Here is a 144,179-nt window from a genome sequence, read left to right on the forward strand (position 1 = left end):
TAACTGAAAGTATAAAAAGCCCGCAAAGCATGGAGCATGGTTGGTGCATATTGACTATTAGTTCTTTTGTGTATTTTAAAGCATACTATAAAATATTTATTACTAAAATAACAGGAAAAACATTTTTGCTTGGTAAGAGAATAGTAGCAAAAGATCTTTGTTTTCTTAAAACTGTGATTTCTATTTATTTTTTTAGGCCTCATTACTGCATTATATTAAGACTGGCAGGTTATATGCTATTTGATAGGTCACACTGGTTTTAGCAGGTGGGAACATAAGAAGTTTCTGTGCTTGGCTGCTTATAGCTTGTCCTCACATCTGTGTCTTAGCCACATAGACCAGCTGCACTAGCACAATTGATGAAGGCAATGAACTGTAGTAAGGAGGACAAAAGACATTATGAAATACCCTTTATTTTATACATCTCACCTGCTTCTTAAATTCCATAAACTAATGTGAAAGACATATCATTATTCATGTTTGAAGATGTGACAGTCTAATTGCTCATGTGGCAGTTCAGTACCAAATTTACCTAAAGATTTTTTTTCCTGTTTGTTCCATGACTATACACATCCACACAAAAGCAATTGGAATTTTATAGCTGTCAATTTCAAGTTTCACCCATCAGCCATATTTTCACATTGTCCATAATTTTTTGTCTATATATTTTCCCACTTTCTAGTTTTCATTTTTTCTCTAGCCCTTATCCTGAACATTAGCAATGCTTTCATTAAAATAAAGTGTTTTGTAGTGGTGCTTCTGGATTTATTCCTGCACGTCTGAACTTGCAGAATCTGTGTATAATTTTGACTTGAGTGCACTGCCACTACTTCCCTGGGGGAGAGACCTGGTCTGCAAAGAAGTGTTGTGAGGAATGTAGTATGTTGCAGGCTGCGTGGGACAGAAAAAGGAATTGCTGCCACAGAAGCAGCATCTGACTGCGAGGAATGTGCTTTGCTGCACATATGGCTTAGCTCAGAACTTGGAATGCCTGCTCTCATACACCAAAACCACCCCAAAAATGTGGGAAGGGAGCTTTGCAAGACTGGGAGTTTTTCCTTACTACTGCCAAGCTGGAATCACCGTGAGTTAGCCTGTGTAGTAGGTTGCATTGCAGTCATTACAAAGCTGAGCCCTGCTGGGTGGAGATTCCAGCCAGAGTCCTGATGACAGGGTAACTGTAGCAGTGTGGCACCATACCATCTCCATTAAATACTGCACCTCGTCTCTATATTAATGCTGCTGTATTGGTTGTGGATCTGGCTAGGTTGGGTTTTATGCAGAATGCACCATTAAGTACAGACATGCACATAACATTAACCAAAACATCCATATACAGAATTACTTGAGAGTAATTGAAAATTCACACGCTAATTTACTTCATGCTAATGTCCCCAACATAATGACCTCCTGCCTTCTTACTTCCTAAACAGCTTTTCTGTCTGTGACCCTCATTTTTCTCCATAGCCTTATATAGTTCTGACACATGACTGAGGCAGTTGGAATCAACATTTAACCAGTTTCCAATGAAAGAAGTCTGTCTCCAGTGTGGCTGAACAGTAGAAAGGAGGTCTGAGAAAGAAAGAAAAAAGAAAAAAAAAACACACCTGAAAAACACACCTGCATTTTTCATTTAAATAACTACCCCCCCCCCCCCCCCCCCCACACACACACACACTTCTGCTGTAGAGGAACTCTTGTAATGGCAAACCCATTTATATTGTACAGATGCACTGTTATTAAAATTGTTCACGGTGGTGTTTTTGAAAAACACACATATATTGATTACGTGCCTCATTTGTATAATATGGTATGAAAGTGTTTCAGAAGGCTTAGTGATTGTGCTTTACAGGATTTTAATTTGAGGAGTATTTATTGGTATCAAGTTTCTCAACATCATGTAGAAATGACCTTCAGCGTGGCTGATGTAACAATACTGACCGAGGCACGACCTTTCTAACCCTTCTAAAGGGTTATGGACTTCTAACTACCTAGGAGGTCACTTCTCTATTTTCCCCTTCTTTGGAAAATCCTTTGCAATTTTTTTCTGAAATATTGGCTCCTATATGTCAAATCAGCACCTGGATTTTTTGCAACTCAGAAGCAGTCCTTCATACTTCGTCAGATATATTTGAAAAAATTATCCTAATTCTCTACTTTAGGGCCTGAAGACTCATTAGATTTTCAAGTATAACAAGTAGTCTGGTAGTTATTATTTGACAGGACTCTAATGCTACTTATCTGCCAGTAATTTTTAAATATATTTGAATGTGACTTTATAGTTATCCAGTGAAAACTGCTTAGAATCACACTCAAGTGTCAGAGAGAGTGATATTTCATCAGTGAATGCTTACACTAATGAAACTGAGGCAACGCCCATAACAATCCAGTAAGTCATCAATTTCAATGACCCATGTAAACTGCATTTTTTTTTTTTTTTTTACATTCTCTAGTCTTTTAAAGTAATAGAATTGTTGATATTCTTCAGGACCAGCTGGCTAAGTGTGCCTGATAACATCGTGCAATGTTCTGTTTCACACATTGGTGAGCACCAAATTTACAGTAAGGTAAGGGAGCTATAAAATTTACTATTTTCATTATTTGTGAAGAGAAGAGCTTTTCGTTCTCCTAACCACTGTCAATTTATGTTTTAATTACCTAAAAGCATATTTATTTGTAAATTTTATAGTTATTAGCATTCCAATGTCTAATCAATGTTAATATCTAATTTTGACATCATCTAGGCACCTCCAATATCGTGTCTCAGGGAGTTCTGTGGCTTACAGGAAGTTCTGTGGGGTACGGTGTTTAGAAAGTAATAATCCTTGTATCAGTTTGAAAATGTATTTGCTTTATTCCATTGTTATCTGCTTGCTTAAGTGATTTTGTAGCAGTCTCCTTCTATGTGAAATATATGAAATACTTACCATGATCATAAACACCTAATGGAGCTGAACGCACATTACAGTTGAGCTGGAAAAGCATCAGTGTCCTATAGCTGCAGTGCATTACTCTTACCTTTATAAAACATATTACTGATGAACACAGAAGCACGGATAGGAAACTACTACTTATTATTAAAATGCTGCACTTGGTATTATAAAAATGATTTAGTATTTCCTTTTTCACTGTAGAAAATGCTATATCACGGTTTGGGGTGTGTGTGTAGGAAACACTAGGAGTTCCCACAGAACATGTATATACTTTTGGTTGCTTGTAAGGTTTGGCTTTACTAGAGGTAAACTAGAGCAACTCACAGCTGTTTGCTTTGCTATTCCACTGGCAAAAATGTGATGTCTTCTCACCATTTAAAGTAGGGCAATCATGAAATGTTTACTGTTAATATAATTTATATTAATGACAAAGGATAGCATTAATACTCTTTTAGGTTTCTGTAAGGGACAGATTTTCTGTCATTTCCACTGGAGCTAAAAGGCAGAAGAAAAGCTACTTTGCATTTTTCATCAAGAGGAAGCAAAAATACAGTGAAATTAGTTGAATAGTTGGAAATCCAGGTTAACCATTTGGAAGCCATTCAAGTCCTTCTGTTTTCCCTTGTTAATTGTCTGAAAGGTTCAATACCCTTCCTTAAAATAAAAAGATTATTACCCTTTTTATGAATATGTTGTTACAAATGTGTATTTTTAAATATATTCGAGAACATTAAACCATTAGATTACAATATACAGTTCCCTTTATTATATTTAATCTTCTTATAGGATGTTGTCTTGAATTTCCATAGAATATTTTAACATTGGCATTCTTTTTACCTTAGTCCACTGAAAGCAAATGCAGCTACTCACTGAAATTATTATTTCCTATTTTGTTGAAATAGCTTTCATTTCTAAAGGAATCACATAAAAGAAGCTTTTTCCCATTCCTATCCAAGTTGTTGTTTATACCTAGATTGGGAAGAGAGAAGGAAGAAGAGAACCAAAAACATTATCAGAGTTTGGCCTGAATCAGGCCAAAAATCTGAAGATGCTTAGACTTTATGAAGGAGCTAGAAATTACTCTGAAGCCAGCTTTTACTAACCTGTAAGTATTTCTGTCCTCATGCAGCATGGTTTTATGCCATACAGCAATACTTCTGGAAGAAAATGTCAAATGTGTTCTGTGGATTTAACGTACTTTGTTCCCTGGGGCAATCCAAGTTATTTCAGCAACAGAGAATAATTTCAAGTTAGCCAGCTTCACGAATATACTGAATTTAGGAAATGAATAACTAACAAAAGGTAAAAACACTTCAGAGATGTATTTAAATAGCATGATCCCATTTGTTCAGATTGTTTAGTGCAATTTTGAATTAAATTTGAAGGATCTGAAAACAGATGATAAAAGCTTGGTTCTTGAGCTAGTTCTGAGTCAGTATGGCCTTGCCATCTGGCAACAGTCTCACATTTAGCTGTAGGAATAGCAGGAATTGCTGTCTTATTATGACTGGGGAGCAATCTCATGGGAGGCTGCAAGGTGAGCAGAAGGGAAATGTAATCTATATGTTTGAGTACTCTAAAATACCTGTAATCAGAACAATCTCCAACTGGGATGCTGTTTCTGGACTTCCATGATAAAAAGAAAGTTTTAAAGCAAAATTAAGATTGAGGAAATAGAAGCAAGCACAATCTCATACTAGATAGTTACTCTGGTTAATAAAAATGGCTTACTGAAAGAATTTAAGTCCTGCAAGGCTTTCCTGCTTAACATTTACGTGTTATGTATCCAGAACAGAAGTCACATGTAAAATGAATCCAAGTTAACATACCTGCCCACAGACAATGTGTTTGATTCAGATGTAAATAGCTGGATTCATAGATCGAGATGATAGGTTGAATTACAACATTTTCTAGAGATTAACTTCCTAGATAATTTGTCGTTTCAATATTGTTCAGGTATTGTGAAAGTTTAGCCTTTTGGGACTGTAATATTTAGATGAGTGACATAAAAACACTTTAGATAATCAAAAGCTTTTATTCCTTCAATAGGCTCTTAGTACTGTACTTTTTAGCAAGTGCAACTCTGTTTAGGCCCTGAACGAACACCAAAGGACTTATCTTTGGAACTACTGACTTCATGTTAGTTATATCAGGGATGAACTTGACTCAGCGTTTTATTCATATTGTGTACTTTATTGACTCATTTATTCAATTATTAAATGCAGTAGCTCTCAGATGATTAGCTGAGAGCAGAACAATGGAGTGCTTGCTTAAAAATAAGAGTAAAGCCATTTCAAACATCCCAACTCTCATTTTCATCTAGCTGCTTTAGAAAATAGCGGGTTTATTACTATTGCTTCGGAAAAACATTGGCAGAAAGCTTAAGAAAGATAGGAGTTGGTGATTTAAGCTTGATACCTGTTCTAATTAAAGGAGACAAAGTTGTTTGACCACCTTTGCAGATTAGAAACTATGGTGGAATATTACATTAAGAGCTAAGATTCTTACTCCTCTAAGGAGCTAAAGCACAAAGAGAACCCAAAACACATACAAATAACGTCAAAATAATTTCTGCCAGTGGAAATTTCCATTCTCAGCCTCATAAATGCTTTCTGGAGTTCCTCACACTTACCCCACTGTCCTGATTTTTCTCAAGTAAAAACTGCGTTCTTAGCCAGCTCCCCATTTATCCCACTCCAGCAACCATACTGTTAAATATATTCCTAGAATGTATTTTAGCTGACCAGACAGAATCATGATTGCACTGTGACAAATAGAAATAGTACTAGATTGAGAATGTGTCAGCAGAACACTCTGAAAGATGAGTACAAATGCACTGCATTTATAGATTAATTGAAATTAGAACAGAACTACTTTAAATCAAGTGTCCTAAATTAAATTATCATGAAGAATTTCTAAGTCAGTTAAGAAAAACAGTTAAACCAAATTCATTTTGACTAGTAAGACTGTCTGATTAGAAATATAGTACAGTTTAATTGATAATTAAGAAAATATAGCTAAGATTACTTTTCCTGTGTGTACCTAGATAGAAGGCACAGAAAGAAGTCCAAGGACTTCAGCAAGGCAATTCACCTATTATTTTCTGTAGATGATTGAAGCTGTCTACTTTTAAAGTGGAATAATAGCTATATTCTGTGAGTCCTCATAAGAATCTTCCTTTTTCAGTGCTCTGTTTCCTAGTTTCACTTTTCACAGCATTCAGAAACCACAAGGGATTGGTTTTAAGCAGAATATGTTAAAGAAAACCAACAACAACAAAACGACACTTGTTTTGGTAAAACTGTCTACTAACATTTACAAAAGGGAGAACAAAGGGTGCATTGCTCCTGCACAAATATGAAAGGCATAAACTATGGTGCTCAGGTGTACTAAAAATGGAAAAAAGATAGTTTGTGCTTTATTTAGCATAAAGTTCAATTTTGTTCTTTTTCACATTTCCCTCACTTTCATTTACCTCCTAAACACAAGATCAGGAGAGTCACTTGCAGAAGTGATATTTATTTTAAGAAGATTACAGTTAAAGGTATTGCTTTCAGCTCCATGGTAATATTGTTAGCAGTAGTACAACATGCAGAGGAAATGTAAAGAAATATACCAAGAACAGCTAGACTCCATTTGAATTGACTGGAAGTGAACTTTGGGTGCAGCATTCTCTCCTCTACCTGCTTTTCTTTACTGTGTTAGCAAAAATTGCAAAGGTTGGAAGCCAAGTTAAAAAAGGCAGATTTTATCTGTACCGAAGTTCATCCTGCCCAAAGCATAACAAAACCGCTAAAGAAACATCCAAGTAAAAACCAACAACAAAACAACCAACCCACCTGTAGGTATACTCTGCCTTGTAGTTACTATGTTTCAGACACTTCTTCTAAGGACTTTTCTCTCCTCTGTTAAAGTTATGTAGCTCTCTAAAACTTTGGCTGTGTCTTAATTAGTTCAGTGTGGCCTCATTAACCTACCCTGAGCACCTGTGTAAAAGCAGAACAGGACATTTAACTCTCTACTCGCTGGAGATTGTGTTCACTTCTCGATACAAATAAGGGCAAAGAATCTAAATAAATTGTTATTCATATTCAGGCCCACACAGATCTGCAGAAATTCCGAGTAAGATACAGCATTTGAAGATCTGATATTTGTGCCACTAATATACTAAACTTATTAGTGACTTCCTCTATTCTGATAGTGAATCTTTTTCTAGATACCTTTTCTTGACAGATGGGCTTCATGAGATACAAGCTTTTATCAAGACAAAGAATATTTCAACAGAAAACACATCTTAGGTAGTATGGTCAAATTTGATCAGTCAGTTGTCACTCCTTTATTCAAACTGTTACTTTATTGATCTATGTGTTTTAGGCAGAAGGAATCTGAAAGAAGACTTTAGACTTAAAAAAATGCAGAACATCACTGTGGTATTAGTGTTTCCCAGATACGAAGTCCTATTCTGTATTTATTAGAGCTGATGAAATTTATTTTTTTATTGTTGTTTTGTAATCCCATTGTATAAATATTACTAAGAAGCAGTCATTGTTTTCTCTGGGGTTTTGTCAGTTAACAAGAAAAAGATTAAAAAACACTGGTATTTATACTCCAGGCCATCAAGGTCTCAGAATCAGCGAGCATGAGGATTCAGATGAAGCTTTTGCAGATAGAAATTTTACTGGAGAGTAAACAAACAAAACTGTAATGTCAGAAATCTCACTCCTCAGTCTTGCTAGAGCTGATCTTAAAATTGTTGGCACTGATGTTTCAAACTGTTCTTTCTTTTACAAGAAACGAAGTTGGCACTTCTAATGTCACATCTCAGACTTGCTCACTCAGCTCTTGAAGGAAAATCACTGCTAATGAAACTGGGGTTGTCTGACCAAATAAATAAATAAATAAATAAAACAAGTCCTGAGAACCTTTTGATGTCAACTGATGATTTAGCTTCATGTGATGCCATTTCCACTGTATGCTATTATGACCATGTTATTATAGTGTTATTAACAAATGTGTGTTGAAATAGGTAACAACAGCCATTAATTGTTTCTAAAGAATTGTGGTCAGACTATTAAAATACTGATCTTTGTTTTCATGGACTGTTTTTTTTAAAGGGAGAGTCTGAAGGGCTTTACTTTCAGGGACAAAGTCTTGCCCCACGGGCAGGTCTTACTTGACTAAGAGGACAACAAACAGAGTAGGACTGATATTTTTTACTTTCACTGGGTACAACACTCTTGCTTTACTTTTCATACCTTTTAAGTATGGTTACTTAGATGGTGAGCAGAGATCTCCAAAGTAGCGTATAGAAATATACAAAATGTGCTTACCACAAAAATGCCTTTTTCCTTACTCAGTTGCAGGAGCTATGCAGGCCTTATAATTAATAATGGTAATAATTGCTACCTTGCTTATGATACTGTGAATCAAATTCATGGTACATTTACCTTGATAATATCTGATATTAGGTCATACTAAAAAAAAAAAGGTTTTGGCTTCGCGTATGTGTAACACATTTTTTACTATCAAATTATTAACACAATTTCATTGTTATTTGCTGGTGTATAATTTAGATAAGAAGATATAAAGACTAGTCACACTTGATATGTGGAGTGCAAAAATACTCACCAGAGCATCTCCCTTAACATTCTCCATGGTGGAGTTACCATAAGTAGCTAGGATCACTTGGTCAGGAATGTGAAGTATATTGGTTTCCTGTGCGATGTCAATTGCAAAATATCAAATGCAGAATAATGTTTTATTGTCACAATATACCAAGTAAGATATGTTGGCTTGTTGCACAAGGATTTGTTTGCAAGCAGTGAGTATTGTAAATATATTCATAAATACCTGTTTGTTTGAGTGTATTTTACAAATTAGACACAGTCTTTGTTAGGCAGTTGGTAGCAGAATTTTTACTATTAAGCTAATAGTGATATGCAGATATGAAAGTGGGTTATAAAGTGTACTATTTTCACAATGAATGAAGAGTTCAAACTTAATATGGTACATTTCTTGTGACTTATCAAAAGAGAATAAAAAAGTGAAGAGCAAATTGTAGTTGCATCAATACTTAAGAGATCTTTCAGTTACTATTATTTAAAAAGAATTGTAATAAAATGACCACACAATTCATATCTCAGTAAATTAACACTGAATTACCTACCATGATTCGTATGTTTTCACCAGCGTATCATTCCTTTTTGTCTGCATTTGCTTTCTGCATATTTGTGTAGTTTTTACCACTGCACTGTCTGAACAACATATAAAAATCAGTAATGTAAATTCCTGTTATATTCAGACCTTTCATATAGTAAATATAATTTATATCCTGTTTAAGGGTATTTCACATTGTCATAACACAGACAAAGAGGCCACAGTACAAGACCAAATCAATATGTATGTAGTTCATTGGTCTATGAATCAATCCGTAATATTGGGGAAAGAACACAGAGAAATTAAAGATTTTTCTTCTTGGAATCAGTGTTAAATATGAAGTGATGGCCTATTCTGTACAAACGTGGACAGTTGGAAGATATTTTCAAGCCAAAATGAAAAACTGTGGACGGTATCTAAGACTCCCTCTCCATGAAATTAGGGAATGTTTAAGAAGCAGAATATATATGACTAGGTGGAAGACATGTTGCCTCTGATACGGAAACTTGCTTCACTTATTTTTTGTATAGTGAAGTTTTGCATTGTGAAGTTTGAATATACCTTTGGATTTTACTAGGACTGTCTTTGTTCAAAGTAGATTAATCAATTTTCAGAATGGGACAGAATGCCTTTACCTTCTGTATGGTAAGGATGTTTATACTGGGAGTTAGCAAAGAGCTTGCTCTGAATTGAGACTAGTTTTCCTTTATTTTTACTTCCTTGTGCAGACAAACCCTAAGTACGTACTCAATTTAGACTGTAAGGGAAGAAGTTCAGCCTAAGCACTACTTCAGGAAGGAAGTATTTCCAGGCTGCGCTAGACTTGGAATATGCTTCCTATCTTTAGCTTGTGACCTTCCTGTTCTACCTTTTACATATTGAGAGAAAAATATTTGCAATAATGCAAGAACTGAGAGAAGAGACCTTATAAATGTGTTAAAAGGCATCACTGTAGTTTTAAAGCTCTTCTTACAAAATAAAAAAACAAGTGTGGACGTTCACGTCTCCACTAGTGTAGTAGATGTCATCAAACTTCCTGTTGCTATTGTACTGTGTTTTCGAGGAAGAGAAATGCTGTAATGTTCCTCCAGTTCAAATTCTGAAAATCTCTCTGTCTCCCTAGTTTCCAAACAATTTTGAGTGGAGTTGACAAACTTAAGCACGGCAATTCAAAGCCACAATCACTAGCCAAGATGGAATTAGACTTTCCGCTAAAAGAAGGGGAACAATGAAAAATATTGACCTCCTGAACAGACTGAGGCTTTCTTTATAGTACAGATATTGTAGCTTCTTTGTACAACATATTTTCTGAATAGATTTCACTGGATAGTATTGATTTTTTTCTGAGTTAGCATTTTCCTTTCTTAAATAGCCTTATGTTCCTTTTTGGATGATCCATTGGATGCATTAAATAATTATACAATCCTCTAATCAGTATTTGTTAGCTGTCTGGAGCCAAATCTTATTGCTAGGCAACTAAATAAGAAATCTTTGTATTAAGCATTTTGCTGTATCCATGTCTGACCCTATGCTTATGTATACATACATCTACAAAATGATGTAATTGCAGTGTAAACTCCAAATGTAAACATGCTGCATATATTATGTGTACTGACTTGATATGAAAACTGAATCATCTGTAGTCAAAACAGTTTGGAAAAAGACAATGCTTTTTTTTTTTTATTTTTTTTTTATTTTCTAGAAGTGTTTCCCTCATGTCCTTCAAGGACAACCTTGGTGCATAAAATTACTTTTGTCTTTGGGCTGTTAAAATATTTATATTTGTATATTTTCCACCATGATCTATATCTTTTTACATCAGGATACCTCAGTATTTTTACTAATGTCTTTGCAATATATTGATTACTCTAATCCTGTGTTTGCAAGCTTTCCTAAGGAATCGTAAGATAGATCAGTTATTCTGAAAAAAACAGCAGCAGGGCTTCATCAGGCAGTACAGAAAATAGTCTTCCTGCGTTTTTAACACAGCTTAAACATTTAATATTTTCATGAATTCATATCTGCCACCTTAGTGTTTGATTGCATTTCCAGTGCCATTTTGCCAATCTTCTAATAATGAAATGTCCTCACTACAATCACGTTATTCTTTTTTTTAACTTGTCATTTTTACAGCTAGAGTATCTCCATTCTGCCACAGAGAAAAATGCTTCTGCTATCACCAAATGGCACAACCATTTAAAAAAATAATTTTATATTGATTTTAGCCAATTCATGTCATGCAATTTAACTTACATTTTTGTATGTGTAATTTGTGTTTCTCAGTATTAGAAACATAGAAAAATTTAGTTTGGAAGGGATGTTTGGAAGTCATTTAGTTCACAGTCCTGTTGGATGCATGGTTAATTTCAAAGGCTCCAGGCCTTGCCCTATTTAGTTAAAAAAATCGCCACAAATGGAGTTTCCATAGCCTCTCCAGGGCCTTGCTGTAAGGCTTAGCCTCTCCCATGGTGAGGAATTTCTGTCCTTGTGCACAGTCAGAATTGCCTTTTGTTCGATCACTGTGCACCTCTGGAAAGCGTCTGGTTTTCTGTTCCCTCTAACTCCTCTGTAGGTTGTAGAAAACTACATTTGTGTTCCTCATAGCCTTTTTATTTTATTTTATTTTATTTTATTTTATTTTATTTTATTTTATTTTATTTTATTTTATTTTATTTTATTTGTACTAGTTAAACAAACGCAGATCTTTTAATCTCAGTTTATGTAATGTGCTCTTAATCCCCTTGCCATCTTAGTGGTCTGCCTCTGGACTCCTTCCAGTTTGTCAGTGTCTCTCTCATACTGAGTGCCCAAACTGGCCCCAGTGTTCTAGTAAAGGCTACTTGACAAATCGCATCACAGGCACTGAGCAGATGGGAATAAAAGCTTCCCCCAGTACTCTGGCTATGGGCATGCTAATGCAGTCTGGTATGGGGCTGGCCTTCATGGCTGCAGAGACGCGCTGCTGACTCCTGTGGAGCCCGCTGTCCTGTTGGGTAAGCCTGCTCAGAAGCTCATCTCTGATCAAGGGCTTTGGTGTGCTTGGATCCACACAAACACTGTAGGTGATGGAAGGGTAAATCTTACGGACATTGATTAGGCAAGTAACTGTAATCATTGTTATTAAATGATCACTTAATTTAGCTGACTGAATTATTTAGCCAGTTTTCTGAGTAAAAGCTTGGGACAGAACACACACCTTCCAATGCCCAATTTAAGCTGTGTTCTGAGTAACACTTTAAACCTGATTCTGATTCTCAGTATCTAGAGAAGGAGCTTATGGATACTCTTTTTAATTCTGACTGGCTCACACAGGTACACCTAAAGCTGGTTAGTATAAATAAAGGAACTGAGCTGATCCATTTTCAGTTCTAATTTTGGTTCAGCTGTGATGAAAGTTGTTCCACCCTCCTTCCTGTTCAGATCAGAAATAGATTGGTAATTGCCTCATGTTAGAAAATACAGCATTTAAAAATAGAAATGATCACATGCTGTGGGTGATCCCATGGAATGGTGCTTCAGGTGGAGGTAGGGTTTAAACCCTTTTTTTCCTGCTTTCCTGTCACAACACTGCTTTTATTTGTGATTCTCACACAGCACCACTGCTTTCCTCAGCTCTTCAGTCTTGCTTGCCCTATTTAGGAACTGAGTCAATCTGGCAAGTAAAGTGAAGGAGATGGAGAAGAGCTGCAGGATGGCACTACAGTTAGTGTTTTAGTGGTGCTGTCGTCTGTGCCAAGAATGCGAGAGACTGGAAGGGAGATGCTGAAGCCCTCCCAGCCTTGCCCTTCTGGACCTATGCATAGACATACACATTTCTGTAGTTCGTTGAGTGGAGGGAAACGTATGCCGATGGGGTCTAGAGGGCATTCAAACTCTGTAGAGTGCATCTTTCAGCTTTGTTTCATTTGGAGGATGTCTGGATGCACTCTGATCTATGCCATGTCAACAAGGGAAAGAGGGAACGAACAGGATGTTTACTTCAAAAGCATACGCCTGATACAAACATAAGGACTCATGTTGATGGATCCATTGAGTGGATGGTTCCAAAAGCTAACATGCTCAGCCAGACTGTAAGGAAGTAGTATCTTCTCCCCTTTAAAAATAAATTATCTCTATATTCACTGATGCTTAGCAAATTATGCCAGCATTTATTCCTTCTGATAGGATGAGAAAGAGGGAAAACATAGTACAAAATAGGGGTGTTAACGGTGGAAGCCATCTGTAGCTGGGTTAAAAATGAAGGACTAATCTAATAAGTGATGATATTCTGTTTCAATACCAAAAAGGAGAGTACATGGACAGAAACGTGTCTTCTACATAGGCAATTTTACTGTTTGAAAGCCTTCAATATTTACCTTTTTATAAAGCCAACAAAGAGAATGTGCCCTGATTTCAAATTTTTTCTTCTCCATAATTCCTGAGAATTCATAAATTTAAGTATGAAATCCAGCACCACTTGATTCTATAGCATTAGTTGCAGACAATGCTGTTACTATTTGTATTCTTGAGTTGTTCCTGTAAAATGTTATAGCAGCAAATACAGAGAAATATGATACTTCTGTAGTAATGATGGGACTGAAGATGGTTAAATAATGCAAACATTTGTGAAATTAGTAAAATTAAGGATTTCTTGCCAAGGATTTCTTGCCATTTCTTAAGAACAGCAGGTGAGCAGTGTTTCATTTCTTTGAGATGGAGGGTTTTCTAAATTTTCACAGAATCACAGAATAGTCTAGGTTGGAAGAGACCTCCAAGATCACCGAGTCCAACCTCTGACCTAACACTAACAAGTCCTCCACTAAACCATATCCCTAAGCCCTACATCTAAACGTCTTTTAAAGACCTCCAGGGATGGTGACTCAACCACTTCCCTGGGCAGCCCATTCCAATGCCTAACAACCCTTTCAGTAAAGAAGTTCTTCCTAATATCCAACCTAAACCTCCCCTGGTGCAACTTTAGCCCATTCCCCCTCGTCCTGTCACCAGGCACGTGGGAGAACAGACCAACCCCCACCTCGCTACAGCCTCCTTCAAGGTACCTCTAGAGAGCAATAAGGTCGCCCCTGAGCCTCCTCCAGGCTAAACAGTCCCAGCTCCCTCAGCCGCTCCTCGTAAGACTTGTTCTCCAGGCCCCTCACCAGCTTCGTAGCCCTTCTCTGGACTCGCTCGAGCACCTCCATGTCCTTCTTGTAGCGAGGGGCCCAAACCTGAACGCAGTACTCGAGGTGCGGCCTCACCAGAGCTGAATACAGGGGGACAATCACTTCCCTGGACCTGCTGGCCACGCTGTTTCTTATGCAAGCCAGGATGCTGCTGGCCTCCTTGGCTACCTGAGCACACTGCTGGCTCATATTCAGCCGACTGTCAACCACTGCTCCCAGGTCCTTCTCTGCCAGGCAGCTTTCTAACCACTCATCTCCCAGCCTGTAGCACTGCTTGGGGTTGTTGTGCCCCAGGTGCAGGACCTGGCACTTGGCCTTGTTGAACTTCATACAGTTAAAATTTGTTGGGTTTTGGTCACCATCTTCAGCTTCCCATTTGGGAAAGAGGAGTGTAGTCTACACACCACATTTGGAAAGTCTCTGACCCTCTGACCCCTCAGCATTTGAACTTTGATATGTTACTGTGGACATCTTTTTAATCATATGAGTAACTGTAACCATTGTTTGATTATTAAGTGCTATCCAGTTCCTCAGTTTTTTTTTTTTTTTTTTTTTTTTTTTTTTAAAGCTTCAGCATATGCAAGAGTTAATTAATTCCCTGTGGGTTTTTGTATTATCTTCAACTCCCAGTCTGATTTTCTGAATCTTTCTGTGTGTTCCTATCTATTCAGCAGCTAAGCAACTATGCTAAAAAAAAGTCACTGTAAAATACCAAAATGGCATTTCCCTCCTCCAGCCTTTTGTAGAGTAACTGCAGCAGGGAGGATCAGGAATTTTACTGCCAGCTGATTTGAGATCCATGAGAACAAATAACTACACATTTTTTACTTGTAATCTTTTTTCATTATAATTGATTGAAATAAAACTTAAAATTATGTATCTGCTGAAGGCTTGTGAGAAATGGTGGTTTTCAATACGCATTTAAGACTGAAACATCTATCAGCAGCACTGTAAAACTGGTAAATTAGCTCTGCTAAGTATGTGTTACACCACTGAGAGCTCGTCAGCATGCCTGATGGTGAAACCAGAGGATACTTTAATTAAAATTTTGGATGCAGATTTAGAAGAGCAATAATTTATGTGCAATGGGACAATTTATGCACAATGAATTAGTGTAATATACAGGTTAAAAACACCCTTTTTTGAGAAAGCAACAAAAAAAGAAAGTATAGCATCATGTACTAAGGTCTGCCTGCACAAATACTCACATTTACCAAGATTATTCACTGGGCATTCCAGTGGATTTCAGAGAGACTTTGCTGGGGGAAAGTTACTTGTTCTTGAGAATAACTTCAGTGATTCTGTAGGGCCATGATCTGATCTGTATTGTGAAATACGTTTAACTTCAAATACCCATGAGAAGTACAAGTAGAAAACATCGCAAAAGATATTTTAAGAAAAAGAAAATACGTTAAGTGTGCATCTAAAGGATTTGGAAAGTAGGAAATACCTCAGAATTTAAATTGTTTGATCTAAAACGTAAACAATATCAGTAAACAAGATCCAGAGTAGAAGATTGCTACACAAAAGATTTCCATATATTGAAATTTCTGTGCATGTAATTGCATAGATGATTTGTATGTACTCAAGTGCACTTGGGTACAGGCTGAAGGTCCTGCACAAGACTGGAAGATATTTTACCAAAAATTGTTATAGAAATAATTGGTTTCCAAGTATGTGGTCAAAAAATATTTACGAATACGCTTGACTATTTTCATAAAGTGTTATTATATAAGGCAGAGATACTTATTTAAATAAAAATGAAGTCTGAAGAATAAAGGCAGGTATGTTCTGGTAATAAGTGCAGATGACTTACCGTGTTAATATGTATTATGTCATCTGTAAACTGTCTTGAGGCAGAACAAAATCTTTAAAGATACTCTTACAATCTAATTTATGATATTCATAAATGTTATCTCTGAGGAAGTAGAACTGAATTTTCCTGAACTTTACCTCCATGAATAATAGTTGTCAAAAGGCTCTTCAGGATGAAACGTCACATCTTTTTTTTCCAGTGGCTTGTGATAAGTTTTACAATAAAAATGTTAGGCTGACTTTTTTTTTTTTTTTTTTTTTTTTTTTTTCTTCCTCAGAAAGAGTTTATTGTAACAGTCTACACACCCAGAATGTTTTCCAGTTTTCATAAGTAGCTCTGAGGCCACAGTATATGGTTGAAGTAAAGGAAATTGAGGTAATATTTGCACCTGCTAATACAAACACAGCTGTTCCACCTCTTACTAGTTAGATAAAAATTCTGTCTGCAAAGTTCAGGTCTGGAACTAAATATCAAAGATGAGCAATGTTAAAATTATGTTTTTTGTTGTTGTTGTTTTTTGGTTTGTTTGTTTAGGTCCAGTGTTTAGTTTGTTTCCTGTGATAGCTTATAGCTTTTCTGCACATAAATTGGCAATCTCCACTTGCATAAAAACAACTTAAACAGATAATTCTTTTGCCTCTGCAGCTTAATGAAATAAATGTCAGAAGCCATTCTTTTTTGTCAAGTGCAGTTATGTCTTTATGGAGTGCATTGCTGCATACAAGCATTAAATAGGGATGCTATTTTTTTTTTTTTTTTTATTTTGTCATCCTTCTAATCAACCTGGCTAGGATGGCAAATACTTTTAAATGTGTACCAGGTGTTATTGAGAAATTTTGTGGATTGGATTCATTTATTTCTCCATGGAAAGTAAATTCACTAAAGTATTTGATTTTTCTCCCATTAATCAGATTTATTTTTTTGTAGATTATAGAGGCAATATTTCTTAAGTAAAGGAAATAACAAGACCAATTATGACATTTTCTCTGTTGTGTGCAATGAGACTTTTGAAATCATAGCCATCTATTGCTGACTACAGGTGTTGACTTAGGCATGAGATTTTCAAAAGGCATGCTTACTTTAGATTCTAGTGTATCACATTCCATCTGTTGGATATATTTTTTTTCAACTAAGTGCAAAACCCCAAATACATGTCGCCCCAGATGCTCAAGAAGTTTTTCATCTGACTGCTGACAGGCAACAATATGAGATCGAAAATCCTTTAAAAACACCTGCCAAGCAGGACTTGTAGAATACTGTCTCCGGCAACTAGAAACTCCTTTGGATTACTTTTGGAACTGTGTAGGAGGGTAGTCACCTGAGATTTTGGACACCAAGAATGCAGAAATTAAAAACAGCAATCCTTGAGATAGTGCAGACAAGTCTTACTGATAGTGTATGATTACCCAGCAGGTGGGAGATGTAAATCAGTAGCTTGGAGAGAATCAGGAGATACGAGAACGGCAGAGGGTTGTATGCTTAAGTGCATGCCCTCCACAGTTGCGTTCCAGGAAATCTGACCTTGGGTTATTTTGGATGCTGGCTGATAGAAGCCTTTTTCTTACTGTCTGAGCACTGTCGGTGAAGGAACTGCACTCCCCCTTTTTGCATTTTATCCCACTGACTTTACTAGACAGGATTGATGCGAGCAGGTGAGACTGAAATCCTATTGTGTAAGTTCCCTTCTGGCCTGGCATGCAGAAATTTCTCTGTCCGTCACAGGGAGTATTCGGTATATAGACCTTGGGAAATGTTCCTTCAGTGTTCTAAAAACAGTATGTTCTTTGGTAAATAAACCTCTTTTTCCCTTCCCCCATTCACTAAGATTAAATAACCCTTTGGTTATATGTTCTCTGTAGTCCTTCTGTGGCTTCACATGGATAGATCTGAAGGGATCTGTTGATCGAATAGAAGACTGCTTAGCACATCAATGCACTTTTATTGATACAGATTTTTTTTTCGTCTTGTCTATTGATGTATTTGCCTAGGAAAAAGCATAACCAAATAAAGTAGAAGAGATTAAGTGAGCATGAAAGAAGAACAATTTCATGTTGTTGGCTGTGCTCAACAGTAGGGTTAGAGAGCAGATAAGGACAAAATTTCATATTTTTTTTGGACTCCGTTATGATCTTTATTTAATGCAGCAAATAGAAAATGTAGGTGACCCTATGACCCTTCAAATATGGTGTGATTTTAGCCATATAGTTTTCCTTTATTCTCTATCAGGGCAACCTGAAGAGCAGGATGTTATATGTATATATATATACACATATATATTTTGTATTTCAGTTTGATTCTTAGTAAGGCAGTGAGCAACTGTGGTCTTGGTATAAGTTACCGCTGTTACTTTCTCAATACCTTCCCGTGGATCCCAGTATCTGCCTGCAGACTAGGAGTCTGAGACTGTAAGTGACTCCTTGGACCATAGAATCTAACCTTCTGCTGCAACAGGCCTTGCATCTCATAAAACCAACCAAGTTCAGTCTGGAAACTACTTTTTAACCCACCTTACCTATAGCAATGTATTCTGCACTGCTTTAAAAACACTGTTCCTGAGCTTCAAGGGCTTCAGCTCTGCTTACTGCTAGCAAAGAAGGCCTCTCTTAAACTACCCCTCCTCTAAGAGCACCACTGCTAAGTATGCTTTTTTTCATCTGATAAAATGCAGGATATACATATGAAAATACGGTATTTATTTATTTATTTTTCTTTCCAGTTACACTTGTTCATATGCTGTTCTGTGACCCTGCTGATTAGAAAACTGCTTTCCTTTTCTACCCTTCCCAGCTACTCAACCTGTGCTTGGAAGGTAGTTTATTCAGCTTGCAGACTGGATAGTTGGTTTTCTGGGTTGATAGATGGTTTTCTGGGTTGTCGTAACTCTTCTGGTGAGGTTTGTGCAAAGCTTTGTTTAAGGTAAATGCAAGATTGCTCACAGTGGTAAGATACGGGAATGAACAAACTATTGTTTTGTCAATATATATTCCATAGAGAGTGTAGGAATAGAGTGGGAGATCCATGGTTGCTGAATTATTCTATAGAGGGGGAAGAAATGCTTGGCTTTTCTGGGTGTTACAGGCTGAGACTGATAGCAAAAGCCTGTAAATAAAAATATTTCTGGGCATCTCAGCTGTGTGTTTAAAGTCAGCATTACAAAATTATTCTCAACCACAAGGACAATTTATTTTTAGAAGGCAGTGAAAAGTAGCGTTAATGTCTTTCTGATAGCTTTTCTAGTTCAGCGAAAAAAAATTAAAGAATTTCAAGAAAGAAAAGAGTATGATCCAAGCCTTTGTCTTTTGGCTAGAAACAGGAAAGAGAAAAATCTCCTTAGAATTTCTATTTCCAGCCTTTTGTATTTGTGAATCTGAACTTTCATGTTTTCCTGTGGTTATCTGAAATGAAATTCTAAACCTGTATAGGTTTGCCTATCCTTAGCCACGCTATTTAACTGTTCTCTGTTCTTTCAGTTCTGGCTGATTTTCTGAACTGATATCAGAACAATGTGAATTGATTCTATAATGTATGACTAGCATTATAATGAAGCAGCTTCTTTTCTATTTTTAAAATTAAGGTTTAAGTAGATTCCTGTAGACAGGTTTAATCTTCAGGTGATATTCTCAGAATTTATTAATAGCCTCTGACAAGGGAAGTAATGCAGTTTTTAGAGGAACGCAACATAAACTGTATAATTCCAAAAATACCTGTTTAGGACTACACATATATATATAGTATTCATGTGCTAGTTACCACTGAGCTGTGAGGGAGGGTTGACTGCCATGATAGAGTGGAACTCCTTTATATATGCCTTTGATTTATTCATTGATGGTTTCAGGTCACAGATACACAAATTGCTGGTTTTGATAGAGCTCTGGCAAAGATAGATTGGTCTAAAAGCATGGATAACCATATAAATGGGACTGTGTACTCCTAAATTTCAGAATAGCCACTTGGGATGTAAAAACTGAGAACACCTCCTTTGGATCCAATAGATTATCCATACCTTTATAGCAAAATTGCAGGTCATCTTCCTAATCCTCTCTTTTGTCCTAATAGCAAATATTGGATGTTGCTTCTACATTCACACTGTCTGTTAAGAGTATTTTATATTTTTGGCTGCAAGGGGTAGCAGGTGGGAAATACCTTTTTTTTTTTTTTTTTTTTTTTTTTTTTTTTTGTGTGTGTGTGTGTGTGGGAGTTAAAGGTCCATTCATACTTTATTTTGCCACATGATATCCTCTTAATCTCAGTTGCAATCAGAGAATGCATACACTCTGTTTTCAACTGTAAAGTATTGTAACATTCAGACATGTATTTAGATAAAAGGTATCATTCTGGTTACACATTCTTATTACTGTAGACAATCAGAAGAACCTGTGTAGTTTTTTCAGTTGCTCTATATGAATTGTGAATGTTTCTTTTGAGTCTGAGCATTCTAAATACAGCCTTATGAAATAAAGTAACTGCATTAAAATACAAAGCCTAGTATGTCCTTTGGCATTTTCATTTGTTGTACTTTAATGAACATAGTTCAGTTTATTGTTGTTAAACTGTTGTATTGTTGTTAAAATTTCTAGTACTTATTTTTAAGGAATAGCACAAATACAATTTTTAAATTTAGATGTGGCATACTACTTGTCCTTCCCTTGGTATCAAGTTGTTCCTTGCTTTAAGCCGTGTTTTGTCTAAACGAGTATTATTACTTTGTAATACTAACGTCACACACCTTTGTGTACGTAGGACTCCATAAATGGTATTTTTCTATTTGCTTGTTAATAAAAACGGGATTAATCTTGCGTTCTCTTATTACAAATAAAGGAAAACATTTATTCTTAAGGCTGCCGAGATTCTTTACATAACTTTCAGTGATGGTGCTGAAGACCTGCATCCACAAGAGGCCAGTAGTGCGCTTCTTACAGCGTGCCATCGAGCATCGAATTCATCCAGCTGTCACAGGGATGAAATGTAGTGCTTCAGAATATTAACAACAACAAAATTAATCTGCTTTGTTTGCTGAAGAGCCTACAGATGTTTTCTCTGTATATTTTCCCAGTGTGTAGCTGTGTATATTAATACGGATGCATAGATGTGTATTTCTCATCATTTAGAAAGCAATAGAGATTACCGGTACAACTTTGTCTTCTTGCTCATCTGATCCTTTGCTATGCTGGGAATTTGCATCGGGCATAAACTGTTCATAATAACACACGTTCTACAAGGTGGCTGGATAATAGCAAAAAGAAAAATTTCCAATACACATATGTAAATTTTTGAAAGGTTACTTGCAAATCTTGCTCTTACTGTGTCCACTAAGAGCTTGCTGACAGTTATGTCACACTATAGTTTTTTTTTTTTTTTTTTCCCCATCTGGAATTGAATTTGATCTAAACTTTAATTTGGGATTTTTAAATGAACCCGTTCAACAATTACAGAAAAGGAGGAAAATGGTTACATAGAGCATTATTAGGGAAATAAAAAGGAACTGTTGTCTGTAGAATACTCAGTAATTGGTCCATCCCTCTTGCCTAAATACACCCAGTACTATTTAAGGTAATTATGCTAATCATCACAGTATTTAGCCACAAATTAAATTCATGAAGAAAAATGAAAATGCTGTTCTAGCATGCCAGTGAAATCTGTTTTGACAATTTAATTCAGCATTAATTTAATTGAATAATAGCAATAAAAAATTAATTGTGCTTTAGGATTTCTACTCCAATCTTCTGACTCGTCAAAAAAAAAATCAAAACTCAAGGTATATCAGTCAATGAAAATGCCTGAAACACATCCAATATCACTATGTTTTATAGATTAAACAAACTGAACTGCCATGTGCACAGGTATAAATAGTTGATTATTTACCTGCCTTTTTGCTATTTGAGGCCAAAGCAAAATGTAAATATCACCCTCCTCCCCCCAAACCTGTTTGTTTCTGAGGAATGTTAATCAGCTTCCTAGTGCCAGCAGGCTACAATCACCAACTACTAATTAGTTTTAGATAATGATATTGGTAATGAGCGTCTTGTTCCTCAAAGGCAGGATGCTGAGCTTGACTCAGATTTATTCAATTATTTGTCAAGAATCCTATTGTGACAAGTAATTTGAACAGTTTAAGCATGTTTAATGCCAAATAGTTTCCATTAATTTAATAGTATCAACACTCCATTTTTGTACATATTTTGCTGAAATAACAGCTGGTTTTAAATTAACTTTCCATTAAACAATGACAGTACTTGTCTCCTTAGTAGTTCAGTTGTTTGATTACTCTTTGGACATCTTTACTACTACTTCTCAGGTAATCATCTGATTACCTGAGGTGACAACACTTAAGTGGAGAAGATTTTTAAATGAACTTCCTGCAGCATCTGTGATTTCTTCTTGGAGAGCTCTATACCTAGCTTAATTTTAAAGGCCTTATACTCTTGTTTTCATTAGATATTAAGTTTTCCAATTTGCCAGTTGCTGTGTACTTCCTAAGTGAGGTTATAATGTATCATGAATATCAGCTGGAAGGCTGGAGAGAATAGTTCAGTTTCAATTCCATGCAGAACAGTTGCTCCAGTAATTGGATTTAGGATTTTGTATGCTGCAAGAAGTTGTTTTCTGAACTCTTTGCTCATCTTTACAGTGGAGAATGTTACCTAGCAGTATTTTGGAAATATTTCATATCTGGAGATGCAGTGGGGCAGCAGAAGTCAGGTGTTTTAGTACTTGAGGTTGTTAGTGAAGCGTTCTCAGTTGTGACCAGCTGAGCATTAGGAACTAGTGAGGGTGTTGTTATTTTGTGTAAGTATGTAGCAAGCAGATTTCAAGGCATATTTTATCATGTTTATTCCATCAAGAGAACGAGTGGTGTTCTTATATGTCACTTGTTAAAGCATTCTTCTGGGAAGAAGAATGTCTTGTTTTTCTTCTGTCTTGTAGTGAAGTTTCTATGGCTAATAACAAATATAAGATGCATAAATGAGACACTGAGCTATACTCTCTCATGTGATCCTTTTGTCTGGCCCAAGAACTCTTGAATTATTTTCCTTACAATAGTGTGACTTCATCTGACTAGAGCAGATTAGTTTGCAGCTTGCTGATTAAGTGTTCTATGGGACAGTAGATCGGAATTTGAGGTCCTTCATTCTGAGGAGGGAATCAAACCTGTGCTTTGTATTTCTTAGGCATCTGCTAGGCTCTTACATGAACAATAGGTTGTTTGTTTGTTTGTTTTAAGGTGTGTTCTGAAATAGTAGAACAGGTACTGCTTAGCTGTTTAAAGAATCCGTGCCTTTCTTAGGAGAAGGATCTAGGATCTAGATCCTAGGATTAGAGATCTGTGGATCTCTAATGAATGAAAATGCTTTCCATCAGACCTGGAAAGGATATTTAGAGTTACACTACTGTCTATAAAACTTCTGTCTAGACTGGCTTTCAACAATTCTACTCTGCTCCTGCTGAATCAAGGTTGTTTGATCCATTCTTGAGCTCTATGTAGGTCATGTGGCAACTCTTCTCAAGATCGTGAATTCTGATTTGAGACCAAGCACCAAAATATACCCATGTGTCTGTATGTAAGCTCTTTAATTTATTTATAACTTTTGTTGTTGTTGTTTTTTACACTTTAATTATTCTTAGTGTGGAATCTTCCACAACTGCTGTTGAATTGCTTTTACCTTTGTGATACTATCATGTTCTGAGGCCCTTCCTCGCAGACAGATCCATTGGAATTGTGAGAAGATAGTAAGAAGATAGCATTGTAAAGTTTTCACATACTCCTTTGATCTGCGTACCAAAGATATTCTTCAGTTAATTTGAAGGGAGGGAGGAAAAAAAAGCACTATTTATCTTGAATTTCTAACCCACTGACAACAAGGAGATTTACATCAGGATTTCATAAATTAAGCATGAAATTGGAAGTGGTATTAATAGCCCTGTGTTAGTATTCACTTTATGGGAATTCTGTGGTTAAGTATAGTAAGTTGCAGTCTTACAGCTTTGCAAATGTTGGTAGACTTTTTTTCTACCCACAATTTTTTGAGTATATGGAGTACCTAACTTTTCAGTTTTAGGTTAAACAATGTCCTTTCCTTGGAAAAACTGCAAATGGAAAAAAGCTTAGATTTCCTGTCACCTTACTGAAAAGGAAAGTGGAAGACCTAGTCAGCTATTTGTATCGATATTTGTATCAAGACACATGCTATTAACTGCTATGGCATGATGGCAAATACCTGTTTATCTGAGGAACAGCTTTCCTTTAAATTAATAACAATAATAGTGTTGCAGCCTCATAATCAGTGCCGCTACAGACTGAGGATATCAGGATATATCAGTTACAGTGAAAACACAGGTTCTGTGGAAGTAAAAACCTAGGTTCTCGTAGGTTTTAGGCTAGCTGAGACCTTATGTGCTGCTCATCAAAAGTACTCAACGTGAAAGGTTGTTCTAAAATATGCTTTCTGCATGTAGGATTGTAGAAAGTAATTTTTTGTTTAATTTAAATGAGAACACATCTATTCAAATGATTATATTTTATAAAAGAGAAATGTTTACAAGAGATTTAAAAAAATGCAATACTTGAGGATAACAGTATTAGAGTATGGTAATTTCCAAGTAACTGTTGCAGAAATGTAAGCTTTGTGAATTAGGAGGATGTCTTAACTTAGGAGCAGATTGCTTCATATCTTTTTATTTTGCATGTTCACAAAGCTTGTTTTTAAATGTGATATATTCCAACTGTGAGATGACAGAATGCGACTAGTGGGTCTTCTCATATTCTAATCCAAGTTCAGGTGTGCTGCTTTTAAAAAACAGACATTGGGAAAGTCAAAGAATTAGGGAGAGAAAGAAACACAGAACACTGAGAAATCAAAGCACAGAAACAGAATGAGAAAACAAAAGGAAAGATATGAGGGTGAAATAAAGCAGTTTGGTTCTGCTCCCAAGGATTAGTTAACTTTCCCCTTTTGGCTTGTAAAAACATGGATTTTTTTTCCATTTCTGCCACACCAATTTTCTGCTTTATTTCATCATAGCAATATGAAGTGACTGCAGCTTATGAAGGTGACAATAAGAGTATACTCGTTCAATGAAGAGCTGCTGTTTCATCGTTTAGGCATGCCACGTTGATGTGTACTACACATATCACCCACAGGAGGGTTATGTTGTCCCTAAATGACAAATGCAGAACTTCTTTATGACTTGAAATTCTGTATTTATTTGGCAAAACCCCTTAATGGCCATGATCATTATCTTGAGTTTTTTGTCAAGTCTCTGCAGCCTGGCTGCTGCATGGGAAATGTAGATCACAAACTTGTCAGTCAGGCAAAAGCAAGAATGTTTTACAGCCTTTTAATTATTCGAACAAATAGTTAGGATAAATAAGGACAAAACAAAACACCCTGCCCTTCTGTACATATTTGTCCACTGAAGTTCTTGGAGTTCAGATAGCTTTATCCTCAGATGTCTTACAGAGTAATGCAGTAGCAAGTACTATGTTGATTAATTCTGCCAACATTTACTATAAAGAACCTGTTTAGGTTGACTCTTAGACTTGCTTTGTATTTCTGTTATCCACCTAAAGGTATGAGAAGCATTTATTTATTTATTTTCAAATAAAAATAACTTTTTGCTGCATAGAACTCTATGAACCAGTTTTACAAAACTTGCAAAAATTTGCCTTGTTTTTCTGTTATTTCAGTCAATGAATGAGTGCTAATAGAACAACTTAAGCCAGAGTTCTACTCGTGACATTTAGATATGTTAGAGTAGGAAATTAAAAACAATGTAGGCAAGTGCATATTTTATAAATGTGAAAGGACAAAGGTACAAATAGATTGCTAACCACTTTGATAAGCCGTTCACCTTTGTATCTTAAAAAAATGTGGAACATACAGAAAGTTTTCCATCATAAGATTTTTCTAATGACACAAGGTGAAATTATTGGTGGGAAATTTCAGATTTTTCATTATGAATGTTTTAAGAATACTTTTTTTTTTTTTTTTTTTTTTTTTTTTTTTTTTACCCAATCAAGACCTGAGGAAAGAAATTGAATTAATTTAACCAAAAAGTAAACTTCCTTTCTTTATAAAAGAATTACCTTAGGCATGCTTTTTCCCCTTTATCCTCTATTATCTTATGGTTGGAGAGGAACATTGGAAGGCTGTATACCTTAGAAAATAACAGATTTTTCTATTCTGACCTAACTTGTCTGCCCTAGTGTTAGTGATAGTAATGCCGCAGTGAGGTTAAGCTTGCACTAACATTGAAATTCCTGAAATGTCTTTAGTTATTTTAGTAGGCCAAAATGGAAAGTGTTAGTTTCTGAAATCAGAACACTTCTAATATTTTAATTCAAAGATTTTAATACTTTTCCTCTAAAGATTTCATATTAACTATCCTAACTAACTATATGAACTATATTAGTTCATATTAACTATAGCTGGGAAGAACAAGTCTTTAATTTCCACTGAATTGTACTTTGAATTCTGTTTGAAAAATTTCCATACAGAACTAAGCTTTGATACTTTGACCAAGGGAAAAAAAGACCTGAGAGTGTATCTACAGTGTGTTACCTTATTTTTATCAGAACTTAAGACACTTGAATTCTGCAGTTCCATTGTACTAACTCATGAAAACTGTGTCACTCAGTGTCATCATTTTTCCCCTCTGTCTTGGGGGCATGATTATCTATCTATCTATCTATAAATGATATTCTTCTGTTGTGACAATAGGTTTTATAATGGAGAACATAATATAGCTCATAAAAGCTATAACCTGATTGATTAGGGAACTTGGCCTGTGGCTTTAGCAGGGTGTGCCATACCTCTTAGTCATCAAGGTAATATCTCTGGCTCAAGATATTTTCTTTTTAATCCAAAACATACAAAATTCTCCTGCCTGCCCTGAAATATTGTTGTAAATAATTTCAACGAAGAGCTTTGAAGAGGTAAGGGTACGAAAGACCATGGCTGGTTGCCATTTTTGGTTTCTTCCTTGTTAGAAAATACAAGGAAGGTAACGTCTACCTAAAGGGCAATGCAGAATGCTCTTCTTTATTAAAGCAACTTTCTGTTCTGCCAGAAAATCTGATGTTTAGCCCTAGATTCCCAAATTTGATTATATGAAATGGAATATACCTATAATCTGAAACCCTGTAAGATAAGCACATCTCTGTAGAGAGTATCTTCCTGAGATAGAAGACAGCCATTCACTCATGCTACTAAACATGGCTTTAAAACTTTTTTAGTTTATTTTTGTGTGTAAGAACCTTTATTATATCATGTAGGAAACAAATGGGAAAAAGTACCTTACTCATAGTCTTAGTAAACTTCAGATTTTTTGTTATTTGTATGAAATCACCTCACATGGCAGATGTCATGCAAAATGATACATTTTTTTTTAACGAGTGGCACAATAGAAAATGCGTGAATTAAATTAAGACCACAAGAGTAGACCTTAATGCTGCTTTTTATTGTCATTATTATTTTCTGGACTGCTGTGATGTCACTTAGGTGACATGCTTCTCATTTCAAGGCAAGTTCATACAACCTCATTTGAATTGCTTTGAAATGTAGTTTTAGAGGAGCTGAAGTAGAAGTAGATAAGGCTCATCTGAGTTTTTTCTGGAAGACATATAAATATTTAAGTTCAAATTCAAGTTTGTTTTACTCCTGTCCAAGCTTATGCTATGATGCCATAAGGTGTTTTTAGTTGTTTTAAGGAATAATCTGCTAAAATGAAGGAATGTGCACTTAGTCACATGGTCTAAACTTTTGGGTAGACCTGTACGGTGCCAGGAGTTGGACTTGATGATCCTTATGGGTCCCTTCCAACTCGGGATATTCTATGATTCTATTATTCTATGTTCTAATTAGTGAGAAAAGCATGCTAAGACAATGCAGAAATTGTTCTTGGAGAAATAAGCAACTGCAGTAGTCTGCTTTGTTCTTGAAGTAGGAAAAGACTTCTATTTTACTTCATGTTTCAAAGGGAGCCACAATGGAAAAGCTTACTTTCCAGAATCATGTACCCAGCTGAGATGTATGAGTGTATGGATTTTCTTTGCACAAAAATCAGTGCATAAATTCTGTAGCTCATTCACTCCTTGCAATTTTAGATAAAGTACTTTGTTTTTAGTTTTCTTGTTCAGGTTGGAGCTGTAATAGGATTACAACTTCCATAATGGCAATGATACATGATAAGTGCAGCAAAGGATGTATAGGCTCTTCAAGAAGTTCAGGATAAAGGAAGAATCAGAATTAGGAGAAAACAAAGCAACAATTGCTGTGAAGAAGCAAAAAAGCCTGGAATTAAATTCTTGTTTTAGGTTTATTTGAAAATGTATTTTTTTTCAGAAAGTAGTCACTGTTGCTACAGTAGCAGTTCAGTCACAAAACCAGATTCCAGTCAGCAGGAAGTGGCTTTAAAAGTTCTGACCAACTATGTTGACTTGTTTTTATGGACCTGTTATGGAAGTGAGTTTTCAAAGTACACAGTGCTCTTCAGCTCCTTCACAGATTTATAAGACAGCTTTTAATGTTCTCTTTGCCCTTTCTAATTTTTATTAGTAGCATTCTCTTGCCTCAGTCTTTATACCCAAGGATTTTCACATATTGGATTAAGTTGTGAAAGAAGCATTGCTTATCTAGCCTTTTTAAAAACAAAACAAACAGAGAAACAAAAACAAACACCAAAAGCAAAGAAAAAAAAAATATATACACCTTATCAATTCAATGAGAGGCTAAATAATAGAAAATAAAAAGGAGATTGGCAAGTGTGGCTTGCTTATCTCCTTGCTCGTTAAGATGTTTTATCCATAGTAAGGCACTTGTGCAAATCCACATTTCATATGAATATTTTTCTATTCCTAAGGTTTCAAGTTTTTTTTTTTTTTCCTGCTTTCACACCAGAATAGTATGATGTTTTGACTATTTCCCCCAAGTTGGGTTGTCAATATACTCATTCAGGATAATATTTGAACATTTTGATGTTTTGATCTTTGGGAAGTATGCATGTGTGTATCAACATTGTGAGAAACACAGTTGTGTTTATGTAGTAGAGAATTATTTTTCTTTATTCCAAGGTAGTTGTGTAGTCATAATAAGGAGAAATGCTAAGTAGATAAGTGGACAGTAGAAGGCCTCGCTGTTCCAGAATAAGGTAAAAACTTGAGAAAAACAGGATGAGCAGTGTGAGAACGGTAGAACAAAGATGACAAATTCTCAAAACATAAAAAAGGAGAAATTAAAGGGTTGAAAAAAAGAAAAATTGTACATACATGGTGTAGAGGAGCGTCGAGTAGCTTGTGAAGAACTGGTTGGTGACCTGCTACGGCACTTGGATGTGCACAAGTCGATGGGGCCGGATGGGATCCACCCAAGGGTACTGAGAGAACTGGCAGAGGAGCTGGCCAAGCCACTATCCATCATTTATCAGCAGTCCTGGCTATCGGGGGAGGTCCCAGCTGACTGGCGGCTAGCGAATGTGACGCCCATCTACAAGAAGGGCCGGAGGGCTGACCCGGGGAACTACAGGCCTGTCAGTTTGACCTCAGTACCAGGGAAGCTCATGGAGCAGATCCTCTTGGGAGTCATCATGCGGCACTTGAAGGGCAAGCAGGCGATCAGGCCCAGTCAGCATGGGTTTATGGAAGGCAGGTCCTGCTTGACGAACCTGATCTCCTTCTATGACAAAGTGTCGCGCTGGGTGGACGAGGGAAAGGCTGTGGATGTGGTCTACCTTGACTTCAGCAAGGCTTTTGACACCGTCTCCCACAGCATTCTCCTCAAGAAACTGGCTGCTCTTGCCTTGGACTGGCGCACGCTTCGTTGGGTTAGAAACTGGCTGGATAGCCGGGCCCAGAGAGTTGTGGTAAATGGAGTCAAATCCAGTTGGAGGCCAGTCACTAGTGGCGTCCCCCAGGGCTCGGTGCTGGGGCCGGTCCCCTTTAACATCTTCATCAATGATCTGGACGAGGGCATTGAGTGCACCCTCAGTAAGTTTGCAGATGACACCAAGTTAGGTGCGTGTGTCGATCTGCTCGAGGGTAGGATCCTGCTCTACAGGAGGATCTGGATAGGCTGCACCAATGGGCTGAGGTCAACTGCATGAAGTTTAACAAGGCCAAGTGCCGGGTCCTGCACCTGGGGCGTAATAACCCCAAGCAGAGCTACAGGCTGGGAGATGAGTGGTTGGAGAGCTGCCAGGCGGAGAAGGACCTGGGAGTGATAGTGGACAGTCGGCTGAATATGAGCCAGCAGTGTGCTCAGGTGGCCAAGAAGGCCAACGGCATCCTGGCTTGTATCAGAAATAGTGTGACCAGCAGGGCTAGGGAGGTGATCGTCCCCCTGTACTCGGCTCTGGTGAGGCCGCACCTCGAGTACTGTGTTCAGTTTTGGGCCCCTCGCTACAAGAAGGACATCGAGGTGCTTGAGCGGGTCCAAAGAAGGGCGACGAAGCTGGTGAGGGGCCTGGAGAACAAGTCCTACGAGGAGCGGCTGAAGGAGCTGGGCTTATTCAGCCTGGAGAAGAGGAGGCTCAGGGGCGACCTTATCGCTCTCTACAGATACCTTAAAGGAGGCTGTAGCGAGGTGGGGGTTGGCCTGTTCTCCCACGTGCCTGGTGACAGGACGAGGGGGAATGGGCTAAAGTTGCGCCAGGGGAGTTTTAGGTTAGATGTTAGGAAGAGCTTCTTTACTGAAAGGGTTGTGAGGCATTGGAACAGGCTGCCCAGGGAGGTGGTGGAGTCACCATCCCTGGAAGTCTTCAAAAGACGTTTAGCTGTAGAGCTTAGGGATATGGTTTAGTGGGGACTGTTAGTGTTAGGTTAGAGGTTGGACTCGATGATCTTGAGGTCTCTTCCAACCTAGAAATTCTGTGATTCTGTGTGATTCTGTGAACCTGTAGTACTCAGCCAGTGAGGAAACGGGAGGTGATCAGGTGTCGGGTAATAGGGAATAAAAGGTTATGATTTGTTTACTAAAATGTGCTCCTGATTGACAGGGTGCCCACCATTGCAATTGCAAATGAAATAGCTTCACAGAAGATCCTGTCTGAAGAAAATTATTTGAGATTTTTCTCACAAAAGGCTTATGTCTTCTCTTACTTTTTTTTGTTGTTGTTATGATGGTTTTTGAGCTTCTCTTGTTACCAGAGGTGATGGATTTACCTTGCTTCTTCTGTATTATAGTTCCAGTAATATTCTTGTTATAAAAGAGTAAGTCTGATTTGACTATTTGACAAACTATTTGACTTTCTGGGAAAACAGGGCTTGAAAGCATTGGAAAATAAATTTAAAATTTGTAGAAAAAGTAGACAAATATTTAGGGCATCTTGTGTCTGAGAGGGAATAAAGAATAAATCCAGAGAGGATTCAGGGAATTGTTGAGCTACCCCTACCCAAAACTAAAAAGAAGTAAAAGTTTTAAAAGAAAGAGGTTTTTAAGGAGTTAGGAGTCACAAAGTCCGAAGGAAAACAGATACTCCCTGATGGGAGAGAAATGCTGAATAAAGTGCTAATGAGGCAAATATTAACGGTTTTACATCAAGAGGGTCATTGGGGAATTCAAGCAACGTGTGACGCTGTGCTATGGCAATGTGTATGTGTAGGAATATATGTACTCTGGCTGAACAAGTACGCAGGAGTTGTGTAGTATGTCAAAAGGTAAACAGGAAAATTATCTGCACTCAGCCCAAGGGGAGCGAGAACCAGGAATTCAATGCTTCCAAAATGTACAGGTAGATTTTACAGAACTCCTTAGAGCAGGTAGATTTAAATACTTACTAGTCTTGGTAGATCATTTGTCAGGGTGGGTGGAAGCTTTCCCTTCAGTATCTGCTACTGTGAACATAGTAACTAAATTCTAGAACAAGTAACTTCCAGGTATGGAATTGTTGAAAATATTGCCTCTGATCAAGGAAATCACTTCATGTCAGAAATATTGCAAGGGCTAATGTGGACTCTAGGAATTAAGTGGAAATTTCACACTCCTTGGCCCCCTTCCTCTTCTGGAAGGGTGGAGCGGATCAGACAGTAAAGAAGCAATTGAAACTCAGCTTCCCCAAACAAAGTGCTTACCTTTGGCACTTCCCCTAATTCAAACTGCACCAAGAAAAGATGTTGGACTTTCACCATATGAAATATTATTTGGATTGCTGTACATGGACAAAGGGAATGGATTACCTCAGTTTGAGACAAAAGATGCTTTTCTTAAGAACTATACACTTGGGCTGTCATCCTCTTTGGGAGGTCTCTTTGGGGTGGACTGTTCCAAGTGCTCCTGACTACTGAGACGACAGTAAGAACGGCTGAGAAAGGATGGGCTCATACCTGGGGACATTGCCCAATGCCAGGACTTTTCAGCTGTGATGGGGAGAGGCTTGGCAACTCCATCAGCCAGTTCCCTCAGGACCCTGGGATTCATGTCATCAGGTCCCATAGACTTGTACATGCCTTCCCCATGGCTGTCGTTACCAATTACTCAGATATAGAAACTCACTCCTAATATAAGAAATGAGCCACCTATAATCACTTACACACTACTATTTTCACCCCTCAGTCTATTTTCACAAGTGTTAAAGGTGCATGGTGACCCTTGGGGACTCCTCGGGCAGCCCGAAGGGAGCTGTGTCCTCTCTTGTGCTCTTCCTCGAGGCTCTGTGCAGAAGGGCTGGGGGATGGGAAAGAAGCACTCACACAACCCCTGAGAACTGGCAAGAGTTGTTTATTGCTGGGACATCTTGCAGGCAAGCCTGGGGGATGTCCATGAGATTTGGGGGCTCCAAGCTAATGCTTGGGATGGGGCCTGAGCAACAAGTAGGGAGCTGGCCGGGCACTCCCGTGCTGCAGTTTGTGCTTCCTGATGGCACAGAGTGAAGACGTGCCAGGGTAGTCCCAGGTCCATTCTGGCTGCGGTGGATCCACTTCCATTGCCTCCCCTTCTGGTGGATTCAGCTCCATGGGCTCCATGGTGTTGGGCAGGAGGATGAGCCAGTCTTTGCCTGGGACTGCCTGAACAGGATGCCTTCGATCTGGCATGTTTTCTGGCCAGGGTGCCACACCAGGGGGTTGACCTGTTCTGCCCTGAGGTCCCATGCCGCTGTCGGCTTGATTTTCATGCCTGTGGTGCCAATGGTATTGCTTATACATAACTGTAGGCTGCGCACCAGATGTCCCTCGAGTGCTGCTGTATCTGGTGCTGCTGGCGCTCTCTCTCTGCCTGTGACATGTTTCCTTGCCAGCTGCCTTCCTTCTTGCTGCTGCTCTGGATGCCATGGCTGTCCTCACAAACCAAGCAGAGCCGCTTCTCGCCTTGCTGCCTCTGGTCTCCTTGTAGCTCAGCGAGTGGCGGGCTAGCTGCAGGGGGCCTGTTTTATAGGGCCCATGAGGCAGTGGTGGCCGTTGTGACCTCAGCAAGCCTCTGTGATGAAGTGGCCCACGCGTGGCCAAAGGCATCTGTTGGGAATGGCCTGGGAGATGTCCTCACATGGGGGAAGGAGGAGGGTTGGGGGCGCTGAGGGCCCCTTTTCTGGGGCTGGCTCCCCTGGGCCATTTGGCTTGCCTGAGAGAAAGACAGCCCCCTGACCACAGGGACTGCCCTGCACCTCCCGTGTTCCACATGATGTTTTCCAGCCCAGGCTCTAGCCTCTCATCACTGTAACATAGAATCACAGAAACATTAAGGTCAGAAAACCAGGATCATCTGGTCCAACCACCCCCCTACCACCAATGTCACCCAATAGCCCGTGTCCCCAGGCACCCTGTCCAACCTTTCCTTGAACACCCCCAGGGACAGTGACTCCACCACCTCCCTGGGCAACCTGTTCTGATGCCTGACTGCTCTTTCTTATCTATTATATATTATTACCTATAATCTATTATATATTATTAATATTTTATTAATATTTATGAACTAATTTAATAAATATTATAATTAATCTATTTTCTAAATATCTGTTTTCTAATATCCAACTGACATTGAGATTTACTACTTCGAAAATAAAAATTAATTCTGCTTTATGTCGATACTTGAAAAATTAGTAAACCTGGGGGGAAAAAAAATGAATGGTCTGTGAATTAGAAAATGCTATTGTAAATATCTCAGCTATAATTGAAGAACTAGAAAATAAGTTTGATAAGTTTGCAAAAATAGTACTCTAGGATTGAATAGTATTAGATTTATTAATAACCTCATAAGGAGGAGCGTGCAGTGTAATTTTGCAAAAATCATCAATTTATAAAGAAGAAAAGGGGGGAATTAGGGGAATAAAAATGTTGTTTTTGCACAGAGTTACGTTGTTTAGAGGGAAGGATTGAGATACGCTTGCAGTGATAAGAAAGCTTAACAGACAACCTTGTAAAATGCAGACAACCAGACTCCTTAGAGCAATTAGGTGAAAATCATGGTGTCAAGTCAGATAAGTGAAGAAACATTACTACTTCATACAGTAAAAAAGTCAAAAGAAATTTGAAATTTAACAGGCTGGCAACTGAAGGTCCGTATTGTCTGTGAACCATCGGATAGGTTGTGAACCTGGATTACCCAGTCAATGGGGAAATGGGAGGGTCCTGGTCTTTGAGAAAGAAAGTATATAAACTGTACTATGTACTAGCAGGTGCGCTCCTGCTTGTGGGACGCCTGCCATTGCAGTCGCGAATAAAATTGCTCCTTCACTGAGATCCTCGCCTGAGCCTATGTTATTGGCTACAGAGTGTTTCTCACAATTTGGGGGCTCGTCTGGGATCCAGTCACCTACCAGGGAGCCCCACTGCTGCAGCAGCAGGAAGGCATGCCCCGCTGATTTCTGCAGTCCTGTGCATCGATGGTGGCAGTTCTGCGGAGAGCCTACAGAGGGCCCGAGACTGATTAAAGAGGCAGGATCCATGAAGTAGTGGGGAAGGGAAGAAGGTAGGCACTCCAGGTTTAAGAATTGATCCAGTAACTCTGTGCACAGACCAAGGTAAGAAATATTAAGTATTGCCCTGGGGGTCGGGTGAAACTCTGTGTGATGTGTGAGTGAGATGTACTTTTGTACGAAGCGAGTGTGGAGTCCTGATCCGCAATTCTGTAGCTCCGTGAGGGGCACGGCTGGAGACAGACGAAGCATGAGATAAGAGAGAGAAAGGAAGAGTCTCCAGAGATTTGGTGTATGGTACCCCTTGCATGGTGAAGTGCTTGGCAGTACACCAGGGAATCTGGTAAAATCATAGGTGTGCGGTACCCCTTGCACGGTAAAGTGCTTGGCAGTACACCCCCATTTTCCAGAATTAGAATGTTAGTACGTGGTACCCTGCAGGAGGGAAATTTCTGTAGCAGCACACTGACAAGGGCTAGGAGAAATGGGAAAGTATGGGTTCCAGTCGACAGGGAGATATCCCTGGGGGAGTGCCTACTGACAGTTCTTCCTGAAGAATGATAAGAAATTGGAAAAATAATCCCTAAATTAGAGGAAATGATAAAAAAAGAAAATGGTTAAATATTGTGTATCAGTCTGGACAAAACCAATTAAGGAAACAGCAATATTTTGGCCAAAATACAAGTCTGATGAAAATTCAGGCTTTAAATTTATATGTAAACTGTAAGATTCCTTTTTTGGGGAAGGAGCCAAGTTATGTTCCCCATAATCCTAATATTGCACTGGTGACAGCAGCAGTCGCTCCAGGAAGGGAGACAGGGACTGCAATTAACACCGTCCCTAGAGAAGAGTGTACTCTAGGCTCTGGTAAGAATTAGAACAAGGTAGAAGAGATACTGAGAATTTTGCCTTCCCTGATAGAGTACTAACACTAACTGTGTATCCTCTTAGGTGAACTACCCCCACTCCTTACCGGCAGAGAGGTGTTAGGGGTTTTAAGAAGGAGGTCCTCCTTAATTGAAGACCTCATCAGGATAGCTGAACAATTAGACCAGTTCCTAGGGCCTTATACTCTTGGGGGGGAAATGATGTCTGTACTAAGTATGTTGTTTACAGGGGAAGAAATTGAAATGATCAGGAGGAGAGCTGCTATACAAGAATGGGAAAGAGCTCATCCTCCAGGACCAGGGCTAATACCAGCAGGGCAGAAATACCCATTTGCCGATCGTGGCTTGAGTTATAGTGCACAACACAGAAATCATATGAGAGACTTGGAGTCAGAATGAGAAAGTACTCGGGGATGAATCTCGAGGACCCGGTATCCCAAGGGCTCTTGAAAGTTCATCTTGTGATTGAAGCCTGGCAAGATACACAGAAAAAGTTCCAGAAGGTAGAGGGATGAGATCTGTGGGAGTGTGGCCATGGGGGTCAACAAGCCCCATCGTTGGTGATAACATCTGGCTCTTAAGGATGAGGCCATCAGGAATGTAAAGAGTTTAGAGGGAACAAAGAAGAGTGGTTCAAGAGACACCCTGCCGACTCGGGTTGCTTGTTCTCCAGCCATTAAGGCATGGAAGTTGCTGTGTGTTTGCTGTTGCCAGGCAAAGTTGTTGACCAATGAATAATTAGTGGAAAACGACTGCTGTGGGGGAATGGTATAAGAAGGGAGCCTGTCCTCAGTATGGGGATGCAACAGATGTATAATGAAGTTATGTCATCAATAAAGAAGTAGCAGTTACTGATCCTAAAATAACCCTGGTGGCTGTGTGGTCATTACAGAATCACAGAATCACAGAATAGTCTAGGTTGGAAGAGACCTCCAAGATCACCGAGTCCAACCTCTGACCTAACGCTAACAAATCTTCCACTAAACCATATCCCTAAGCTCTACATCTAAACGTCTTTTAAAGACCTCCAGGGATGGTGACTCAACCACTTCCCTGGGCAGCCTATCCCAATGCCTAACAACCCTTTCAGTAAAGAAGTTCTTCCTAATATCCAACCTAAACCTCCCCTGGCGCAACTTTAGCCCATTCCCCCTCGTCCTGTCACCAGGCACGTGGGAGCATAGACCAACCCCCACCTCGCTACAGCCTCCTTCAAGGTACCTCTAGAGAACAATAAGGTCGCCCCTGAGCCTCCTCCAGGCTAAACAGTCCCAGCTCCCTCAGCCGCTCCTCGTAAGACTTGTTCTCCAGACCCCTCACCAGCCTTGTTGCCCTTCTCTGGACTCGCTTAAGCACCTCCATGTCCTTCTTGTAGCGAGGGGCCCAAACCTGAACGCAGTACTCGAGGTGCGGCCTCACCAGAGCCAAGTTACGCCACAAATGGCACCCGAATAGGAACATGAAGAAAACAAACAGGGACCTGAAGAACAGGAACAAGGACAGGCTAACAGAACAGGGACAAAAACAAAAAATGAATAAATAGGGACAGGCTAGCAGAACAGGTACCAGGACAGGAACAAGGACATTTATCGCCTCATGAAGATAGGTTTGGCCAAACTCAGCAAACCACTCAAAGAAACTTGTATAGAAAGTCACTGGAAATAGGTGCACCGGAGCTGGAAAGAGGCTAGTATAAAAAGTCGCTGGAAATTGGCGCACTGGAGCTGGAAAGAGTCTCAAGCTGGGAGAAGCGGACCCACGCACACAACTGCCCCTCACTGGCCAAAGGTAAGCAGTTGTGTGTTATGGGGAATCGTATGTCCTTAGAAACAAAAATGTCCTGGTAACCTTACAGTTTGTTCCCTTTATTAACAATCAGACAGTTTATGATCCTGAAACATGGGACTAAATTGAGGTCAAGGTGTGGGACTCTGCTGTTAAAAATGACAACGTTGCAGTGGAATTGCTTGGCACCTGGCAAGTAATCTCTGAGGCCTTAAAGAGCCATGTGGGACCACAATCAGAAATGTGTGGTTTGCCAGATAGTGACAGACCTGCAGGCTCATCCACCGATCCTTCTGGTACACCATCACCCCCCCCACCCGCCGCTACTGCCATCGCAGGCCTTTGCTGTTACACCCCCTGGTGACCTGGACATATCTTTTGATCCAGGCCCTATAGGCCCTGAGCAGGAGCTGGATCTGTTTCCCTTCAACCCAGGAGGAATAGGATACGTAGGGCCCAAAGGCCAAGTTGCTTAACAACTTAAAGCGAGACATATTGTTCCCACAACTAGCCCTGGAACTCTCTGGTGTTTGTAATCAAGGAAGGGAATGGAAAATGAAGACCGTTTTATGATCTGAGAAAAATTAATGAAGTCATGGAAGATATGGGAGCACTTCAACCAGGATTACCATCTTCAACTATGCGCCCCCCGTCATGGACACATTAATAGCAATAGACTTAAAGGACTGTTTGTTAAACACGTGCCAGAATTTGGAAAATTTAGCTATGTTTATGTTTCAACTGATACCTTTTCTGATTGTATTTTTGCATTGGTTCATGCAGGAGAAAAGGCAAAGGATGTGTGTAAACATATTTTGTCAGCTTTTGCAAAATTAGGAGTTCCAAAAATAATTTAAACAGATAATGGGCCAGGATAAGGGGCCCATGCAACCCACTTTTTTTTTTTTCAACAGTGGGGCATTCAACATCTGACAGGTATACCGCATTCTCCCCGTGGGTCAAGCAGTTATTGAACAGGCCCATGGTACCCTAATGAAACATGGGATTAGAAATTAGAGAGCAACTGATTAAGAATAAATATGTAGGCAACACTCGTTGCTTAATATGTGCTACATTTGCAATGTACTGTGCCTGTGCTGCGCTTAGGCCTCCAGATGAGCCCCTGGGACCCCAAGGACCAGATCAAACCAACCTTATGGTTCGGGCTGTGACCAAGGGCGCAAAGAGAAGGAGGACTGTTTATAAAAGGATAAGATAAAGAATGTCAAACATGCAAGGCCTCGAGTTAACAGGAGCCCCTCAGACACTGAGAACCAGACCAAACCAACCTTATGGCCCAGATTGTGACCAAGGGCTCAGAGAGCATGCTCAGGGAGATGAGGTGAAAAGTGCAACTCTGATGAAGACATCCTACTTCATCCTGATGACCACCTGGACAACCACCAGAGAGTACTACGCAAGCGCAGAAGGACTGATAAGATAATTAGCATACAAAGCGGGGCTAGGCAGAGCTAGGAAATGAATATGCATAGATGAGTTGTGAAACTTAATGCATATGTAATATTTTAGGGGATAAAAGAAAATGCAAGCGAGCGAATTGCACGTATGACTTTGGTGGGACTACCCCCCATGCCTCCCAGCGCTGAATAAATATACCTACTTTACAATCTTACTGATTGTGGAGTTAGTTTTTTGTGAATCAGCAGTCAAATGTTTGGGAAAGTATGGTCTCAGAGGGGCAATCACTTCTGCTTCTCTTCAGACTTAGTCCAAGTTCTCCATGCTTCAAGTTTCAGAAGGCTTTTGCAGACTTAGGAACAGTTAAAAAAATAAATCAATGTTTCTATTCAGGAGTACAATTTGATGTTGCTTGGTTTAATGTTGTGTTAATGTTACTCGAACATTTTATGAAGTGGTTTAGTTACTGAACATGATTAAGATAGAAAATAAATAGCTTTAATTTGGTCACATTTTCATCTCAACTTCCCTTTTTAAAGCTGAATAGAATCCTGTGCTGAGATCATTTTCTCATTCTTCTTCAAATTTTGCATACTAAAACACTTAAGCCTTCTAAATGCTAGAGTGGTGTGTTAGGGTTTGTAAAATAAAATATTTTCACTGTTGTGTTCATAGAATGGCATAGCAACATACTCCATTAGTATTTCCAAGAGCTTCTGTCTGAAGAAAATGCTGGAAATCCATGTTGTAAGATTAAGAGCACTCTGCCTGACACTTGGACCAAATTCAGCCAAAAATTTGTTTTTCCGTATTTACTGCTGGTCATGAAATCACTGAAGCATCAACTCCTTCCCCAGATATTCTACTCTTTTGTTAGTTTTGTTGTGCTGCCACAACAGGTCTGAGTGTAAGCCGGAGCTCGCTCTCTGTAATGTCTCTCATTGCCATCAGCAGCTGAGGCACATGTTGTGATCTTTGAGAAGTGGGCTATCTGCCTTGGTGTTGTCTCTGGCAGGCCTTGATCACTGACCTTGTTCTATGCTTTTATTCCAAATAGCTCCAGTTTGTTGTCTTTAATGTTTTTAAGTGGAGGATGAGACGAGGAATGGCAAGTTAATTGGAAGAGGAGGAAAGACTTAAAATTTTAAATTCTAGGGAAATGAAATTGTTGTAGCTGTGAAAAAGGGGAACCCTCTAGTAGCTTTTAATTGACATCTTGGTCACTGAAATCAAATGGATGGACACTACTTCTCCCTGTCACCGTTCTGAAGGAGGAAAGTTGCATTTCAGAGAACTTGTGTGAGGGAGCAGCAAGTGTGAGCTACCCCACGAGGCAGGCTGAGCCAGGAGCCGATGGTGACTGAGCACAGGCAGGGCAGTGCCCTCACCGACCTGTGCGCAGTCCCTCAGCACCCGAGCAAGCCCTGGCTCATAATAGGGACAGTTTTCACTGTCAGCCCAGTGGTGGCTTGGCAGCTGCAAAGGGACAAGTAAGGTCCGAGGTCAGTCCAGGCAGCAAGTTGGGCCCACCTCAGCCTGAGGTGCAGACGGGACTGTGGGTGCAGGCCCCAGGTATTCTTCAGTATTCTTCAGTATCAGTATTCTTCAGTATTATGTGTTTTTGTTCTATTATGCAATGTTAATACAGTCAGAGGATAAAATTAGGCATACTGTTTAGTCTTTGTTAAAGCTTTAAGCTTCAGATCACAAAACTTTTCAGCACTCACTTTCTTTAAAAAAAACAACAACAACACTTAAAGGATTTTATGTGCTTTTTTATTTTAATGGTTGAATATAACATGGTATTTCAATTGCTTACCATGTGGGTTTCTCAAAAGCTTGTAAGAAAAGAATAATTAAAATTTAGACTTTTTGTTGCTTGTCCAATTTTGTATCTAGATCTGATGTTCAGCTTCTTTTGCTCAAGTGATTTAATCCTGTCGTACGAATCTACAATTATTAGTCTGTGTGAGCTGTTAGTTTATGCAAAAGATCTAGGCATTGGGTTTCAGGTGAGAAATAATCTGTCCTTGAGAGCCTGTAAACTGGCAGTTAAGTGAGGTCTAAGCTGCAACAAAGCAAATACTAAAATATAGATGTCTCAAAAGATTATAAAGTTCCAAATTAATTGGTACATTGAATTGTTATGCTGTCAATTTCTGTGTGCTCCACTTAGTGTTTGTTCTATTCTCTCTCTTGTGTTGAATCTTTTTTGAGTAGCATTTAAACATAGAACTTGGGGGTGGGGGGAAGAAAAGTATTTTTAGCTGAATTAAAGTGTTGCAGAGAGAAAAAGGGTGCTTTTTTTTTTTTTTTTTTTTTTTTTTTTTTCCTAAAAATGAAACCTGTAGTTTTTAGCTGAAGATTTGAAATCTTTTGGAGACAAATTGTGAGTATTTTGGAACTGCTTTTACAACATTTTTCATAGGAATTACTTCTCCCACCCCACTTAAAACAATTCTGCACAGGGCCCCCCCCTTTTTTTAAAAAAAAAAATTCATATATATTTTTTTTTTTCTCTGCTAGTCTAATGGAGCTGTAAGCTCTAATGATGCTTCTAGATACTGCTGCAATACATCTGCCAAAAAACACTGCCAAAACTTCTTGATCCACTTATGATCCTCACAGAATACATTAAGCTGGTCTGTTAATTGCAAGACAAACACTGTGGATCAAGGTTGTTATTGCTGTTTGAATTCCTTTGGTTTCACTCCAGTAAAAGCCATCTGCGATGACTACTCCTGTGATGGTGTTTTCCAGAGTGCCTCAGAGACGATCACTTTGATTGGCATCGCTGTAGTACTGGGCACTTCTGGAGAATTTATGTCAGTTAGAGCAGCCACTCAGTGTTTTTTACTTAATGCGTGCTATTCTGTCAGGCCTGTAATTTACAGCAAACTGAACATATTTCACACTCCATTTAAAAGAGTGTTCCATTGTTAAAACTGTGAGAAACACAGTTGTGTTTATGCAGTAGAGAATTATTTTTCTTTATTTCAAGGTAGTTGTGTAGTCATAATAAGGAGAAATGCTAAGTAGATAAGTGGACAGTAGAAGGCCTCGCTGTTCCAGAATAAGGTAAAAACTTGAGAAAAACAGGATGAGCAGTGTGAGAACGGTAGAACAAAGATGACAAATTCTCAAAACATAAAAAAGGAGAAATTAAAGGGTTGAAAAAAAAGAAAAATTGTACATATATGGTGTAGAGGAGCGTCAAGTAGCTTGTGAACCTGTAGTACTCAGCCAGTGAGGAAACGGGAGGTGATCAGGTGTCGGGTAATAGGGAATAAAAGGTTATGATTTGTTTACTAAAATGTGCTCCTGATTGACAGGATGCCCACCATTGCAATTGCAAATGAAATAGCTTCACAGAAGATCCTGTCTGAAGAAAATTATTTGAGATTTTTCTCACAAAAGGCTTATGTCTTCTCTTACTTTTTTTTTGTTGTTGTTATGATGGTTTTTGAGTTTTTCTTGGTACCAGAGGCGATGGATTTACCTTGCTTCTTCTGTATTATAGTTCCAGTAATATTCTTGTTATAAAAGAGTAAGTCTGATTTACATTCCCTCCGAAGCTGTTTTGACAAGTAAAAACACAATGGTTTTCTATGTAGTGCTATTCACAGTGCTTCAGGCCACGTTCTTGACACACAGGGAAAATAACTGAAAGAGGGTAGATGCTTTGAGCTCTTCTTCCTCCTGTTTTTGTGGTGAGTATTTATAGGGTCCCTGTTCAGATCTGTATAAGGCTGCATGAGATGCTGCAAAAATCTAGAGCTCTGAACTTAGACTGCCTGTCCCTCAAAGCTTCAGAAGGTTACATTTGAGTAAGGATCCACAGAAAAAAAATATGAGTCATATTTACATAGAATTTGTCTCAACAATAATCTAAACCTGCCTTAAGTTGCATCACATTTGGTCTGTTTTTCTGTGTGGGCAATGAATCTTTGTACCCATTTTTCCTTCTAATACTGTCAGTGTGAGCTGGTAACATCAAGGAATTGCCTTCAGTGAGCTTCATTTGTTCTTTTTACCAACTTTGCAGTACAGTTTTCTTGTTTAATATATAGTTCCTTTGAATTTCTGTCTGGTGTTGTTCTTAGTACTGTGAAACTAAATTCTCTTTATCTTTTAGTATCAAGTTCTTTAAATCTAATTATATAACTTTATTTAGTTTTAATTTCTTGCCTTCTGTCCCACATAGGCCTCCCTCGCTCCCTCCCTTCCTTCCTTCCTCCCTCCCTAGTTTGGTGCAGAAATGCATCCTCTCCCATTTTGCTCATTGCAGAACTTGGACCAGATGGAATCTTGTTCTGTTATTAGAGGAGATGGATCCAGAAAGGTTGTCTTCTTCCCCTTAGCCTTTCTGATCTCTTTTTGTTCTGTTTAGCTACAAGACTCTACTCCCTTGTGCTGTGCTGTCTCTACAAGTCATTCCTAATTGTGCTGTTTCTGTTTCTTTGATAACCTTGACATAGGAGTGACTGCTGATTCAGTAGCCCAGGTTCAAGAACCGGTTATCACTGTTTGTGGCTTGAGGTCTATTTAATCCGATGTGGCTCTTCAGGCTACTCAGGTGGCACCACTCTCTCTGTTTATGTAATTTTCCCTAGTGTGGTAAAGTAACACATGAAAACAGCTTTTTTGTAATCAACTGTCTTTCTATTTAACTATGTCACATTGTCATTTCAATTGATGCAGCATTCACACCCTTATTGATTTCGAGGGAATTATGTTGCTTGAAACCAATGGCAGAACTATACTTTGTTTTTAATATGCTTTTGTGATTGTTAAAACTCTAACTGTTATGGTGTCGCAACTTAAGTAGCCACTCAAAATTGACTTGGGCTGTTTGTAACATCTGCAGGTTAGTGTTTGATCAGTGTTTTCAGCACTTGGTTCGTAATCTCTTTTTACTTTTCTGTAACTGCAGGACTATTTTTTCCACTTTTCAGGCTACTTTTAATTACAATGAGACAGTAGTAGGATTTTGACAAATTCTATCTAAAAAGCAGACATACTTCTATTCTTAGACTATTTCTTGAGCTGCTTCTTAAATGTGTTAGATACTGAGACTGATGTATTTTCTGCTGCAAAGAAGTGTCTCCTTAAAATAAAAGTGTAGTACAGAAAGAATAGCTGCTTTAAAAAAAAAAAAAAAAAAAAAAAAAAAAAGGCAGCTGCAACTGGCTTTCAAAGGATGTGGTAATCAAGAATTGCTTTTCCTCCCCTCTGCTGAGGAAAATTCTGCTTGTAATTATAGCACACCCAGTACATCAAGAATGCCTTTTTGTTTTTATCTAAGTTGTCTTCCAGGTTTCCCTTCCAAAATGTACTCATAAAACTTATAATTATCCTCAGTTACTAAAGCTGCTATTTCTGTCTCAGAAGGAAAGATCTTTCTGATATTTCACATCTCAAGTCATGTTCATGGCTCAACTAGCTCCATCTTCTCCAATGCAGTAATTAGAAGAGCTGTGTGCTTTTTATTTGTAACAAGGGGATATTTCAGTATTCTGTTTGATTTCTCATGTATGTTTTAAATATACTCTATTATTTGATATTGCTCAACAAATATGGTGTCAGGACTACTCATTTTAATCCTTGCTTATCACAAAAATGAGCTCTGTTGAGGTAATTTTCCATTTAAAACAACCAGTTACTTTGCTGCCTGCTTTAGGGAAATGCACCCTTTTCCTTACTGTAGATTGTTAGGATTATACATAAATTCTCAAAGCTGGCCATTCGTGTTTCTCAAATTGACCTTTGCTCTTTCATTAAAGAATGCAAAAGACCCAGCTCTTTCACCGTCAAGAGTCTTGACCGTTCTTGGAGGAAAAAAAAAAGGCAAAAAAAAAAAAAAAAATCTCTGCACTCACTTCATATGCTTAGTTATGACACTCATCCCCACAGCTGGTTGACCATTTAGTAATTCATATTATACCAAGTGCACATGCTGATTAGACATGAAATTTTGTGTATGCAGATGAAATACCTGATTTGTTGCCTCTTTGATAGGTTGGTCCTTCATGCCTGTGGGAACTGCATTTGTGTATTGAAATTCTGCTTTTGGATAGTGCCATTGATCCCGTGGTAAGGCTTCCTTTACCACCATAGTAAGCGACTACTACTTTAAGGAAATTTTGAAGGAAAAATACTATTTGCTTAAGGAAAAAAAATATTGGGTGATTTATTCTGAATATTGAAAACAAAAACAGGCATTTATGCTGCAGTACCTGATACTATGCACATTGTTCTGAAACAGAAACAACCAGAAACTTGGCTGAGTAATGAGATTGTCAGTACACTAAGCCCTCATTAGTTGTTGTGCATGGAAAGCTATGTGCTGGAAAGGTTCATTTCTTAAAAGAAGGTGGTTGCTTATTCTTGCTTTGCTGTCTTGCCTTTTTGTCTAAAGATTTGGAATAATACCCATAGTTTTCATTACTTATTACAGTATCCTTTGATACATGAAATCTGTTGCAGATTGGCAGAAATATAAGTATGTTGTTTCCTTATAAACACTTGAAATTGTGTCAGGAATAGAAGTCAGGAAATATTCTGGGAAAATTCTTTAATACAGACAGAAAAAAGGTAATCAATTGCTTTACTTTTCAAGTGAAATGCAGTGCATTTGAGTACTGTATAGATGGCTACAACAAAGGAAAAAAAATTGTCAAAGCGTACGGGTAGTTATTGCTAAACCTAGGGTTCACTTTTCTTGGAGCAGGAAGAATGCTTGTAAGACAGTCAGAATGAGCAGGTGGTGGAATCAGAGCTTGTGATTGTAGATTTTAATTTGGCTAGCTATGGAACAGTGTCTAGCGATAATGAGTATGGTTTTAGTTCCCAGCTGGGATTAGAAGTAGTTTGAAATCGGAACTTTTTTTCAGGAGCACAGATACCTTGCGAGAAGTTTATAACAGTCACTGCACAGTTCACCTGTCTGCTTAGCCTTCTCAGTTGGTGCCTGTTAACAACTGACGGGCTGGGCGACTCTCCCATGCCTGCCAGACTTCTGTACCGATTGCTGTCTGAATGTCTAACAAAGATTTTTATTTATTTTATTATCAGCTTGCAGAGGTGAGACCAGATGTGGTAAGAGCTAGCAGCTGAAGGGATATGATGGAAACCGAAAGTGCAGTTTTCCCTAACCGTATCTCAAGAGTCATTGCATCTAAGATCAAGGAAGTCAGGAGCCAGAGTTAGTGAAAATGGAGCTGGAGTGGAATGGAAGCTTTCTTCCCAGTCCACTCAGACCATAACAGACTAAGAAGCAGTGTGGCTGGTGCCACTGGGAACTTGAGAGGAAGATGGGGAATAGCGTTACAGATGCCTTTTCTTCATTCTTATGTGTATAGCTAAGAAGGCAAGGAAAACTTTCTAGTGAACCCAGTGAGCTCCCACCACTCACTGAAGAAAAACATACCTGGGATTCTCTGCAGCTTCTCTCCTCTTCTTTCTTCACTCAAGTGGAGAGAAAAGTATGTATGTATATCCAAGGAGATGAGTCAGGGAAACAATGTCTTGTTCACATACAAGGGATCTGCTTCTGTCTTGTATGTAAAAATGTCATTGATCTTCAGGTAGCTTTTCCACAGTTCAGCTCTTTTTGACCAAAACATAAAAGCTTCCTTGTTTATAGCCTCTTTTTCCTGTAAAATTAATTGATATTAGGAAGTTGAATGAAGTATAACTAAAGATAGTTTAGTTTATCTATGACAATAAGTACTTGTGCAAATGTTCTATCAGAAGCTTGTTACTTTTTAATGTAAAATTTTCAATTGCTGCCTGGTTCAATACTTAAATCTAGGGCAAGTACTTTGTTGCAGTGAAGTAACCGTGTTGGGAGCTCTCTTAGGACAAATGAATGAAGCTGTGGCACAACTTTCAACTCCATGAAAGTCCAGTGCTGATGTTATCACACATCTGTGCCTTCCCAGGGACCTGTATAGTAGAAGACAGGTATATCTTTCTAAATATTCATAACATAAATGTGTTACATGATAGGTTATGTCTGAGTTAAAGATGTCTTAACAATAGCATGAAGAAAACAAGACTGTCTTTCCACTGGATGTCACTCTTAGCTTAGACCTGTGATAGTTTAATACTAATGCATTATCTGTATAAGCCTACTGTCTATTTTTTTTTTTTTTCCGTAAAGTTTTAAAGTGGTTTATTTAACCTCAGAGCTTTAAGAAATATTACTATTATTGCTTTTTTAAAAAGGGTAGTGCTTACAATGTTAATGATCTGTGGAGTTAAGTTTTACTTGCATGTTTCTAGTATATTTCTGATTGGGATTAACTTGTTAAATGATACTTAATATAGGGAACCAATGGATAAGATTCTTTGGTATTAAGAAAATGTATTCATATTAATCTGGTGCAAAAAATTCCCCTGTTCATGGTAGGCATGCAGTGTTTTCATATGTTTAACCTTTGCTTATTTGGTCTTTGCTTAAAGTTTTTTTTTTTTTAATTATTATTATTATTATTATTTTTTTATGGAACTAGTGAATAATAAATACAAGATTGCTGAAACATCATCTTTTAGATATACAATTGTGGATACAGATGGAAAATGTCGTTTTGTCCTGAAGCTTTGTAAATTCCATTTCTCTTCACATAAATTCTGTGCTTTTATCCTCAAAAGATAGACTATATGCTGTATTCATTAGCATTTGTTCATATTTATTCTATTTTTAGCACTGAATAAAATAACATTTAACAAGAGAGGAAAATATTACTTGTCAGACCTTCCTTTCAGAAGAAAAATCTAACTGCAATGAGGTAAAAGAATTAGTGTTTTTTTTTTTAACTGGACCATAGAATCCTGGAGTGTCGTGGGTCAGAAGGGACCTTGGATCAGATCACCCAGTTCCAACCCCCTGCCATGAGCCTTCCATCAGACCACGTTGCACAAAGCCTCATCCGGCCTGGTCTCAAACACTTCCAGGGATGGGGCATCCAAGGATAGCTTTCCTTTTTCTGTCTATGGGAAAAATGTCCTAGCCTGACATAGTGTTGCTATTCACTAATCCTTGACATTGTGGGACTTCGAGTTTATAGTTTACAGAATGGCTTCTAATGACTTCAGGGAGCATTATTCTGTGGACCCAGAGGAGATGTCCTTCCACAGACTGAAGGATGTTCCAGCATACTAATCCTCTTTCTCTTTTTGAGAGCTACTTATTGCCCTTGGAACAGTAGGAGCTGTCTGGATTGTGGTGTGATATTGTGGGACTGAGAGGATGCCAGTTCAGTGTTTGCATCTCCTAATCCTCTGCAGAGCCTCTGCATACATGGCTGTGTTTATCTGTTTTAGCTGGAGCATGCACAAATAAAGCCATTCCTGTCTACAGTGTGAAGTGAAATGTGGGAGCCATAGCTGTTCTACAGATCCCAGACAAAACAGTGGCTGGCATGGCATTGTCAAAATTATATTCCTTTCCATCACTCGCTGCCCTCCTCAGGCCATTTTATACATCAGTATACAAAAGAGAAAATTTGACCCTAGTAAATGTACTCGTGAAAGCCATTTTAGGTTATGCCAGTGAGATAAACTGCTCATTAATTGAAGTGATGTTCTGTAATGCTCCATTAGAAGCAGCAATTTAAAATATATCACACACAGGTTTTGTTTGCCTATATTCCATTAAGTTGTCACAGGATGCTTCTGGTTTTGTGGAGTTTTATTTTGCACTACTCCACCGGGTCGCACAGAACTGTACACAGGTGTCCCTTTATAATTACTTTTCAATGACACAGCTCAAATAGTTGGGTCTTTGGCTTAACAGTAACAATGTCAGCATATATTGACCACAAATGAGCTTTGAAATTAACATTCCTTTAAGGTGATTTGTGAAGTTCACGTCCTTGGTACTTAAATATCAAATTACTGTGATTCAAAGTCCGAGCAGAGGGGACAACACTTATATGGATGAGGGAACTCCTCTCCCTTTCCCATTACCACATATTACAATGAACACTTAGGTAGACTGTAAGTGAAGCACAAAGGCTGAGTTTGGAAGTTAGGCACTATGACTGCTTTTGCTCCCACAGAGCAAATTTCTGTCCTGTTTTCCTTTTCTTAGAAAAACTTTCAGCAAAATGATGACTGCTAGTATTTGACTTGCACTAATTTGAATTCTTAGCACAGGTTATGATCTAGCAACAGATTATTTGTAAGGTAGATTTAACTCCTGGTATCATTTTGAAATACATTTTTTTTCCATCTTGCACTTATAAGCAGAGCAGCTTACGCCTTCAGAGTTGTGCTCAGAAGGTTCAATTGGGTCGTTCACTAAAAAAAGAGTTGAAATATGGTCTGATCAAAGCAGACGTTTACCAATGAAAAGTTTTAAATATTTAGGCCTTTCTGTGCAACTGTTAAAGTTCCTCTCTTATTATTTTGATAAAACATTTAATATGATAGTAATCCTAAAACCCTATTTTTGGTCTGTCACTGCATCCTCTTCCATAATTGCTTACTTTGTGGTTGTTCTATTTTATCCCAAACGTATATTTGCAGTAGGCACTGAAATGCAAAATTTTAACGGGTTTGATTACATGATAATCTCATGTCATCAGCTGTCATCGTTTTCCTTTCAAAAGGCAGAAGTTTGTAAATATGATTACTTCCTCCTTTTCTTACCTTCCCCCTGAAAAAAAATGGAGACATGAACTAAATGTTGAATTACAGCTACACAAACTGTTTTTTTTTTTTTTTTTTTTTTTTTTTTTTTTTTTTCCCCACCAGTTTTTATAAAGGGAAGCTCTCGAGGGGTTGTTCCCATTGCATTCAGTATACTTACTACATTCATCCATGTGCTCAGTCAGTCAACTTTTGATTTAAAAAAATCATTTATTTATTTACATTTCTACATTGAAGACAAAACTGTGCATGACTGTGCATAAAGAAAAATGGTTGGTTTCAGGAGAATATCAGATTGTGCTTATTTGCTTCTGTGCTGAAATAGCATCCCTTAATGTGTGAATATTGTCTGAACCTTGCCTGAGGGAAGCCCAAGGAGCTGCAGTCATGCAGGCCTGGAGCTTAGCTGCAGACACAGCAAAGCTTTCCGATGTGATCATGTAGATCACTTGTTCCATTAAATACTGCCCTCTCGTTAGGTTTGATTATGCTTCAGTAACAAGGTTATTTGGTATTCTAGACTATAACTGGTTTGTTCTTGTTTTAAACTGGAAGAAGTTGCACTCTATTTTTGCAGTATTTTTGAGAATGTGAATTCAGCTGCACTAGTAGCATCAGCGGACTGTGTTTAGGTAGTGGAAAAAAACATACTTATTAATATTTATCTGATATACCTTCTGGAGAGTGGCTGCTTTTCCTGAAGTAACCAGATCAACAAAGGCCTGGAAGAGAATGAGGGCTTAAAATACAGGCTTAATAAAGTTCATAAATAGATGCTTTAGACCAGGGTAAATAATATATGTAAGGATTATGTCTTATCTCTTCCTTCTCTAGAAATAAATGGCAAGAATCTCCATGAACAGCAATAGAAACTTTTTTTTTTTTTTTTTTTTTTTTTTTTCTGCCTGAACCACACAATTCATAAACAAATGCTAGAGTGGCATTTAGATCTTTTTACACATTGGCAACATGTAAGTTTTCCTCCCACAGGTACTGATCCAAACAGATGGACTTACCCTAGCACAGTGAATCTCTCTGCTGTTATGGGAATTTGTTGCTAAGAGTCAGATTGGAAGGTATTGATCCAGCATGCTGTTCTAGTTCTCCGTGGGAATCATTTTAAGAATGAAACGTAACAGCCTGAGAAATGATTTTCCAGAATAAAATATTCGTATAGGAAAATGCAGCGCAGTGTTGCTAACCACCTCAATGCTTTTTGCATCATACAAAGAAAGAAGGCTGCCTCCGTAGTAACTGAAGTATCCCATAATTTCCTGAATTATGGGTAGGAAGAGATTAATAGTTAAACGGTGTTCATAGTACCAATGATGGTACTGCTAGGAAATGTGACACAGCAGGGAGCAAGTAATGTGTTTGATGCCATTATTTAGGGTATTTGAACACTGTTTGTTTACAGGCATCTATGTGTAATCCTGTTGTAACTAGCACTCACACTTCTAAAATGACTTCAAAGATTAAGCTATTAAAATTAAGGCTAAGCTATTAAAATTAAGCTGGCTATAGGTGTCAATTTAGAAATGCTCTCCCTGGGTCAGGATTAAGACGTGAGTTAAACTGAACTGCTGCTATCTACAGGTGTTTGTTGTATGCAGAAATGGAGGATTACCCTCTTTATATTTGGCAAATCTAGTACAGTTCACAGGAACATAGTTTGCTTTTTTTTTTTTTTAATAAAAAATAAATCAGGAAACAGGAATAGAAACAAACTTTTGTGTGTGTGTGTGTGTGTGTGTGTTTGGTTGTTCTGTCATTTATAGTTTACTCTTGTATTCCTTCTTATTGCCTTTACATGTACTCATTTAGAACCAGTCCCTTTTATTGGAGATTTCAAAGGCAACAGAGTTTTTCCTTTTTTCTTTTATTTTTACCATTCTTTTTAGTCCTAGTGGTAAACCAAGGTGTGTGGATTTGTTTGTTTTGGTATATATTTAGGAGTCACAGCTAACACTGAGGGCATTTCTATTACAGAAATTTTAATCCTAAATATAGAACTGATTCATTTTGACACTTTTGCTTAGTTATTTCACTTCTGAAGGTATGTTCAGCATCTCATTGGAAGTCTTGAAGGTTTTTTTTCTGCAAGTTGTCATTGTAGGAATAGTTGATGGCTTACAGTAATTTCATGCCGAAGTGGAAAGAAGAGAAGAGGCAACAGCTTCTCTATTTTAAAGTGGGCTGCAGAACAAAAATTAATGATCCTACTGTATCAATGTTATTATCTTTTCTAAGATACAGAAGTTTTCCGCTTAGGCTCCTAGTGGATATTGAATTAAATTAATAGTCCAGTGAGAAAATCGCTGAAGGAGGGCTACTGAATAAAGTTTTGTAGAATGAGTTTACTTAATTTCCTGTCTGTGTTGCATTTCTATTGTTATCTTCACGAGGAACAGTTAGCGCTTCTGTTGTTGCTCTATTATGTCACCCGTGTCATTACTTTGCATTATACTTGCCTGTGTGAATTTTGTATGTGGCTTTTCTCATTAAATGCTGCTTTTCAAAGCAGCTTTGTGGAATTAGGGTATAGCTTCAAACTCTTGTTGGTTTGTTCTTATAGAAATGCAAAAATGCCAACTGTAAATTCGTAAGTTTTAGAATCCCTTCTGGGAAAGCTATCAACTTTGATATTTCTAGTTACTTTTTTACAGCTCAAAGAGATTGAACTTTTCTTTTTGCAGCTCTCCTATCTATTTTCCCACAAAATTATCTCCATAGAGTTCCAGGGAATAATATTTTGATAGGCTTATTTATTTATTTATTTATTTATTTATTTATTTATTTATTTAACATAAAATGCTAGGAGTTTTCTGTTTTCTAGTTGACTTGGTACAAAAAAAGAAGATTACCAACTTTCCTAAGCAAATGAGTCAAAAAGTCTCTACTACTCATCCTATTCTTCATGGTAGAAGGATCGATGAATTGGGAAAAGTATTTTAAATATGAACTATCACCTATTTTTGCTATTTAGGCCCAGGTGAAAACCTCTTTTTCTCTCTTATTACTTTTTTTTTTTTTTCTTTTTTTCTTTTTTTAAGATTTGTTACCCTATTCCATGTCATGTTTCTCAAACAGACACTGATTTTTTCTTCTCCCCAGATTATTTCCAATTGGTAACAAAAACAAAACACTCAAACTGGAGATTCCCTGGAAAAATCAATTAATGCTTGGTATATGATGCACAGTGGAGGGTGATTGAACGTAAATCCTTTTGGGCATTTTTCTTGCTTTCTGGACAGGTGATTTATCCCCTGAGTTCTTTTTAGACCTTCCACTGAAGTATTTCAATTGTCTGGTTTGTAAAGTGACTTCCCACACAATTACATCAACGCAGTGAAGCCAGGGATGAGTATGGGTCAGAGACTGATGCAGAGGTGTAGGAAGATATTTTTAAATGGTAGAGAAATGGAGGCCTCAGCCTATGTCCTCACATATATATACTGGACTGAGATTTCTTCTTAGACACAAGGAAGTCTTTTTCTGACACAAGTTATATTCAGCGTGTTAAAAAGCACAGAAAAAACATAAGTTTCTTGCTTTTTTAACCCCCATGATGAATTTATTTGGATTATGAAGCTGGTTTGCTGCAAGAAGGTATTTGTGAAATGGACGGGACCTATGGATGCCTAAGAAATATTAGCCTCCTTTCAGGGAAAGTGAGAAATGCCCTCCATTTCCTAGGCAGAGCTCACACTTCCTTTAATGAAAATGTTAAACTGAGAATTGTTAAAAATCACAAATCACTTTGTGTAAAGTTGGATTTTATTTATTTTTATTTTTATTTTTTTGGTGTCAATAGGACTATTACATAGCCTGGAAGGTCTGCAAAGAGCTTCAGGAGAAACTTGCTTTCATAAAAAATTTGTGGGTATTCTTCTGTGCAGTGATGCATGTTTGTATTATTGCTAATTCTGTAAGAAATACAATTGAGTCAACTTAAATTTTCCTAGTGTGTTAAATCAAGGGATGTTAGGCAAGCTTGCCTGCTGATAAAGGCATTACGACTTAATTTTTCTTGTTAAGATTTGACAGTATTTGCATTTTCCTTGGCACTATATTAATTAAACAACTGTGATGCTGCTCAAGCTGCAGATCAAGTCTATAGAAAACAGGAAAGAAAGTGAATCATAACTAGGCTGTTAACCCAAACGAGAGTAATAAGACATTTTGAGCTTTTTTGGTATTTGAGTTCTAGGCTTTGAAATTGTTGTCTCAGAAGACTGAACTGTAATCTTTAGTCTGTTTCAGGTAATTCTAGTTCCAGTACAGAAGGTCCTAAACCATCTACTGTTAACACAGGTAGCTATAAGAGCTATCTTGGGTCATGTTTGTACATTTTCTGACATCACTAAGGCTGTATTTAGAAACTAAAGGAATTGCTTGGGCCATAGTGACTCAGAAATTGCAAGTGCTGAAGAAACTGCTCATGGCAGGAAAGACATTTATCCTGAGCAGTCTCAGAAGGAGTTACAGGCAAGCCTGGAGTTCAAAGTTAGCTCAGTTAGCACTGTGCTAATGAGCTTCCATACCAAAGGAGTTTATTTGGGTAGAAGAGTGAAAGCATAGCCAAGCCTTTGTGAAAACCTTCCTCGTATCATAAGATTCATGAAATTCAGCAGTGGTCTTCATGGTGCTACTGACAGGAATGACACTGCTCAGATCACTTAATTTGCCTTTACTAAGAGATCCTTTAATATACAGTTATGAGGAGTTACTAGAAGATCTTTGACTCTTACTGGATTGTAGCATGCATAAGTGGAAAAAAGTTAAGCTCTCATTTTTAAAGCGATTTATATGGTAGGCTCTCATGCTACTTTTACATATGTTAATAGGAACATAAATCCCAGAATGGTGTATTTTCACATACTTGAAATACTTTTTTTTTTGAGAAACAGTAGTACTTGGCATCATCTAAGGTAGCAGGTGTATTTGAAAGCATGAACCCAAGATGCTGTAATTTTCTGATACTTTTATACACATGAATTTGTCATTTTTTGTTCTGCCCTCAAGTTCTTCACAGTGTCACTAGTCCTATTTTCTTCACACTGGCTTTACTGGACATTGAAGTCTGTCTTTAGCTTATATTAGCTCATTCATCATTCAGTCAGGTTTTTCATGGTGTGACCAAAAAATGAAGGGAGTAATATGAAGGGGGGGGCCTGTATACAAGTATATATTTTTAAGATAAGTTTGGTTTTCTGATGTGGTAATTAAAACTGAATAACCTTCAGACCATTCGTGAACCCAGTGAGATTTGATTTCAAAGTTACTTTAAAGTAAATTCTGTAATTTGAAAAATGTGTTCTTTTAATTTAAATGTATTAAGCCATTAAATTAACTGAGTAATTTGAAAGAAAATTACTTTGAAATCTCTTTGAAACTTGCTTCCATTGGTTTCTAGTGGGACTTGAATTCTTTTCGAGATACAATCTGTTTCAAGAGAGTGGCTTCATGTTGCAATAATCCTTCTCATTACATTTCAAGGATTTAACTCCTTTTTTTTTTTTTTTTTTTTTTTTTTCCTTAATAATGTACTCTGGGCAACTGGTACATAGCAGTTTGCTGCTTCAGTAGTGTGCTTCTCTTAAAAAAATAACACCGAAGTTCTGTGAAGTTTGCCTAAGGCACTTCTTGATGATTAACTTGAGGATTATTGAATAGCTGCAATGTTTCCAACATGCAAAAGAGATCTTGATCTCTGGATTTGTTTGCATTTCCTGGACCTAAGCAAAACGTCTAGGGAGTTGGAGATCAAGGATGAGAAAACAGATTTTTAGCAGCAATTGTTGCGTGAAGCCTTAATGAAAAGGCTCAGTGGGGCTGCAGCACTGCTAAGTTATGTCAAGAAGTCTGTATGCACTGTTTCCAGATAGATGGTTCACAATGCTGCAGTACACCCTGGGAGAAATCCTGATTGTTTCTTGCTGTGTGAGGAGATTGTTTCCAGTGCTTGATGCTGGTGCATGAGTGACTGGTTTAGAGTGTTTTTAGAATGCGTCCTGCTCTTCAAATGCAGTGGAGAGGGGTATATCTTAGTGTTTTTCTGTTTCAGCACTCTTTAAACCTGCATTTAAGTAGATGTAGCTGATACTGTAGTGTCTGAAAAGATTAAACTTGCAGAGTATCTCATTAGACTGTTCATGTGGTTTTGTGTGGCTTAGGAAAGTACAGTGAATGAAGATGTGGTGAATTTGTCTTTTCTAACTGGAACAGCAATTGGAGGGCTTCCAACAAAATGACCATTGCTTTTGGACTAAGCAGTACCAGAAAACAGTCCTGTCCATAAGACAGGAAATATTATGTTGCCTTTATTATTATTATTATTATTATTATTTCTTAAAAAAAAAGATTATTAGTCAAGTGCAGTAAGAAAAATAGCAGCAGAAGATCTGGAGATGGTTACCACTCATGCATGAGTTCAGAGACAAACACTCAGTATACAACTTTTTCATGAGTTGCTCTGTATATTATCCCATTAATTTAGGGTCTTGCCTAACTGTGTTCTTCTCCTTCCCAAGTCTTCCCAAAATCCACCCCTCACCCCTTAAACCTAGTTGGGCTACCAGCCTTGAAAGTAATGCATGATTCAGTCCTGTGCCTTCCTGTTCATCTCTGGTCTAGCCGAACATTGGGCTGCTTGCAGGATCCTTGGCAGAGGCTGTGATTGCCTTTGACTGTGTGCACTGATTAGAGAAGAAACAGCTGCATTTTTGTGTCCTTTATTCCAGTGGTCCTTTAAAGACTGGCCCTGTGTCAGAGTTTATTTGAATGTTATTGCTTAGGCAGGCTAAAACAGCTGCACGCAAGCTCTTGATATACTCCATGGATTGTATTCTCCTTTTAAAAGAAACAAAACAAAACACCTCATTCGCTGTAATTCAGTGCCTGGTAGTTTTCAAATTGAGTTTTTTTCCCTATTAGTATCTAACAGTTCAGAAGGTATATGGCTTGTGATGCAGATGCTCACTCATGTATGTATACAGGCCTCATAAATGGAATGCGCAGAAATGTGGAGGAAGAAGTAAAATAATGTGCATAAATGGCCACTGGCAGTTCTTGCTTCTGAGAATGAGAAGCAGAAGGTGTTGTTGAAAATCCAAACTGGAGTGTGTTAAAGTTGGCATTTTTATTCAGCCAACAACCATATATTTCAGGTGTAACTGGATGTTAGAAATGTAAAATGAGCCAATATTTAAACAGCGTGCTGTGATGCATATACCATATTGAATTTACTTAGTCATCTGCTTTGCTCAACGAGGCCAAATCTTCATCTTTAACCTGAAACGGTTCTGAGTGTCCCACATGCAGCTTTACACTGTTTGCAGATTGAATTGCAGAGAGCTGGATTAGTCCTCCATCCTGGTTACAAACACTTGAGCTATCAAGGTGTTTATACTCAGGTGAGTAAGTGAAGGTGTAAGTCTCCTCTAGTTGCAGTGCAGAAAATTCCAAACTCTGGGGTCACATTTATAGCAGAATTTGAACTTTATGGCACAAAGACTTTTATACATTGGTTCAAAGAGTAAAAAATAATAATAATAAAAAAAAAGCATCAGATCTGAAGGGAGTTCTGAGTTACATATCAGTTTGGTGAATGGGTTTTGCTCCCCTCATGTTTTAGCTAGTTTTTGGAATTGGAATCTTTGCCACAATAGTGTTTAGTTCGCTGAGAGTGTCAGACAGGACTCAGAAGACACCCTGTAGTCAGTTAAGGAGGTGATAAGTGTTAGGTGGTGCCAGTCCTGGAAAGGGCACTGTCACAGGGGTACCAGCATGCTTCATATGTCCATCAGGGTGTTCCCTTGCTTGCAAGGGGAACTACACCCTACTACCCCCTTCCTCCTACATCTCCTGACCACAGAGGCTGGTTTGGGTAGGAACGAGAGGGTTTGTTTAAATATTGGCTCAGTTTACATTTCTAACATCCAGCCACTCTCAGCCTTTTTGCAGCATTACTGACACAGTTGACTATGTGCTGCTGGCCTTGCCCGCCTCGCTCTCCAGCATATCCCCAGTAGTCTCCTTCAGTTACTGAAGTTTGGCTGCTTTTTGTGTAACTCTGCCATTGCCACCTGTGAAACCCAGGCACTTTTTGTGGCACTATCTATAACTTTGGTCAGCCTCTCACATTGCTGTGTCACCTTCTGGCAGTTTTGTGTACCATACTGAGTAACATTCCTGTCCTCTGTGCTTGGCTTAAGCTCTTGCTGGGGCCTAGTCATTTGCCTGCAGCCCTAGTAGATGTGTATGATAGACTGTGCTTCTGCCAATTCCTCTTTCCAGGTGGCATGGCTTCTGAGAGAAACAATATGGTTTTTGATCATGCAAGAGAGTCTACGGAAGGCTTTCTGTTTGTCCAAGAACCTGGAGAAGTGAAATAAAACTATCATGGCATGCTACTGAGCAGTAAAACACTGTGCAAACATCTAATTTGATCTGTTCTGTAGGAACTCAGTTGGAGTAGATATATCAGTCCATTCTTTTGAACCTGCTGGGCATTTTATGGGAAAATCAGCATGAGTACCTGTGTAATGCTGCTTCACATTTCTATTCTTGTTCTCCTTTAAAAATAAAAAAAAATAATTAAAAACATGGAGCACTTTTGAAAATCAGTTTTTTTAAGACTACATAGGGTTTATAGTGCCAAACCTAAACAATATATTTACCATTTCTTAATGCCAGTGGATCAGCCGTGACTTCTAATTGAGGGCAGTAAATACAGAATCTGACTCTTTAATGGGAGTAAATGTTCCACAGATGGCTAAAACAGGCTGAAAGCTACTTTAGTACTTCATTGCTACATTTTATTTTAAGGAAAAGCTTAGAGATGTTGTGGCTCATATGGGGTTCCTGTTCACAAGCCATGCTATCACTTCTACAGAGTCAGTGGGTACTTGTTGAAAGATCAGATCCATGTTGCAAAGGTTTCATAGATGAACACAACGGTTATGCTGAGTATTCATGAAGATCAAAGGAGGTCTTTCAAAATGATGGGCAATCAGTTATAATACTAATATGATCTGGATAGCATTAAGATACACTAAGATTCAAAAGAGTAGAAGATGAGCATTTAAATTAATATTAGTAGTTTTATTCAGACAATACCTTACCTAGTAACTGCAACTGGAGAAAAGTGAGTCCTCCTTAAATTTGCTGACTTTCACAAGGTTTTTTTCTTGGGTGCATGGAATTGACTAGAGCTATTCCTAACAATACATGGAGGAGTTACATCAGTCTGTTGAGGCATCTATGAATATAATTTAGAAATAGCTTATGTATTGCAATTTGGGAACAAGTTGGGAACTATAGTGTTGGGAGATACTGTAAAAGTAATATGATTGATTTGAATAGACACGTTGTCCTAAGTGAATTTTTACTTTGTTTTTATCCCATGAAAAAGAATGCAAATGTAAAGAAGGTATGGGACATAGTCCAAACTTGCTCTCAAGTTATAGTCCAAGCTAAACACATGTATTTGTGTTTCTTACTACAATCATAATTCAGCACTTATTAAAGATTGCTTATTCAGACCTTTAGTTTGCAGGCTGCTGTTTTGTTTGATCCCCATCTATGGCAACGGTAGCATGTTTTTCTTTGTAGAAATAAGTAATATCCAGAAACTGCTAAGAAAATAAACTGCTCTCCTACCACAAGGTGCCACAGTATGAAATGCCTGAGAAAATTTGATTGCTGAATTGTTTCAAACATGTGTCAGCACTGCCTGACTGTAGAGTTGCACGTGGATTAGCATCAAGTTTTATCTTATTGTCTGCAAGCAGGTTTTCTGTTACTGTAATCTCTTCAACTAATGTTGGAATTGTTCAGTGTAGGTTTGATTCTGATCAAATTTTACCCGTGACAACTTTAGAAGGCAGGTGAATGGAGTACTCAACTCCAAAAAAAAATCCCAACAATAAGCAGCAACATTATCTTTAGAAGGGATAGACAGGGCCTTAATAGACCAAATAAATAAATAAATAAATAAATAAATAAAGCTAGAAACTCCTTAAAAATAATGATGGAGTGGGCTACAGATGGTAACTAACAGAAGACTAGCACTGCTTCATTACCATGACAACTTTCTTTACCTTGGCTTTGCCAGGTTCTGGGAAACATTACTCCTAGTTCCTTCTAGTGTTACAGACTACAGGTACGGGGTTGAAGTGACTCAGATGTCTCTGGTTGATGGAAAATGCTCATTTCTGAGAAATTTTCAGAAATATTTGTGATGGTTCCTTGTCATCTTTCAAATAGATCTATTGTTTTTCCTGTTTCCCAGAATGATTTGATACAAGTTGGCTTCTAAAATGAGAGGTTAATTTATTATTTTGATTCAGGGCATTCATTTAAGATACTGTTTTTTATCATCTGAAATAAAACAGTTTATTTTGGGAATATTGCCAAGCTTTTACCTCAGTGGCAGAGAAGTGACATTACAACTTCTACAGGCTTGCATGCTTTGTCCATAGCAGATTACAGGATAACAGAGAACTGTCTTTTCTCTAAAACTTATGTATTTTATGTTCACTGGGTAGAATGCTTTAGATATAGGTATCAGTTAAAATGCTTAGAAATAGTTACCAGTTTGAGATTCTAGCGCAATGGGAGAGATCAAACAGACTTCAGAGGAAAAGTTCAGAGCCTGACAAGGAGGAGACTGCTCTTAGTTAGCACTTGTGCAGAATATTGGAAAGTTTGGGTACTTAACTGAAAAAAAAATAACATAAAAATGCACTTTCAATAGCCATGAAGGGTTTCAAGAAGCTTACAGTTATGCTTTTAATGAGGATTGCTGAGGATGTTTTATTTCAGATGAATTCCAAGATTGTAATACGGATGTACATTTTGCAACAGGAACAGTTAACTGTCCATAATAACTTTGTGGGAGATTTTCAAAGACATATGAAAGCCTTTCTTTTAAGAGTTAAGGAGTCGTATTAAGGACACAACATTAACAGCTCTTAAATAAACAGAATTGTGCAACTGTGGAGCCCAGGGCCTCTTGAAGTAGGAAGGAGATGTTATGCTGTGGGATGTCACCTGTGCTACTGCTGCACACAGGTGAGCAGCAAGGGGGATTTCCTTCATAAGGGTACACCTAGGAAGGCACTCCTCTTCTCTCAGGCTTCAGGCTACTGTGCTTATGGACACATTTCAGTACAGTTATGTCATTTAAAAAATAAAATATGAGATGGGAGGATACCCAAATTTCTCTCACGATGCTGGAAGAATGCCAATCACGCGCAAAATGCAATAAAGATCAGGTCATAGTTTTGCAGATGGTGTTTTGGATTATTGCATGCAAGAGTGTAGAGGTTACCTGATGGTGTGTGATCAAGTTGTGACAAGAAATAGAAGTTTCAATGCACTTATGATGAGGAGAGTCATCCTAAAGAAGGGCCCTTTATGCACCGTTTTTTAAACTACTCCAAGTATAGGTACTCAGTTTGTTTAATATTAATGGCGAGGGCCTACTTGAGGTAGTCATACCTCTTTCATCAAGGTAATGGAAGTTTGTTTATGTTTTGCAGTCAATTTCACATCACTTCAAGTCTGTGATGAAACTGGATTTATTCTTGAAAGTGTTTTTCAGCAGGTGATAGTAGAAATCAAAGAGAAAGTCAATAGACCAGTTCATGTAACAGTTTGCTAAGAGAATAGTGCTTTCTGTAAGCTTTTTTTTTTTTTTTTTTTTTTTTGGGTGGGGGGGAGAAGGGGAGAGTTGAGAATGTGGTGATTTTATGGAAACTACTTTTGCAAACAATTTATATGAACATGCTCCTGTGCTGTTCTCATTGTGATAGCCTATTGCCGTGGTTTAGTTTGATTTTTGTAACCTGCATGTAAACATTGACTTGGCTATAATTCTGCATGTAAGCTCTTGGGCTGCCAAAATGCTTCTGGCCCCTAAAAACTGTAGTTCTGTCGTGTGTCATCCCCCCCCCCCCTTTTTTTTTTCTCTCCCCAAGAGTTCCTGTGTTAGAAAAAGGAGGATTTAGGGAGGATTTGGGGATTCCAGCTTTTGACTCATCTTTATGCCTATGATACTGTTATTCTAAATGGAAGATGACAGAGTATGAAAGACCCTCAGCTCTTCACTGGTCTCCTTCAGGACTGACCAAAAAAAAAAAAAAAAAGCTAACACTTGTGCCCAGGCTTGGGCACTTGCTGATGTTTTGTTCTGTGTGAGGCATGCAGTCATGGAGTTAAGCTTGTACAACAAGTCTATATTTACCTTCTTAAAGCCCTCATGCTGATTTTCCCAGTGACAAATTCCAAGAGCAGCCACACTGTGTTGGCACTATGAGGTTTGTGCAGGCAGCTTGCTTGGAATGTTGCTGTATATTCTTGGAGGCAGCCTGGGCACCCTGTCCAGAGGTTCACTCTCTTTAGGATTTTTCTGGGCTACCAGAAGAAGCAATGATTCAAACTATATAATATTCCCCTTGGGTGTTTTGGATGTCTTCATGCTTTGGGATATATGAAGTAATACCGTGACATCAATTTTTCCATCTTCATAACAACACATCATTAGTCTTGGAAAACTATTGATGTTGGGGTTCTGGACTGTCTTTTGAAGCACTACCAATAACGCTGCAAGCCACGTGAAAATCTTGATTTGGAATTTCTGATTAACTAGGAACATATTTCTTGAAAGGTGTTGTAAATGAGAGTTGTATTTGTGTGACAATACTTCAGTGCAGAACTTTGAACCAAACGAGTGAACAAACATGGTTCAAGAAAAGGCTCAATGATTTTAGTAGTCAGAGGTACACGGTAAAACTAGTCTGTATGAGAGGGAGCATCGGTCCAGCCTATCCAGATCCTCCTGCAGAGCCTTCCTACCCTCGAGCAGATCGACACGCGCACCTAACTTGGTGTCATCTGCAAACTTACTGAGGGTGCACTCGATCCCCTCATCCAGATCATCGATAAAGACTTTAAAGGAGAACTGGCCCCAGTACTGTATTAAAGAGTACTGACCCTGGGGGACTCCACTAGTGATTGGCCTCCAACTGGATGTAAATCCATTCACCACAACTCTTTGGGCCCGGCTATCCAGCCAGTTTTTAACCCAACGAAGCGTACACCAGTCCAAGCCATGGGCAGCCAGTTTCTTGAGAATGTTGTGGGGAACGGTGTCAAAAGCCTTACTGAAATCAAGGTAGACCACATCCACAGCCTGTCGCTTGATAGGAACTGACCTGAAGGACAAAAATGTTTGTGTGCAGCCTATTCCACACTAATAAACAGATTTGGGTTCATTCTCTTAAGGCATTTCTTCGTATTAAATTTGTTTTTTAATCTTGCTATACTTCCTTCTTACGTATACAACATGTAAAGGAAAGGATAAGTGGAATAATCTCTTGGGTGGTATGCTGGGATTGTAGGTGAAAGTGCAATACAATGTCATTCATCACAAACACTTCTATACACTGTGGCTTGGCCGGAGTTAAATGTTTTCTTCTGTTGATAAATAAGTAAATGAAGTATCATGTGTTTGTTATCCTCATCTAGAAAGATGTTATTTTTGCCCTTAAATACATGTGATTTAATTTCCTTTGTTTTTGATTTTTTTTTTTTTTGACATGTACTAGAAATTGCTTTTTACTGCTGGTATTTTCTATGATTGTTTTGAACAAAATTGTCATAAGAGGGAAATATGTCTTTTCCTTCTGTCTTGTAAGAGCAATGTGACTCCTGTGCCCCCTTTTAAAACTGTATAACATAGTGGGAAGCCATTTCTCTTTTAATGTCAGCGTAGAGCAAGACAGCATTAGGGCATGTTTCAGAGTGTACAAAGGGCCATATTGTTATTCAAGGAACAGATTTGTTTCTAAAACAGCTGTTTCTTAGCACACTGCTATTAACTGGTAATAAAATTTTGCCACCGTACCTTGTGTTGCACAGTGGTTATTGCAGTGGTTGCCATTTTACACGTTAAGTTCAAAGAAGTGTAGAAAAACAACTTAAAAACTGTGATTGATAGAAGAGCAAATTGAAGGGGAATGTGTCTGTTTCATTCTGCTGATTTGATTTTTCTAAGAAATCTCTCCACTAGTGACAGGTAAATCCCCAAACTAATTTACTTATTTTGTCTTCAGCTACTTCATTTAAAGCTAATCTTGTTTGGATTTCATTTTTTGTTCTGTTTGCTCCCTCTGAAGGAACTTATGTACAAGTACTACACTGGCAGTTTCAATCTTGACCATTTATAATATCATGCAAGATAATGCTTTCTTTAAAAAAAAACAAACCCTTACAATCAAAATTGCCTTTGTTTTACACACTTTCCACATTGATAATTCAAATGTTAAATGCTTGTTTTAATTGGTTTTTGACTTTTTTTTTTTTTTTTTTAACAAAGTCAGTATATAGTCTCCACTGGCATCCTACTACTGAAAGGAAAAGAAATATACAAAAACATTTGTGAGAGAGTGTAAGATTCTGAAATCTTCTGGGGCTTGAGAAGATGAATGTAATGAAGTCCAGAATATTTTGTGAGATTTCCTTAAGTGATGTTAAGTTTTGGAAGTGAAAATAATTCTTTCCCTTCTATTTTTGTTCAACTTATCTTTTGCAAAGGAGGGAATTAAGGAATGTCCTATGTACTTTATGGTAAGTATTCCAGTTTTCTAAAGACAAAGACGTTGGATAAAATTTGGCTCAGCATCTGAAGTTCTAGCTGCTTCATTTGATCATAGATTCAGATTTCTTGAAAATCACATGGTAGTTAAATGCTTCTCTATGAAGTTCCAGCTGTTGGATTCCTACCCATTTTCTTATCTTTATTTATAAACTAGAACTATTTGTGCATGAGCCGTCCATGGCATGAGATGTCTTTAATCGTATTACATCGAGACTTAGTGTGTCCATTTTTGAAGTTAAATACGTGAATTAAAAAAATCCTTCAAACCAAATCTACATGTATAGTATTCTAAATGCTCTTTTGTAGAAATTTAAAACATTTCTTGAGTAGATTTTAAAATCATCTTTTCTTTTCTAAGCTGTAAATGCATAAATAGAATGATGTGCTGGGTGCTGAGGCAAAGCACTGCTAGCATTTTAGGACTGTTATCAGTTTGAAAACAGCTATTAATTCCACCCCCTCTTGTCTGCTGAAGTTATTCCGTGTATGGGTTATGCAGAGTTTTCTATGTATTCATCCATTTATCTCTGTCTCTGGGCACAATACCAGCTATTCAAACCCTGGCAGTTGGAGGGGGAGGGGGAACAAACAAACTCATTTGTCTATCAGTTACCTCAATTTCAGCAATGCAGTCATATTGAGATGCATAATTTGTGTCAGCGCCATCTATGTCAGGATTCAGAAAGGATTGTAATGTTTCCCAATTTTATACATACAGAAACAGGATAAGAAGGAAAGGGCACTATCCATGTTTATGGGGGCAGTAATAAAATTAGATGATCACTTCTCCATGAAGCAATTTTTGAGTGAAAAATATCACTGTCTGCTCTTGATTCTGTTCTCCTGAAAGTTAATAATTGATTTAAGTTGCCCTTGGAGCACTTTGTATGTGACACTAGCTCATCTCTTGGCATTATACCCAACTGTTTCTTGGGAAAATCAAGACCTAAGCCATGACTAAGATGGAACCCTCTGGCAGCAGTTCAGATAAGTGTTGTGGTTCAGCTAGTAGACTATGATCAGTGTCAGATATTAAAGGGGAAATTATTTTGGTCCTAAGGCTTGTGTTTTAGTGTACAGATTTGTACACCATGTAAAGTACTGGTCTTTAAAATCTGAAAGTAAACTTTGGACTGAGGTGTGTTCTTTAAAACCGTGTATTTATAATGGAGTCTGGGAGGACAAGACAGATTGGGCATAAATTGAAACAGTTTTGATTGCTTATAAGGAAAGCCAAGCACTGATCAGACTAGGCTGCCCACAGAGGCGGCATACGCTCTCTGTCATTGGAATTTCTCAAGGACTGGATGAAACACTGAACAACCTGATCTGATCTCATAGCTGACCCTGCTGTGAGCTGGAAGCTGGGCCACAAGACCTCCAGAGGTCCTTTACAGCCTGAATTATTCTGTGATTCTGTGAAGTGGAAATCCTAGCTTGCCCGAATGCACGTAGCCAGACACAGAGCATCAGCATGCAGCTCTTCACTTTGAAATTCTGCGATTTTTTTTTTTTTTTTGACTCGTATAATTCTAACTGGGATATATTCTTATCCTTAATATTTTGTAGATGTAACTGTCTGGGCATACATTTAAGGGAATCTATCCAGTCCCTGGGGAACACAAGTTTCAAGTCAAGCGTGTGAAGTTTAGACAGTTGATAAGTGAGTCTTTCTGGGCCTTCAGCACGGCTACGAATTTCATATCAAAGGCTGCAAAAACACTGGAACAGATTGGTCTATAGGTTTCTCAGTCTCTGAACCCTTTGATCTGACAAAATCTGTAGGATTGCTGGAAGTCCTTAAGTGTTTGTTAGCCTACAGGAGGTGTTTTCCCAGAGAACACTTACCTGTAAAAGACTTGCTTGGTAGATCTTCCAACCTACACTCTAAATTTTCAATTTAAACCATTGGAGACTGGAAAATTGCATTGTCTTTTTTTCCACCTCAGTAAAGCTTTTTACCTTTGAGAAATTCCTCAGTCAGAGGAATGCTTGTCTGATTATTTTACAGTTTGCATCTTCGATACTGTTTTCATTACATAGCATGACTTTCATGATATCAGTATCATTTCATTAGTACTAAACATCTGTACCTGTGGATTTCAGATAAATATATCACAGCCCATAACCGCACATGCAACAATTTACAGAATATGTCGAGGATTGATATGAGCAAGCTTTCAAATGCATAGTCACATGGAGCTTGAACTTTCAAAGTACTCCTGAGCGAAGTTGTACTTGTGTATGCAAACATACTTGAAGCAAGAAGACATGAAAGTACAATGACAAGCCAGTGGGAATTACATGATTAAATAAAAAATACTTAACAGGTGTTAACTTTTTCATAAGCTCGATCCCTGAGTTGGCAAATATGAAGGTCTAAAGGATCTCAGAAATTCTGAAACACAGTTTCCCCTCGCGTACTCCTCATCCTTCCAAAAACAACACAGTTTTTAATAATGTAATGTGAAGAAAGTAAATGCTTCTGCATTATAAACTAGTATCAAATTTACCACATACAGAGGAACTTTAAATTGTAAGGAACCTTTTCATGTGAGGTACCTTTCTTAGCCATTACAGGCAGCTATATCATTTGATCACTTACATGTGTGGGGTTTTTTTTTGAAGAGTACCCTTTTTCATTTCCTTTCATATAAGAAAGGTCTTACTCTTGCTTAATGCTAACACACATTTAAAAAACAGCATTGATGTATTTCTGTTCAATACGTGTAGCATCTCTTTTCAGACACTGTAAAGAGATTTTTTTTTTTTTTGTATTTGTTAATCCAGAAACCCCATATGTGCACAGCTGTGACCTTTGAAACTGTTCTTGGATCATAACCTTGAGAGTCACAGGAAGTTCCTGCAAATGGTAGGCTGTTCTAGAAAAATAATGAAGGATAAAAGCAATGGAAAAGTGACAATGAAAAATGTCATATGAAAAATGTCATTTTTTTTAATGTTGTCAGTTTTTACTTAATTCTATTTTTAGACTAAAGTTCTGGCTTCCTAGGAAAACTAATTCAATACTTTAGTGGGCTGACACATCACCCCAAATCTGATATTAGTCCTTCCTCTCACTCCACAATGAGTCTGAGACCTCACAGTCATTTCTTTTGAGTTTATTCTGATCTCAGTGGTAGTGCTGATAAAATGTCATACAATGTGATTGTATGTGAAGCATATGTGATGTGGTAAAAACTGAACAGTAAAGACCACCAAAACCAAGTAGTTACACTCTGTTCCTGTAGGTATGTCTTACAGTTTCCCAGGGAACTTAAAAAGGCTGGATAATAAGGGAGCTCTACTAAAAGAGTTACAAACCTCATTTTTAAAGACAGTGCTTCAATGCTTTCCCTTTGTGTATATTCCAAGGACTATATGTAAAAATGCTTTTATTTTATAGCTATAGAAGTAAAATAAGGGCCATAACAGAAATGTGTTCTTTTATTTTGCAAATGCTTGACCATCTTGGGTCTATAGTTGAGATCTGCCAAAAAATGAAGCTCAGACTACTTCTAATTATTAAGCGAGTTTATATTCAGATTCAAATTGTTTGATTTTGTTAAGGGTCTTATTCTTTGAATTTAGTTGGGATGTTAGACCAGCTAGGTCAAATGAGGACACTGATTTCTCTAAGCTTGCAGTGTGGTCTGGTAAAGAATGGCTTGAGTCACCTATTTTGTTAATTAATCTTCCTACGATAAAATTCAGTTTATTTATTTATTTATTTATTTATTTATATTGGGGGCGGGGGGGTGTGACCCAACTAAAACTACTTCAAACCATCTGGAATCTTTTTGTATAATTATAGAAAATGAGATAACAGAAAACATAATTTCATTTAGAATAAATTAAATAGATGTAATGTTATGAAATTTTGAACTTCAGACATGTGAATATCTGGAACATTTCTGTAATAAAACCAGTAGTGGCCAGAAACACTAACTACTTTAAGGATGGAATTTGATTTGTTTTTAGAAGGAAATATCATTCATTTACCTGCTATGCATAACTATTGCAGTCAAATAAGGAAAATGGCAGAAATGAAAAACTCACCAATCTGAAGGAGAGGAGAAGCAGAAAAATTGAAATAATGAAAGAAAAGCTAGATATATACCAGGTAGATTCATGTGTCAACCTTGTTTATTCAGGATTAATAGAACAATAGGATATTAAGTTTTCTCTGGCTAAGAAAGCTTGGTAAGTTCGAGGAGTTAGTATGTTTATTTCCTTTAAACCAAAGACTTTTGGTGGAGCAAATGCATGCATTGGGATATAGTCAGTTCAACTGTGCAAGCAGCTGGTAACATACTTGTTACCTATTCCCAAGAGATTGCAGGTGAGTTGCACAGTGTGTTTTAATGCATTTGTTTTACAGTTAGTTTCAAAGTAGCAAGAGAAATCAAGCCTGTATGCACACATCAGGACTATCAACAACAGCTGAGACACAAATAGAGCTTTACAAGCTTGCTATCTTTATTTACTACTGCCCCAAAGTATATAATAACAGGCTAAAGATTTTTGAGGCAGATTGGAAATTGTGCATCATGGATTCACTACTTTGGAATAAGAATTCCTTTTTGTTTTGGAAGTATTGCTGTTTTCTGAGATTTTCCTTTCCTACTGTTTATGACACCACCTCAAGTATTCAGGAAAGGAATGAAGAAGGTAGAGAATAGGCAGAACCTTGATGATAGTGTGCTGCCTGTGCTACCCACCATAGTACAGCAGCTGGTCAGACAACATGCACATGGTGAGGAAGTGTTGTAGACTGTTTCTTCATCTGAGGAGGAAGTTAATTCCAGATCGTAACCTTGTGCCTAGTTGTATGGCCTGTTCAGCTTGTATATTAGTGTTGCTAATTCATATGATAGTCTTGTGGTTTTTGGAAATAGATACTGAATTTTACAGTATTTTCTAACTCTTAGTACAGTAAAGTGCCTTCAAACTCCATTTCAGGTATGCAGTTATCAAACAGAGCAGAAGTATGTAAGTTCTTTGTGTGGCACATAAGGAACTTCTAAAGCAGTAACATATTAAAGAGCTCTTCACTTCTGTATTCCCTAAGTGTTGGCACAGTGGAAAAAGGTAAGTATTCTAGAGTCTTTGGAGTCTGTGTGCTGCTTTTAAGATGGCATTTTGTGTAAGTTACGTGGTGGAATAAGAGTTCTTACAAGTCCTCCCCATCAAAGGTCATTGTAACTCATCATATGTTTCCTGGTCTCACTTGCACTTCCAATCTGTAGTGGACAGCACTGTTCCTATTCACCAGAAGTAGAAATCAGAAATTCTGCCATGTAACATGAACAACATTTAAGAACTATGCAGTCAGCGAACTGGAAACATCAGCTATTGATGCAGTTATAGGGTAAGATCAATGTGGAACAGCTTCATGAGGACAGAAGGCTAGAACTGTAAACCCCCAGATAACTACAACTATGAGCATATCAGATTTAGTACTGCAAGTAACATCATCAGAACTTATTTCTTTTACCTTCTAGTAAAGCTGTAAACGACCTTGTCATCATTATTTGCCCCTGAGCAGCAGGTAGGCAGTGTGTTATTACCTTGAGAAATTCTTTTTTCTACATATTCTACTACAGCATGCTGATAACTTTGAGCAAATAAAAATGTTAATTTGGTTCTGAACCTCCTAATGAATTCTTCATCACCACCTCCCTTTGAAGTGCTTGTTTTTCTGTGAGACATTCCAATCCTTAAACTGTAGGGATCTGAAAAGGGTAGGATACACTTCAACAGACAAGTAGTAGTAAAATACTGTTTTGATCCACCGGACACTAAGGACAGAGGTTATTCAGTTGAGCCTCTCATAAATTGTTTTACTTCTGTTTAGTTTAGTTGTAATAAGTCTTTTCTTAGAATGATTGGATACCACTGTTAATATGAGTCTGAGTTACAGAACATACAAATTACCAGTTTTACAATGGAAAACCAACTTTACCTACAGTAAAATACGATACTCCATTTTGATATAAGTAGTAGATACCAACATTTCCTCCACTGTTGAGGATCAACAAAGGTCTCTAGATTTTGACTGGGATTGATCAAAGGCTATGGAAAAATGCCTTGACTGAGATCACATCTCCATAGTCTTTTCCAATGATGGCTATAGAAGAACACTGTTAATCCACTTGAAGTTCCTTCAGAGAGGACAGTGACTGTAACTCTGTGTGGTTTTGGGGTGAAATTTTAGAAATAAATCAAGGTATGCTTGGTATGGTGTAACACATTTGTCTCAGAATATGGATGACAGTGTCCAAAACTTAAACAAGATTTCAGAAAATCCATGTCTGCTTATTTTCAGACTCTGTTAGAAGGTGACAGGGTGAGATTAATGGGTTGAAGCTGAGGAGGAAAGATTATATTAAATGTCAGAAATAAACCTCTGTGCTGTTTTGGAGTAGTTTCCCAAGGGAATTGTAGGACACTTCATATCTTTGAAGCTGTGTTTAAAATGAGACAGGGCTAGAAAACATAGTACAGTACAGTATTTAAGTAATGCATCCTGCCTTAGGCAAGAGAAGGAAAACGGGCCTGTTTGGTGCTTTCCAAACCTGATTTCTCAGGCTATAAAATGAATTAGATAACTTTTGGGGAATAAAAGTGCTCTAATTTAAAGCATGTTCTGCATCCATTCACAGAATATATTTCCAAGTTCTCTTCTCCCTTGTAATTAGTCTACTCAGGCATTACATAAAAGCCAAATGTCATTAAACTTTCTTATAATGTCACTTGGCAGATTATCTAGCAGATGAAGTTTATCTATGACAAATCTGATCTCTAGTTATCAGATGACACAGGAAAAAAAAAAAAATCCTCAGACATTCCTCTTATTTACATTCTCAGTTGAGTCAAGCATTGGTAGCTGCTGCCGATAGGATTCTGGCTCACATGAATAAGTGGTCTGGAGTGTTGTGGCAAATCCCCTCTGCCTGTTTGAAAGGTCTAGGCCCTGACTCTTCTATACTCTTTCTGTGCTTGTGTTTTTGCACTTGCATAAACCTTTGGTTGTTTTCCTGTAGCTTTGTGCCTGCACACATCTTACGACTTTGGATAGGTTTGGGATTCTTTGGAATTGCTGTGTTGCTTAAAAACCTTTGAACCGTGGTTTAAAATACCATGTACGTATCCTCTCAAATGGTATAAACCTAGCTTTCTGTGTTATGTGGATCAGACGTTATTGGTGGTGATTCTGTCTGCTTTGTGTAGACCTTAAAGATACCAAGCAAATTCACAACACTTTACCACCCCCTTCTCATACCTTGGCTTGTCTGCTGGCGTCCTATTAATTTGCTGTCCTTTACCTCGAGGGCAGGTGTATTTTGAAGTATATCCTGTTCGTAAAGGTCATGCACAGGTCTTCATGCAAATCTAAAATGTTATTTGCACTTCATGCTCTTATTAGACTTCCTAATTACTTGAGGCAATCAGAATGCTTGGAGACAGAGGCTTTAATCAATACTTCTCTTAGCAATAAAAATGCATTGCATGACATGTATTGAAAATAAATAGTAAAGGTTAGCTGGTTAAATTCAACACTGATAAAATTAACTTAATCTGAAACAAGACTGCAATCAGTAGATGGCTAACAGTTTGCTAAAATGTGCATGCAAATTTGTAGTAGAATTAAAAGCAGGCATAATCTGGGTGCTGATTGAGCTGAGCTTCCTGTTATGCCCCTAGCTTTTACTTCAGCCTTTGTTGCATAGTTTGTCCAAATTTTCTGTTTAGCGAATGAGTAGCTCGGTGGTTGCAGGCAATCAACTTTGAGTTCTTATCTGCTTTCTAAACATCCAAACCAGAGCAGTTTTGTGAATAGATGAGGGTTTTACAGTGATATATATGTATTGGAATATTCACAATGAATTGATTGCCCAGCATTGTGTGGTGGGTGTTTTTTTGTTGTTGTTGTTTTGTTTTTTTTTTTGTATGTTTGTTTGGATTTGTTTTTTTTTTTACATCTCCCATGGACATGAAATAACAGCTATGTTCAAGGTTGGTGGAGCTAATACGCCAAACACTCCAGCACAGTGTGTTTCTCTACTGAGAGGAAGGCCAATTCATTTGGAAAAATGCAGTTGTGAATGTTCTACCTTACATTTGATTTTTAAAAATCCACCCTCTTTTCTGGTATGTCAGTTTTCTCTTCCCCTTTTGCTCTCACTGTGTCAGCCTTCTGACTCTTGCACGCCAACATGTCACAGCCCTGCTCCACACAGGATGCTTGATGCTGCTGACGGAGCAGGGGACAGCAGGACCTGAAAAATTTAGAACAGGGGTGGCTGACTGCCACACGTGTATCTTGCTGTAGTATATATTGCGTTGTCATAACTGTGATAGCTTATAGTATAAAAGGAAGCCAGATTTCTGAGCACAGGGTGTTTATTTATTTATTTATTTATTTATTTATTTTTTTTCTTGCAAGGTAGTATCTTTTGTCAGCTCAGATGACTATTACAGAGAATAAACTACCTTCTGTGTGTGAAGTGGGTGTCCCTCACGCACACTAAAATTTTGATGTTACTTGCAGAAAAACAGGAATTAATGTTAGTGCCAACGACTGAGAGTATAAAAATGTATTGGCCTTTGTTGTGACATGAGATATAACTATATGTTGTGTCATGTGGTAATGATACCTGGCTGTGTATCACAGAAGATAAAATAGTAAGGATGTGGGTGTAATTAATGCATATAATACCCATTTCTTAACTTACTGCACATATTATGGCTCTTGTCAAGTATGTACGTTGTACAACATTTTGACCTCAATAAGCATATTTTAAACTTCTAATTTGAATTAATTCATGATCCAGATACATCTGTAGTTTCTGCTGACACAGGTAGCAGCTGAAGATGCCAAATAGCTTTTGAGTCAAATCACTTTTTTTTTTTTTTTTTAATTGCTAAAGTTAAGCCTGCAAGAGGGAAGGTCTGTGTTCTCTGTAGCCAATATAAAGTCTTATAAACCAGTTTTAATAGCTTTAGTGTACTAAACGATATAATGCCATATGGCATTCTTGAAATCACAGTCATTTTACTTTTGTATTTTTGCCTTAGGCCATAGAGGCTGGAACATATTATTTTCTAAATCAAAAAAGCATAGCATCATCTCTTTTATTATATCACAAAAGCTTCCCCTGACATATCTGAAAACATGATTAAATGTCTTCAAAAGAGGAATTTAATTTTCTGGGTTATTGACACTGTAAATTCTTGATGTTCTTTGAGTCCAGAGCCTCCAGATACCATTCCTGGATTGTGGGCTTGTTCAAGATTTTTTTCCTCAGTCTAGCTGTTCTTTTCTTGACATGAGGATCATACGATTAGACATGATTCATGCAAAACCCTATGAACTTAATACTGTTATGATTCAATACATTTGTGGTATATAGTTTTTGATGTCACTGTTTGAAGCCTCAGGTATTTTAATTTCTTTCTGAACTCTCCGGTTTCTTTATGAACCCATGCTATGATACTGAATAGATGAAAGACTCAACTGATTTCAATAAAGAAAGTAAAATTAAAATTAAAGTAAATAAATGTTAAAAATTAACAAAATAAATAAAATACATTGGAGCTTCATTGAAGAATTCTCTTAATATATTTATATAGAGAATGGAAAGAGTCAGATTAATTTTGCAAACCCATACTTTAATGTAGAATTCCCTATTATATTGCATTTGATGACATTTTGTTTTGAAACATTTTTTTTTGTGACTTTCCAGGAAAAAAAATATTTCTGGCAAGATTATTTGGAGAAATAATTTGGAAAGATGCCCAAATATTAATGTGTTTATCCAGTGTTGCTTCCTTGCTCTGCAACTAGCTGAAGACCTTTTTTTTGGTCAGGTAAGTGGTGAATAGAAACTGTAGTTGTTATGAGGATCAGAAACCTTGAATATTGCTTTACAATTACCGAATGTTTTAAGATCTGTATTTTGGATGAAAATAGATTCCATTGAGATTGATGTTAAAACTACCCCTGGCCTTGAGGAAGGATTGCGGTAGCTGAGAAACAATTGAGTATTTTTTATGAGTACTTTTAACATATGATGATATTTGTGAATACCGGATATGTTACAGTATAAATCTTTACAAGAAAATGACAAAAATCCCAAATCAAATCAAATCAGATGATTTTCTTATGAATGATGTGGGGTTGGTATAAGGACTTTTTATGAGGTCTTTATTTCCAGTTCAGGATCAGGATTTGGGACAACCGGCCATGATTTCTGAGTAACATCTGTGACATACATTTTTCTCATTTGAAGGTCTAGTGAGACAACAACAATGCTATTTGTAATACCACTGAGAAATGGGAATCTGCATAGCTATCAATTATGATGGGAACACCTTTAGAATTACAGCAAATGTTTTAGAAAACACCTCTGATACTTTTTAATACCTTTCAAGAATATCCCTTATCTCTTATTTGCTTACTTACCAAATGCTGGAAATGGGTTCTATAACCTTCTTTAAATCTGTCACTAAATTAGTACTTTCAGAAACACTTCTGAATCAAGTTGTTCGTTTTTGCGTCACTGTGGCATGGAATATGGACCATTAAAGTTGATGGGAACATTGGTGACGCAGAAGTAGTTGTTGCTGGTTTGACGAATGCACACAGTAGTCTAATGCATTTGTCAAAAGAACGCAGTGTTACTGACTTAGCAATGAGTTCAGAAATCCTCACTTAAAAGAGGATTAAAAGTAAACACTTGTTGTTACTGGAGTAGTTTTGATAAAAGTGTTGCATAAATGCTGAATAAATAAATGCTGTGAATCTGGAGATACTTGCCAGCTGTGCTAAAGTTAGTTCTTCAGCCTGAGATAAAGAATGGGTCCTGGTGTTTGAGGTCAGTTTAAGCTCTGGGAGCTTATCAAGTGCTTCGAGCCTGTCCAGACTGCCTTTTTGAAAACCAATGCCAATGTAAGGCCTTAGTGGACTAGCCAGTAACCTGTTTGTATGGGTAGGTACATCAGAAATATCAGAAGAAATACTCAGTTTTATTAAACTTTTGTACTAGCAAGTCTTTCCCTTTGAGTCATGCCATTTGATTACAGATTATGTAAGCATTAGAAAGATTTCTTAAAATTAGTTGAAAGCAAAAAGCACCTAGATTGTTCACAGTGAACAATTCTAGCAAAATTAGAGGCTTCAGTTAAGTAACCTATATCTCTTGTAGCTGAGTAAGCTAGTTCTCATATCTCTATAGCCAAGCCATTTGAAATGCTTTCAGTGGATTTATTTATTTGTTTATTTTTGTGGGAGATATTTAGGAAATCCACTTGAATCCTCACTTACTGCTGTCCCAGTTTGTCCAAGCAGAGCATAGATTTCAGAGAGTTTGTTGTGGTTGCCCGGATTTTTGTGTCTGTTCTTTCTAATCATTCACTTTGGTTCTGTAAGGAGATCCATATAAAAAGAGTTTGGGGTCTGTACTTCTGGTCACTGCAGTCAGTGGATATCAGCTGGGAAAGAGGAAGGCAGTGTAGGTCTGGCTGTGTAATGACCGTTCCTACCATAAAGCAAAAAGTAGTAAGTGCAAATTGTAATTGGGTGGAGAAAATGAAAAATGGTTGAGCCTAATAAGTTATGGGATTGTATGGTATATGAACCAGGTAACTTGATGGATTTAAAGAATGAGAACATATTTTTATGCATAAACAAAAGCGTTAGATTGTAGTGAGAATGAAAAGGCATTGTAACGCAAAACTACAGGACAAATGCACAATGTTAGAAAACTCACACAGTTGCAGGATTGTAAGTAATCAGAAGCATTAATACTGACAGAAATTGGAATACCTTTCTATTCATTGTGCCAAATACTTCATGTCTGAATCTAGTTCATTCCTGAGAGGAAGCACATATATGAAGGGTTTAATTAGAAGCAAATATGACAAGAAGTTGGCCCTTGACAAGTTGGATGATTTAGTTAACGGGACGGGGAAGGGAACTACATCAACCCACTTTGGATTAGGAAGACTGTGAAAGACAATAGTGATGATATTACACCCTCCTCCCCTTTTTTTTGGCTTAAGGGAGTAGTTCATTCCTGCAAGTAAAAAGCTTTACTATACTTTGTGCAGTATTGTAATTGAACTGTAAGTTAAACCTGAAAGCTAACAAATGTACAGCATAAGAATAGTAAAATTGCACAATGAACTGTCTCAACAATGTTTTGAGACATATTTTTCTCTCTCTATCTCTTTTCTCTCTCTCTCTCCTTTTTTTTTTTTTTTTGGTTGTTAGCAACTAGAGAATAACCTTTGTTGAAAACGATAAACTTACTTGATGTTTTCTTTTCTGTAATAAAGGGTATTTGTGGTATATCTTTAGTTTTTATGAGCTTTTCTTTAGCAAATATGAGCTTGAAATGAGGAAAAAAGAGCAGAAATATGAGATGCTAAAAATGTGTGCTGATGTTTTCATAAGCAGTCTTTATGCATTTCAGAAGGTAGGTATTCTAAGAGTCATCTGCTCTTCTGTGTCCAAATAGCAGCCCTGCACTGCTCTAATCAGCATGGACTGACTCAGACACTCAGACATCAGCTCTCAGAAAGAGCCTGCTGTTGCTTCTTGAAGAGGGGTAAACTGCAGACTGAGACCCTTTTCTGGAAAGGGAGACTTACAGGCAGGGCTGTGAAGAACGCACTAAGTTATGAAGTCATGGGAAAGCTGTGAGAATCACTTTCCATCAAAACAGCTCTGGCTTTTCTGGGACAGTAAAATAACTTCTGTTTTGCCTGTGTGTTAGAAGTGAAATGAAAGAATCTTAATTTATTTCTGTCATTCTGGCAGTACAAAGAATAAACCTGCAGCTGATTTATGCCTGAATTTCCAAATGGTATGTTCCAAGTTTAAGGAAATCATGATTCTGTTGTTTCAATTTAACTTGAAAAAAAATATCTTTATAAAAGTTGCATTGTAATCTGTAGTCTACATACCTAGTTGAAAATGAGAAGAATAATTTTTCAATAAAATAACAGTTAACTTTCAAAATGTTTTGAACCTTTTAGACTTGGTTGTGACGAATGATGGTTACTGATGCTATGACAATAGCAAATGACACTGGAAGATTTCTTTTTAGGCATACGTTTATCATAAAAATATATAGTAAATTTCACAGTCACATACTTTGATGAAATTGAGTTGGCCTCAAGCACAGAAAGACCAAGCATTCTTAGTTTCCTTGTAAAGACAAACTCAGATAAATAGCATCGACAAAGTAATGATTTTTTTCCCCCTCTGCAATATAGGATGATACCTTGTGCTGAAGTTTAATAAATACTTTGATTAAAACCAGCCTGGACATTTCAGTCATACTCCTTGTAGGTAACTATTACTGCATTTTTCATTCTCACAGCTAAGTTACTGGAATTAAATACAACACACATTTTTGAAAGGAAAAAAAAACAATACCAATGATGTGCATTTGCAAGAGATTAAACTTACTATTTTTTTTTTTTTTTCCAGTATAGGTTATTTTTCAATGTTAGCTAACCTTGAAAAATGAATAGCTGAGTTCAGAAGGAAGAACTACATTGCTTATAGGCATTTGGCAGTTGATTTAAATTTGGATTTTCTAACTTTATTTTTTACAGTGGTTTTTGAAACTACTACTTTTGTACCTATACAAATGGGCAAAATACAAAGGGCTGACTATGATAAATCACAACGTCTAAAATGAAGGAAAAGATGACTGGGAAGAGGGAAACAATTTTTTTTTTTTTTTTTTTTTTTTCCTTAGATCTTGGCTGTATGTAAAACACACAGTCCTTCTGTAGTAGTCAGGATAGTCATGGTTAAACCCTTTTAAAGTCTTCTGAAGCAAGTCCATCATGGAATGAGATTCATACTAGGGTATGCCGGTCTCCTGCTTGTTATGCTGAAGGTGGACTTGAACAACTTAAACTGAAGAATAAACCAAGGGTAACACAAGATCTTCATTGAATTCTCTCACATTGGATCACACAGCACCATTGACATGGCAAAACTTGAATCATTCTAAAACTTTTAAATGCAGAAGAGTAGCAGTTTTGAAAGAAGGTGCCTGAGAAAGGAATGAGAAAACAGAATGCTTTAACTAATGTTAAACAGGGCATCTACCTCTGACTAAGCATCACCCAGTATGACAAAAACAGTACCCTATGGGCCAAACAAAAGAAACTGTAATCTGACTGTAAATGCACTGAGTAGACAGTTGAGTGAATCCATTGTCATTAGTAGAGTGCATTTCTCTGAGATATCACTTCCAGAAAATATATATACCAAAATTCCTCTGATTTTAAAGACTGAGAACAGGAAATGTATCATGGAAAATAACTAAAAACCCCTTCAGAGTAATTAGAAATGTTAGTTTAATTCCAGTAGCATTTCCTATTTCTCTGAAAGAGTATCTAGTCACACATAATAATGAATGCAGCTCTGCAGCTATTGTTTAGAAAACAAACAAACAAGCATGTAATGAAACTTTCTTAGGTATTATGAGAAAATTAGATCCAGAATTTTACCTACTGTGTGAAAAAAAAAATCTATTTTGAAACTTTAGCGGTATGTATACCGAAGGATATTATGTTATGCCTGGTTTAAGGCTCAGCATTAAGTAGCATGCATGAGAGAGGCTCTTTCACAATCCAAATTTACAGTTTCAAGTGCCAGTGGTAAAGCGGCGATTAAACAGTGTCATGTTTTCTGGCCCATTAAAGGAACTTCATCTCACCCAGTGATTGTGAGTCACTTGCATATTATCCATGCAATGATGTAAATTACCAAGCTACAGACCAGAGGAGCCAAAATACTCTAGAAATACCAAAATATATGGGGTAAGATGCAGTTTAGTCTTGTGAGTTCAGCAAGTCTTAAGTGTACTGGGATATCTGTTGGGTAAAATGGCACACATGTCTGACAGAGCACACATCTGACAGAGCTAATGCCACCTTTTTTACTTGCTACAAATTGAAGTGCAGTCATGATGACATCAAACAAGTTCCTAAATTTGACTGCAGTTCCAGTTCTCAGTTGACAGCAGACAGGTTGAGTCCCCTCCCTGGTCTTTCTGTTAAGCCAGATTCTGATTTGGAATTTTGATTTGTAATTTGGAATATCTGAAGTACAGAGCTGTGGACTAAAGTGGAAGCCCATTTGAAGCCCATCTATAGCTATTTTGTGCTATATGCTATGTAACTTGTGTGATAGTAGTGCTGCATGATGTCCTTGTTAGAACCGTTTCTATGTTATCTTGTTTCAGCTACCTAAGAAACTTTAAAATTACGTAGCTTTGTCTCAGTATGTACGTACATAATTTTCCTCTTCTTTAATTGGAGGAAAGGTTGGTGGATGATAGAATATTTTTTAGACACTGTGAAGTTCTAGGCTAGATTTCACGTGCTTCTAAAGGTTTGAAATAAGTAATTTTTAGTTTTGAAATCAAGGCTCTTGATAATGAAGAGTGAGTTAAGTCCTATCTATTTATGGGAAAGGGTAAAGGACTAGATGAAACCACGTAATTCCATTTCCATGTGAAGGGCTCATCCAGCTATTGAAAGGCCCTACAAGATGACTTTGCAGCCGATAGGTATATGTGCCAGATGCCGTAGGAGCAAAAGAATTGACTATATTGTATCAAGGCACCTAGTGCTTTCTGGACAAGTCATTTTATCCAGGGATCAGAATAGTGGCCACTAATTTCTCTAATTTCTGTGGAGAGTAATGGAGTAATGGAAAGCTATAAATAAGGATAGAAGTGATACAGCTGTGTCCCGTTTTTGCTGTGTTATGCCACAGTGGAATGCACAATGCTAGCTGAGGCTGCTCTGGATTTGGTTCATCAAGTAATTAGGAAGAAGCAGAAACTTAGTCAAACTCCTTTTCAGAATAAACATTACATGTGAACCTATTCATTTACTTGTTTCTGGATTTAATTTTGGTGAGCTAGTATTCTAGAAATTTAGAGGACACCTATAAGACTGTTATTTGTATTTTAAACATCAGAATACTTGAAAAATCAAATCTTCTGTATTACTGCTTTCTCATTCTCCATTTCTGTGCATCTCAGATGTAGTGGGGGTGTATAAATTCCAGGCTTGGATACACTAGAGACACTTGGATACTACAGTAATAAAAATTGTTTAAAAATATGAAAACACAAAGGAAAAAACCTGACCAAAATACTGGACAAAACAAACAACAAAAAGTGGATGTTAGGCTTGAATATCTCTGACAGTCAGCAGACACAATGGGACAAAGTCTGCAGTAGATCATAGGATAATTCTAGTTTGAAGGGACCGCAGGAGGTTTTTAGTCTAAATTCCTGCTCAAAGCTGGCCAGACCAGGTTACTCATTTATTTATTTTTTTGATCTAGTTGGGTTTAAAAACCTCCAGGGATGGAGACTGCAGTTTTGGCAAACAGTTCTGATGCTTGACTGTTCTCACAGTGATTTTTTTTTTTTTTCCATGCATTTAGCCAGTGTTTCTCTTGTTTCAGATCATGCCTGTTGTATACACCTGCTGTGCATCACTTTGAAGAGCTTGGCTGTATCTTCTTAATGATCTGTTCATAGGTATGATTGATGTTGAAATGATGTGAATAGTTTCACTGAATCAGCAAGGTTAAAATTAATATTTTAGATGATTCCGTTTGGAGAGCACAATACTGGAGGGAGTAGAGAAAGAGAAAAGTTCAAGTACCTGATTTTGAATATATCTTCTACTCTGCGTCCATCTGGTAAAAGGACAAAAGTCACACTTCAGAAGAAATCAGCAGAAATAGGAGCTGGGAGAACACTTAAGAAACTGAAAACACAAACAGGTAACAAAGCAGCTAGCTCTAGTATTGATCCTAACAGTTCTTTGGAAAGAGCCTAAAACCATGGTGAATTCACACCAGGTGAGCATTAATGAGTTGACAGATGACTTTTCTACTGTCATTGTTTGTTGCTTCAAAAGACTTTTTGCAGCATGATGTTTTGCCAACTGCATGTTGCTCCATGGTGTGTTGCTCACATCTTAGGCCCTGTTTTCTCATGAAAAGTTCACTCTGAACTATAAAGGTATTAAATCAGTGCTAAAGCTATTTTAACCTGTGCAGCTAAAATGCATGTGAAACAGGAGGAAGGTATTCTTACCTATGACACTTACGCTATTTAGCTGGAATCAAAATACCTCACTTGCTCTCAGGAGCAGCATGGAAGTTTTACTATAATATCCAAATGTTTGCTTAATTTCATATTTTGGGGTTGTGATGTGCTTCTATGTTGCTTTTGACAGCTGCTTAAATGAAGGATGAATTAACTGTCCAGTTTCAGTAAAGTTTGATCAGAATACCCTAGGCAGAGGCTGGTTTTGGTTTATGATCTAAAGTATGTGAATTCTTTCAAAACAGTACCCCAAGATCATGGTTGACCAATGTCATATATTCCCTACAGCAATGAGCATATTTTATATTTCTGTAATCTGCACCTTGGCTCGGTGTGAGACAGAGCTCCACTTTGAAGGAAGTTGAAAATAATTGTTGCTGCTAATCGACATAATAGAGTGTGTTTTGAAAGTTGGAGTGTTTCACCTGTTTCATTTTAGTTGTTTCACTCTGGAAACAATTTCTTAGTACCACTTTGGGTTATCGCTTTAGTACTCACAACATCGTAAATTGCATCCCATCCTTTTTGCAACATATCAGCTGTTCTGTGACTTGGTTTGTTCACTAAAGCTCTCTCTTCCTTTACTGTGAGTTTTGAGATCAGGTTAGTCTTTTCTTTGTTGCCTGACAGGGCAATAAAAAGCTTTTAGATAGTGACTAAAACACGTTTCAATGGTGTGGTAACAGCCTTTGTTCTTCAAAGACAAAGCTTGAGTTTTATTTATGGTCTGTAATCTTTGTGACCTGTGCCTTTTTTATTTCTTTTAACATCACAAAAGAAATTGTAATCCCGTCGTTGATATCACAAAAAAATCTGTCATTTGTTAAAAATAATTATGTGCTTTTTTAACTGCAAACTAAAATACATTTACTTGTTTTAAATCCTTAATACTCTTCAAAACCCATACTTTCCTCATCAGGGATTTATTCTAAAAGCTCTTATCTACTTAAAAAGAAAAGAGAAATAACACCCCATATATTAGGAAATAAAATTTGTTGAGAAGGATATTTTCTCTAGCAAATAACGTTAGTTTGTAATGGCTGAACGTGTCCTTTGATGGAAATAAAATTTGATGCTCTGTAACAATATCTTATTGTTTTATTAGAAACTTTCATAGCTTTCATAACTTTCAAACTATAAAATCTTAGGTTTCTTGAAGTGCTAACTCTTTCCTGAAAAGCCTGTCTTTCACTCCAGAAAACTAAACTAACATTTGACACGTCTTCTGAAGGAGAGCTAGAGTGGTGAATTTATTGCATTGTGCTATAGCATGACAAGTAAAGTATTCAGAGAAAATACCAGGCAGTTATGTTTTAAAAGCTAGGCTCTACGAATGGCCTTTCTTAATTGTTAATCTGAATCATGTTTCTTTCTCAACCCCCGTACTTTACGAAATTTCCTCCCACCTCCATACTGATAGTGTCATTAAAGCACTCTCTACATTAAATCTTCTTGCATATGCGGTACTCTGTACCTGACCAGATGCTTTAATGATGCATGATCTATGTTGTTAAATGAGAAAAGCTGTTCATCATTCCTGAAAATCATTCTGTTCTTCTTTGATTTATTGTCCTAATGAGATTCAGGCTTTGGCTTGCTTTAATGCTTTATATATTCCATAAATAGCTTAGACACTGAAACAACTCTCATGATAAAATATTTTCAAGTCCCTAAGCAAAGGTGGAGGAAAGAAATCCTCTGTACTAAGCCTTTTCTAAGTATGACAGTAGGGGCTTGGGGAAATAATAATAGCATTAGGACAGCAGCTGATCTTACAGAGCAAGTTCATTAGTACAGAGCTAGCTATGTGAAGGTGCAAGAATCAGTGAATCGGTGGAGTAGGAGAAGCAATGCAACTAATTCAAAGAAATATCTTAGAAAGGAAGGTTTTTTTTTGTTTTGTTTTGTTTTTGTTTTTGTTTTTTAAGCCTTCCTGTGTTCATCATATAAAGTTGGTATAGGTGTTCCCTCTTTGTTTAATGACATTTGCCAAATTGGAAGAGGAATATATGGGTAACACAGGAGAGTGTGATTGATATCAACATGCTAAGATAACCATTTGTTACAAATCTGAAGAAATTTTTTAAGTGGCATGAAAACTAACGTAAGTTTTAAACAGATTTTCAAGTGGCATGCTGAGCAATAGATGCCACCTAAAGCCTAATGTCAGACTGGAAAAAAATAATCCTTTAAGCTCCTTTTTCCCAGCTTTTCTGCAAACTGAAAACCAAAGATCTGTGTTAGAGAGAGGTGAGAAAAACTGGCAAGACAATAGAAGGAAATATATGCAATATTCTGTGATATACTACAGACATAGGAATGGCCACCATGAAAATCAAACAAATCACAAAAAAGCAAAACTCAACAACCCTAAAACAACAAAAAAAATTCTCCCGATTCCTAAAACATTTCATGGTTTGCCTTCTCATAACAATTTTGCAGATATGTGTAACTTCAAGACATGGTGAGGCTACAAAGTAGCAACCATATCTGTAATCACACACACAGAATCACACAGAATAGTCTAGGTTGGAAGAGACCTCCAAGATCACCGAGTCCAACCTCTTACCTAACGCTAACAAATCTTCCACTAAACCATATCCCTAAGCTCTACATCTAAACGTCTTTTAAAGACCTCCAGGGACGGTGACTCAACCACTTCCCTGGGCAGCCTATTCCAGTGACTAACAACCCGTTCAGTAAAGAAGTTCTTCCTAATATCTAACCTAAACCTCCCCTGGCGCAACTTTAGCCCATTCCCCCTCATCCTGTCACCAGGCACGTGGGAGAATAGACCAACTCCCACCTCGCTACAGCCTCCCTTCAGGTACCTGTAGAGTACAATAAGGTCACCCCTGAGCCTCCTCTTGTAATGTAATGATCATTGACATTGAAATTTATTAGTATCCCTGATAAGATTATAAAAATACAGAATTTTGAGTCTAGGCAGCCAATGGTCTAGAGAAAGCCTTCAGATAAGGACATACTTTGATTTGCAACCGTACTTAGTTATTCAGTGGCGGAGGCTGCTTGACCTGTAACAAAAACATTATCATCTATATTTAATAAGTGTAAATTGAAACCTAGACTCAGCCTATTCCAAATCTTCTAAAATCTGATTGCTACATTTACTAACCAAGTTTTAATGCTCTACTCATCATATTTCACAAATAGTTATTGAATATTCAAAAGACTAGGTGATCAGAATTATGGTGTTTAATTCATATTTTGCAGACAAGTAAATAAAGAGGTCCTGATCGACTTTCTAGAGAAAAATATGTAAAATGTAATCTACGTTGTACTAATGAAACAGCAGCACTAGTCTTGGAAGACCAGTTTGGGCTTTAGCTGGACCTTTTATTCTATGGGTTGATTCTTTTTTGTCTAATAGGAACAGATACAAGTGGAGTGAACGAAACAGCATATGATGTGAATTTTAATTTACATGACTGTGTTATTTCATGTTCTGAAAACAAATTTAGTGAGTATGAAAGAAGCTGGTAAGGCAAACAGCCAACATGGAAATGTATGTATCTTGCAAGCCTTTTGAGTTCTGTTTTACCGAAGTATTTCTTGTCACTGAGGCACAACTGATATAATTAATTTCTGCTGTTGAGAGGGCTTAAGCTCAAGGTCTAGAAATTTGATCTTCAGTGCTTGAAAATCTTGATGAGTAAGCCTGCTCAATGGGCTGTCTCAGCTCGTTGTGAAATAGATGTTGAAAGAGCAAACAGTAACAAATCAGAGATTCTGACAGCAGTCAGAAGTTAATAGGTCATCCTGAGATCTCACTGTGAGAAAAAACTTTGGAGGAAGGTTTCTGTTTTGAGAGACATGGGACTTCATTGCGATGTTTTCAGGTTTGTGGAGCAGGAATTGTTATAACCTACAGATTTAGTGCATTCTTGATATGAACAGTTTTATACTTTCTGCAGCTGGAAAGAAAGCAGATGAATAAGCATTGTTTTTTTTTTTTTTTTTCATCCTCAGTGATTGACTCCGTTAGTATCTTTGACTTCCATCTTAGTTCAAGTTTTTGTTGTTGTTGTTGTTGTTTGTTTGTTTGTTTGTTTTTTAAAATATTTTCATGGCATGTGAAGGACTCAGAAGAGGTTTACGTGTATATATCTGTTTTCACTGGTGTAACATGTAATCTATTGTGAGCAAAAAGGCCAAATCCTGTCCAAATATTTATTGTGTTTTATGCATCAATTAATGTAAATATTGTCAACATGCAAGCACCCTGTGGTAATTTCAGGGTAGGTTCTAGACTGACATGTTTCTGTATGTATACTTAAACTATACTGTCATATATATTCCCTTTTAAAAAAACTAGCATGCAGAGAGGGTGTTTGTTTATTTTCTTTTAAAAGATTCTCACTTTTTATAGAAAGGATTTTAAAATGCTTTAGAAACCCATTGAAATGGTCCAAAGCAGTATAAAACGGGCTTGAAAATGTTATATTCACAATCTTCTAAGGAATGAACTGTGTAAAGAAAAAAATCCCACTTAAAGGAGGAGAAAATGAGGGAAAAATATTGCACAGGGTGCAAAATTTAAAATGATTTGAGCTAGAACAATAGTGAAATAATTTGCCTTGAATCTCATTTGTATCGTGCAAGAGGAGTGAAAGTTTGCTGGTACACCCTCTGTTGTCACTTATGTCTGAACAGTTTCAGGCCATGTTCACCTTAAAGTTTATAATATTTTCTGTATGTTCTGGAAGTCTCAAACCTGGCAGTGACATGTCTGTGGAGAGTGGAGCTCAGCCATGGCTTGTGCAGTTGGGATGCATATTTTGAGTATCTCACACTAAGGAAGTTAATCTGTGTTATGCTATTTCTGGAGTATTGCAGGTTGGATCTTAGGCTCCCGATACTTACTTTTACATAGGCAGTACTGAATGTCTATGAGACTTGATACTTCACCATTTTTGAACCATCTAGGGCATCTAATGATTTGTCTTAGAGTTTGTGTTCTTAATTTGACTAATTTGCCCGTAAACGTTAATGTAGTTTCCATGAACTTTTGTTTGAGGACCTGTTTGTAAAGTTCCAGCACAATGATTGGGAAAGGTTTTGCTCATTTCCAAATTCAGCAGAGTTGGTTGCTAATTAAATTAAAATAGGACCTAATGGGACCTAATAAGAATGCTAATTAAAATAAACATTTGCTGTGGGGATTGATGTGTCTATGAAATGCTTCCAGATAGTTTCCGCTATCCAGTTTCAGCTACTCAGTTTTAAAACTAATTGTCTATTTGCTCTTAAGAGTCAAATCATGTTTGTCCAAGACAAAATACTATGTGCTGATGGCATGGCTTGAGACAATGACAAATTTCTGAAATCATTATGTGTGTTTATTTGAACGGTCTTAGCCTGTCACATGCTTTTACTATGGAAGGGCTTCTGAATCTCTTGGCATGACTATATCATTATATACTGTACCTTGGTGTGATTGTTCTGCTTTTGATCTGGTAGACTTAGGGGACTTGCATCCCTTCTCAAAGAGAAACTGTGGTGTTTTACTAGCTTCAAAACTGATAAACACTTGCAATGTTGTTTCTGCATTCCTCTGCGACTGGTGGCCATATGCTCATTAAAATACCAGTATTGGTTGTACTGCCATTGTCAATCAGAACAATCAGTTTTTGCCTGACAGAGTCTCTTCTAACTTAGTCTTTTAATCATGTTAACCAGCAGAAGCAATGTATCCGTATTATATAATTTATCTTCTCAGTAGGTTTAGCTTTGTTCCCCAACCAGACCCTGTATTTCAGCATCAAAAATCCATGGCACATTTTATCAAAAAGATGCATTTCCTTTGAGCTGTTACTCTGTTTACAGTCCTTCCTAATTTAATTAACTCAGATTCATAATGCCTGTCACAAGTGTCAAAAATCATTAATTCTGAAATTTGGACTATGGGGCTTTATGTGGAATACTTACCTTCAGGGGATTGTCTCAAAAACATTTTGGGTCATCGTTTATTGTGTCTGAGTCTAATAGCGTGCCAAGTTTTGTGAGGTTTCAATTATGATATTTGAATGATGTAGGAAGCAAAGGAAATGTAATGATTCCATTTGTATTATATTTTCAATCAACAGCGAAGGAACACTTTACACTGGGGGCTACAAACATGCTAATTACAATATGTACCATGAAGCCTGCTAAACAGAAATAGGTTACATTTCCAAAATTGGGTGAAAGTTGCTCATGAAAACAAGCAATTAAAGAAACCAATGAGACTGGCATGCTCAAATAGAATAAATGCATACTTGCAAGTTTTTTTTTTTTTTTTTTTTTTTTTTTTTCCTCTAATTCTGTATGAATTTTTCTGAGACCATTTGTGTACACAGTCTGTGTGTTTTTCAGGTACTAATATTACTGTAATGCTTGAAATATGTAGCTAAAATGGCAAAGTCCTTCGTAAGCAAAAATGTGAGCATCTAATGTAAACCACTTGCTTCAGACACTGCTATCTGCTGCAAGTGCATCTCAGGAAGAAAACAGTCTGCTGGTAATTTTCCTTCTCGCACAGAGTTTCTCAGTCTTAGAAGTGGAACTGGTGTTTCCTACCTTTTTGTGCTTTGATCTGGAGTTCACATTACCTTGCTGTGTGATAGTGAATTCACCGAGAGGGTGGTTTCTCACTAGAAGGGGTTTAGGACACCCTGTTCTTTTCTCTTCATTGGGAACACCACGTGTGTTTGGGAATGCTGCAATATGACTGCAGTGCTCCTGTGCATGGAGGGAGCGTGAGGCTCACACACACTCCCATCTCCTCTCTCAAGTTTGGCTTGAGAAGAAGCTTGATAATTTAATCTTTTCTAAATGAATTTTCTTAGAGGTGACTGATGTATTGCTTCAAGCATTGAAGTGGTATATACATGGGTTTTACTTCCCATTACTGACGGCTCTGGAGATAGTAGCTTCTGATTTAGTAGCTAGAGGCAAGGAGTTTTGTGTTATAAATTAGGAAAGTTTAGTCTAATATACCAACTCGTAGTCTGACTATTGTGAGTTTAAATAATTCAGTTGTAGTAGCTTTCCTTAAGCTTTTTCTGTCCTTATACTAGATCTTCTGTCTACTATCAATTTTTCTGCTTTTATTTGTTTATAATAGTTGATTTTCAATACTGATGGAATATAAAACCTGATTTATTCTCTTTAGGTAACAGTAATTTAATATATAGATGTCTGGATTAATTGTTGACTGCAGGTGACTATGAAACTGCAGATTATAGTTTGAGTCAGAGATTATCAATGAAGTATATTGCTTATGTGAAGCTTCTAAATCTTGAATAGCTGTCTGAAAACGTCTTGCTTTGGATTCTGCCTTTAGAGTCTTCAATTTTGCTCATCTGCAATATTCAGTAGTTAGGGTGTTGTTGTTGTTGTTGTTGTTTTTATTATGAGGATGACAGGAAAAACCCAAACTGCTATTATGTAAATGGTTATGCGTAATTAAATTAGTAACTTTGGTATGAATTTGGTCAGTAATATGCTTGAATGTGTGTCTGTGATTGCTTGTCTTTCTGAAAAGAATGTGCCAAAGTACTGTTTATTGTATCAAACTACACCATGGTTCATGAATTCCAAATCACAAATACTCTCATGTGAGAAATGCGTAAGCTACTTGCTGTGGCTTCAAATGTAGTGTTGAAGACAGTCAGAATATACTTCACAATTAATATCTATGGGAAGAAAAGAAAAGAACTTCATTTAGATTACAGGTAACATTGTAAGTGAAGGGGAGGTTTGCAGATATTGAGAAATTTTTTCGAGGCTTGCAGTAAACTAACTGGGCAAAGAGGAATTTATCATGGGTGATTTGATTAGATGCTGTCTCTTGGAGTATTAAAAACAAAACAAACAAACAAACAAAGAGCAAAACAACAAGCCCTGTGGAACTAGTTTTAAACAGAGCTTCATGTGAGGGAACGCACAAAATAATTATATGCTGATGATCATGGAGAGAATTTGCATTGGTTAAGTGACTTCCTGTGCTCAAAACTGGCTCCAGGCAAGGCTACCTGAAGTTCCCCCCCCCTTTTTTTTTTTTTTTTTTTTTTTTTTTCTGAAGAATTATACCCAGAGTGTATACTTTGAGATGAGTAACTTTGGTCTAGGCAATTCCAAGATGAGAATGCCTGGGGCTAAGGCAGGAAAAGTCTGTCAGTGCCAGAATATTAATCTGCTGAAAGGGCTAACATTTTAACTGCTGCTTCTTCAAGGAGTTATTCATGCGCTTGCTTTGACTCTTTCTGTTCACCTTAAACAAAAGCATGGTGCTAGAAAATATCTTGTCTCTGCATCACTGTTTTTCTTTCAGTTAACAGGAAAACTAGTACTGTGAAGGTACCAGCCACCGCCGTCCTCAGCAGTTTATGAATTTACTGTGCCTCCTACTAAAGATTGAAGATAACTACGAGCTTATGCCTAAAGGCAAGAAGCAAGTCACTTATGTTCTTATGAACTCCAACATATACCTGAGTATAAATTAAGTATTCTGGTTTCTTTGTGGGGTTTTGTGAAATGATTATGGTCCTGCAAACATATTTTTTGTTTTGCTTTGGACCAGCTCTGTTGGCCGATAGAAACATTCTTGCTCCTTCCTTTTACAAACTCTAATGCTATCATAACCGGCCGTTCTTTGAATGGAGGGATGCCTTCTAATGGAGTTAGGGGAAAAGCAAAGTTGCAACGCCATTCCCTTGCCTACTATATATATACTTACCCATGCTGAGCTAAGCGCAATTGATCCCATGGAGTCATGTGGTAAAGTGAAGAATGACAGGGAGAAATCATTACTATGACAACCCCACAGTGAGCATAGGGAACATATGACTCACTGCAGCTTTTTGAGTTCAGTGAGTCAAATTCATAAGCAGCTGGCCTTTTTGGTTTGCTCTACGGGTGAAATGGAGTAACAGTCCATTTAAGCTCTGGAGACTGCCTGATGTGTTTATAGGAAAAAAATATCCACAGTGTGTCTCTCAATTACTTTTTCATCTTCTAAGCACATACAAGGAAAAATGACTGAAACCAGATAATGGAATTTGTATATTTTTTCCCCTTTTCTTTTTTCCTGAAGTGTTCTATTTCTGTATTTTGGTGCATCTAGAACCCTTTCTCTTTGTTGTTATGTTTTATTTATAGCTCAATGATGGAGGCTATTAGCATTTGGCACTGAGTAGCAGATGGTACACAAGGGGGCAGCTGCAGACAGTTTACAACAGGAAGCTCCGAGTCAGCCTCCATTTCTTTGTTATTTTGATGGTAGAATTTCTAAGCATTGTGTGATGCAGATAAAATATTGACTGTGAAATAGGTTGTGTACTGCCTGCCATAAAGAGCTGCCACTTGATACGTACTGGAATCCTGTGTCATTCCTTCCTATGTGTGAAACTTCTCCTTATGGAATGCATTATGATAAATAAGAAACTACTACACATGTAGATTCCTATAATTCAATTGTCACACCTAAAAGGTCAATAAGCACACTGTTACGGATGAGAGACCCTTAATCTTCATTCCTGAAAGTATACTTTGACCTTATCCTCAGCCAAAAGACAGGTTTTGTTCTGTTTGCTTTTAAACAATAAATAGAAATTTTAAGCACTGTTGATTACTGTTACAACTTGCCTTTCACCCAACACTCTTTCACCCTTTCACTCTTTGTCATAACAGTCATTCTGGTTAATTTGCAATCAGCAACGTACTCACTTTGAGATACTACCTGCAGATTTACATTCCAGAGTGGTATGGCTTTGTGCAGAATAAAGGAACATGCAAATATATTTCAAGTTTTATTCATTCTCAACTAGAGATCTGTGTTAAAACATGTTGATGGAATTGCTTTCTCCAATGCTCTCCCACGAATTAAGTTTATATGTGATTTTGTCTCAAGATGCAAACAATAGCCTTTATATAATGCAGTCCTTTGATAGGGAATCTTTCCAATATTTAATGACTCTTCTTATGTTCACATGAGCACAAATATTTGCAAAGCATGTTAAAATCATAATTGTGAACACAGAAGTTCTGTCCAAAATCCTGACACTTTAAAATGATGCAAAGAAAAAATTAAACTGCAATGTTTACAACCAAAGTAAAATCAAATATGACTCTGCTAACACTGCTCATTTCCCATGCTGCTAAAATGTATGATATCTTGGCTCCTGTGTGCATCCCAATGCTATAGTGGCAGATATTACGTTATTACCAATGTACAGTGTTAGGAAACACTTAGGTTTCAGAGTTTCTAAGAGTGATTCAGGCTGTTTGTGAATAAATTGATAGTCCTCAATTCACTTTGAAGTAATATAACTGAGAAGACTCATTCATTTGGAAGCATTACTGTTTATGGAGACAGAAGTAAAGGCTGTTGTGCATAGATGAAATTACCTTGAGTTCTAGAGATGAAGAGCCAAATCTCCACTGTGACCAAGAGAAATAAGAGGCTTTCCTCAATCCCGAAGAAATCCTGAAAGGCTTCTGTGGTTAGGTAAGGGCTAATTCCTTGGGGGACTGCACTGATGACACGAAATGCTGTGCAGCCTCTTAAAATGACAACCTCATCCACCTTTTGCCTGAATCTAGTAGGTAAGGCACATCACAGGATGCCTGCTTTTAATGTAAAATTCTACTGAGAAATGTAAATTGAAGAACTTGTCAGTTAAAATACTGCATCATGACTGGATGGGCTCCTGTTCTTGCCTCTGATGTTTCTGGCCAGATCACTGAAAGAGATGTGGAGTAGCTCATTCTAACACCTCATCCAGTTTGGTGATTGCTGTGAAAGCACACCAGCATGTCTGATGTGGTGCTAAGTTCTCTGTGGCTTTCCCTGGTGAATGCTGTAAAACTCTGTTTTGAGACAGATTTAAAACAGTGCTAATCTTGCATCACATGGAATGCTCTTCCATTTTACTTCGTTGTAACTCTTTGAAAGTGAGTAAATGACTTGATAAAATTAGATTCAGGAACAAAAGCATCAGAGGACTTGTCGCTATTCCTTTTCCCTCACTAGAGTTATAAAAATGTGATGTATTCAAATGTGATCTAATTATCCTTGTTTATTGTTTAATATGTTCTGCTGTCTGATTTTTGACAATCTTGCCTATGCAAATATGCTTACTTAATAACAAAAAAAGCAAAGTCAGTGATGGAGAAGGCTTTTAACAGTGTGATTCATACGTTTGGGATAAGGTGCTGAGATGTTTATGTCAATTAATCCTTCACTGAGTGTTCAACAGGATGCCAAATAGGTATACAGTGCAGTAGCCTAAATGGAAATTATTTTCTCCATTTACTATTCTGAAAGTAAATTAGTTGTTTTCCAGTGAATATGGGATTCATCTGAAATTTACATGCAGAGCCCTTTTCTGAATAAAGCAAGTCAAATCCTGAATTATTCATGGTTCTCTCTCTCTCTCTTTTTTTTTTTTTTTTTTTTTTTTTTCCAGTGTTTGGTTATCCTGGAAGGAAGGAAGCTAATTTATTCCACAGGCGCACTCTCTTTATTGCAATAACGGGAACATTGCACTGGTAATTATAGTTTTACTAACTACATGTATTCATTTATTTAGTCCTCATCAGAAGAATATTTAAGTCTGGTTTGCTATTTGACGGTGTAGTTAGGTTATGAGCAGTAAGCAGGAAAGAGGTCAAGTTTGTTTGCATGATTTTGTCCTTGATTCTCTATTAGTTTTTTGGGAAACATTCTGAAGAAAGGCTTCGTCAATTTTAAATAATTCAAAGTCTACAGACCACATGTTTGAACAGTGCTTGTACAGATATTCACATAACAGGGAGAAATTGTATGAAGAATTCTAGCCCTATGATTGGCTGCAGCATGCTATCACAGTTACTGCTTTGTTTTATTGCTTCATTGATAAAATCATTAATGTCTTTCTGTCAAACTAATTCTCAGTGCTACACTTAGAAGACTGCTCTATTTTGTTCTAGTTACTGTTTTGTTTGTTTGTTTGTTTGTTTGTTTTTCTTCTTCTACAGTAAGAGAATAACTTGTTTTTTCTTCACAGAGAAAATAGAGACAGATTCAAAATGGTTTGAAAGGAAGAAGGCATATTCTTCACTGGTTTAAGCAGATTTGAGACCTGAGAATTTGAACACATGAGCAATGTATTAATCCCAATTCCATATTGTTATCTGACTGATGTGAATAGGTGAGTTAAATTGTTTTACTCATGAAATATTGAATGCTGAACAAAGTCCCTTCAAGTTCTTTAGGTTTATGTATATGCTTTTGACCTATTTGAAGGTTTTAGTATGTGTAAAAACAGAGTGGCTGACCATGAATAAGACAAAGGGCAAGTAATTGTACTATGGCATGACTAATTGTGTGAATTTTAGTAGTTCCTAAACACAAAGACCTAAAAGTATCCAAGAAAGAATTTGTTCTGCTAAAATTGCCATTTAGCATACACATAAAGACAATAAGAGTTTCATTCATATAACATTGTTCATAGAAGTCAAGTAACTGTTATAACTCATTGCCAACATTATTAATATTAAGTCTTTTATTGGATGACAGAAGTTTATGCTGAGGCTGCATATAATTAGATCCTGAACAAACATTTAGCATAAGCAGTTTCAAATATGGCAACCACACATCAATTTCAGTGGTGACTTCTTAACCCTGAAAGCTTAATTTTGTGTTTGAAAGTAACCAAAAGTTTTTATAGGTCACTTGTTTATCTCTGGAATTAATATGACCTCATAGCATAATGGGCTGGATCTCTTATAGGAGTGACCTGGCAAGACTGCTGAAATTGGTGCTAGGATGCTAAGGCTTGCCATCTGAGACTATAGGACCTGTGCTTCGTAAGAATAAGATGCATATGACGCTGTCATTACTCTGTTTACTCCCTATAGAAAACAAATGCTTTATTGATGAAGGAAATTTTGAAAACAAGAATGAGGAACCATGTCTCTTGAATGCTGTGGGTTGACGGTATTAATAGATGAACATCAGTCTTTTCCTTTGGTGAAAGAAGACAAGGAAGTACATAGTTTACTACTTAATAAAACACAATAGCACTTCTCTTTCAAGAAGTCTTGAGGCTGCTTCTCAAGGAGCTTGAATTCATCCACTGAATCTTATCATATTAGATAGGTACACTCCTATTTTCTCACTGAGAAGCTTGCCTCTCAAGGTAACAGGATGAATGAACACTAGATTGTTTGCTTTCTGCCAGTCATACTTCACATCTTCCCCCTGTAGTGCATGTTATAGCAGTTATCTAACTGTCTGTTTTAAAATGGATTATATTAGGCCTCAGACATTAGTGGAAATGCTTTGTGCACTGGTATTTGGGAATGTTCTCCCTTTACTTTCTTCATAAATGATTTATCAGCTGCATTATTGTCTTTATAATTCCTCCCAAAAGATTTTTACAGAACCCTGTTTCACTTAAGGACCACAGAAAAGATGAATGAAGCTTAATATTTCACCATGAATTTACTTTAAATTTGTCAAGTAACTTTCTTCTTATTTCGTAGCCACTGGCACATCCTTAATAGTACCAGAGGGAAAACAAAGAAGGTAGCTCATCTGAGTTGCATATGCATTTATCATCTTGCAGTATGCACTGAGGACTAGAAGCAGGAAACCAGCCAAATAATTTTCCTAGGAAATCTTCAGAATGTGTGACAGCAGGGCTTAGACCTTCATTTAGCTTTGAGACTCGTGACCCTCAGATGCTTCTAACTCTCACTGGCTGGTGCATCTTTGGGTCCCAATTTGTTAAAGTTCCAATGTAACCTACATTCATCTCACTTTAACTCCTTCACAGTTGCTGTGCACGTGTTTTTGCCACTGCAAGAAAGTACTACAAGCTGTGATGCTTCTAGGTCCTTCTGCATATTGAGAAGACCTCCGAGTGTGGGAAAAATTATGTATCTACTTAGAAGAGAGTCATTGTTTTCTCAAGACCTATCAAGTAACAATTAATTTACATGTACTTCCTACTGGCCTGTATCCCTTCTTATGGGGTAATTACTTCTGTTTTACCAGGAGAAAGCTGAAACGTATTAATTATACCTTGTAGAATGGATTGGTGTCAGAACTATGCTTAAAATTTTGGATGTTTTGTCATTTGGATTGATAGGTGCCACCTCTCCTCACACAACTCACACTGGAAATTGTGCTCAGCATGTCAAACTGTCATGGCCTCTGTCTTTGATGGTGATGTCTATGATGATGAGAGCTGGGGGGAGAACTGCAGGTTGCTAGGGGTGAGTGATGTGAGTTGGATGGGTTGTTGGGTTGCAGATTCACGTTGTTGCCTCCACAAGACCTGCTATATTCACTGGAACACATCATTGTTTTCCCTTCTGCTGGAAGCAAGTCTGAAGTCCGGTTGCTGATGTGCTGTTGAGACTACCCTGCATGTAGGGTTGAATGAAGGCAGCAAACTATTATGCAGGCACAGTGTGTGCGTAGGATTGGCAAGTGGTGTGAACTTCACTATGGGTAAAGATATGTGACCATCAGAGAATTGAGATAGTACCGCTTGGCATCAGACATGTTTGTGTGGTGGTTTTACTCAGGTGGGCGGCCGAGCTCCACCACAACTGCTCTCTCATTCCTCCTTCTCAAAGAAGAACGGCGAGAAAATACGATGAAAGGGGCTCAAGGGTTGAGATAAGGATGAGGAGATCGCGGAGTAATTATCGTGATGGGCAAAACAGACTCAGCATAGGGAGACAGTAAGATTTATTGCCTATTACTAACGAGCTAGAGAAGTGAGAAACAAATGAAAGAAACCAAAAGCACCTTCCCTCCCCATCCACCCTGTTCCACCTTCTTTGCTGCCGCTCCTTCTCGGTCACTCTTGTCCCCTGTGCTGTGGGGTCCCTCCCACGGGATGCAGTCCTCACTGAACTGATCCGGTTTGGGCTGCCCACAGGCAGCAGCTCTTCAAGAACTGCTCCAGATATGGGTCCATACCATGGGGTCCATCCCTCGGTAGCAAACTGCTCCAACCTGGGTCCCCCACGGGCAGCAGCTCCTGCCAGCTCACCTACTCCTGCGTGGTGTCCTCTCCACGGGCTGCAGGTCCAGCCCGGAATCTGCTCCGGCAGGGGTCTTCCACAGGCCGCAGTCTCGGCTGGTGCAGGTCCACCTGCTCCACCGTGGTCTCCTCCACGGGCTGCAGTGTGGAACCCTGCTCCACCATGGTACTCCATGGGCTGCAGGAGGACAGCCTGCTTCACCATGGGCCTCACCACAGGCTGCAGGGGACTTCTGCTCCGAGCCTTCTGCCTGGAGCACCTTTCCCCCTCCTTCTTCACTGACCTTGGCACCTGCAAGGCTGTTCCTCACTCCTCTCACTCTCCCAGCTGCTGTGTGGCACAGCGTTTTTTTCCCTGTCTTAAATCTGCTCTCACAGAGGCGCAAACAACATCACTTATTGGCTCAGCTCTGGTCAGCAGTGGGGCCCTTACCTAACATGGGGCAGCTTCTAGATCCTTCTCACAGAAGCCACCCCTATGCCCCCCTGCTACCAAAACCTTGTCATGTAAACCCACTACAGTTTGTCTGAACTGTCATGCTGTGATTTGCCAGAGCATTTTCTTGTTGTAGACAATTCAGTGTAGTTCTGGAACTCTGAGAAAGAGAGAAGGGTCAGTGGATTCAAAGGCCTGCTAGGATGTGAGAAAGGGAATGGAATCTAATAGAATCTTTCCAGTTGTATAGTATACATAATTTCTGAAGGACAAGCGAAGAATGTCCCTAGCTCCATCCTGCTTACAGAATATTCATCAAACAAAAAATCATTCCAATTGCAGTCAGCCAGCAATGTGAGGAAATATTCTTTATCACTGTCTAATGTTTCCACATTCCAAATACTTTCAGATTTTTAAAAATATCTTCCACAATTCTGCTGCATTATATTCTGGAGGAATATTCATAGGAACCTTTTGAACACCATTCCCAATCTAGATTTGCCAGATTTTTCTCTTGTAGTAGGGATTTTGAGTGCTATGCAAGCCTTAGAAGAAATTCTGCAATGAAGCATTTGAATTAAGGAGGATTTTTAAGAATAACTCACCTAACAGATCATTAATGTTGATTACTTATCAGGAGAGCTGAGACTAGAAGTAAAGCAGTCAAGTAAAATGTGCAAGAAAGATAAAAGATCCAAACGAATGAAATTAATATTAAAAATAAATAAATAAGAATGCCAGCTTGTTTCCAGTGTTTGCCCATAAACAAATCCTCTCAATGAAACAAGAGGGTGGAAAAAGGTAGTATTTCCAATATATCTGCTTGAATGGCTAACAATGCCGCTGAGTCCTGGGAGGGTAGAAACTATTTCTTTTGCCCTGGGCCTGTGGGCTCTGCTGTAGTGGGCCAGGATTGCTGAGAGACTGGAGGTTTTCGGGTACCAAACAGCTTGGGCATCATTTCTGAGGTGCCTTTTAGAGGCCTCGATTACAAAATTGAGACATTTAGACATTTAGACATTGGAACGGGCTGCCCAGGGAAGTGGTGGAGTCACCATCCCTGGAGGTCTTTAAAAGACGTTTAGATGTAGAGCTTAGGGATATGGTTTAGTGGGGACTGTTAGTGTTAGGTCAGAGGTTGGACTTGATGATCTTGAGGTCTCTTCCAACCTAGAAATTCTGTGATTCTGTGATTCTGTGAAAATGCTTGACTGATAACATTCAAGAAAGAGAAACAAAGAGGGCTTTTTAGATAACCCGTTAATATGGAACAAATCTCGTACATCAGTCATGCTTTCAGTCAGAGCTGCTATAAGAGGAAGTTCCTGATGATGTTTTTTTGGTTATCAGGTGTACAGCTGTGGTATATAGGATTTTGTGAGAGGCATCTAGTGCTACAGCAAACTCAGTAGAGGACTCGGGTCCTTATTATATGTAAATAGTTTTGCTTGTACGTGCACACATGGATGCATGTATGGCAAAAAATAATCTTTAAAGCAAACATATTTCAAGTCCACTCCAATAATGCTGTGTTGCCAAATAAATTTTCAGTCCATAAGACTGAAACCAAAATATTTTAATAATTAATTCTCCTTTAAATCTCTCCTTATAAGAATGGGCACTGAGACTTTAGAGAAGGTTAAATTTGCACAGTCATACCCTATAAAAATCACAGCATCTGCTGCAATTCAAAAGCAAGGTATTATAAAATTAAATGCCATTAAAAGAATAAAGTGTCAAAATATTTTCATTTGATTACACGTAAAATGCCTCAAAATAGTTCATATTCTACTTTTTTTCAGTATTTCAAAGGGGGTTTTAGGCAGGTAGATTTATCTTCTGTTTTTAGTTATATTTTGGGGATTGATGGATGGAAACGTGTATTTGTATTTGTAGTTTTCTGTGGTGCCAATTAATTGTGATTTCATATTTAAGTACAAGTCTTTTCAAGTAGTTTATGTTTCATAAAATGGTAGAAAATACTAGCTCTGTACTAATGAAAGTTACACATTTGATTATAGGTTTTCAAGAAAGTAAAATGTTAATATTTTCTATGGCTTTATTGAGGTATAAAGTCAGATCTAACATAGCTGCAGCATAAGATCAGATTTTTTTTAGCTGCATTTTTTAGAGCACTTGGAAGATTATCTGTCTTCATTCAATAAAACTGGGTTAGTATTGTGGAGGAAAAATAAATGTCTATAAATATTTAGGTTTATACAAGTGAGATTAATTATAGATTATAAATGTTCTGAGCAGCTGTTCTGAGTATCTTCTTGTACTTGATCTATATTGAGAACTACTTTTCCCATACTGACAGAACACCAGCATTTCCAAAATCCAGCTAGTGCTCTTCATCTTTTCTGCTTCTTTTTTATTGGCAGTTGAGTACACTTAAGTATGAATAGATTCACTTTATTTATTTACTTATATGAAACTGCTAAGATGCAGATCTGAGACCTGAACTTTTCTACAAACATCTATTTTGTGCACTCTTGGGAACTAAGTGTGTTATAAAAGCTTTTGTTATTGACGTGGATTAATGTTGCTTTTGAATTTTGTAGAAACATCTCTGCATTAGAAATGCATTAGAGTAAAACTGAGAAAGATTTTATACAGTCAGTCAGCTACAGAATATGTACTAATTCTTATTAATTACTTAGATTTTATTGCATAATAAAAATGTCCTAATGGCATAGTTTGTCTATACCTACTGTATCTGTAATGAAATCTAAAAATACTTAAAAGATTGTTTAGATCAGCATATTCCTCTGGACTATGAAGGAACTGTCTATACTGAATGCTAAACTGATCATTGTTGCTTGAAATAATCTTTTCTGCTCTGTAGAAATTCAAAGGTGTTTGTATAGAAAGAGGACTCATTTTCGTATGAGCCTGTCTCCTGAAATTCTTGGTATCTTTCCCTGTCCTACAGAACTAGACGTTTTCTCACCTTGCACATTACATCCACCAGCCTGCAGGCATGTGGTCTCTACATGACTTGTTTCTGAAGTAGTGTAGTCAGTGTTGCCTGGGTGTGTGAGGGGAAGGCAGTGAGGGCAATCTAAAACTGGTGGAGAGACAGGAAAAAGGGCTTAACAATCTCTATAGCTCTGTTCCCATCAGTTTGATCCCCCTTCACCCTCATGATGCCCATTACGTTGTTTAACCATTGAGAAATGTTGACTGCTGAGGGTTGTCTTTCCTAATGCACAAGAACCATTTTATTTTTCCGAAGATATGCAAATATTTTAGGAATTTGCTTTGTTTTTCAGATAGGCAGGGAGGAACTGTAGTCTCAATGGGCAATGGCATTTAAGCTGTTAGTGCAGTGTCCCGTAAAGTTAACTCAAGAGTTAACTCAAAGCTGTCTTTTCTACTGATAGCAGTTGTGGTGTTTGTATGTCAGCATTTGAGCAAACAGTCTTAAAGAGAAGCTTCCTTTGGGTGCCATGGTTGTTGGCTCTTCTGCTTCTAAAACCCGGCCAAGTATTTTGGAAGCATACCAGGAAGTTTGGGTACTTTGACAGGTGGACTTGAGTAAGTTAGTGGGAACAATTTTGAATTTTGCTGTCACCCTTCTGCATCCCAGTCCTTTGCTAGAAGGTTCTGCCCCAGAACAGGGAGTTGTGTGTCAGCACTTCTGTCAATCTAATTCACAGCTTAGTATTTAAATTGGTATTGATATGTATGCTGTGAACTTGAGTAGTAGGGTTGCATACATGTATGTTGCTATGCTCTGGAGTGGGAGCAGTAATTTCCTGCAAAGGAGTGAGATGGACAGCTGGGAACCTAATGTCCTTTGAAAGTGATCCCACATCAGTTATTTAGTTGGAAAAACTTTGCAAAATATTTTTCAAAGTAACAACATATCATTGTGTTTCTTGTGCTTTCACTATTGCTGTCTTGTGGGTTAATAAAGAATAAAAGAGAAGAATTGGAGTGGGGGAAAAGATTGGAATGAGGCAGGGAATGGAGTGCTGATGGACAAATTCTGATGTTGGCAAAGAGGTGATATGTTGAGTGCATGTTGATAAGTGACATTTATGGGTTATGAAATATCTGCAGAAAATGTAAAAAAATAAAAAATAAAAATTGAACCAGACACCTTCCAGTTCTGGTGATCTGTGAGCAAAACATCCATTACTCCGTGGTTTACAAAAACGAGTCAATACCTCATTGCATGATACTGATCTAATGATGAGCTGACTTTCACATTATACACTGTACACTTCTGATAGATAGCTGTGCAGACTGAGGGATTTTTATTCTGAATTTCAAATTTCTAATAGCTTTTATTTCTTCCCATCCTTGTCCCTGTCTAATTCGTGTTCTTTCTTCCCCTATGGAGACTTACTCCTTATTAAAGAAGATGCAAGACTCAGAAAGACTCATAGGCCTAGTTCCTTGGAGAGGATGAAATAAGAACAAGGTAAGTGGAAGGATTTCTTTATTAAACTGTAACCAGTAGCCAGAGTCAAATTAGGAATTGGAAACTATTTTCTAGAAACCTGCTTTTGTGAGTCGTCAGCAGTCTGACCCACCAGATCCTTGCTCATGGCCAGTAATGGCAGCCGGAATTTGAGAACAATGATCATAAATGAAATGAGTATTTATAACCAACTACTGGAGAAGAATGGAAAAACACATGTCCCTTTTCCATCTGCATTGTTTCTAACTCATTTGTTTTATTGACATACCATTTCCATTTTATTTCAAGGTAACATGAATTCTCTTTTCCTTCTCTACTTATGATTTATAGTTAATCCTGAAATCACAGAATCACAGAATCACAGAATTTCTAGGTTGGAAGAGACCTCAAGATCATCGAGTCCAACCTCTAACCTAACACTAACAGTCCCCACTAAACCATATCCCTAAGCTCTACATCTAAACGTCTTTTGAAGACTTCCAGGGATGGTGACTCCACCACCTCCCTGGGCAGCCTGTTCCAATGCCTCACAACCCTTTCAGTAAAGAAGCTCTTCCTAACATCTAACCTAAAACTCCCCTGGCGCAACTTTAGCCCATTCCCCCTCATCCTGTCACCAGGCACGTGGGAGAACAGGCCAACCCCCACCTCTCTACAGCCTCCTTTAAGGTATCTGTAGAGAGCGATAAGGTCACCCCTGAGCCTCCTCTTCTCCAGGCTGAATAAGCCCAGCTCCTTCAGCCGCTCCTCGTAGGACTTGTTCTCCAGGCCCCTCACCAGCTTCGTCGCCCTTCTTTGGACCCGCTCAAGCACCTCGATGTCCTTCTTGTAGCGAGGGGCCCAAAACTGGACACAGTACTCGAGGTGCGGCCTCACCAGAGCCGAGTACAGGGGGACGATCACCTCCCTAGCCCTGCTGGTCACACTATTTCTGATACAAGCCAGGATGCCGTTGGCCTTCTTGGCCACCTGAGCACACTGCTGGCTCATATTCAGCCGACTGTCCACTATCACTCCCAGGTCCTTCTCCGCCTGGCAGCTCTCCAACCACTCATCTCCCAGCCTGTAGCTCTGCTTGGGGTTATTACGCCCCAGGTGCAGGACCCAGCACTTGGCCTTGTTAAACTTCATGCAGTTGACCTCAGCCCATCGGTGCAGCCTATCCAGATCCTCCTGCAGAGCAGGATCCTACCCTCGAGCAGATCGACACACGCACCTAACTTGGTGTCATCTGCAAACTTACTGAGGGTGCACTCAATGCCCTCGTCCAGATCATTGATGAAGATGTTAAAGGGGACCGGCCCCAGCACCGAGCCCTGGGGGACGCCACTAGTGACTGGCCTCCAACTGGATTTGACTCCATTTACCACAACTCTCTGGGCCCGGCTATCCAGCCAGTTTCTAACCCAAAGAAGCGTGCGCCAGTCCAAGGCAAGAGCAGCCAGTTTCTTGAGGAGAATGCTGTGGGAGACGGTGTCAAAAGCCTTGCTGAAGTCAAGGTAGACCACATCCACAGCCTTTCCCTCGTCCACCCAGCGCGACACTTTGTCATAGAAGGAGATCAGGTTCGTCAAGCAGGACCTGCCTTCCATAAACCCATGCTGACTGGGCCTGATCGCCTGCTTGCCCTTCAAGTGCCGCATGATGACTCCCAAGAGGATCTGCTCCATGAGCTTCCCTGGTACTGAGGTCAAACTGACAGGCCTGTAGTTCCCCGGGTCAGCCCTCCGGCCCTTCTTGTAGATGGGCGTCACATTCGCTAGCCGCCAGTCAGCTGGGACCTCCCCCGATAGCCAGGACTGCTGATAAATGATGGATAGTGGCTTGGCCAGCTCCTCTGCCAGTCATAATTATACTTCTTTTAAATGTCTCTAGACAAATCATAGAGATTTGGATGAGGATCAAATGCAATTGTTGATGAACTTGGTCTGTGGGAGTACATAAGGTTTTATAATACATGCTTTACTGATAACAAACTTGATTTTTTTTTTTTTCTGCGCTAATTGTATTTTAGCACAGCTAGCTGGCCAAGAGAAACACTGTTTCTCACCATTTTCAAGAATTGTAATCTACTCCTTGTTTGCTAAGGGATGAAAATTGTAATGATATGATAGGTCTTGAATATTGTTCTGTATGAAGTAAATTTGTACAAGGGAACTACAAAGTTGTGGACAAGCTTTTGTGAAAGCCATTTTATTCTTGGCCATTCCTAGTTTCTGTGATATGTTTACAAATAATGTGTATCTTCATCCTTCTGTTCACTTAAGAAATTCACACACTTCTGTCTTGAAGTCTGAATATGATCCAGAAAGCATGTGTTCCCTTCACAGACATAACAGCAGGAACTCATTGTAACATTTCTGCTAGTGCGTTGAGTATTGTTTTGGAAATACAGAGGAGTTACCTGGGTGTGTGTCATTTTGATGATTATGCCATCTTGCTTGTATACCTGTCAATCTCTATCTTCCCTTGTTGTGGTTTCACTTTATTACTCTAATCAGGAACCTTTCATTTTGCCCCTGACAGTGCTGAGAAATGCAAATACTCATATTTGATGTGTGAGCTTAGTTACCTCTGTGTTGCTGACATCTTAGGATACAGCCCACAGGTCTGCCATGAATACTTAGGGTAACGGAGAGGAAGGAGAAGGGGGGAATGCAGGTGTGTGGAGGGCACATCTGGAGAGTTCTGGAGGAGTTAGTACTGCCATTTGCCACTGCTTGCTGTAACTCAGTATATATTCACAATAACTTAATAACTTACTTTTTGTGTTTAAACCTTGCTCATGCTACAGCTTGGTTTGCAGTTTTACCCAAGAAAGCAGTTCAGCTCCACACTTTTCTTCTTCACGAAGTGATCCTTCTAATACTTCTAAGATATTTTTTTCTGCTTTTTCCTAAACTCTGGCAAATTGATCCATCTCTACTTAGTGATCAGATCACTAGAATGGATTATAACTATAACTGTATCTAGGTGTTCAGAACACAGTCAGTTTATACATTTTAAAGAGCTGCAAATATCTTCCATTGACTTCCATCTTCCATTGACTTCAGAATCACTGATCCTGATGCACTTCTGAGAAGACGACTATCAGCTTCTTATTTTTTATGTAGATGACTATAGATAGTCAATATATGCTTATTTTGAGGTAAAGCCATGTGTGTTGTTTTTTTTTTAAGTGTCTGTGTTCTCAGAGTTTTTAGTCACAATTTTAGAGGCATGAAGGGCTAAGCACATTAGCTCTGTTTCTAAATATGTTAAAAGTTTGCCAGTGTGTGGAAGAAAGGTTAAGAGCAGTATAATCTTTGAGATTTATTGGAATGATGGAAAAATATATTTGAATGTTACCAGATAGCAAGGTACAAGACAAAGTGAATGCAATGTAATTCAATATCTAATGATCACAACAAAGCCACAACAGTAGAGGAATGATAAGGATTGAATGAAATCATTTTTTGTTTGAAGGAAATCATGTTTGTTCCTAGCACATGTTGCAAAATATACCTCCTTTGCTTTCCTGTTGATGTGGATCGGCAACCTGTGTCTGAGCAGAATGGCAGCTCCTGCAGGCAATGGTATAGCAAAATAGCTCAAATACTGTATAGTTTCTGGTTACTTGCTTCAAAAATGATGTAAGCTACTCTCTAACAAAGCCAGTGAAGAGAGATGAAGCTTTCAGGAACTGTAAATACAAGTTTTTTAAAAAATAGAATTATGTGTTTGAAGTGAGTGGGTATTTCAAATCTCTTTGCCTTACACGTCCTTGTGCTGATTAGTGATATTGTAAATGGGGAGAACAGGGAATGACCCAGCAATTCAAGTGAAGGATCATGCAAAAGGTCATGGTAATAAAGTTTACTGCCATTCTTCAGAGGTAAATAAGGTATTAAAATGCAGGCTCCTCTTCCTTGTGGCAACGATAGAAACAAATGCAGAATGTGCCTTTTCTTGTTCGCATTTGATGTGAACAACACAAACTTCATTCTCACCTTCTAATCATGTACTTATCAGTGGCTTTTTAAAAAGAAAACTTTAGTTTTAAAAAAATCATTTGTCTGTCCTTCAAGCTGTGAAACTGCTAAGGCAAGAAAGACAAGGGAAAGCTGCTTAGATTTAAATTTATTCATGAAGGAAAAGCTAAAGAAACCTGGGACTAGGAAATTGACTAAAGGAAACTAACACTTAGTTAAATACTCTTATGGCTCCTGCAGATTATGAAAAAGCATATGGCTTTATGAGCTAACAGTCTGGGTCCTGTGGATTTGTGCTATTAAGCAAAAGAGTTCTGGGAAAGGAAATGGAAACTGAAGGCTCTTTTCCCAAGACTGCAACTGCCTGCTCCTGAGCCAAGCTTGATTTTGGGCAGTCTGAATATTGTCTTAGATTTCTGAAAAGTAAATCTTGGAAGCCTGCCTAGTTCATCAAAAGTAATTTAAGGTGCCATGACAGAGGCAAGGGAGCTTCTCATTATTTTTTCCTGTATTTTATGACGTTGGCACTCTTCCTGAAATAATCTGAGAATTGCATACAATAATATTTTGGAGTGCTGATAAATAGATCTCAACAATGACATTCATTTCTTCTTTCCTGGGTTTCGGTGACATGCATTTTCCTCAGTAAATACTGCTTTTTCTGGAAACTATCTCCTTACTCTTAACAATAACATCATTATTTCAAGCATTTCTGTACAAAGCGAAAATATACCAATTAGCAAGACATGGGAAAAAATAATGTTAATACTCTTCGAAACATCTATGGACTGTCAGCCAGGGATTTTAAAGCACAACCTACTGAGCTGCAGATTCTTAAAATAAATTTCATTTCAAACATTTCTTTGTAGTAGTAAACACATTTTTTTTGTTCCCTGCAGACACTTTCCAACTGAACTTGCCAGTGAGAACTACAGGAAATATTTAGGAAGTAGGCAGATTTGTAGCTTCATCCCTAGACACATAGCTTCTTTGGGGAGAAGGAGTCTGAAGAAAGCAATCTTTTTAAGTGCTTCGTTTTCTGATTCTACAAACATGAATCATACTAAGAAATCTAAGTTGATATTAAAAATTAAAAAAAAAAATAAATTGCTGCATACTCTGCAACCACCAGTACTTTGAAAATAATGCTATTTAACGTGATCACAATAGATCTGAATATCTTTGTTACGAGTGGTCATCAGCTAAAAGTAAAGTATAGAAAGCAACACACTTTAAATTCTTTAAGCTTAAGTGGTAAAATCATTGACTCTCTTTTTCCTTTCATTGAAAATGTTAAATTTTTAAAAATTGATCTGAAATGTCAACTTTTTAAAAATTGAGCTGAAACTAGTATTTTGGGAATTCAGGGAGTAAGACACATGAAGATTACTCAATCAGAGGTTCTGTGATGACTCCTACAATAATAACAGAGCAATATGTTCATTCTTTTTCCACATTGTTTAAGAAAATCAGAATGGCTCTGTTGTGTGTGTCTATCCATGACCAGAAGAGGGATGTAAGAATAAAGAAAAGCTGTAATAATACCATCTGACTACTCTCCCTGTATTTGGTCAGACTTAGATAATTTCAGTAATCTTCAGTCATGTTCCATTTCAGGAATTTGTCTAATCTTATGGAAACCTTGTTCTGAACCTGTAATATGCAGTGTGTTTGCTAATTGTTGGCCATTATCTGAGGCTGATGGTATAAATGAAAAAGATGACGTTTTTAAGTACTGCACCCCCTTACGTAAATAGAAAGCTTTCTTCAGTGTTCTTAAAAGGATGGGCTATAAACAGAGATCAATCAAAATAATTAATTTCACTTCAGAAGGCCATTTCTGGCACCTGATGTGATCTGTCTGTAAATTACATACTCTGGACCTGGTGTGTTGACAAGTCTGGAACTCTTTTTTTTTTTTTTTTTTTTTTTTTTTTTTTTTTTTTTTCTTTTTTTTTTTTCTTTTTTTTTTGTGGTTAGTTGTACAGAACAAAATCAAGTAAAGCTCAGAAATTCTTCTGAGATAGAATAAAACAAATTATCAAGGAGTTGTTGCAGATACCTCTTTAGATCTGTGTTTTACTTTAGCTTTAAGGACCACTCTTACTGAGAATACTAAGAAGTCCTAAGTAACCACCTGGAAGTTGCTAACAGTGGTCCTTGTATTCTTTTTGGGTGAGGCAGTTTGCCACTCTCCCGTCTGTAACGGAGCCACAGACAAGGTCTTTCTCTAGAATTACTCTTCTCTCTTGCACTAAGAAATAGTGCTTAGCCTTTTAAAGGGGTAAACAGGAATTTCCCAAGTAATGTCTCATAAAAAAAAAAAAAAATCACAGTGTTTTTACTGTAGGTTTAATCTTTATGTGCATTATGAACCCTGTGACTGTCAGGTGCTATGTTGAAATTACCTGGTTTAAATTTCATTTTTTTGGAGGTGACATTGTACCTGTTGTCTTTCAGTGATACTCAGAACTCAAGTGCAGCTTTTAGAAAGCTATGTGGTGGCTAACTTATAAAGCTGTATATGGTAAAGTGTTAAATTTTCATAGATTAATCCATAGGTCTAGAGCAGTCAGCACTGTGGTGCAAAGGTCTGCGAAATCCCCTTGCTGGTATCTTTGTCAGAGAAGTGGGTCAGGCAGTGACAGAAAAAATAGAGTACTACATACTTGAAGGATGTGAAGACCAGGGAGTGCAATTGTTTATTGCATTTACTTCACAGTACACTGCAGAAAAAACGATCTGCATACATGTATCAGTGCTTCCTTAGTTACGTTCACAGAACTCAAATGAAATGACAGGTTTAACTTTCACAGGGGAAAAAATGATCCCAAGCTTTGTAAGCTGAAAGCCTACAGGATAGAAAGGAAACCCTTTGAGAAAGGCAGATGGTATTTGTTATTTTTATTTTGTTTTGTACCACTAAAAGTGCACATGGCTTGTAGTAAGATTTGGGAAAGGAAAAAAAATAGAATTCTTAGTCTAAAATCCCCTAATGATGCATACAAAATACATAGTTCAAATTGATTGTGCTTTGCTTTGCTTTGTTAAATCTTTGAAATTGAACATACATGTTTGTGGTTTACATTAAGTTTATGTGTGCATATATAGAGACAGAACATAGATTATAGATATGTGCTCTTTCTTGCTGGAATAACTTTCAATGAAAATTGTACATGTTCTTGTTTCAATGTACAAATTGGATCCTATTTCCATTCAATTTGAAGAAATTAGTGCTGCTCCAGTAGTCATAGAAACAGCAAAGAAGAACAGACTAAGTATAACCATCTGCAGAAATTATGAATATTGAATACAGTTTTCTTAAGTTTCAACCTATGTAGGAAGCTAAAAGAAAATTTCAGAAGAAAACTTGGTTAGCAAACTATCAAAAATATCTGGGCAACAGGGTAGCAAATGATAGGAATTAATGAAAAGGGTACTCTGTGTTGTTGTCCATCCTCTTTCAAATAAATATTGAAATGCAATATGTGACATTAGTAAAAATAACTCTGATTTGTAGCACTCAACCATTTATGAATTACAAATAAGAGAAAAATCCAATTTTTTTTACTCTTCTGCAATTAGATGAAAAATTTTGTAACTAGCATATGGCCTTATCTTAATGTCTTGTATTTATCACCAAAGTGTAAAGATTAAGTATTAAACCACTATATTAGGTATCTACATGGACTCTGCAAATGTGTTAGCTATAAGCGTAAAATATGTAAACAAGCATATTTCAAATTTGTACTTCTAAATACTGCAACTGCAGGTACCGCTGAAGTAATTGCATATGAAATTAGTAATCGCATGATTGTGTGGAATTACCTGATTTGGTTTGCATGCTTGACTGTGAGGAATTATACACAAGTCAACCTTATTAAATAATTTGTACTTTGTCCTATAGGTAACTAATTCAATATAATTTTTCTTTTTTTGTGATCTGTATAGGAATGTAGCATTCTTTTGAAATTAGCTGTCTTTCATTAATGATTACCAATATCTAGGAATAAGTTTGGGTTTGCAAGCTTTTCAGTGCATAGTAAGTATTACTCATTCAATATTTGACGAGTGTTGGTCAGTTCTAAATGGCGCCACAAACCTCCTCCCATTTTTCTCAACTGACTCAAATAATCCTTGGGTGCAGGGTACTGATGTGAATACACTCTTTAAAGACTTGTTTCCTGCATATATTGAATATGCTTCTCTTGCCTCTAAATCACAGGCCTTGATGTCCTAGGGGGTCAAAATAATTGATAGTGGGATCAGCAGCTTGGTTATTGACCATAGCAAACATTTACAGTGAGAAGTAGTACTTGAAGAAATGTTTTGATGAGTACAATGGTAAGTACAATGAGTACTAATTGAGATAAACAATTAGGTGCCTGTAAGGTTCACAGTATTTTAGGGGATCTGCTGCTATAAATTGGGCAATTATTGATATCTAATGACATTGCAGAAACTGCAGCAAAATTATTAATAGGGCATAGGGTTGACTACTGGGACTTGTAGAGACAAATTTAAATGAGACATTTCATTGGAAAAATGTCACATGTGTGAAAGGTCCTTCCACATCTGTGTTCACTAAACTTTTCAGAAGCTTGAGACAAAACTAAAAAAATACTAAATATTGAAAAGGATTATATTCCTGTTTCTAGGAGACTTGAAATGTAAAAATTTGGCAGCCTTTTCGGAAACACCTAGCAGTGTGGTACAGTCTTCAAACATCTGAAAGCAGTAGCAGGAATTTGGATTACTATCTGGATTATTTGCAAGATTTTCATAACTGGGAAATATATCAAAATAGAATTTGGTGTTAGGGAATTCAATGACGGGATGTTAATTTCTCAGTCTTATGTTGATATTGCATGAAATGAGATCTGTACAACCTTTTCACCTTGAATTTATTTATTTCAGAAGTAAGATAGAGGAATTGTGTTCCTGACCATATTTTTAAACTAACCAAAACACAGAATAGTCATCCTTTCATGGATTCTGGCTCTCCTCATTGATTAAAATTCTTAGTATGACAAACTAGGGTTAATTCTGTGCCAACAAGATCATGTATACAAGCATACTTGAATTTCCCAGTATATAAATGCAGGCAAGAGTCAGCTTTGTCCGATGGTCTGCAGTTTAGTAACATTATTAAATTCAGATTTGACTCCTATTCATTCTGGTCTTGGAGCAGATTTAAGACTCTACAGCTGAATGTATTAAGAAAAATATCCGAAGTTTCTTGACAAACATAGCTTCCAATGCTGAAGTATCTGCTTTCCTGTCTGGCAAAAAGGGATGCACAGAGCTGTGTCCTTAAGAGAGCTTGGATGGGATAACTTTTCAGTACTGAGTCCAGAATACGATGGGATACACTGGGAAGGATATAGATATATATCTATATCCAAATGTAGAATTTTCTTTTACTAACAGCTGCTACAGTTACAATACTTTCCCTAATTAATAGTGGAAAAAAAAAAAAAAACAAACTTAAAATATTACTAGTATAGAACTTCTCTGAGAGAGGCATTGGTCTTTACTGGGAGAGAAATTTCAAGTTAAATATCAAACAAAATCAGCATTTGCATAATGAAATGTTTGTAGGCTTCACTGAGGAATGATGAAATTAAATCTAAGCAAGATCTGAACTAAGTTTCTAATTTCAAAATTAGAAGTTGAAGGAATAATCTCAGAAAAGTCCTCAGTTTTGTTGCTACCGTTCAGACAGTGAAGACACAAATCATTGTGTATCAAAGGACTGACAGCTTGCTGCTCAGAGAGCTCTCAGTTCTCTAGGGCACTAACTACTAGCTATATACCCATACTCGTTTAGAGACAAAGAAATGTTCTGAATAACAGGTGAAATAAAGGAAGTCATAAAGATGCAAAGTGTCAGGTAGTTATGGTATACAATATTCGTGAAACAGTGGATGCCTGCAGCTGTGGCCTCATGTTTCTCTTACTTAAGTACTGCATGTCACTACCTCATATTCCGTGTAAGAAAATAATAGAATTCAGCATTTGCTAGTGCTTTCAAACTATAAACTGCTTTCTGAATGCTACATTAAATCACATCAATTCTCTGTGATGTGACACATTTATTTATTATAACCTCATTTTTACAAGTAGGAAGGTTTAGTCCCTTTTCAAGAGAGAAAAAGGTAGAATACCTTGGCCAAAATCACAGTAAGTGCACAGTAGCACAGAGTGTGAATTTTCAATTTGCTCTCTCTAGATTGATGCTCAGCTTTATAAAATTGGGATGTATTTTAGTCCATAAAAATCCTATGCATAACAACATAGAAATTTAATTTGCATTTTAAATTTTCTTAAAAATAAGAAAGTATCTGATACAAAGTCATCCAGTAAAAGATGGGTTTTTGCTTTTGAGTATGAATTGGTCTATTTGTGAAGAAAGATGTCATGTATATTGAAAATATCTCCAAGCATTTTGTTGTCATAGCTGCGTAGCTTGAAAACATGCATTTTATCAACAGATTTTATCAACTCTTCAGGTTGCAGTCAAGAAGTTCAGCATAATGCAACTGACAGTTAGAGGTACTTTTTCTTGAGGGAACATACTCTACCTTTCTTTCAAGGTGCCATTTAAGAAATTGCTTTAAATGTATGAAATGTTTGAATAGTTTGAATCCTAGTTTACTTTAAGATTGCTTCTTTCCTATTGCATAGTGCCAGGTTGTATTATTATGAGTATGGAGAATATCTAGCTCAAGTGGATCTGTAAAAATATTTCAAATATTGCAGTGTAATGTTTTGTTGTTCGGGATTCCCATAGAACAAGACATCTAATTCCTTCCTGTAGTTTAACAGGGAGGAAATACTTTCCATCTTCTTGTGTTTCCCCGTTTAGTCAAATTGTGTTTCCTTTTTGTTTGTTTGTTTGCTTTCACTGAGAGTGTTTTTATTTGAAACATCATGAAACCATTCAATACTTCTGTGTGCTCTTCATGCAGATTTTATTATCAATACAAGTCTAACACTTTATTTATGTTACCTTGTTATAAAGCATCTTGAGGAATAAGAGCTACATATGCTCAGTGACAGTCTGGCTTGCTGGTTTTGAATTTGAACCTCTAAAGGGAGGGTGAAAAATCAATTTGCAGACCCTTTCAGTAGGAAAATACTGCAGAAAAATTATTCTAATTTATTGTACATAAAGGAAAGCAGTTTAGAGAAATCTTTACAGACAAGGGAATCTTAAACCCAGTAAAGCAGGAGGCTATGAAATAATCCCCAGGTCAGGAAGAGCAGTACATAAAATAGGAATTTCCTATTAAAATGGGAAAATTCCCTCTCCTACTTTTTCTTCCTCTTCTACTACCATTAAAACTATACCTTTCTGACCTTTCTCAAACACAAACTAGGTTATATTTAGTCTGGATTATTTTGATCATCTGATTTACAATGTGGCCTCAAGTAACTGTATCGGTGCTACTGAAGAGGAGGAACTGAAATGCAAAGGGAGAAGTGAGTGCTCAGGCACAGGACAATCCAGGGCTTCATAACCTGAAGTTCGGACACTGGAGTCAACGTGTGAAGATACTACAGCTGTGATGGTTTGTATGTCACTTGCTTTGGAAATACATCTCTATCCTTGATACATGCAAGTGGGGCAGGTGATGACCCAGACCCATATCCTGTCCTTTCTCCTACAAACCATGATCTCCTTAGAGAAGAACTTTGTTTCACTGTGTGCTTAGAACAAATTGAGAACCTAATCTTCTCTGGAGCCTCTGTGAAATGTAACAGATCAAGGAAAACATTTATCTAGGATGAAAGATATTTGGGAAATGTTAAATGTAATTTTAATAATCCAGGTTATATAAATATATTATGGTATTACATTAATTATAATTTTATGGAAAATGTCTCATAAATGCCTATTCACATTTCCCATTTGATTTCTGCTACTGTGTTTAACCTTCGTTATTTTGAAGTTACCTGTTCTTAGAAAATAGCATGACGAGTGAATATAAGCTTGCTTTAACAAATGAAGTTTCAGTTGATAGCCTTACATCATTTTCTTAGTTTGCAGAAACATGCACCAAAGTCTTATGAAATACTAGGTACCTTGTTACCAAATCTTTTGTTGACTCTACTCCAGAAATGTGTATAAGGAACCCAGCAGAGCTACCTATGTGCTCTGCAGAGAAATCATTTGATTTCTACTAGTTTGGATATAAGTGTTTAGAAACAAGGCTAGTATTCTGCTTATCTTTCTTTGAGCACTGAGGAGAAAATTATATATGCAGAGAAGCTTTTCCAATTACAAATTATTTCAGTTATGCAGCTGACTGATTTGAGGCTTGATATTCTGTCATGATGCAAAGATGAGGTTAAGCAAACCTTTCTTTAACATCAGGTAAAGTGATAAGCAGTACAGCTCAAGTCAGATGATACCTACAACTTAAGTGGGATTTTACATGTAGTGAAATAAATTTTGACAGTTACTATGAATTTGAGAACCAGGTCAGAGAGATAGTGAGAAAGACACTAAAGCTTTTAAAATTTACTTTTTTGAAGTTATTCCTTACCAAACTTTGAGAAGGCAGGGGGTCAACTTCATTTTTTCCCTCCAAAATACATGTATTTGAGATTAAATGTATTTTGAATTAAGAAACATGCAAATGCTTAATCTTAAATAGAAAATTAGCAATCCTTAGCTTAAGTAATTGAACGCTTGAAATGACTTCTGTATTCCAACTTGTAACATGTTTTGCTACATTATGTTAAATGAGCAATGAAATGAGAGAGATGAAATAATTCAGAACCACTGGTAAATGAAAGCGGACAACTATTTTTAATATTCCGTGAATATTTTCAAGATGTTAAAATATGTCTTGTTCTGCATCAGGCTGAGACATTCCAGGTGAGATTGAGAGGGGATAGCCAGAATGTGGCATGGTGGGGATTTGAACTCCACTTCGAGGGGGATTGCTTTAACGTAGCACAAGGGTTCTTTTAAAGTGTTTTGTTTGTTTGTTTGTTCGTTTTTCTGGCTGTCCTGAGGGAAGCAGAGTGACAAGGGGAAAGATAGCACCTGACATATTCATGTTAGTACTGAGGCATGGGATGATAGGAGGGGTAGCTTTTGCTGGTGGGAGAAGTCTGTCTTTTTGACTTCAAAGTAATAATACAGGACATAGCTATGAAATCAATTCTCATATGAAAATGCAATGTAATTACAGACAAAATGTTTCAAAATGTCTATTTTTTATTTCTTTTGAAAACAAATATTTCTTCTTGGTTCATATGAAGCAATTTAAACAATATTACAATACTTTATGGAATATTCACAGAATCACAGAACTGTAGGGGTTGGAAGGGACCTCAAAAGATCATCGGGTCCCCTCCCCCTGCCAAAGCAGGTTCCTCAGAGCAGGCTGCCCAGGTAGGCGTCCAGATGGGCCTTGAATATCTCCAGAGAAGGAGACTCCACAACCTCCCTGGGCAGCCTGTTCCAGTGCTCCGTCACCCTCACTGTGAATAAGTTATTTTGCATGTTGGTGTGGAACTTCCTGTGATCCATTCTGTGGCCATTGCCCTTTGTCCTGTCCCCACAAACCACTGAAAAGAGGTTGGCTACATCCTTCTGTCTCCCACACCTCAGGTATTTATACACATTGATGAGATCCCCTCTCAGTCTTCTCTTCTCCAGGCTGAACAGACCCAGATCTCCCATCCTTTCTTCCTAGGGAAAATGCTCCAGGCCTCGTATCATATTTGTGGCCTTCCGCTGGACTCTTTCCAGGAGATCCCTGTCTTTTTTTTGTACTGGTGAGCCCAGAACTGGAGACAGTACTCCAGGTGAGGCCTGACCAGGGCAGAGTAGAGGGGGAGGATCACCTCCCTTGACCTGCTGGCCACACTCCTTTTAATGCACGCCAGGATCCCATTAGCCCTCTTGGCCACGAGGGCACACTGCTGGCTCATGGTCAGCCTGTCATCCACCAGGACCCCCGGGCTCCTCTCCAGCAGGTCATCCCCCAGCCTGTACTGATACTTCCGGTTGTTCCATCCCAGGTGCAGGACTCTACACTTGCTCTTATAAAACCACATTTGGTTTCTTCCTGCCCATCTCTCCAGCCAGTCCAGGTCTCACTGAATGGCAGCACAGCCTTCTGGCGTGTCAGCCACTCCTCCCAGCTTTGTGTCGTCGGCCTACTTGCTGAGGGCAGACACTATTCCCTCATGAAGGTCGTCGATGAAGATGTTGAACAAGACCAAACCCAGCACTGACCCCTGGGGAACACCACTAGTCACAGGTCTCCAGCTGAACTCTGTGCCGCCGATCATCATCCTCTGAACTCGGCCAGTCAGCCAGTTCTCAACCCACCTTACTGTCCACTCATCTATCCCACACTTTCTCAGCTTTGCTAGCAGGATGTCATGGGAGATATTATCGAAAGCCTTGCTAAAGTCAAGGTAGATGATATCCACTGCTCTCCCCAAATCTACCCAGCTGCTGATGCCATCATAGAAGGCAACGAGGTTGGTCGAGCACGACTTCCCCTTGGTGAATCCATGTTGACTACTCCTCATAACATTCTTCTCTTCCAATTGCTTGGAGATGGCATCCAGAACAAGCTGTTCCAACACCTTTCCAAGGACAGAGGTGAGACTGACTGGCCTGTAGTTTCCCTTGCCTTCTTGAGGGCAAGACTGGAGTGACATTGGCTATCCTCCAGCCTTCAGGCACCTCACCCGTTAATTCCCCTCCATTCCACTCCATTAAAGAAGACCCCTACATTTAAATTTGAAAAGAAACCTTTCTTTTGAAGAGACAATGGGTGACTGACTGAGCACTGAAACAGGTTGCCCAGAGAAGTTGTGCAGTCTGCATCCTTGGAGATGCATCTAGATAGGGTCCTGGGCAACTGGCTCTAGATGACTTTGAGCAGAGGTGTGACAAGGTGACCTCAAGAGTCAGCCGCAACCATTCTTTGAAAAGTCAATCTGTCAGCATGGTTTCGGAGTACCCTAAGCAACAGTGCCCAAGTATATGCTGAACTTGTGGTATAGTTCCGCTCTTTGCTTTTCACAGGACACTTAAGATTTCATTTTTCTCCTTTTCTTTCATTTCTCCATCTCTTTTTCTCTTCATCTTTTCTATATGCCCATTATTTCCTTTTCCTTTCTGCTTCCTGCTTTTTATCTTTTCTATATGCCCATTATTTCCTTTTCCTTTCTGCTTCCTGCTTTTTTTTGTTTTGCATTTTGTTTTTAGTTCACATGTATCTTTCATCTTGTTGTGAATGCATTAAGGCTTGTGGCTGTCCTCTGATAGAGAATTTCAAGGACTGTTGTTGTGGAAGATCAGTCCCATCCTTGCAAATTTCATTCTTGACTGTGAAGAGCTTCAGGGTTTGCTGCTTTGGGAATTAAAGCTCTGTCCCAAGCCCAGTGAAAAATACTGACAAAGTTTAATGACTTTAAATGCAGGATTGAGTCACCACAAAAGACAGAAAGAGGGAGTAAGACAAAGTAGCTATCACACTCCAAAAAGCAGATTTTGATGAGTGTAAAACCCCCTCCTCTTTTTTTTTTTTTTCTTTCCTTTTGGGTCATTCTTAAAATGAGAGACACACAGTGGTGAACTTCCCAGAAGGCCTGATATAGCTTGTTATTGAATAATTAATGAAAATAACTGGTATCAAAGCTTATCACAATTAAAGCCTCTATTCCAGGCATGGTATACCTTCAAATAATTTAAAATAATATCAGACTTTGCAACTGTAGTTTAATTATGTTATTAATGTTACCATAGTTTTATTGCTTTATCAGTAAAGGCTTGTTGGTCTTAGAGGTAAAATTAATCTTTTTATATTTTCCTTCTGATTATATTTGTTTCCATAAATTGCAAATTGTGAGCCTAATCAACCATCAGGCATTCAGCACAACTGTATTTCATTCTTTTTTTCAGTAGAGCAAGCACCCTATGATATCTGATGGGCCAAAATAAACATTTTATTAGTTTACTTTCTGAATGCTCACACATGACAGATCCTTATAAACTAGGTACAGTGTGAAATGACTAACAGAAATTGTTGTTTCCCAAAGAGTTTTGGAAGAGGCATTATAACACCCTTGCAATTTATTCCAAAAATTAGATTTTTGTGTGTGTGCTATAAGAGGTTGAAAATCTGGGAGAGAAAGCTTTAAGAATTGCTCCATATTTGTTTGCCTGCTCCATAGATGAGCTGACAACATAGCATACTCAAATATGAAGAATATGTATTGAAAATGATGTAAATGTAACCAAACTAAGGATATCACTGTAGACAAATTTTGCTTATTTTCCTTAAACTGCTCTGCATACTGGCACAATACACTGTTGCAGATTATAGAAAATTTCTGAAATAGATTTTGCGGTGAAATCTGTGCAAAGCTGATATTATTTTGAGATACATGTATCAGATAATTTAGTCTGCTGGTCTTTATATCTTTTAATCATAAGCCTGTTCTAACTTTTAGAAATTTACTGTAGACTGTTACGACATTTAGATATCTGATGATCATCAGAGGATCCAGTGCCATTTTTAATGATGAATTGTTTCAGTATTCAGATTTCCTTCACGGCATTTTACTGTCTTTATGGACTCATTACTTGCTGTAGAGAAGCACTGAATCACCTGTATGCCATCCAGAAATAGACCCACTAAGGCCACTCTAGGCAGCCAACAGATGTTTGTCAGCACTGCGGAAGTATTTACAAAAGCAAGATCTTGCTGAAGTAAGGGTTCAGAGACTGTTGTAACTCCTCATTCTTGTCCAAGAACTTCAAGAAGTTTCAAATGTCAGGTCAGATAAGTTAAAACAGGATGGGCTGAAGGTCATTTCATTCAGTCTTGCTGTTGTGGGACTACATTCTTCTCTACATTTTGTTTTATCTTTCCTTTGTTGGAGGAAGTAATCTACTTTCTGTAACTCTGCCATTTGTAAATTTGGGTCAAATTTGATAAATAAGTGCTATTCTGACTTTGAGACTGGAAGGAGATGTGCTGATAAGGACTTTCTCTAAGTGTTTCCCTCAGTATTTAAGACCAGATCATTTACATGCCCAGGAACGTACATTAGCTTTCAATACAACAGATTAATTTTATACTGCATCAATTAGTCAATGATAATTATACTCTGACCACTGGTGTCACTGTCTCTGTGGTTGAGTCACCACATTTTCCGTGGTACTAGAATACTGTACACAGACTGTTACTGTCAAGGGGCTGGTGTGCTGCCTGATGACATCCTGCCTTTCCCTAGGGCCTCAAGTCCACTGTATGTTTGGAAGCTGCAACCATACTGATACTAGCTTAAAAGTAGCTGAGAGCTGATCTGACTTGATCTGGGGTAGGGCTGTCGCATCAGCAATTTGCTGTCACAGTTTTACAGTCACAGTTTTACAAAGTTTTACAGTTTTAGCTTACTAATGGACCAAACAAATTGTGTCCCAGTTAAAATGAGAGAGGGTTTTGCTATTCACTTAAAAGGATCAAGATTTGGTGCTGTGCAAATTATTCAATAACTCTGGAGCTTTGTTTGTGATGGGGCTTAGCAGAGGAAGAGTGAGTGAGGTCTTTGGCATAAAAAAAATGTGGTAGCTATATAAATGTCAGAGGAAAAATTACTGTGATTACTTGTCTTTACTCTTCCTGTTCTCTAAAGAGACCGATTCCTTCAAGTCACCACCATATAGACACATGCACCCAATACAACCTTCATTGTAATCTTCTGAAGTTGAATCTTTTTGTAAGTGACTGCTCTTGTACAGTTCTTGGTAGAATTTCAGTTGATTTCATCAAAGTGATTTATTTCTTTTTCTTACAAAGAGATTGATATTTAAATCAATTGAATTGATCTCTTTATCATAGGGCTGGAAGGTTCAGATTGGACAAGGTAACAATAAACAACGTACTGCAAGCAAATAGTGTTAGTATGACATAACTTCATAGTTTCTAAAGTTTGTGCAAGCAGCTGAAACAGTAGATATGTTTATATGCATGCATATTCTTAGTTTCAATCTGGTGCTTTGTGCATGAAAAACTTTTTCTTTTACCACCGTGGTTATTTGGCAGATTATGTATGTTGAGAATGAAAACACCATTAAATAGAGTGTTTTATTTTCCCTTTACAACTGTTTACAGCATGAACAATACTGTAACTAACAGGTGAAGTCAGTGCTTGGCAAGATGCAATATAAGGCAAATCCTTACCAATCCACACATCTTTAGTACTTTTATGAAACTGCAGCATTATCACATTGCGTGCACCTTCAGAGAATTAAAAGACAGAAATAGCCCCTCAGTTACACTTTGGCTGAATCTTTTAAAATGCATTTATAAACTGTAGGGGAATAAGGTGTCTCTATCTTCTGTTGTCTGTATAAAAGTTGGTAGAAATATCCTGCATTATTAGCCACTCTAGTATTGCATTTTATGCTGGATTTTTTTCAGCTGAGAGAAGGAAAATGATATAAGGCAGGATCTTGTTTTCAATTTGTCTGTCTTAATGGTCAATTTGACAGTGGGAGAAAAAATTCACAAACTCTCTGGTATCAGCTTCAAAGATTTATGGTGAGATATTGTTTTTAGTGCAACTAGAGTCCTGTGCATTATATTCATGTGTCATGTTAAGGGGTGTAGCCAATTAACCATTATGGGTCCTGTCAGATTCAGGGTACTAAACTATCACAATCACAGATTCACCATTAACTGATTCACATTCATGCATTAATCGCTATGGGTCTGGTCGAATTCAAAGCACTGAACTACCATGGTCACGGATTCACCAGTAATGTATAACCGTCCTTACTCTAGTCGCATTCAATGAGAACTATCATGGCTAGGAACAATGCAGTTAGGTGCAATTTATTACAGCAACGGGTACACAGGTTCTTTGGATTGCCGGTGATTATTTACTGTCTGCATAAGCAAGCTAGTTTGCATGAAATACACAGGTGTGCACTGGAAATTACCGCGTTAAAAGGCACAAAGACTATATAGAGATTTCTAAGTTTCTGTGGAGACACACACTATAAACAAGTGTTCAAATCCCACCCAAAAGGTGTCCCAATGGGGGGTGGGGGCATGGAAGAGAGGTTCAGCCCATCGACTGATCCTAGGAGTCAGGAGGTCCTCGGGATGGTGTATTCCTTCGTGATGGTATCTCCCCTGACAATGGTATCTTCCCTAACATCCCTTCTCTCTTAGGCCATTTTATATTATTTTCTATCTTTTAGGTGGAGCTTGAGTGACTCTAGTCAAGCATATCTTAGTTATGATTGGTGAAAAGTTTTCCTGTCTCCGTTTAAAGGAATAGGCTCCAAGAAATTCAGAGTGCATGCTCAGTGAGGGGTGGTCACACCTTGGAGGCAAGTAGCTTTTGGGATGGAGATGAGTTTTTGTATTATAATGAGCAAAAGTACACTAGAGTACAGCATTTGTCAAAACATGACAGGTCGTTGGCTCAGGGTAGCAAAAAGTGCGGCATATCGGTCTCGGTGTGCACAAGAATAATCAAGTCCCCACCTGGTCACAGAGCCTAGTTGTGGTGTTTCCACTCCACTCTGTGCTCTGTACTGTTCCTTAGAGCCAGCACACCAGGTTCCCCCAGTGCAATAACATCTAAGGTTGGAAGCCTAGGGAATGCTCAGGTAATGCAGCTACAGCCTCTTCAATGCTGTACATTTTCTTTAAAATTAGAATATTAGTTTTATTTTCCTAGTTACTTTAGGCAATTACACCACATAATGTTATATTTGTTTAACTCCTTGATGTGAACTGTGATTAGGATCTGACTTTCCTGTAAATCAAAATGCTGTTTTGTTGCTCAAGGTGTAAAATACCACTCATCCTGGATATATGTCCTCTGTGGCTTTTGTGTAGGCATCTATACTTAAGACACCCTTTACAGTTGAATAGAAAGAGCTTATGATTATAATTTGGAGTTGTATTCTGTTGCTGAGGAGGACAAAGCTCTGGAAAATTGCCATCTCATCATTACTGCCTTCCACGTACAGGAAGGCCAGGGCCAAGCATGCACAGCTGCACATTGCTTTTCTTTTGTTGTACTTTGCAGCAGCATTCCATGGTACTTGGCTGCCATTCTTGAAGCAGATCAGTTTTCATATTAAATTTCTTATTAAACATAGCTCTCAGACTGAAAGTGAGGAGAAAACTCTGCTGTTCTAGGATGTTCACAAGGCATATGCCAAATTGATTTTGGAACAGCATGCGTAGATGTAAAAGCAAACATGTTTTTACTTTTCACTTTTTGCTTCAAAATACTTCATGCAATCTATTTTAGAAGGGTGAAAAGTCTTTGAACTTAAAGACTTTTTTGGGGAGAAAATGTTCTTGTAGGAAGGAGTAAAAGTAAACATCCAATGGGATTTCTCAGTGTAAATGGTTTTAATTCAAATCTTGAAATATTCTGTCTTGGTTCGAAGGAGAATTATGACGCTTATGCAGATGAAGTAGCACAGAAGTAATGATAATGTTTCCTGGCTAACAATAAGGCTTCAGTGGTGTTTTGCACATGCCTGCTTAATTATACTTTTTTGTAGCTTGCAGTTTCACTCAAGTTGCTAGTGCTATTTGGTGTTCTTAACTGAGTATTACAAGACTTCAGCAGTAAAACAACTTTCAGTCTCATGAAGTCAAAAAGAGTTTATCCTGAATGTTTGAAGGAACTTCTTTTCAGAAAAAAGTTGTTTTCAGAACTGAGTTCTTCTTTTCAGTTCTGTCATTTTAGCTTCAGACTCATCTGAAATCACAGCCATTATTGATTTTTTTTTTTTTTTAAAGACATTCTTTGTAGTTATAAATGCCTAGATTTTCTAAACCTATCAATTGTTGGAAACATTCCTTAGTTTATTCCTGACTTCTGGGAAATATGCTGAACAGTGTGTTAAGCAATGTGTGACAAAGGCTTAAGATGAAAAATACTGATGTACCTAATTTTTTGGTCTTACCATAATAGTTGCTACATTCAGTGTGTTCTAGTAGAAGCATATGCAATCCTGCAAGTCACTGTGCTCATATACAACTTTATACGTTTAAGTAGATCTGTTTGCTAGGATGGGAGCATTTGATTTATGTAAAAGTCTTTGCAGGACTTGGTTCAGTCCTCAATTAAGTCTTTGCCATGTGGTTCTCATTGAAATTAGTGGTTATATACTTTCAACATAGATTAAAAAAAATGGGGAGGAGACTAAATTTCTTGGGACACCAAGAGATATAATGGTCTGCATTTTAAAAATTTGCCCTGAATCTGCACTGTAGAAGAAATGATATTCTTTCTACTCCAACAAGGGAGTATACATGCATAAAATTACAGTGAGGAGGCTGCAAAAGCCTCAATTGCATCTAGAACATTGAGGGCCAGGAGGAGCATGTGAAATACTGGATTCAGTAGGACTGGTTCCAAATGTGAACATTCACTGAACTAACCTTAGGTTGGTTCCTAATTTTTCTTCTCTCTCTAGTTGCGAAATTAATAGTTTATGCTGCTTAGAACTGGAATACAGTGAGTCATATTTCCCATATTTCGTTCAACTTGACCTGAATTAAATGATGCTGAATTTAACTGCATCAAAAATTACAATACACATGCCATAATCAAATCTGGATATAATTAAACTAGCTCAATTTTTTATATTCTCAATGAAGCAACAGTATTACGCTCCACGTGTGGTTTTTGTTATGCACAAATGTTCATGCATTTCTAGGTGGATTATATGAATGCCAAAGTCATTACAAAGATTAAGCTAACAACAAGCTTGAATCCTGCTTCCTTACACTGTGGTACTGAGGAAATGTTTGTATAGGATAGAAAAGATGAAGGTTAGAATAAGTAGGATTAGAAAATAAAACTGATTTGATGAAGTAAAATGCTGTTCTAATGGGAAAACATACTATTGACAGACTCAAGCAACAGAAATTTATCAGGGGAACACTCACTAGGAGGAGGAAAGCATTAGTCATAGTTTGGACACTCATTTGCCATAATCAAGGATATGCATTGAGATGGAGCATTATACAGGGCTGGCACATTTAGTGCCATCTCATGTACTTAAAACGTGTGGCTACACCAAACTCCTAAGCTTCGTCTGTAAAGAATGCCACTTATAAATTTTAATATAATGAGAAGTAGCAAGAAGTGTTTATATTTCTTAAGAACCTAAGGAGACACTATATTTCGGCTGGGCTGGTCTTGTTTTTACACTTGTCTGAATCAAAAGGAAATTGTAAATACTGAATGGGGGCAGTATGTTTGTGTGCCTTGACAGCACATGTATTTTTGGTCTTCAAAGGATTCTGTAACCTAGCCTATGCCCCTTGGGCTAAAGGGAGAACTTCAGTGATCATATCCTTTACAAGAGTGGCTGAAAGAGAAGAATGAGGTAATTCATTCAATATTTTAGATATTTTAATGCAGCCTTAATGCCAGGCTCAGGCTCTGTGTTGGCAAAATCTGAAAGGTAAACAAAATGGTAGTAAAAGATAGTAACGTTGCCTGTGTTGTATAGTCTTCACTTCTATGTGTCTAGAAAAGACATCTAGAAATCATATATCATATTTCTATACTCTAGTGCAGGATCAGCTATTCTTACAGAATTTGTGACAGAAATCTGTGTGGTCTGCTCTGTTAATGTCTGTGGCTATGGAGAATCACAACCTCGCTGTGTAGTCTCATCTTATACCCCTGCATGCTTTCAATTAGCTTCTATTCTTACTAAGTTTTTGGTTTAGCCTGATTTGAAATACCATCCCCTGCCCCCTGCCCTGCAATTCCCCTTTTGATACATATTCTTTCCCATTCTTTACTGCCTAAGGAGAACATGGAGATTTTAAAATTTCTTTTTGCTGAATTTGAAGAGTCAAGTCTTGTGTTCCCTTGTTCTTTCCTGTCTAGACTGTAGAAAGTCCAATGCATTCAGCCTTTCCATGTGTGTCATCACTGTAGGCCTCTTAGAATTCTGGTACTCCCATCCATTTCTTTACTTTTTTTTTTCTTAATGGCTGGTTCTCCAAATGAGAGACCTTACTGTGAACATCTGGCTGGATTTAGCTGGCTGAGTTTATTGTTCCAAAAAAGATCAGCTTAAAATTACATTTAGTGGGGTATATTCCATAGCTGGGGCCATGATTAAAGAAGAAAATTTGTCTGAAATGGCAATATTCATTATTGGATTCTTTTCTATGCATTAAACTATTTTGCTGCTTCTTGTTTTGAAATTCTTATTTTTAAAAAGTGAAGTTTTGGGGGATATTTAAATGCTTAATTTTTTAACAAACACTTTTACTTCTGTGCCAATCAGTGGGATACTTTAAATATTCAGAAATCCTTGCTCTTTGTGTTAAAATAAATTTTCTTTCTGGTCCCTGTGAATCTCTCATACTCTCTTCCCAAATAGATGGAAGCATTCTTTTTTTGTTTCTTTGTTACTGTATACATCTCCGCAACCAGAGTATTTGACATTAAAAATTGATTCTGTAGATCTTCCCAGTGCTTCACAGCTACTATACCTATATTAAGCTTTCATACTTGTTTCATAAAAACTTCTTGCTGGAATATATTTGCTTTTTCCCAGGTTTGAGCTTAACAAGTAAATTTCTGAGGTTACCTGGGGGAAAAAATGCAAATGTGCTGACGTGTTTGACAAATATCAAAGCAGGTACCCTCCCCCCCTCCAAATCCTAAATAAGGCTTGAAGATTGATATCATTGCAAAAACATTGCACTTCTATAAAGTTACTGTTCCATACAGTTCTGACAATATGCAGAAACAATGAAAATGAGAGTGAATGTTCGAATGTCTGGTGTCTTCATTTGCTTTTTGTAAAATGTGAAAGCATTTTCTGCCATCTCATTATTCAGGGTATACATGCACTCTCTATCTTGGTGGCAGTGCTATAACAAAGTGAAGAGCTCTTTATTAATATTTACATGGACAAAAATCAAAGTAGAATCTACAAGCCATGTTATCTGGAACAAGAGCAAACAGTTGTGTCAAGAATTACTTCAGCCTGTTGCTTACATGGGTCTGTGTCGCACGCTGGAAAATGTTCAAAGGATGTGTTTTCCAACAGCCAGCTACCCTCCAGCTCTTTACTCTTTTCTTACAACAGAACAGTGAGAAAGAAATAAAATGACCCTCCCATTCAGAGCCCAGCAGAAGGGTATTTTTTCTTTTGACTTTGTCTTTATCTGTTTCATAAAAGAGCCAAGCATTCTGTGCTAATGCTTTCTCCTCTGAATACTTTGCTACTTCCAAGGGAAACTTTTATGAACTGGAGTTCATGAAAAAAAACTTCAAGTGAAAGGGAGAGATGTTTCAGTTTGTGATGAATAGCATTTCAGAAATTGCACATTTTCGGAAGGTGGGAATTACATTTTCTTCACTACTTGATTTTTAATCTTTGTTTCAGGCACTCTGGAATTAAAGGAAAATTGGAAATGTTGACAGGCTGGAACAAGGTGGATGTGAAATGTCTCCTTGTTTGTATTATTTTACTCTTCATTTTCCTTTGATTCTTCAGTAGATACTTATGGAGGTGTCAAATATTTCTGAATTTATGTGAATGACAGAAGTAATGAAAGAGATACAGAGTAGATACTTGAGGAATTCCTTCTCTGCTTCACTGTGAAACAGTCTGGTTTATCTTGATTAGTAGCACATTGAGTTTTAATATTAAAGACGGGCTATGTTATGAAGAAATATTTATTCTTACTTTATGTTTTATATCATCAAGGTGTCTTAATGTGATTTAGAGCAAAAGATTCATGTAAAGCAGTAATTATTCTGTTTAAATTATCAGACACTTAATCATATTATGCCTGCTCTTGGATTTCTTTTTATAGTTGTTAATCCAATAAAACAGAGGTACTTCTGGACATATGCACTTATACAGTTTTTTATCCTTTTTATTCATTTCCAAGAGTCAGGTCTCTATTGATCAACAGAAAGAATAGACTTAATAGTAATGTCCACCAGAGGCTTAATAAAATATATTTTCTTTGTTAACCCACAGCTCTAGATAATTGAAAGTTGTCTTTCATATGTAGAAGCATGTATGTGTCTTTCAGAGAATAAAGACACATTGCAGTTTTTAATGGTAGTACATACTCAGGCCTGCTTAAGAAATGGATATGAGTCACCTTCTGCTGAGCTCTTTTAGATATTAAGAGATATTTGTAATATTTAATTTAATATTACCAGAGACACTGTAGAAATAGAGTCTAAAGGTTCTAATGGAAAGAAATATGTTTATTGGATTTACTAGCATGGACAGAAGCATTCCATTGCTCCATTTAAAATCCTCATGGGTGCCTAAATAATCCAGATAACCATGCATTTTCACATCGTTGTGGTTTAACCAGGCAGGCATCACGCAGCCGTTCCCTTGATCCCCCCCCCCCAATGGGATGATGGGAGAAAATCAAAAGAAAAAAGAGTAAAAAACAACCCACAAACTTGTGGGTTGAGATAAAGACAGTTTAAAAGGATAGAAGCTGAAGGAAAAATAATACTAATGATGTTAAAAGAATATACAAAATATGTGATGAACAACACAATTGCTCACCAAGCACTGACTGATGCCCAGCCAGACCTTGAGCTGCAGCACCTCCCAGCCAGCCCCCTCCTCCCCACCAAATCCTTCAGCACGATGCCATATGGTTTGGGATATCGACCTGGCCAGCTGGGGTCAGCTGTCCTGGCTTTGTCCCCTCCCGGCTCCTTGTGCACCCCCAGGCTCCTTGCGGGCAGGGCAGCACCAGAAACTTGGCTCTGTGCGAGCTCTGCTCTGCAGCAGCTGAAACACCGGTGCATTATCAGCGTTATTCTCATCCTGAATCCAAAACACAGCACCATACCAGCTACTGGGAAGAAAGTAAACCAGTCAAAACCAGGACACACATCTATTTCAACTTCATTTCAATTTCCATGGCTGTTGTGTAAGTATCATATTAAATGTTCCTGGCATGCTATTGACTCCTTAGTTACACAATTTTTTACATGCTATATCAGCTGAACGTAATGGCTGGTTAGATTCAAAACTTAAGAACTTCTTGGTTCAAGATATTTCATATTCAACTTATTTATATATTTAAAAATTAAATACTATAGGAGTATAGTTTAGAACAATGGTCCTGAAGAGAGAAAAATGGTTCCCTTTAAAGCAGCCCATGTCGAGAGCTGCACATGCCAGTTGGCTCAGAAGACTAAAGAGAGGCTGCAAGAGTGAATTTCTTTAACCCTTTAAGTGATATAATTAATAATATTTTTTTTTTAGCTAGATGTCTCAGACCTCTGTCCATGTTAGGGGCCTGTATAGTTGAATGCTAGACATATACAAGAAAGAGTTTCCATACTTGATTATATACAATCTAAATGTGACTAGACAGAGCAGATAAAAGAAACCAACAGATGGAAGGAAGTGTGGGAAGAGAACAAGTAACAGAAATAGCTGCATATTTTAACATAAACAAATAGGATTCACTTTTCTTTACATATATTTGTCAATGACTACTGTAGTACTGCATGTTCAATGTAGGTAATTAGATTGCATCTCTTCAGCTACTAAACCAAAGTTCATGTGACATTTCTCACTGAATAGCATCTTTTAGTTTTATATTTTGAAATATTGCTCTGTCCCCAGTGCCAACACAAGTTGCTGACTTTCCAATATAAAAGGTAATGATTGTGAAGATTTTTAACATTAGCTTTTGATTTACTTGAAAATGTCAGCTTGCATTCAGGAAGGCAAACTGACTGTGTCTATTTCCAGCTGAGTTTGTAGTTCTGCTTTCAGTGTAGTAAGACACTGTCACAAGATGCTGGATTCTTGACAAAGTTAAAGGTATCTTCAAAAAACAAAACAAAACAAAGCAAAACAAAAAACCAAAAAACCAAAACCAAACCAAAAACAAACAAACAAACAAAAAAAACACAACTGAACTAATGACAATAGTTATCGAATGTGTTCTTAGTATCTAAATGATGAAAGAGCTGGAAATCATATTGTCTGATAAATAGGAACTGTTTAGAATGACAGATTTTTCAGTGTTGTGTCAGTGTATTGTAACAACATGAAATAAAACAACTTATGAACATATTGCATCCAAGAAATTCTAGAGATACAGAATACTGTTCTGATGGAAGAGAAAGTGGATAAGCACAGTTTTTGATAAGCATACCATGCTTATATATAGCAGCTAGCTTTCACTTGCCTGTAGCCTTATTATTCTTTCTGAGTATTTAACTAGCCACAGTAGTGTCAGAGAAAACTGGCATTAGACTTGCTCTGGAAGTTTTCTTCTTTTTGCTTAGAGAGGGAGCTCTGCCTCCCTAAGCAGGAGCATCCAGCTAAACGTCCAAATTGTTGGTGTCAAAAGACTGGTCAAATGAATCCCTCGCTTCAATTCAGTTTATGAGTTCAGCTGAAGCCAGTTCTAGATGTTCTTTCATTTTAACTATTAAAGATTAATGAAACAAAAAGTGTAAAATCCTTAGGTATTATATGATTGCTTTATATCCTCTACCTGAAGAAAAAAAGTCCAAGCAGGTATTTCAGAGTTTAGTCTTTTATGCTTTTCTCTCAAACCAAGAAGAATATAAACTCATGCAGGAAGCTGATATTATTGTTTACAAGCTCTTAATTTTAAGAGCAACATGTGTGTTTCGTTGTTTGGTTTTGCCGTTTTTGCAAGAGGCACATGGCCATTTCAGAAGTAGCCACAGCATAAGGGAGTAGAACTGGTCTTTACTCAGTTGCCCAGACTGATTTAAAAATGTTATCTGTAAGATGTTGTCTTCTTCTAAGTCTACCAACTAATCTGGACTAATCTCTCATCAAACCTGAGGAATAATGAGTTGATCAGAGGATGCCTTTTGAGTTATAGTCAATGTGTTGTCAGTTAACACTAACATCAGATGAATCATGAAATTTAACCGCAGTATAAAGTACACAATATATATAGGAAGTACAGCTCTTAAAATTTATAGGCTGAAGTAATTTTGCTTGAAAAGTGGCTTTGTATTACTTGATTTTGTTGTTCTAATAACTAGTTTGTAAAGGCTTGCAAGCAGGAAAAATGAGAAGATGGATCTGTTCTTTACAAATTCTTTTTACAGATCTTAAGTTCAAAATCCAATAGATCTGGCTATTATAAATGTACAAATAAAAATGATTCTTCATGGGTGATACCAAAATAAAAATTAAAAGTAGTGCTCTAATCATAGAAGTAGCTGGTTAGTTGTGCCAAAGTTAATTACAAGAGAATCCAGGGCAGACATGAATCTCACATTTATGGAAAAGATAGGAATGTTTCAACAGAAAGAAAATTGAAGTGTTGGGTTAATAAAAATCTAGAGGCACAAAAATGAGGGATGAGACAGTGAAGTGTTCCTGCTTTTCTTTAATCTGTTAAATTTGTCTCTTAATATTCAGCCCATTTTCATTTAGTCTGACCTTGCTAAGTTTTTCATCCTCATCTTTTAAACTAGTATTTTTTAATTATGCTCACAAATAATAATAATAATAATAATTATTTTTTCTTCAGACTAGATGCTGCATTAAAAATAGCTTGCATCAGAGGCTAGTTGTTCTTCCTAAACCTTTATGTGAAGCTATGGGTGCAAGTAGACATGAAAGAAAGGTGTCTCTTTCAGTTCATTTTTTCGTTTTTAGAAACTTCATCTTAATGGGTCAGGCCCTGTTTGGCTGGCAGCACTGTGTTGTACATTCTCTTATGTATAAAATTTGGAATAATAGGTTAAAAAAAAACAGTAAAAAAAATAGGTGAACTTTTAAATATATTGGATGCTCAGATGTTTGTTGAGATTCCTGTTTATAAAGAATTGAAGGTTTTCTGAAGGATTATGATATGTGAAAGGTTCATCAAGGAGATATAAGCTAGATACACAGACTGATTAAATTGGCTTAAAAGAGCAAACAAAGAGAAGGGTCTATTTAAAATAGTTGTCAAACAAGGAAGGGAGAGGAATGGGTAGTGTACAATACAGTGATTAAAGCAACATCACAACTTCTAAGCACATCTTTGTAGCAATGTGATTTGCTACAAAGAACAGCAATGCTGTTCTTCTGGCTCTCTGATATTTTTGAACTGTTGGGACTAATATTTCCAAATTAACAAAGCAACATGTCATCCTTTCAGAATAAGAGTCATGACATTGGATGTATGGAAGAAATTCTGTACTCAGAGGGTGATGAGACGCTGGAACAGGTTGCCCAGAGAAGCTGTGGATGCCCCATCCCTGGAAGTGCTCAAGGCCAGGTTGGATGGGGCTTTAAGCAACGTGCTCTGGTGGGAGGTGTCTCTACCCATGGTGGTGGAGGGGGGTGGAATTAGATGACTTTAAGGTCCCTTCCAACCCAAACCATTCTATGATTCTATGACATGAAGAATATGTTTTCATTATGTTTCTTAAAGTTTTCTATTTCTGTTGAAATGCACATAGAATCCTCTAATTGTCTTGTTCTTTAATCTAAAGAGGTGTATGGTATTACAATGACATTAATAAATTAAAAAAAAGTAATAAAACATCTTAAGTAAAAGTAATAAAACATCTAATATCCCCTTTAATGTCTGTTGCATCGGTAGCTTAACAGCAAGACTGTAATCATGATATATTAGAAGAAAGGTATGCAGTTGGGCACATAGAGTGCTCTTTTCTAACCGCTTCACTTATCCATCTCGTTCTTTCCTCTGATGCTAATTTATTTTGATCAGCGTGCCATTAAAACTCCTACCTCAGCTATCTTATTAAATGCCTTATTTTAGGTAGCAGGCTGTATAAAAGGTTACAAACCAGATTCCCAAGTTCTTTTGAATGATATAGAATGAAATAGACTGTTTAGTCTTGAAAGTCTTGCCAAGTATCCAGCACATTTGTGTGCCTTAAATACCTCTTGAAGCATGTTCATAAATAAATATGACTTTTTGAAAATACAGCTTAGACTTTGGAGTCACAAACGCATATTTGTGCAATTACAAGGTCACAAATCCTTTGTAGAACACCAAGTATATACTGCTTTTCATGCATACAGTATCAGGAGTACACTGAATGACAGAGAAAATAGTTCATTTTCAGGGGTTTCTGTCTGTTGATATGGCTTCCAAAAACTGATATGCTGTTAATTAGAACCACAAAAAAAAGGTAACAATTCAATTAGAAATATAGCCACATAAGTAAAAGCTAGGATGGAGAAGTAATGCCCCATTTCTGCTGTCATTTCTCCACACAGACATCTTTATGCCTGTGCTAAGATTCACTGAGTTCATGGAGATTCTTGGTGTATTAATAGCAGCAGTCTCAAGCTCAAGAAAACTCTTCTGTTCAGGGGTTTAGAGAAAAATTGTGTGTCCATGTCTTCGTTCCTTAAGTTAGAAAACTAAACATAAAACCAATTATTTCTACTTCTGAATCAAGTCAAGCGGTGCAAACTTGAAGTATGAATTTTCCATATAATTAGCTTTATCTATAAGAGAACAGTGTAACATTCTATTTATTTATTTATTTATTTATTTATTTATTTATTTATTTATTTATTTATTTATTTTTAACTTAACACAAAAATATATCCAGTTAATACACAGAAATTACCATGTGGTTTCAAAATGAATAGAGATAACCTAATTTTACAGAAATCATGCTTTATTAGTTCTGTTTTGTGCAAGATGGCAAATGGTACTGCTAATTAAATGCTTCCATGTCAGATAATCTTTCTGTTACATTTCATGGAAATATTTTCCTCAATATATATTTCCTATGCAAGATGTGTGCAAGCTAACAACTGTTATTTCCATACTCTGCTTTTTTGAAAGTGTCATAAACCATACAGTTTCTAAGTTTTACTGAAGTCATTGATATTAAGCAATGAATAACTTGAAGCTTGAATGTCTTGGAGAAATTGAGGCTTGTAACATCCTTTTCTAACTGTCATGATAAAACCGATAATGAGGAAGCAAATCTGAGAAAGGGTGTGTGTATCTGAAGATCTGATATCTTTTTTTTTTTTTTTTTTTTTTTTTTCCCAGTAGTTGCCACCTGATAAAAGAAAATATATTGCCTCTTCTAATAAATTTAGCCTAACATTATAGGTATTCTAATAAATAAATAACACTTTTGGCAAAGGTATTATAAACACTGAAATATTGCTTACCCAAAGATAATGTGAGCAACACCAGTAACATAAATCACATTAATAAAAGAATAATAGGTCAGCAAATTATCTCTTTCCACAGAGATTATTTAGTGCTGACTTGTTGGCAGTATTGCTACTATGGACTCAGTAATTATTGGAGCATATTAGGGGTAAAAAGATGGATCAGGGTAACAAACGTCTGACTTTTTCTCTTCCGCAGTAGAAGAAAAAGCTTATTTTGCTATATTGTGACACTGTATGTTAAAATCTCATAGAGTGGATCTTCTGTAACCCTCAAAAAGTCAAGAAAGGGATTCTCAGGTACACTTCTTACACCAAATCTGAGGCATCATTTAAATGATATAGGAGCTTTTTTGTGGCATAGATCACACCTTCTTCTAGTGATGTAGGTTCCATTCAGGTGATTGTATTTCAGAGTGTTACAAGTCCGAAAACAGATTTTGATTTCATGTTTTGTTTACCCAGGATAGTTCATCTAAAATAACACTGACTTTTAAAATGCGCCAGCTGTATACACAGAAGTATAAAATTGAGAATGGTAGCACGAAAACAGGCTACATCATTTGAAACACAGCTGACTATGCTGGTACTGTCTGATCTTGCATGGTTTTAGTGCCAATTCTTAGGTGCTGCACACCCTCAAACACTTCTGAGTTGTCATTGCCAGGGAGAAGAAATAATCCTGACAGAGAACTGACAGTTTCCTTGATACATACAGCAAGAATTTAATACGTTTGGTAACTTCCATTTCTTAATTCTGCTTGTGTTATTCTACTCTCTGTATATGCAATCTGCATTTCTATTTATCTCCATTATCACAACATGGAGAATGCCTTCTGAAAGATTGGCTGTGTCTTGTTGAGTTTCGTTGTTCATTCCTAAATGTGAACACAGCCTCCTCAGATAATCTGTGACTAATTGTTCAAGAAAGACAAACACCATAATCTATCATTCTTGTTTTAGTGATTAGTATATGTAAATTGCATTGTTTACAGGAATAAAAGACGACAGTGAGGCAAGCTTACAATAAAATGTTCTTACTAAAAATAAATATGCATATATGGAAGTAATAAAAATAGGGTAGAACAGCACAAGATTAGAGTAAATTTGGGCAGTACAGTTGTTTATGATAAAATTTGTCTTGCTGCATCATACATGTATGTCTACATGGCATTGTCTGAAAAGGCAGTGACAGGCCACTAGCTTGTAAGTTACTGCAACAGGTACGTGTCTGCCACAGAAAACGGTTCCACAGAAGTGGTTTAGTAATCATTTGGCTGCTCACGTAAATTGATTTTGTCAGTGTAATAACAAAAGACAGCTGCCTAGAACAAAGAGTCTGCTACGAAGGCTGGCACCATCTGGCCTTTTGCTCAAGAACTTACTGTTCAGGCATACTAAAGTTAAAAAATGAACTGTCACTTCTTTGCACTACGCTTAAACTGAAGCCTCAGTTATTCAAAACTGTCACTGATTACTTGTTATCACTAAAAGATCTCTGAAAAAAAGAGAGTATTAATTTGAAGCGAGGTCATAAAATTAATTTTCTTCTAGTATGGTGACAATAATAAAATCGTAAAGCAGAAGAATTTAAAAATAGAGCTAGACAAATTGATGTGCTTTGAGTAGGAGACCAAATGATTGTTGTTGTTTTCTGACCTGCAAAAAAAGAGTCACAGACAAAATCAGACTCGAGTTACAAACAGCATAAACAGTATCATATATCTTTCAGAAGGGTAATATGCCATAGTACTTTTATACTTTTCACCTCTTTCGTGATGCAGCTGTTATGGCTTACAGAGTATATCAGAGATTGTACAAATGCATTTTCCATACTTTTTGGTTGACAAGCTAGTAGGTGGAACGAGAACATGGGAAATTTAAACAGGAAGTGTTGCATCACTTGGTGCTCAAAAACATTTTTTTTTCTTTTTATGGATAAAATATGAGATAAGCAAAAACTCCAGTCCCTGTATACTGCTAAAGAGAAATTCCTCAAAATAAGACGCACACAGTAGTTTTGTTAACTTCAAGGAATGGCCCTGTTAAATTCAAAGGAGTGACTTGACTGTCTATATAAAGTTGAGTGAGTTATTTTTTTCTAAGTAAGGCATTCAGGCCATAATCACCTAAACAGAGTGCATTATATAAATAAATATTAAAATAAATTATTAAATAAATACATTAATTAAAATAAATTATTAAATAAATACATTAATAAAAAGCTTGTTCAGCTACAGGATTAGAAAACAGTTGTTCAATCTTTATTCCAAATTTTGGGTTTGCTTTTAATGCTTTATCCATCAGGTGGTTTTCGTTCTGTTTGTTTGTTTGTTTGGTTGGTTGGTTTTGATGCTTTTAAACTTTTTCTGTTTCCTTTGTGGAAAAATACTTCACAATTTCAGAATGTTAATGTATGGAAAAGAATAGAGGCCACACAGAAGTCATTGCGTAGCATGAAATAAATCATCCTTCAGGCTGCCTTTCTGCAATGAAAGAAGCAATGCTAGATCTTCCTCAGGTTATGATTGTACAGTTGATATATTATGTATATAAAGTATATATGCCTGTGTGTGCTGATTACTATTAGGTATTTCAGGGAGTCTGAATCTTGTGTTAGACGATTGCCTATAACACTAGCATTCTTCAAAGAATATTATGTTGTTCATATGGTTGACGTGCTTCCAAAATTCCACGCTTTCTTCAAGGGTCATGTTGTCTAAAGAATAAGTATTTGTACAAATGGAATTCTTCACCATCTTTTGGGATTAGACAGTTGGCTACAGCAAGAAGGCCTTGTATGATATTTGTGCAATGCTCAGTGTCAGGTGGTAATAAGCAACAAAACACTTGCAGACCTTGACAGAATGATCGAGAACTAAACTGGTTCTTATTCTTGCAGCTTTTCCTATAGGTATGGGGTGGCAACTTATACAAACTACCTGTTATTGGATTACAAAACTGGTATTTTGAGTCCTGTGATTAATTTCACCATGAACCCGGTGATCTGAAAACTTTCTCAGGTGTAACAGACTGGCCACCCAGAAAACTTCTGAATAATGTTACATAATTAGGTATGTAGTTAGGTAATGTGTATACTGAAATACATGCTATTTTTGAGAACTTGCTCAGAGCTAAACTGAGAAAAACTAGATTAGTGTTTTTGTTGAACTTTGAAGCAAGTGTTTCCCTAATGTATACTAGTTTAAGTCTTTTGACCTACAAAGGGCTTCTCTTTCCATTCCCAGGTTAAAAAAATATGTGATCTGGCAGAGGAAATAATGGAGTGCAACAATGAATTAATTTATTCCAAATGGAATAAGGCACTTAGAAAAAATTGCCAGTACTAAATTAACTTTTTTTTGGTAATATTTGGTATTCAAACTTTAAAAAAAAATATTATTTTTTGTGGTAGAAGGTAATGAAAATTGTATATGTTCTTGAATTTCATATATATATATATGTATATGCAAAATGCACCCTTTCTATTTTCTGGAAGCGATTCAGAACATCAGATATAGGCTGAAAGAAAGTAATGAATATATATTAGTAATATGTACCCTATAGAAAAGGTTATATTCCGAAATGTACTGGACTCTTCCAGAATTCCTTACTGAACCCCACATTAATATGTGTGTCCAAAAGCTAGTCAGAAGGAAGAACACCCCCCCACCACAACTGTAAAATATATTTCACGGAGTCACAGAATGGTTGAGATTGGAAGGGACCTCCAAAGATCATCTAGTCCAACCCCCCTGCTCAAACAGGGTCACATAGAGCATATTACACACAGGATCACATCCAGGCGGGTTTTGAATTTCTCCAAAGAAGGAAACTCCACAACCTCTCTGGGCAGCCTGTTCCAGTGCTGTCACCCGAACCATAAAAAGGTTCTTCCTCATATGGTGATGAAGCCTTCTGTCGTTCAATTTATACCCATTACTCCTTGTCCTGTCTATCACTGGCCACCAAAGAGAAGAGTTTGGCCCCATCCCCTTTACATTTGTCACCTCAGGTATTTGTAGAGGTTGGTAAGATTCCCTCTCAATCTCCTCTTCTCTGGGCTAAACAGGCCCAGATTGCTTAGTCTTTTCTCATAAGACAGATGCTTCAGTCCCTTAATCATCTTTGTGGCTCTATGCTGGACCCTCTCTAAAAGTTTTATGTCCCTCTTGTACAGTGGGGGCCCAGAACTACAAACAAGATTCCAGGTGTGTCCTCACAGGAGCTGAGTAGAGGGGGAGGATCACTTCTCTCCACCTCCTTCTGATGCAGGCCAGGATCCCATTGGCCTTCCCGGCCACAAGGGCACACCTCTGGCTCATGGTTAACGTGTTGTCCACCATGAAGAGTGGTGGCAATTTTTCTGATGATACAACAGTGGGAGAGCGGCTGATACCCCAGAGTGCTGCCTTTCAGAAGGATCTCAGCATGCTGAAGAGATGAGCAGAGAGGAACTTCCTGAAATTCAACAAAGGCAAGAGCGTGGTCCTGAACCTGTGGAGGAATATCCCTGTGTACTAGAACAGAATGGGGCTTGACCTGCAGGAAAGTATTTACATTTTCTTCACAAAAACAGAACGTTTGTTATATTTTGAAGAAAACTGACACTCCTCCAGGAATTCTAACATATTTTAATAGACAATTTGTGACTAATCCCACTTAGTATCTCTGTTTCTCTGGAAGATCAACATTTAGATTTTCCTCTGAAGAGTGTGATTCCTTAGCTCTAACAGTATGATATAAATGGCATATGAAGTGTTGTACCGCCACAAAAGCTTTATGGTCCTATCACTCTCCTTGCAGACAGTTTAAATGTTCTTTTCACCAATTGGGTTACTGTCATCCAGGAAAGAAACTACCCCAACTACTACTCTATAGCTCTTTATATATAACGTTTTTTTTTTTTTGTTTTGTTTTGTTTTGTTTTTGTTTTTTTAAGTCCGTGGAGCTTGACACACATTAGGGAGCTTACCTCTCCAAACCTACAGCCTGTAGCATACTCCAACTGTGCACCGGCTCTTAAACTTTTGTCTGCCTCTTTCTCCAGTTCTTCTGTTTCCAAAACCCCCTTATTTCTTTTTGCTTAATTTGGCTTTTTATCTTACTCCTGTCTCTTGTCATTCCAAGACAGATATTCTAGTTCCCATTTTCTCTACTTTTTTTTTTTTTTTTAATTTTTTTTGATCTTTCTCTCTTTTATCTTCTGTTTTTCTTCCTCATACAGATTTGCTTATAGGGATTTTTCTCTAGCTTTACCACCATAGAAAACCTGCTGTGATTGCAGCTGGTGCACAGTAGTATCTCTCATTCTATGTTATCTTAGATACTGCTGTGTGATAATCGAGCATAGATGTTGAGATTTCTGAGATTGTACCTTATGACAGGCTATGAAACTGGTGTTTGAGAAAATTTTGACAGATGTTTCTGTTTCTTCATGTGGTTGTCAAAGCTGCAGGACACTGGCAGGTATTCAAATGAGAATCACTGGAGGAGTCAAGCCCCGTTAAATATATTGGGATCATTTCAGAGGGATACTCCCCCATGTTAAATCTATTTCAAAGGTGTTTTTTATTATTATTTTTTATATATTTTTTATTCTTTAGATAATTGTAACAGTTTATCCTTTCAGGGAGGGTCAAAGAGAGGATTTGTGAAGTGTACTTCTAGAATTCCAGTAGCATTCAAAGTATTTATACAGTAAAACTTTTGATATCTCCACATTATGGCATCCTGGGACAGGTCCTCAAACTTCAGTATGTTTATCCATTAATTACTTTGTCATCTATCACACTTATGCAAAGAAACAGGATGAGGATATATCTGTTAATCAAACAAAACCATTTCCCTGAGAAGAAATACATTTGGCAATCCAAACAATAACATGGCACTCAGAGTAAGCAGAGTACACATTTCTCGGCAATAAATCAGCCTAAATATAGATAGGCAATTCATATTTTAAATGTAAGTGTTATTGTAGCTGTGCAAACTATTATGCAGAACAAAACAACACAATCTCACTGCAGATTGAACTAAATAAACCATTTGCTTTGGCTGCATATAAATAAATGTTGCTAGATTTCCCCAATGCATTTGCAGAGTTTATTTCTAGGAGGATATTTTTTTTAACTGGTTATTGTTGATACTGAGATTAGAGATGGTAGCTTATTGTAACAGAAAAATACCTTGAGAACTTTGTAGTCCAAGACTTCACTGATGAATTAGTGTTTAGGAGTCTTGGGATGTTCTTAATTATTATCCATTTTCTGCTAGGTGTTAATGTACTACATAACATCTACAGAGTAATGCTCATCATGGTTGTGACCGTAATGCAATAAAATAAGCAATAATCAATTAATCAGTTTTTAATTTTTAATTGACCAGGTAGTTAAAGTAGAGGATCACCAACTAATATTGTTACTTCTGGACATTATCATGCTGCAAAAGTCAGGAGAGCATCTGTGTTCTAGATTAGTGTAGATGCAATGGTTAAGTTACGGTAAGAGTGATAAGCACTGAAGTCTAAGTTATAGTTTTGACTTGCAGATTGTTGAACCATCCTGGCTTCTGTTTTTTATTTTTTTTAAAGTTTATCATTCTGATAGCTGATGACGTGTAAAATATAAGTACTCAAATGTATCTTCACCTTAAAATAAACATGCAGGGAAGGAAAACGGAGAGACCAGAGAGGATAATGTTATTTTAGAGTCTGTGGCTTGAGACATAAAGCTCACAAATGACTGAGTAGAAATGTTGAGGAAATAGTTTAATATTGTGTCTTTATGTTGCCTATCATCATTATTTTAATAATTATAAAAATAAATGCAGGGTTGCCATTGTTCAGTAGACTCTACTATCTGCAAGAACTAGGCAATACAACAAATTTGACCGGAGAATTCTTTGCACGGTGAATACAAATATTTCTATTGAGGCTGAAGATGAGCTCCTGTAAACTCAATTTTAAAATACAGATTACAGTTTATGTTATTTTTTTTCTAGTTTTATACTTCATTGTTTTCCATTTCTCTGAATCTCACTGGTGTGTATCAGGGCAGAATGCCCTGTGAAACTTCCTGCTTCAAGAATTCTTTATGCCAGTATTCCAGTTCTGACCGTGTAGTTTCAAATATTTACATATTTTTTAGCTGATTTTAAGACCAGGCCACAAAGAGCAAAGTGCTGTAAAATGCTTTTTTAAAGCCTTAGGGTGTTGTTATAATATATTTATCGATGTGTTTAATTTCTGGTTTTGGTAGACTGCAAGAGTACATTAGGATGTAAGGATGTCCTTAGAACACGTGTAGCAGCTGGCCAGGGGAGTTGTACAGTATAAGTGGCATCAGATTGAATCCACTGAAGACTAGTTCCATGAAGAGATGTAAATGACAGATGTGGAGTTCAAGGTACCTAAATCCCAACAAGTAGAAGGCAGGGAACATGTGGCAGGCATCCCCACAGCGCGCACCTTATTCCATTCTCATTTTGGAAGAAGGCTGAATATTAATTCTTCCCATTTTGGACCAACATTGGGTTATCAAGACAAAGGAAAGCACAGTGTGAGCACTGGCAGTAAAAATGAAATGAGTGCACCCCCTCCCTCTCCCTTCCCTTATAGCATTATGATGATAGTGGATGGAAAACAATACTGTGAAAGTTAGGGCATGACACAGCAATACTTACGTTGGCAGAGATCTCTTTATGTGAGAGTTTTAACTAAATCAACTCTGTGTACCCTGTGCTGCCAGTGCTGGTTGGCATGTAATGCAAAGCTTTTTAGGAAGGTGCTGCCACTATTAAGTAAAATGTTGTTCTTCGCAACTTAGGACACCTGCCAGGTCCTTTCCAGCTTAGTTATGTTGTAGTGTGCTATGAGGCACAAATTGTAGCTCAGGCAGGCAAGATTGTCTTCCACTTGCAAAATCTTTCTATCTGTTCAAAGACTGTGATTCTGAGAAGAACAGTGAAAGACTATTCCTTTCTGCCTGTTCCCCTCCTACCTTTGCAACCAGCAGGCAAGATTTCCAATGTTGTGTGTGTTTGCAACTGCCTTTTTCTGAGCAGCAGGTTAGTGTGATGGTCCATTGATTCTCAGAACAGTGAATTGCACTCAATCATCTCAACTTCTTATCTTTAAAAATATTGCAGCCAGGAAATATTTAAGGTTTCTCATGTACTTCCTCAGTGCTGCATAATAATGCACTTAGAATTATTAAAATACATTTTGAATTATCTCCTTGGAAGGTGAGAAGAAATAAAACAATCCTTTATGTCAGGAAGCAGTATGCTGGGGCATCTTTGTGAGTATAGTTTTCAAGTTGACCATGCCCTGTTTTTTTTTTTTTTTTTTGTTCTTGAGCTCAGATGGACTTGCTGTCTGCCCGGAGAAGTCACAGCTTCACAGCTGAGTTTCTCTTTCATGTTTGACCAGACAATCTTTTCCTGTGAATTTAAAAAAATGGGCAAAACTGAGCTGATGGTCCAGATGCTGCTCAGAGCCTTTTGTTTTATCTCCCTACCTATTTATTACCATTTGCTTCATTGGGAAGAGAGGAAAAGAACCCTGTCTTTATACCAGATGCACTGGCTCTTAGCAAAGCAAAGAAAAAAGCAGAAGTTAGAATGAAACAAAATGTTCTGTAGCTCAGGAATGCATGGGCTGTCTTTTTCACTCACAGCATCTGAACTGTGCTCTTAAGCTTCTCTGCATCTCTATTTCTGTAATGGTTTTAATTGGCAGTTACTAATACTTTCCTGCCCACAGGAGGAATATAAAGATTTTTCAATATTTCTAAAAAGCTTTGAAGAACAAAGTTGCCCCTGCAGAGCTGTCTGTTATTTCATTAGGAAAGTGCAGCAGGGCTGAAAAACTTACTGGTTTATTTTGCTGGCAGTTGGAATAATTTTTGCTGCTCACTGGAGAAAAAGTTGGTTTTCCTCCCTTTTTGATGGGCTGTATTGCCCTGTGAGGCTTGAACTAAAGCGTAAGGTGTGTGTGATGCACGAGCTGTACTAACAGCAGTTCTGCTGGACAAACTGCACGTTCTCTGCTGATCCATTCCTGGCTCCCTATATGACCCATTCATTCTTGGCCTGTAACATCTGCAAATTAGGACATGTCTGTACTAGGCCATGCAATGGGAAGATGAAGACAAGGCTCTAGTCTTTCCTTTTGCAGACTACTAGTGTGTTCTAGGGAAAGAGTTAAGCAACAGTTTGTATCTAACCATTCGTGCAGAGTGATGCACAAAGTCCACATATGGAAAACTTTATTAATATGTATGTGTGTGTACATATATTTTTTTTTACATCAAGAGATAATCCAGGTTATAATCAGAATCAAAGTGATTTGCCCATCTTTTACCCATTTGTAATGGTGAAAATTACCACCTGAATGAAATAGTGTCCCTAGAATCATAATTGCTCTGCGAGACATGAATGCTGCTACAGTTTTGCTTGTTTTGTACTTCAGGTAGTTGAAGATTATTACTTGGGTAGATGCAAGTGAGGAGTGTGAAGTAGCAGTGCAGAAGAATGTAGTACAGAAAAATATGCTAGCACATAGTGGTGCAAGCAGTTGGTTTATGGATATGGAAAGGAGGCAGCACAGTTAACAAAAAGAGTTCTTCAGGGATAATACTGAAGGCAATTCTGATTGAGGGTAAACTTCAGATTAACATTTTGCGCTCATAGCTACCAAAAGGCAGTAGTGAAGTGCCAGTGTTTAGAGACACCATCATAAACCTTTTTCAATGGCAGTGGTTTAGTTTGTCCAAGAGGCTTTGGAGAAGAATGAAGCCACAGACCTGCTCAAGAGGTGAATATCACTTTGCATCTAGCAAAAGGTACATACCAGTTGTTCCTGTACAGACAGTCTTACATTCTGGAGTTGTGCTCATCTGCCGCCACTATGGACAACTATACATGAGGCTAAAGGACTTACAGTGACAATAGTGATTATTCCATCTCTTTTGAGACTCTTTGTGTGGGAAATAAAATAAATGAATCTAGTTGCATTTTTTTTTTCATGTTTTGCATTCAATTACAGTATACATACTGATTTAGAAATTCAGTGTTCAAGAGACAGCAGCTTTTACCACAGCTTTCACCAGAACTGCAGTGTTGCAACAAAACAATGAGGTAGCATTTATTCTACACATCAGTATTTTTACTGAGCAAAGTATCAGAGCCTGCTTGCTCAGAGTAATGTCATATTTTGGAGTTTGAGTAATGTTACCACATAAAAACATGCATTAACCATCAGTTAGCTTACAAGTGTGGAATAAGCAGAGACCCATTAGTATATTAACTCATAGGCAGTAATAGCAAATAATTATTCATTATTGCAATCTCTTTTTGACATTTCTGCTTCTGAATTTTTTAGTAGAAATACACAGTGTTCTCAGATATATTAGAGGTCTATTGAGGGATGTTCAGTTGGTATCAAGCTCTTAGAGCAAGCTGCTATTCTGGATTGTTTCCTAGTTAATCAGTGATTAATGAAAGCTACCATTTTCTATGTGAATTTGGAAGCTTCTGTTCTTGGCATTGTTGAAGTATGTAAATGTCTACCTCAGATAAAACATGACAGACAACACCTAAAATACAAGTGCTTTGTTCTGCTACCTGTCAGATCAAGAAGCAGTTCTGGATTCTTAAAGCTATGAATTTAATTGTAACAGGAGAGGAACTGGCAAATGCTCTGTACTCAGTTCTTTTTTTGACATCCTCTTGAGTCATTTTGCATGATGAATGGCATAAACAACATATATGTCAGTGCCATTGCTGAAAAATAATAGTGCATTTGTAAATAGAGACCTGCATACTCTTTAAAGTAAACATTTTTTTTAAAAGCAAGTACACCATTTTTATTTTTATTTTTATTTTTATTTTTAAAAATCAAATGACCTCATCAAAGTGCCCCAACACAGGTATGGCTGAGTATCTGAAACTTCAGGAGAAAGTATTTGTAGTTTCTTAATTACTTTTAGTGGGTGAGATCCTGGGAGGTGAAAAATTCTGGCAAGATTCTCCAAAATTAATGGGAATGGTGGGTACTTAATACTTGGTAGAATTTGACCCAGAGTCTGTGTGAACTGCCTCTTTTGACTGCTGGTAATTAAATGGTTATTCTTGCAATGGAACTGCAAGCTGCGCTAATCATAGTGCTGCAAACATTACTGTGCAATTAATTCTTTTTTAGGGCTTTCAAAAGTAGCTCTTGAAGCTGACAGCTGCAGCCTGCAACGTATCAAGTGCTTTATATAGCAACTTTAATGAAAACTCACGAGTGTAAGGTCAGTCTCTCCACAGTATGTACTAATTAAATTTCCACTTTCCTTTAAAAAGCAGATCACATCTGGCCCAAAGACAGGAGCCCATTGTGCCAGACATGTAATGGAATAGGTGTTGTTTTGTACTTCTCATCTCTGAAAGATAATGACATGGAAAATTCATTTTCTTCTAGTCTTTAGTAATCTTCCATCTGCTATTCTAGTTGTTTGTGCAGCTGAAAACAAAAGCTAATCACAGACCTCTAATTTAAGAGTTTTTTTTTTTTTTTTTTTTTTTTTTTTGTGAGCTCCCATGTCAACATTAGTTTATATA

At 37.5% G+C, this 144,179-nt stretch overlaps 3 long non-coding RNA genes across 7 annotated transcripts in view; all 3 read left to right on the forward strand.

Moving 5' to 3' along the window:
- The first annotated feature begins 17,522 nt into the window (after nucleotides 1-17,522).
- On the forward strand, nucleotides 17,523-101,401 carry LOC118168401. 3 transcript variants are annotated; one of them, XR_004751528.1, is made up of 8 exons: nucleotides 17,523-17,719; nucleotides 69,282-69,410; nucleotides 88,659-88,706; nucleotides 89,820-89,991; nucleotides 92,956-93,037; nucleotides 93,535-93,678; nucleotides 94,388-94,517; nucleotides 101,316-101,401. It is a non-coding gene; the product is annotated as an uncharacterized LOC118168401 (long non-coding RNA). The 3 variants fall into 3 exon arrangements; XR_004751530.1 differs by lacking the exons at nucleotides 17,523-17,719; nucleotides 69,282-69,410 and adding an exon at nucleotides 87,859-87,925; XR_004751529.1 differs by lacking the exons at nucleotides 17,523-17,719; nucleotides 69,282-69,410 and adding an exon at nucleotides 87,865-88,004.
- Nucleotides 27,064-36,145, forward strand: LOC118168402. The gene is made up of 3 exons (XR_004751531.1): nucleotides 27,064-27,073; nucleotides 31,706-31,716; nucleotides 36,010-36,145. It is a non-coding gene; the product is annotated as an uncharacterized LOC118168402 (long non-coding RNA).
- Nucleotides 101,402-141,992: 40,591 nt separating the features above from the next.
- Nucleotides 141,993-144,179, forward strand: part of LOC118168400 — a 22,405-nt gene continuing 20,218 nt past the window's right edge. For 2 of the 3 annotated variants that reach the window (XR_004751525.1, XR_004751527.1), the window contains exon 1: nucleotides 143,581-143,869. This is a non-coding gene — a long non-coding RNA (uncharacterized LOC118168400). Of the gene's footprint in view, nucleotides 142,234-143,580; nucleotides 143,870-144,179 lie in introns of those variants that run through there. The other variant, XR_004751526.1, reaches the window with a different exon arrangement.

Source organism: Oxyura jamaicensis, chromosome 5 (genome assembly GCF_011077185.1).
Source record: "Oxyura jamaicensis isolate SHBP4307 breed ruddy duck chromosome 5, BPBGC_Ojam_1.0, whole genome shotgun sequence".
NCBI classification, from domain to species: domain Eukaryota; kingdom Metazoa; phylum Chordata; class Aves; order Anseriformes; family Anatidae; genus Oxyura; species Oxyura jamaicensis.